The following is a 132,256-nucleotide window of genomic DNA, read 5'->3' on the forward strand; positions in this document are numbered from 1 at the left end:
AGTGAAACCTGTGCTCCAAGACCTAAAACTGGGTCATAACCCACTCCAGCCTCAGTTAGTTCTCAGAGACCCCAAACTGCCGTAGTTTCAATACCTGCTGGGTTTTCCCAGTCAAAGATAAGCCTTTGAAAAACAAGAGTGAGGTCCAAGGAACTTGATTCTTACTGAATGCCCAACATGGTTTTCTTGGCACACAACACGAGTTTGGGATATACGGCCTTTCCTATTAGAGGAATCGTGGGTGCCAATCCAGTCTCTCCTCTTCTCCCCTGGTCACCTGCCCCTCTCCTGCTAACGTCAAACTTTCCAAGGTCCCCCAGCACTCGTGGTCTAGGACAGAAATGTATTTATTAGGCCAAAATGAACAGAGTGTGCATGGATTAGAAAATGAGTCCTGTCTGTTCAACTAGGGTTGGGCAAGCTTGTTTTGCCTGATTTAGAGGCCATTCAAACATTGTGGGTTTGAACATTACTGCATTAGTATTTCACTTAGGAAAAACTGTGAAAAAAAAAAGAAACGTGAAGAGAAGGGGAAAAAATCCAGTGGAAACACAAATAGTGTATAACGTATATGGGGTCCCCACTTGTGCCAGCACAGATCTTCTAAGCCCTAATACATTGCACAGGCTTCCCGTCAGCTAGAAGTTCCTTTGGTGTACACACAAAAAAAAAAATCTGAATCACCATAAAGAGATGGAACAGGACAAAATAAATGGATACATGCCCAGTACAGCTGGTCCTAAACTCTGACCTGTCTCCATTTAGACTTTGAAATCAAAACTATATAGATCAAGAGAACTAATTTACAAAGTTCCAAGCCACTCAGACCACCTTGAGTGAATCACAACAGCCTTCTGCATCAACAGGACATGCTGCAAACTCCCCAGAGCTCCTGCAGTTGGTTCATTAGCCTTCTCCCTCCCTCAGCTGCACCTGGCTGCATGTAGGACTCCCAACAGCTCAGCTTTCTAGAGATAATTAGCAGTGGTCATTTTACATCCCTCTGGGGACAGGACCCCCTGATAGATGATGTTATATTAGGGCTCATCAACTAAAGAACAAGTCCTTCAGGTTCAAGAGCTAACCCTGAGAGGACAGCTGGTCTCTTCCCAAACTTCACCTCAACAGCAGCAGAGGGGAAAGGTGTGAGACATCCTTAGTACAGGGAGTAAAAGCAAGCAGAGGACAACGATGAAAGAAAAAATTGGGCACCAGGGAAGAAACTTAAGGTACTGAATGATCAAAGCAGCAAGGCTCTCTTTTCCAATCTGACCACTTTAAACCACCTCCTCTATCACCCATCCCCATTTCAAGAGAAAAAGCCCACAAGGAATCTAGTGGAAACCAAACTGAGAAGAGCCTACCTCCAGAGGCATTGTCTCCAAATCTTGAAGGTTAATTTAGGAGAAAACAGAGACAAGAAACAAGGAGGTGGGATGCTAGCAATGGACATTGCTTACCTGCATGCAAGCAAGATCCAACAGCGTAGAGCATGGCCTGACTGAGCAGTACTCCCAGCACCCTGCAGCCCTCATCCTGAGACCTGCCAGCCCAGAGAACTCACTCAGGTGATTAACTCCACCTAAAACACCATTCCTTCCTCCTCCCCTTTCTCCATCAAGCACTTTAAAGTCCCATACCTGTGTGGGTTCATCCTCTGCTCCCATTTACACCTGGGCTACACTCCTCCTCGCTAGCAGGTCATAAGGTGCACTAATGAGCAAAAGGTTGTGTTTGTGTCAAGAAACTACACATAAGGTACCACCATCATGTTGGGTTATCTTGTCACCCTGCCTCTGGGCCCCCTGTGCCCAGAGGATACTCTCAAGGCAAGCACAGTTGCACAGATGTCAACAGGACTGCCCCAGCCCTGCCCTTGCCTGCAGTGCAGAGGAAGATGCTGTGAGCCCTGTATGGCAATGACCCCACACAGGAGGAATCCCTTTTCTTCTCCCTAACATCTCTGACTTCCCCCCCACCTAATCTATATTTTTTTTCCGGCCCATGTATACTTTCCAGCTCGTTTCCTCCTGCGGTTCTCATTTCCCGCTCCTAGGAGGTGAGCTCATGCGTTTCTCAATTACCAGCCAAAGAAAGAGAGAGGGAGAGAGCAATCTTATGGAAACAGATGAAGTCACGCCTGTATAAGGCCACATTACAGCTTGTGCTCGCAGAGCCATGATGCAGACACTGCTGCCCCCCAACCCTGGCAGGGCAGCCCAGCTTCCCAGTCCACAGCAGTCCCTTTTGCCGAGGGAAGATGCTCCACCAACACGCAGGGAGCGCAGTGCATGTTTGTCTCACTGGCTTTTCCCCCTCATCCCCCCTGCAGCCCTGCTTTCGATCCTACCGCCCTTTTGTCCACCCCCAGCGATCCCCATGGATCTTTGACTCACTCACAGCATACCACTGAGTCAATAGCGAGCCCACAGACCATGTGCAAGGCTCCCAGCACTGCCTGCTCTGCCTACGGCTATGCGGACGCCGGAGAAGTTACACCAGGGAAATCTAAAGGCAATTAAAAGCATAATACAAGTGGTTGTTTAGAAAAGGTGGTGGAGAGGAGAGAATAAAATTAAAATAAATAAAGGAATGTTTTAATGAGTGCAGCAGTGAAAGCGGGATTAGAGGTGCCTGAATGGCATCTCTATATTTCCCGTATGGAAGGGAGGGCCGCCCAGCGCAACCAGAGCTGACAAAAAAAATTAGCTGGGCCTCAGGCTCAGAGAAACATTTGGCTAGAAAGGAAAGAAGGTAATTGCTGCAAATGTAGACTAATTCAGGAAGCAGCCAGCCCTACGCGGGGCCGGGTTTTATGCTGTTAGAGTGCTACGGACGCTTTGTGAGTGCTGGCTTGAACGGTGGAAAAAAGCACAGGGAAGTAGTAGGGAAAAAACAAACCAAAACAAGACAGAAAACAACAAATTTCTCCTTTCCACTGTTCACACGTGCTTAGTGTTTTTCTTCCCTTGTCTCTCGCTCTCCAAGGGCACTTAGGACCTGCTGGGGGTCCTACCCAGCCTTGCCTTCACCAGTCCATCTGATGGCCATGGAGAGAGCGACCTCAGTGGCTCCCAAAGCGGGGACCATGTCCCTCCCTTCCCCCTGCCCCAGGAGAGGAGCGGGCTGGAAGGTGAGGCGCAGGGCACGGAGGATGTGTTTACTCTCATAACACCCCTGTGAGGTGGGGAAGTCATAGCCTCATCTGACAGATGAGGAACAGAGGCAAATTGAGATTAAAGGATTAGCCCAAGGTCACACAGGAAAAGTTTGTAGCAGAAGTGGAAATTAAACCCAGGTCTCTCGGTCCAAAATCAGTGCCTTAAGCGCAAGACCAGACTTTCCTAGAGTTGGTCAACCTTTTATATTTGATAGTTTAATTTCAAACAGAAAAACAGTTTATTTTCTAAATACATATTTTCATAGAAAAGGGAGATGGAGGAGCTCATTTCCTGGAGGCAGGAGCTGCTTAAGATGTTATTTATTTCTGTTTAACTTAATTTCTTTTAGGCTTTAGCATTTCTGATGGTAAAAAAAATTGCTGCAGAAATTTCAAAGCACAGAAACACATTTCTTTTTGTTAATAATTCATCATGGGAAATATTTTCCACTTTTCAGCCAGTTCTGCCCTGCCTCTTTTTGCCTTACCAGGTTTTTAATACCTTTTTTTTTCATAGCCCCAGCTGGCTTAGGAAGCCTACATCTAAACAGAGGCCTTTGTTGGACAGCACTATGGTCACTGGAACCCTGTGGCTCAGAAAGGTATTTTACAAATGAATACAGGCAACAAGTCCATGCCTGGACATATGTAAGCTGCAGGACAAATCTTGAGTTAGACCCCAGCTGCTGCTGACTCTGCTCATCCAGTCCCTGCCCAGACCATGCCTCCCTCTGCTTCTGGCTCTGAAACTCCCTATTTTCTTCCTTTTTATTGTGCTGCCAAGCCCCGTCCTTCCAAAGCACATCTTCCTCTTGGCTCTGACAGCCCCTTGGCAGGGGAAGGCAGTCCCACACCTCCTCACACATGGGCCAGCTGAGGTCCATGGAGGAGCAACTACTTGTCCACAATCAACTAGGAGACCTTCAGCAGGGCCGGGGAAAGTAGATGGGTTTCATTAATACAGAGCCTCTCTCCATTTAGACATGAGAAATCCAGCCCTCTCAGAGGCCCCTAGGAATTTACCATCTCTGTCCAAAAGTGGAGGATTTTCACCCTGAGACACTAAACAGCAAGAAAGCTACATGAAGCAAACATGACCTGAGGCTGGCATATTTAAAGGTGACTTAAGGACCCAGACATTCAATTCCCATGAAAACAAATGAGAATCAGTTGGCAGAAAAGGGCTGTCTTATATTCATGCCAACCAAACGGTTAAAATTAGTTACAATTGGTAAAGCATTCTGAAGAAAATGTGGAACACTTATATAAAAGCTGAGTGTTGCTCAGAAACAAAGATCTCTTTTCCTGTAATTGTGTTTAATGATCTCTGAAGAACAAGCAGACAATCCACAAGGATGACTACCACCATCACATATGTTCCTGTGACAATGAGGGAATTAGGCTGAAACAAAGACTAATATGCTATCCTTACAAGGCAGTTTTCACTTCTAGTCTGGCTCCCTCTTTACTTAAATACTTATTTACACAAGCAGGCAAACTCTGTGCATCAATGATGAAGTATTCCACCAGCAGGAAAGAAAATGTATTATGACTGGTGTCAGTCCAGTCTGCCCTGAAGATATATAAACACTCACCTACCACACAAAAAGATTCCGGTCTCCTCTCTCACTCCCAGCTGGATTGTGTCTGGTCCACAGTATCCACCACTCTCCCCTGGGCTGGGGACGGCCAACCTAAGAGCAGAGCTTCAGCACCATTGTGAGGGCAGGTCCTGTATCATTTAACTGACCTTCATGCACAGAAAACTCAGCTTTGAGCTCCTTTTTGACTTCTTTCAGTCCCAAGGAAGGACTATTTGTCCCCTCTGGGACAAGCTCTTTGAGGCTGGCAGACTTCTGCAGCAGTCCAGAGCACCCTGCACTGCCAAATGAAGAGCTCACTCACAAATTTTGACTCACCTCTGTCAGTAGAGATAACAAAAGCAGCATAGACCAGTGTGTGCTATCCAAAAGATGTTCAAGACCACTTGGATATTTTTGCATCTGGGCTGTGACTGCATCCTCTTTTTTTTTTTTTCACTGCTTCCCCCCATTATCACCTTAGTTAACAGTGGGTAAGAAACTAAATTTACCTGTAAGTCCATGTGCTCACACACAGGTAGAACAAGGGCGGGGTTCTTCAGCAGCCCAGTTGATTTGTTGTGGTTTGTCCCGTATGGCCAATGTTTGTCAGCTTCCTGAGGATATGCCCACAGGGAAGAGGTGCAGAGAGGCCTGAACACACCCACAGTGCTGCCTGGAAGCTTTGGGTGCAACTGGTCCAGGCAGGTGCTAATGAGCTGGTCTTCATCCTATTTTACAGGTCAGCTCTGAATCCAGGACAGAAATACCCAGAGGAAAACTCCTCTAGACTGGAGCTAGCATTATACAGACAGAATGTGGTTTTCACTTCTTTGTCGCAAGTTCTGGGTAAGGTGAAACGAATTCCTGGAAACTGAAGGGTTTGGCCACTAGAGTTGTAGACTTGGAAAAATACTACTTCTGGCTATGATGATTTATTTATAGTTGCAATTAAAGACAAAAAGCCTCTTCAGAGAGGGAGGATGAAGTGGAAACAAGGCCAGGCCTAGAAACCTAAGACTACAGGGATTCCCAGAGCAAAATTAATCAGGGAACTTGTTTTCTATTTTTTTTTTTTCCTAAAGGGTTATCTCTTTATTTTGCTTATCTGGCCCTCAGCTTTGCAACAACCACATCTCTGGACCTTCCCCATGAGCTTTGGAAACAGGCCAAACACTAGAATTGAGCCTGGGGATGGGTCTCAAACTCCCAAGAAAGAATTGTAAGCCTTCAGCCACAAAGGGCATCCTACATCTTATCCCTGGGGCTGTTCTCTGCCCAGCTACAACAAAGGTAGTGACAGCTTTGGGATGTGGCAGTGGAGGCAAAGAAGAGAACCCAAAATCACCAGCTGCATGGAAGAGCAAGGAAGAAGGCAAGAAAGAGGCCAAAAGTTCTTATATCTACAAAAAGAAATGTGTGTGGTAGGATTTTCTTTGTGCTGGCCTTTGATTTACAGCCTGACAGGGTATATATTATTCCAGCTCTTAAAAGAGTGGGTGTGGTGCAAACCCCCAGACAACCTTTTGAGAAGGAGCTCTGTGGATGTCTCTTCATTCCTTTTAGATCCAGTTTTTGGCCCTTTTATTCATGCCCTGATGAATAAAAGATCTGGCTCCAGCCATCATGACTTGGATAACAAATGAGGTGGGGAACTGCTGATCAATTCAAACAAGCAAGACAAGTCAAAGGAGGTGCATCTTTGCTGTCCCAGTGCTCTCCCACTCCTGACCAGGGGCTTCAATCAAGACTTCCAGGCTAGACAGAACCTCTGATCACTGCAGCAATCAGAGAAGTGCCCAGGCAGACTGAAACTAGGGACAGTCTCTCACACAGAAAAGCCAGGGCTGCTTTGCTGTAAGAGACACTGAAGTCAGCTATGTCTGTTCACTCCCAAGTCTGGACTCTCAGGCCTCAACTTCCCTCTCCAGACTGGAGCAAGAGCCCTAGACAGCCTCCCATGCCATTACCATGTGTAAGCACCTCCAACTAAAAGGCTGCTACAGTTTTCCCTTCAGCCTGCATTGCCCCATTTACTTACTGCATTCCAGCCTGGAAGAAGAGGCTGCTACTCCCTGTTTACATACACTTTGCTCCAAGAGAGGTTTTTCAGTCTCTTGGAGCTGCCTGACATCCACACTGTGACAAGGAGCTGTACTGCACCCCCCTTCATGCAACTTTTCATGCAACTTTCCCCCACTCTGCATCCACTGAATAATGCATGGTCTACTAGCAGCAGTTATCTTTAGACAGGTACAAGAAGCACAGCTAAAACCCATGGCAGAGAGGTAGTACCTCTCCCTAAAGTGGGGAAGAAGCAAGAGTGGATGAACTTTAACTCACAGGATTTATAGGACCAGCTGAAACAATTAGCAATCACCTATTTGTCTCTTATCAAGGATGTCTGAGGTGCATGACAGAGAGAGCAAAGCAAACTTTATGCCTAAAATTAAAACTTGTGGATTGCAAAGGGAAGAGAAGTCAGGTTAGCTACAATTCCCAGGAGAAGAAGTCTGAAACATAAATAAATAATGAATAAATACCACAAAGTATTCATAAGGACAGAAGATAACAAAGCAAAGTCTTTGGCTAATATGGATTTAATCAGAACTAATTTGGATCCAGCTAAGCTAATTTCCCTCTATGACAGACCGCATGGATAGCAGAGAGGCCATTACATGTCTTGACTTATAAAGCTTCAGATGCATAACATCCTCCTGAGAGATGAAATAAATGGTCTCAAATAAACTTTCACAGAGCAGATGCAGAAGTGACTAGAAATATGATACTTGGATGCTAACTATGGATGGGTCACTGTCAAAATGGAGGGATTAACCCAGCAGATCTGTACTGTGTTTGTTGTGAGTCCAGATTTCTTCAAAGTTTTCTCTAACAACTTGAGCCATTAGATAGATTGCACGCTTGTAAAATACACAGCTGCTATGTAGCTGGGAAGAGCTGCCTGAAGACAGGCTTGAATTCTGATCTTGACAGTGGGGAAAATGTCTGAAAAATTTGGACCCCATTCAGTACAGATAAGGAGAGGGAAAACCTGTCCACAAATCCTCAGAAAATTATGGAGAGCTTTGAAATGGACTGCAAGCTCAATAGGGGTCAGCCATGTCTCATGACTATAGACAAAAGACAAATGTTGTCCTGGGTAGTACAAACAGCCTGACTCCAGCCTGTAAAACATGTGCCCTTCTGCTCTGGCCCACCTGGCAAGGCCCCAGCCAGAGTGTTCATCTAGTCTCAGGACAGTGAACTCCAAAAAGATGTACATTGACAGGAAATAATCTGGAGGAAAGTAACACAATCAAAGATTTAGGACAACCTCACCTGTGTGGAGAGCTTTGAACAAAGTGGGGCTGTCCATCACAAAAGAGAAACCCATAAAGAGATCATATACAACAAGAGTTTTCAGATTCCTGAAAGTCTCACCTGCCTTTCTAAGCCCAGGCACTGGACACCCTCCACTTCAGAAACACGGAGCAGGTAATCAATACAGACTTCAGGAAAATATGGCATGGGATGGAGGGTGGTCCAGTGAAGACCACAGTGTGAGCAAGAACTTTTGGCCCACAAAGAGCAGGAGCTACTGAATAGCCTTTGCCTCCAACAGCCCACCCAAAAGGCATCACAGTGGAAAGCAGTTTCTGCATCCTGCGAGAGCAGCTGGGCCAGAGTGCGTGTGAGACCTTGATTAAAAACAGGCTGCTGTTCACATTTCAGCTCTGCTTCTGGCGATCTGTGAGAACTTCCTCATTCCTAGAGGGTCTCCTCATCCCAGATGAGGGAGCTGGTGTCTGGGGAAGACCTTTAGTATTCATTACAAAAATGTTTCAACCCTCTTGTCAGTCTCTCCTCACTTCACCAAAGCATGCAGACAATCTTATTTTGCAGAAGCACCCACCAGCTCTCCCTTGACTGGCTCTGCTGCTCAAATGCCTGACTCACCCCTACTGCTGTCAATGGAAAATGCTTCCATCCATGTAAAGCACTCCATAGGTTTCAGTGGAACCTGTACAGGACCCCAAAGCAGTGGTACTGAAACGTGAGGAACCCACAACTTCCACAAGTGACTCATGAGACTGAAGAGGGGGAAACCCCTGAAATACAAGTGGAAGAGCATTACACTGGACCAGAATTACACAGAAGGCACAGCAAGAGCAAACCACAGAGCTCTGTAGGTTTGGGAGTGATGTCCCCTCCCCAGGCACACCAAAATGCTCTCCTGGGGAAAGGATGGAATGCCAGTCCCTGGTAGAGCTGCAGGTTCCCATCCCCAGTCACAGTGGGTGAAACATGCCATGCTCCCAGCTAGAGGGAGAGGAGCATCCCCAAACACCGAGGGAGGGGCATCTCCAGTGCCTAAAAAGCCTAGAGGAAGATCCAGACAACAAGAACAGCAAACACCAACCAAAGCTCTGTGGAATATGAAAGGAAGAAATAAGTAAAAGCAGATGGAGTTGTGCCACAGAGGGCTTTTCCCTTGCATCTCTGGCATTCCACAAACAGTCACCTCCCCTGCCCAGATGGTCTCTGTCCTCACTGAACTGGGCAACTCTGCCCTCAGCTCTGTCTGGCAGCCCTTGTCCATGGGGAATGCTAAACCTCAGAGTCCCAACACACACATTGCAGACAAATTTTTAAGCGCTTTCCTCACTCCAAAGCAAAGCCAACTGCACTGGAGTCCCAGCACAATGAAAGAATAATATAGGTACAAAGCTGAACAGGCCAAAAACCTTTGAAATTTCATGTGGTTTTTTATCCCCCTTCTTTTTCCAGGTAGGTTCAAACATGGTCACATGTATTATGATCTAACCATTAATTCAAATACCACTTAATGCAGAAGTTCACGTGGGTTCAGTTACATCAGGGCAAAGACTGATCCGAGCAGGGTCTGCAGGGTCCATTTGACCTGAACCACTTCCTGATTCATCCACAGAGTGTTACCCAGGGGTCTAACTGAGTTCTTTAATAATAACTTCCACTTAACAGATGAAAGTTTTCATATAGCTCAATTCTAACCAGTGCCTGGTCTGGACTGGAAAGGTCTCTGCATGCTGCATACCCTGCTGTAGATGTGTTTCTAGTATAAAGATGGCATCCTAAGCACACATAGACCACACTTGTACTCTCAGTGAAATACTGGTGTTACTGCATCATGAAAAGAAGTTATATTGCTTTAAAGGCAGCAGCACAGAGCAGTATAAATTTTTGCACAAACTCTCAGATCTTTCCCTGAAAGCAGGGGACAGCAATTATTCCTGAACCAAAACAACCATGCAACAGAGCAGTAAATTATTTTATTTGTTTTTTGGAAAATGTTGTGTGCAAGCCACGCCAATAAAAGTGATCCAGTATCCAAGGCATTTTTGCCACTTGTTAAAACTGCCGAATTGTCCTTCCAGCTAATTTACTAGCATAAAATCCATTACAATTTAATTGCTGCATAATTTGCAGAGATCTTACTGGGCCTGTTTCTTAGGTCTGCTCTGAAGAAAGAAACTAACCAAAGTGTCTGGGAAAGACCAACATGGCCTGCAGCCATCAGGGAAACACCTCACCAGCATGAGAAGTTTGGCTGTATCTTGTTGGCAGCTGATGGAAGTCCATGAAGAAGTAAGTGCCTTCATAAATGCAACTCCACACAAGTCATTGCCCAGTTGAAGGTGAGGAAACTGCTGTACATTGCAGAGCTGAGAGCCTTCTTCAAAGAACAGACACAAACCATTCCCAGGCTGAGCATTTTATATGCACACGCAGCATTGCGAAGGCCACTATTATAATTTGGTTTCAGTAAAAACAATGGCTTCTGAGGGATATAGATGTGGGCTCAACAAAAAACACTTAACACTCCCACTTGGCTATCAATCATTTTTAGTAGATTTTAGGGGACAGCAGCTATGACTTTTCTGATCATGAGTTAACACACCCCTTTTACCAAAAGATGACTAGACAAATGTCTGGCTAGAACCAATTGCTGTCATTCCACTGTCTTTGTTGCTGATACCCACTAACCATTAATACAGGACAATGTTTTTATACAGCTGCTCTCTATTTAAACAAAGTTTACAAAATGGGCATAGAGAGAAATTTCAGGTATGACTTATGGTTATCACAGGGGTGAAGGTAATTGATATTCCTGATGTTGCTTACTTCTATGCAGATGTGGAAGAGACGAGTCTGGGTGCATCAAGCCTAGCATATATATGTGCCTGGAAGACAAAGCCAAGAAATAAACAGCTCAGGAGAATCACCTACCATCTTCTGGCCAGCAGGGATTCACATGCTCAGCTCACAGGAGCAGCAATTCCTCACTGAGATGACTCCAGACAAGCTGGGACATCCATCTGGAGTGGCAGAGGCCTGTGTGAAGAGACCAGATTACTCTGAAGAGCAAGAAGAGCCACATCGACATGGCCCAGAGCCAAGCCCAGCCAGCCTCCTGAACCACTTGGCTCAGCTATGGTGTCACACTGACACAGCCACAGCCCTCCAAGGGCTGGAGCCACCCTGGCATCACATCACAGCAGGCAGGGGTGCTCAGAGGGATCACATCTAACAGACAAAGGCTGGGAAAGGGAACAGGGACTTGGAGTCACTTACCTGAGGTGACAGAGCTGGTCAGCCACTTGGACAGGTGCTGCACCCAGCCCCAGCCTGCTGTCCCCTTCCCACGCTGTCAGTGTGCCAGTGGAGAGTTCAAAGGACAGTTTCAGCTGCTCACACACATATGGTCACTGACACGTGGCTCAGGGGGAGGAAGATAATAACAGATCATCTGAGGATAACATACTGTATGTCAGATCATGCTGAAAGGGGCCCAAGCCAAGCAAGCTTTTTTCCCCCCTCTTCAATGGAATTTCCTCATGTATGCGTGTTTTATTCTGAAGATGACATTTGTTTGCCTAGAAGAGAAGATTATTCTGCAGACTATTTTTTTAAAGAAAAAAAAATTAAGAGTCTTCCAGGTCACTAGAAAAACTTACAAGGTTTTTTTTTTTTTTAAGGAGAGACCAAATGCAAGAAAGGCACACAGTAAGCATGAAGTGAAATAAGAGAAATAATGGGAATAAATTAATCCTTTAGGTTTGCAGATTAACCCTGCATTTTCTCAGCCATGCTTAATTCATGTACATCTTAATATCTTGGTCCCCTTCTGCATCTAAGTCCATTTGGCACTGCCAGGGAAGTTCCTTCCACATTTCCCCTGAAGAGAAAAACACGGGTGAGCAGTTTTCATGGGTTTTATATTTTCAGCCAAAAGCACACCTTCTACTCTTTCATCTCTATTCCCTGTCCCCATAGTCAAATCACAAACTCATCAGGGACAGGCATGTGCATGGGAAAAAAAAGGACATAAGAACAGTCTCCCCCACAGCACTTTACCAAGGTCATTCGGGCTGCATCTTCACTGTATCTCAGTCTGAAGAGTCCTACTCGATGTTTCAGTCCTTTTTCACTGCTAAAGGCTCTTCAGTAGACACATCTTCTGCAAACGGAAATTCACAGACAATATATTTACGGTTTTTATCAACCTTTCGCCCCTGAACTGTAGGCTTTTCAAACATAAGTCAACAACTGCTGCTCTAGTTCCTTTCCCTCACATCCTTCCAGTGCTCATGCTTGTCAACTATGTCTGAATCTTGTATAACTTTGCAATTAAGGACTATTTGTGGTCTCTGCAGATTCATCCCCTACACCCCAAAAAGTGATACACCTTAGTATCAGAGACCATTCCAAGTCACAATTGACTTCTTGAAATCGTCCAGTCCTACATCCTGTTTGAAGCAGGGCCAGCTGAGAAGAGTTTGTGCTAGACCTTGCCCATTCAGGTTCAGAATATCCCCAAGGATATCAATCCCACATTGTCTGTGGGCTCCTACTCTTGTGTTCCACAATCCTTGAAGTGGCAGGCAAGTTTTTCCAAATATCTAACAGAAATTGCTATTTTTGGAACTTGTATCTGCTGCCAACCATATCATTGTCCATCTCTGAATCAAACTCTGTGGTTTTCCAGGCTCCTTTTGGGTACTTCTGAGTATAATGCTCACACAGCAATTTCAGTCTCAGATTTGGACTTTGACAAGGAAATTAGAGCAGTTCTTTCCACAGAAGCAAAGGAAAGCTGAATGGTAGAAGGACAATGCAATCAAAGTCAGTGAAGTATCTGGGAGTCCTCCCATCACAGTCAATAAGCCTGGAGTTAAATCCAGGAGGTGGATAGATAGCACAGTGAGAGAAGGTTTGGAGATACATTTTCTTAATGGCTTAAGGCAAACTGGTTTTAAAATTTGTCCCTGCATGCACGGATTGCATATCAGATCCCTTTTTAATTCCTACTGCAAAAGCAAGAAATAAAAAAAAAATCTTACAAAATTCTCATTTGGTACTCAAAGAATGCTTGGCATAAGTTGGAGAGGATATGGTATAATTTTTCATGAGTAATGAATGTTTAAGTCATGCTTGAAGCACAAAATTCAATTCAACTTTAATTAGAGAGGCGTCACTAAAGCTCTTATTATGATTTTATAGGCCACAGAGGAGATCAGATCAAATTCTCGAGTTACACTGAACAGGGCAGGAAAGGCAGAGAAGAGATCACGTGCAGGACGACTCAGCTCATCCACTCTCTGCTATCTGTGTGTTACTATTAAAACCTACCTGATCCAGGGATGACTGGTTTTTAAGGATCCCTAGTACAGGCTGTAATGCTACTACACATTAGAGCCTCAAAAGTATTGTTCCCTGGCCTACACCATGCCATGGACTGAATTTTTGGGAGGAGCTGGGGCATATTGAGCAAACTCTGCTAGGCTATTAACCAAATATGATCAGATGCCTTTCCAGCTGCAGCAGCATCAGCTTTGCCATACTCTAAGGCTGTTGGTATGTGTCTCTTTTTTTTTTTCCTCCCTGTCCCCAAAATAAAAAGGACAGACCTGCAGAGCAAAACCCAAAACAATCGAGGTGGTCCTCCAATGCAGAGTCAGAACCCCAGAAAATGCTGTCAAGGGAAAGATACTGAAAATTTATCATAATTCACTATCTGGATTGTTTGCTGAGATTGGGAGATAATATTTCTGTTTAAAAATAAAGAGCTGGGACCACAGGGACACAGCTGCAGGTATGACATCTCTCGTGACCTCCAGAACTCAGGTGTTAGAGGGAGATATGGTTCCATAATTTTTTCTTTTCTTCTGCCACTTAAGGCAGTAATTAATCTGTTAATACTGGATGAAGACACACGATTTTATGGGAAACACAAATCAAGACACTATGGGTTTTAAAGGTAGACAGGATTTTTTTAATATTAAATAGTTTTAATTTTTTAATTTTGAAAATATTTGCAGCAAAATGGCCATGTAGCCACATCAAGTCCTGCAATAATTTTTGCTCACTTTTTTGCATGTGTTGCAAGAATACCAGGAGTATAGGAAGAAAAAAGAAAACAAAAGCAGAGAAATGTACAGTAAACCATAGAAAACAGCAGAAAAAGGATGGTACAGAAAATACACCAGGAGGAGTAACTGTGATCCAGACAGGCCAGATATGATAGGAAACCATCCATTGGACAGGTCCCATTAAAAACAGACAGGTTCATGTTGCACAAGCCTATTCTGCAATTCTTGAGAAGTCAAGCAACAAAGCGAGCTCTCCCCAGCTCCTGGGCTCCAACAACGTGTAATAGGACAGCTGAAACAAAACAAAGATTGAAGGAAGGGTAGACTGGAGAAAAAAAAAAAGAGAAAAACCACACACTCTTTGCTATTAGCGCCTTGCAAGACACTACATAAAGAGAGGGAATTGTCCACAGGTAAAATCAGGGAATCACAAATTAAAGTCCTTCCCTTCATGATAAGGGCAGACTCCTAGGAGCAGCAGCAGTACCACAGCCATGGAGTCTAGAGAGCAAAGTGTGGGAGGAAATACAAATAACTTATTTTGCATATAGGTCACACCTGCACGCTTATGTCCACTGTAATTACTTTGAAGAAGCCATATACAAGGAGAAGACACTGAAGAGCATTACCATACCAGGAAGGATGTTTCCTTTCAGTCATTCCTCTTTCTCATCACATGCCTTTGCAGTCAGTGTTTGCTCAGTGGCACAATCCCTACCAAGCAAGGATTGACAGCAGTGTAGATCAGGAAGGTTATTCTCACAAAGATTTACCTTGGAAGAAGCTGGCCTTGGCAAAGGTTTACCTTGGAAGATGCTGGAGCTGCCTTGACCCATTCCACACACGTATGCGTGTTCAGCACTTTTCCTTGGCAAATGAAGATCTGCAAATTTTGCTATCAAAACACGTAATAAGGCACCAGAGATTATCAAGCACCAGAGGCAGAAGGATAAAACAGTGCTTTGATCCATCTCAGCCACCTAGATCCCACTGCAATTTACCACACTTCATGGTGTCTTCAAGGGTAACTTCATGGTGTTCCTTCCTTCTCCCATCCCACATCCCATTTTCCTCTTGGTTAAATGCTGTGCTCCTACATCCCCTCTCTGTTGCTTAGATGAGAACCAATTAACCAATTAACCCCACTGAAGCAATTAGGCACCTTTCTCACCTAATCCAGGAGAGCTCACTAGTAAAAGAGGACTACTGAAAACTTTGCAGACAGATATGTAAGAAAGATCAGTGTTTCTTACCCAATCTTTCTCCTGGGATCAGAGTACGGTTGTGAAATATATCAGAATTCTGTTTTCTTCTTTCCTTTCCTAAGTTTGTGTCTGAGGGCTTAATTTTTATTGGGATGGTGTTGCAAACAAGCCAGCCAGGGGCTTCAGAAAATGTCTCTATCCCTGATCCTTCACAAGAAAGTCGAAACATTCTTCAGATGGTCTTTGGAAATTATCTGAAGCAAAGGGGCTCTAACTCTGATGTGGACATGGTTAAAAGCTGCAAGAAGCTCCCTGGGCTGGAATGGCACCTACAGGCTTAACGTATTTACATTAATCAAGATTCAATCAAAGGCTTATTGGCACTCTCAGTCTGTGTGCCTGCATTACAAATAACAATACAGATTTCTGGGAAGGTTTAGTCAAGGCCTTAGCATAACTTGCAGCTACAGTACAAAAATACATAAACCATATAAGGTTACACAGTTCATTAAATGTTAGCAATATGCTTAAAACGAAAACTAAGGCATGTACTTTATATACAATTTTGATTGTCTATAATCCGTGTCAACACAGCTGTGCTACAGACCTCCTAAGTCACTGTTAGCAAGTCCATCTGCTTCACTGAACTGTGTCTAGTTTTCAAATAATGGCAATTTCTTTAACATTTTATGATTCCTGACTGTGAAAACTGCCTCTTGCGTGAGCCTGTGTCAAAATCTGACTAATGTTGCAAACTGTGTGGTGCAATGAGATTTTGTTGGCAATTGGAGAAACATAAAAATGTTAAGACACTTCACAAAAGTTTCACAAAGGAGTCACCGAATAAATCTTTTAATCTCAAGTAGCACGTACTTCATTACATCAGCATTTTTCAAGGAATGTTCCTATTGTCAATGAAAATTAGCTCCAAGAATCTGAAAGCAGGAGGACTTAACAAGGGAACCAGAATCCCAGAATTATGGCTTGTGTATCAAGCATTCTGTAAAAAAACAGACTTCTGAAAAGCTGGCTCTTCCGCTTTACGAACACAGGCCTTTACTACCCCAGTAAGACCAAAGCAGATAATCTTTACTGGAAGGTTTTGGATAGTTCTCAGTTAGAGAAATGTCATCATTCCCATCTGTTTTGCTGTGTACTATATCCACGGAAACTTCCCATCATTGGTGACAGGACTAGCTCTGGGACCTTAACTCCCAGGCTAGATTCCCTACACGTTCTGTAAGAGTGACTGAGTGTTTATAATGGTGCACAGATTTTCGTATTCTCCTCAACAGTAGTCACTATCCAAGTTAATGAGGAGATTTAACGATGCAAAAACTTTGAGGAGCTGGTGCTAAGTTGTTTCTGAGTAGAATGAACACAAATATCAGATGCCTAAATCCAAATAATTTTTCATAACTTAGTGACTGAAGAGCTATTTTCTTCCCTCCTCTGACTTCATTCAAGTACAGTCATTTGCCTTCAGAATGGTGTGGCAAGTCTAAAATAAAACCTGGTTTTCCCAAGGATAGAGAAAAGCTGTAACAGAACTCTGCGTAGAAGCGAGTTGTAACCTACCTTACAGAAAAGTCAGCATTTCCCCCTAACAACAAGGTCTTTAAATAATTCAGCCACACAAAACAAGAAGCCACATAGCTGCCATCTCTTGAAAGTACCCTTTATGTGGCAAACAAAACAACAAATCCAACCTATTTGCAGACTCAGCAATGGCTGTGGACGTTCGTTCTGCCTGAAGTACAGGCCCTAGTCAGTCCTTAGGCGTGCTCTTAGACAGTCTGTTGCACATTTACCTTGTGCCTTTTGGACTTCATCTGTTCCTTACAGGAAGCCTAGACATTTATACCCTCAGCAGACATCTCAAATAAAATGAATAATATCTGGCCAGCTCACTGCTGAAATGAGAGAACCAAGAGAAGTGATGTGAGTGAGTCAGCAGCTACAGCTATTGCTCATATTTGGATATTGAGTTTACACCTGAGCCCAAGGTAATGCACTCATGGAGGGAGGTCTGTCTGTCTCTCTGTGCCATGTGCATGGTGGGCTGATCATTACTAAAAAGGCCTTTTTCCTCACCAGGGACTGACTTGCAGGGTGACAAAAGTTCCTTGGTGTGAAGGCCAAGACAATGCTGCAAGAGCTTCACAGCTTGGCAGGAGGCACCATCAAGCACAGAGCAGCTCTGGGGGAGACGGTGTTTCAGTCACCCCTCCACTCTCTCCCCATCTGCTTCCTCCCCATTGCTCAAGAGAAAGGCTCCATTGCTTCATCCTTTCATGCAAAACAACTCCCCCCACCTGACCCTTTACTTTTCTCCTTGGGAAAAGAGTGGCAGAGCGGAGGCTGTCTTCTCTCATGCACCCATCTGACTCACAGCCAGGAGACATCGTATCCTTCCAGCTGTGCTATGACCAGCCCTGTGCTCAGAGCAGGACAGCAGAGGTAGCTGCTGTCCAGCTGGCACAGCTGTCAGACGTGCCAACACAGCCCTTTACTACATCTGCTTCGTTGCACCCTCATTTCTTCCCTGAGTGCACACAAAGACAAGCTAGACCATTAAAAAGAGATCGTTCAGGGAATAAATTACTTAAATGTCCACCTCTCTTGTGCTCCTCTACTTTCTCCACCCTTCTCCCATGGGAATAAATCTATCTATAACTTCCCTTACCCTGACAATTTGGACACTCAAGGCAAACATCTCCCGGGAGATCCCAGCATGTCTGGGTGCTTGGAAAACATCAAGCACCCAACTTTGTCACAAACCATAAAACCACCTCACCAAAAGGCTCTTGCAGTTCTCAGAAAGGGAACGTACTTGGAGTAACTGGAAAGACTTTGACCTGGATGCAATGGCCCAGTGGTACTGCTCAGGCTGGGATCAGAGAGAGGCAGAGGCAGCACTCCAAGAGGACAGTGCTGTGAGCCAAGATACACACTGAGACTTGGGACCTGTTTTAATTATTGTTTCATTTCTTTCACTGCTCAGGAACATGTAACAAGCTGAAATGTGCGTTGTGCCTGTAAACATTTACTTTCTTTTGGTCTTGTGCAATGCTGTGTCTCATTCTCTTGGATGGTGCCTGGAATGCAGGAATAGCCATAACAGATCAGCTGAATGACTGTCAACTCAACCATCCATCTCCGACAGTGACCAGCACAAGCTGCTTTGAAGGAAGTTGCTAGAAACCCCACATCAGGCAGCTGTGGATTAAGTTGCCTCCAAGGGAAGTTTCTCCTTTCTGCCATGCAATTTGTGTTTGACTCATGCTCTAAAAAAATCAGGGAAGTCTGCCTGCCCATCCAATAACTTTTTTTTTTCCCCATACCAATTCATGCACTGGGGGTGCTGTGCATGGTGCTCCTGCCAGCTCCTGTTGGTGGAGCACGACACAGGGCTGTGCAGGTTGATCACATCCTGTAGAACCACGGTCACACACGTGGGGCTGCAGTTGCTGTAAGCCTGATGGCTCCCAGACCCAGAGGTGTGAGTCAGTGCCGGCACACTCTCTGCAGATGCACTCTGGCCCTTTGTACTCACAGCGTGGGAGCACGAGGCGTTTGGGGATCCTGCCCCTCTTGCTTGCAGGAACAGTTGTTTTTGAACGGCACAAGAGAAGGGGCATGCACGCCATCAACTGCTTGTGATCCTCCCCAGGCCTTTGGCAGAGAAATTATCCTGCAATTTGGCAGAGCTCACCAGATGCACAAGAGGCCAGCTGCGGCTACAGCAAAGAGTGGGCCAGTCCGGGAGCACCAGCCTCCCCCAGCCCTCCGGCTGCAGGGCTGTCTGCCTCACACTGAAAAGAACCTTTGCCCCTTCTTCTGGGTCCGAAGGAGCATCTGCAGGACTGAAACCAATCAAAGCCAGCTGTGAAAAATGAAGGGGAGAAGGCAGGGAAACACTGATTATTATGACTAGGAAAAATGCTATTAAAAAAAATAAAGAAAAGGGAAAAACTGATCCCATATGGGAGGCAAATGAAATACAAATTCAAAACAGGCCATTACACAGTGTTACACAGTGTCTCTCATAAAGCTGCCACACTGGGGGCTGCGTTCACGTGTGGAGATGCAGTGCCCCTGGGACCTCTGGAGACACCCCTCCACTCTGCAGCAGGATTAGTGGTACCTTGGAGCACCCTGGGCTGAGACTGGCACAGGACTATTGATTAGGCAGCCCCTGCAGACTGAGCAAGGAGTTATTCAACTCCCCTGCAGACACACATAGAGTAACCTCAGGTCTGATCATTGCACCAAGCCTTTTCTGCCTCAGCCTCATATTCCAGGCAATTTTGCTGCTGATTCCTTGCTCCTTTTGAGATGAGTTCTTCCCCTCCTCCACTCTCACAGGGTCAACCACATGGCTGCCCTTTTGTCACTCCTCTTCTCATTCCACACCTTTTCCTTCTTCAGCAGATCATCTCCATCACCCACCCCATCTGCCCACCCAACACGTGCCCTTCAAGCTGTCTCTGAGCTACAGTCAGGCTCCTGAAGCTGGGCTCTCAAGGGCAAAACGTCTTCACCAACAAGGAGGCTTTTGGGGTGCAGTCCAAGCTCAATCCCCTTTTACACTCCCAGGAGGGAGGGAAATGCCCACCCTGTACCAGCCACACTGTGAGGCTCATTCAAAATGTTACTGGACCAAAGGGGCCAAGAGCCAGCTCTCTTTATATTCTCAGGTGTTTCTTCCACTGCTCTTGATGCACAAGGAGATTCAGCACAATGGGGGCTCATTTCTTTTGGTAGTGCTGACAATCAACCATATTCAATCAATCATTCAACCATGGAAGGAAAACTGGAGGACTGCAACATGACTTCCCATGTCTGTGGGCTGTGCTCCTCAAAGATAACAGACTCTCCAGATCTTGAGGGACAGATGGTTAAAGGGTGCATTGCTTAGTCTGCCCTGTGATTCTGCTCCTGTGATTCTGTCAAAGATACAAAATATTTGGTACTTACTTCTTTTTCTTTTTTTTCAAGAGGCCCCTGCTCATAAGTGAGTCTCAGTGTCTATTTAAAAGACAAAGTAATTTCTTGCATACTGTAATGGAGAGAAAACACAAAAAATGTGAACTTCAGAGTTCAAACCACAGAAAGAGAAATTAATCCCTTTAAGAAAATTCATAGGAAACCCTCCCATTATAAGTCAGTCTCACATTTTTGGAGTTCAGCTCACATGGAGTAAAATCCCCATGTCTGCTAATATGACAATAGGATGGACTTCAGCTATTCAGAGCTCTACAGACCTCCCCCAGCCTGGGCTTCTTTGCCCACCCTGTGCCAGGGCCTGGGCAGCATGGACCTCCTTTTTGAGAGCTATCTCTCTAGTGTCTGGATCTTGGGGAGAAGCAGGAAGAGAGGGGGCCCTGAAGGCACTCTGTTTCTCAGTACTAGAGTGATCCACAACATACCCAGGGCCACAGCCAAATGCATTAGACCACAGCATTCCCAGATCCTACTCAAGAGTCTTCATCATTCCTCTTCTGAAGCCAAGAAAAACAGCAAGCAGAAAACAAATAACAGCGGGCAAGCAGGAGTATTTGTCCCTTACTACAATGGCCTTAAGCAATCAGAGAGGTAGGGCTGATGAACCTTTAATTACTTGTGCAATAATGACCTCTGTTTCCAGCATTCCTTGGCAGGCAGGAAGTGGCTGGAGCAGTCAGGGACCTGTTATGCTCTCTTCTCCACAGGCTTGAAATTGATATGAAGGCCTCTCACCCAGCTGGTCAAAAGTTTCAAGATATGCTCCACACAGAGGTTGTTTATAGCTATTAAAAGCAGTGAAAAGAAAATACAATAAAAACAAAACAGCTTTTTTACTGAGAAGTTAATGCTGAACAGCACAGCCCTACAGCTAAGGTGTTCAACTTTTTCCAGATAGCTAAAAGAGTGACTTTTAAAAAAAGCAAGTTATGAAACCAGCTTTCGACCTCAGTACATCAATATTTTGTGTAGTGTGTCATACTCCACCAAAGAAGGAAAGGAGGGGCCCTTTTCACTAAGGTCACCTAGATCTTAGCCAGAAAGACAAGAGGGGTCCAGAGGAGAGTGATCACCACTAGATAATTTCTATGACACAAAATGAAGGCAGAAACATGTTATGGAATTGACCCAAGCTCAGCTGAACCCAGTTTGGGAGTTCACTCTCCCATTCCCAGGCCACAGAAACAAGTTTCTTTTGGGGGCAGGGGGAAATCACGACGTTCACAACTGGCAGCTGAAGAATGCAGAAGGGTGCTCTACCTCCCCACAGGGCCTACCACATAACTGGATGTACTGTAGCTGAGACAGCTGCCAAGCCTGATGTCTTTCCCAAGCTCCATCTCGGCTGGGATTCTGCAACACAACAGAGGCTGATCCAAAGGTCAGGAAAAGAAACCCTGCAAGAGGCAGCTCACAGACTATTTCACTTCCGAAATAAGTAAGTCTCTTCCTATCCCCATCTCCATCTGCTGGAGTCAGCTTGTGCCTTGACGCACGTGGCACCGACAACTTCCCAAAACTCTTGTTCTTTTAATATTACCATTAGCTCTCTGATATCTTGGTTATCCACAGAAACAGTCAGTGTGTCTGCATCCAGCAAAGTTCTTGGCCCTGATGTTTTGTGGCAAAGAATTGCACAACACTAATCTAACCCACTGTTGAGTGAAAACATTTTATGTCAGTTTCTATCTTGTCTTCTTTTTTGTTTCTGACAGTCCCCATTCCCATATATCATAAAGGGACTTCTGCATAGTCCATCTATAATTATAATTTCTTCTCATTTCTCCCTCTTCTAGAATTTGTATTTTACAGGCTTTTCAATGTCTTTCTACATTGGGGGGTCTTTCTGCAATCACAGCTGGCTCCTTCACTCCCCCTCCTCTTAGAGACAAAGTGGCCAAAACAACATGGTGTGTCCCAGTATTTAAGGTTATGTTTGCAACAGCTAAAGATGTCCTGGAATTGCTGAGCAGCTTTGCCATCAATTAAAACAGGGAACATGGAGATAAAAGGAGTCAACTCCTGTTGATTGAAACCTCTGCTCTGGGACACATTAGGGAAAATAGAACTGACTTGGGTCAGAAAACAGCTGCTCTGAACACAAGACTGAGGCTATAGGCAGACCCGTCAGCTCCTGTCCTCTTTCACCAGTCAAAAAGAATAAGAAAAATTCCAAATGGCAGAACACCACTTGGCTCTAAAGCCTGCTCCAGTGGAATTATCCATTGTTTTCATTAGCCATTCCCTTGCCCTGCCTCACACTGCAGAACTCTGCTGGCCACAAGCCACTGCTCTCAGTGCCCAGAACCTAGAAGAACGTACATGCAAAAAATATGGGATGTGCCCATCTGTTAATCTAAAGGCATTCACCCTGCTTGTGCAGCTTCCTTAGTTTCTTTTCTAGTGGATTCAGCACTTTAAGATATGAAGAAGATCCAGCCAGACAAAGCAGCTTCATCCACTGAGATTTTAGCAAGCAAAAGCCACACAGATCTTCACTTTCCCTCCTCTGCTGGATCTCCAGTCAGGTCACAATCACTATTAAGCCCATCTGGAGAAACTGAAGCATTCAGAAGTTCACTGAGTCATCAAAAGCAACAAAGAGCAGCAGCAGCAGCAGGCTGCCACACAGCTCTGGAAAAGTCCCCTTCAAAACACTAAATCCCTGGAATGAAGGGTTGCCTTGCTTCATCCATGACATTATTTTAATGGCACGTTCACGAATTCATCCCAAACTTCATTCAGAAGAGTCAACAGGGAGGTGCTGGGAGAGAGGAGCATCATCTGCAGTTTGAAAGCAACCTACCAGAACAGATCCTATGGGCAGAGTGGGAGCACCACAGCGTTTGAGCAACTCAGAGATTCAACATCAAGTCTTAGGGCATCTTAGGCATCCTCACACTGACCCTGTAGAGATTTGCCTGATCAGCCCTTAACAACAGGACCCATCTTTGAAGTCCGGGGCCCAGCTACATCTGCACAAGCAGTAGCAGCATCAGGCCCAACATACATTGGGCAAAGAAGCAAAAGAAACAGCCCACCTCTGTTTCAAAAGGCTTGAAAGTTCCTGCCCTTCTCTTCTTCTAGCCCCTTCCATAAAAACTTTGCATGCAGAGCAGTGTCTCTTGGGTCCCTCATTCTCTTGAGCAAAGTAAACAGACCTCCAGTGCAGTGACAAATGAACAACAAACAGAGGGAGAAGAAGAAAAAAAAATCTTGCTGCCAACTCGAAGATTTTTTTCTTGGCATGTTTAATTAAAAATAAATAAATAAAATGTGCAAGCTATGCCCCAAGGGTGACCCTGCACAAAGCATTCTGGCAGCTCCAATGTCTGCCATTTCCCTCTCACATCACCACAGACACCCCATCTCTTCCTGTGCTCTTACCCTGATGCACACGCACACATACAGAGCCCTGAGAATCCTGGCACCCGACGGCTTTTTCTTTTTCAAGCATGCTAAAACAAACTCAGCTCCTAAATCCCTTTTAGAATTTGGGCTTGTGTGGAAATGTGTTTGCCTCCATCCTATGTTTATTTTCTTTTGTTTTCAGGTTTGTTAGCCCAAGGGCAAATGTTGTTCCTAGCACCAGTTTTGGGGTTGGGTTTTGTTTTGTTGTTGATTTTGGTTGGTTTTTTTGGTTTTTTTTTGGGGGGTGGGGGTTGGTGGGTTGTTTGTTTTTTTTGGTATTTATCTTTCAATCAAGTGTTCCTCCTTGCAAGGATAAACAGGATGTTTAGAGACTCTGGGTATGACGACCAGTCTTTGACAGCTGTTGTGAGACACTGCACACTGGGTTTACCATGTGTGCAAGCACTGGCACAGCTCAATCTGCAGCAGGCTCTTTTCATGACCTAAGAAACCTTCAACAGCTCTGTGTTTTCAGTGTAAGCTCACGAGAAATGCACCACACAGACATGATCCAGAACAACTCCCTGGCTTCTCCCTCCATTTAGGAGGATAACACCTGCCCACATCACAGCCATTCCCTTTCTAGGCTGCTCATTTCACTTTTTTAGCTACACCAAACTATGCTCTGCCTCTGAGAAATTTTTCTTTTCCAGGTGCATACAGACAGGCAAGAGTCAAAATACTTCTAAATCACAAATCAACACAGGGAGTTTCCCAAGCCTTTTTTTTTGGAATGGAAGTTTTCCAAGCCTTGAATCACTGACATTGGTCTGACTCCTAAAACAAGAACTGGAAAATGAAACACAGAGAGCACTAAGGGCCAGACCCCAAGCAAGACCTACCTGTCTAAAACACTGTGTGTGACTTCTCCAACATCCCAGTCACCACAGAAGAAAATGCACTGCCTAATTCTCCACAGCACAAATTCTCCAAAATCTTAATCACTTTTTATTTGCAGCGTTTTCTAATAGCGGAAGGCAGGAAAGGTCAAGAGACTGATAATTAGTCCTGTTTTGTAATTAAAAACAGTGAGTTTTGGACCAGGCTCTAATTACTATGTTCTCAAGCCACAGAATAAGTGACTGTGATATATTTCCCAAATTCTGAAAGCTGGGTGTGTCTGCAACAGCAGCACACACTTTGATAAGCCATACTATACACAAAGAGCTAAATGCTGTCTAAACAATCATAAATCACTTCAGAAGAAATGGCTCAACCACTATGTCATCTTATCTAGTCTAAAACCTTTTGCATTTAAAGAAAATAATATTTACAGAAATTACTTCCCTTCTCTACAAACACATGATTCCTGAGCAGCAACACTCAGTTTTCCCTATTACCACCACTCTGCGTAATTCACAGGACAAATGACAACATGTTGGTGACTTTCATGCTGTTTGGGCCCAGCTTATTCAAGGAAAATTACTTGGTCCTGCAATGCTGGTCAAGTTCAAACTTTGAAATCTATGCCAGGTAACATTCAACCACAAGCTTCTGGCCTATGCACAGAAAGTACAGCATGAAATTTTATGGTGTGTGTCATTCAGAAGGTCAAAAGGGATTATCACAATATTCCTTTTAAGCTGTGGTACCTATGAGCCTTGGCATATAAGCCACCCTGGAAAGCCATTCTCAGACAACTGCTTTAAATTGCACTCTGAGCAGTCCTTGAACTCTATTTCAGCAGAAAGCGGCATTGTCAAGATAATGGTTTTACAAGCTTTCAGTCCTCGCAGGAAAAATAGTCTTTGCTTCGTGTCCCCTGCCCTGCTGCACACACTGAGCAGATGTCCTCTCTCCAGCCCTCACCACTCTCTGCAAACCATCCACAAACACAACGGAGCTGAAGAAGCAATAAAGCAATAGCCTGTCCTACAGCCTGAAAATTCAAATAAGTAAAAAAGTTCTCCTGAAATAAAAACCTCAGCTTTGATGTCATTGGGATAACCTGGAAGGAGCAAGAATTCCCCAGCCATGAAGGTATTTTCCACAACAAATCCACCTTGGATAAAGTAAGCCAAATTTTCCTACTGCTTCATTCACTCAGCACTGCTAATGGCAATGGGTCAAGAGTAGATCAAATCATTGAATACATTTTTTTGTCACCCAATGCATAATTTGGGGGTCCCAGTTGGGCTCCCAACTAATTTGGGAGCTGGGTGATGCATTGACATGCCTGAGGGATGGGATGCCATTCAGAGGGATCTGGACAAGATCAGGAAGTGGGAATCTTGTGAGATTCAGCAAGGCCAGGTGCAAGGTCCTGCTCCTGAATTGGGGCATGAAGAGATTAGAGGGATGGAACACCTCTCCCGTGAGGAAAGGCTGAGCGAGTTGGGGTTGTTCAGCCTGGAGTGGACTCTGTGGAGACCTCACTGCAGTCATTCAGTACTGAAAGGAGGCCCATAAGAAAGAGGGGGATAGATTATTTAGCAAGGTCTGTTGCAATAGGACCAGGGACAATGGTTTGAAACTAAAAGAGGGTCAGTGCAGATTAGATATAAGGAAGAAGATTTTCACCATGTGGATGGTGTAACACTGGAACAGGTTTCCCAGAGGAAAACCTGTGGTGGATGCCCCATTCCTAGAAACATTCAAGGACATGTTGGACTGCACTCTGAGGAACCTGATCTAGTTGAAGACATCCCTGCTCATTGCAAGACTGATGGACTAGATGGTTTTTAAAGGTCCCTTCCGATCCAAACCATTCTATGATTCTATAGTCTGGGTAACACAGAACATAAAGCTGCCACAGCTTTCTGTCTAACCACTTACAGCTGTGCTGAACCTTTTGCCGTCACATATCAAGGCTCAGGTGATAACAAATGGTTACAAGACTCAGTAACTTTGTTATCTGCAGGCACCAGTCCCTAGTGCCTACCAGAGCACCACCTACAACACAAAACTAATTTCTAAGGCGTAATGTTAAGGGAGTCACTTAGATTGTACTGTCTCTGCAATTTGTTTCAGAAAAACCAGAAGCAATTGCATGCTCCCTCCGAAGTGTCCTGGTACTGCTGGGATAGCTGGATGGTATTGCTGGGGTAGCACCCACTCAGCATAGCCAAATGCCTTTCTCCACCAGACCAGCCAGCACAGCCAACTGCACATCCACCAGCTGTTCCAGCACTTTACTCTCTCTGGGGGGTTGCACACGTTCAGAGAGGAAAGAAACTGTGCTCAGCATCTCCCTTGCACGTCAGAGAAAGCAGCAGCTGCAGAGTTGTGCACGCCAAGGGCAGGACCTGGCTTCTCCTGCACCACAGTGAACATCAGTCTCTTCAACCAAGTCATTATTCTGGCCCTCAGAGAAGTTGTTCATGTGTATATGCACATCCTTGGCCCACAGGTATGGCCACTGACATAGCCAAGGGCAGCTCAACACCTCTGACAGCAGGGCTAGATGCAACTTCAGGAGCTGATGACCCTTTACATCACCCAAAACAAACACCAGGATGTGCTGGAAAGAGCACAACACATTGAACAAAACTCAGAAAAAACTCTGAGACCCTGTCCTAGTTTCAGCACTGGTTTGCTGCACTTCTCTCTGGTACACCTGATACAATCTGTGCCTTTGTATTAAAGCATCCTCTCTGTTATCTTTTAGCCCACCTGTACAGCTTGGGGGATGGGATTTGTGAAGCACTGAAGCACCAGATCATATTTACCACTACCACTTCCTCAGAAGCACTGCTCAACAAGAGACTGGGAAAGACTCAAGATCTTTTTAATCCCACTTCCATAGCAATTGGGAGCATTAAAGCAAAATAATGTTGCCTCTTTTCTTTTTTTTTAATCTTACCTTAATTTCACAGGAATACTGTTTTAGAGGTAGCTGGTAACATTGAGGAATGAGTCCCTGCCCAGTAACAGCGGCTTGGAACTCGGTGATCTTTTAGGTCCTTTCCAACTCAAATCCTTCTATAGGATTACATGATTGCTCTCTTACACAGCTTGAGTATCTGCCAGGCTTTGGTTACAGCAACTTCACACAGATATGGGTGTATTTACATCTCTTCCCATTTGTGCTACTCTAAACAGAAACCTGCCTTGAACATGAGCTAGAAATTAATTGCCCATAGAGAAATCACAGAGTAGCAAAGCATGGTAGACCTGCACAGGGGCTTTTGAAACTCCCAGAGGCTAGAGCACATTTGGGACTGCAAATAAATTTCACTCCTCTTGGGTCCTCAACACCAGTATAGAAGCTGGCAACTCCCAACACCTCCTGACCATTAATAGGGAAGGCAGAGGATGATTAAATCTATCTTTGGTGTTACACCTAATGCAGCCTCGTTTATCCAGAACTAATATACCTGACTGTTTGCTTGCTCAAAGCTGACCAACCACTTAGGAAGATGTATGGCAGCAGTAGATAAGCCCTTTCTATCTTCACCATGGTGAAAAAGATCAAGTTACTCACATTGGAAATAACCACAAAGGACAGCAAAGAACAAATAGCAAATTCCATAATATTATATTGAAGGAACATAGCCCAGGTTGCAATGTAGGTCATCTCCATACTGATCTGTGAGTTTGAGAAACAGCTCCTTTAAAAAATGTATTAAACAAAGGAGGGGGGAGGAGGAGGCTGTATACAGCAGAGACCTTTGCACACACACAAATTATGTCACCCTACTTTAAATCTGCAGGCCAGCTCCTGATTTAACCTGGAGTTTCACATGTCACTACAAAACTCTGGAAATGTTGCCTTTGCAGATATGCCAAACACACGAACTGTTGTCAGTGAAGGAAGTATTTTTCCATATCTGCTATTGTAACTCTGCTGGCAGGCTGGGAGTAGCAAATCCTCCCTTATCTCCCTCCTCTCTGAGAGCATCTCTCTGTTTAAGTACCAGCTAACTTAGATCATACATTATCCCCCTTGGAAAGTGGACAAAGAGGGGGCTGTAAGCAGCAAACCACAGAAGGAGGTGGACTGTCATGCACAAGGAAAGTAGCAGGGATAAAGAGGTGACTAATGAACAGAAGGGGGTGCATAAAATCCTACTTGGATTGACTCCCTGGAGAACAGCTGTTTCCTTGTAAACATCTTGCTAGCTGTCCAAACAAGTTCAGACACAGAACAATAAAGGAGAGCACCCGGGTAGAAGCGCTGAAGGCATGGGCTCACTCACTAGCCTGCCAATTGCTCCAAGTGGCAGAATTCAAAAGCCAGGGGAACATAAGCTATACATTTAACCCTGCACGTGCTGTGTTGCAGCAAACAACCTGCAGAGACACCCTTCTCCATCTGTGAATTCCTTCCTAGCCCTCCTTTTCCCCCCACTATTTCTGACACAACAGCAGAGCACTTTACTTGACAAAGAGGAAATATCCTCATCAGAGCAAGGAAAAACAGCCACAGAGTCAAGAAATGAAAACACTGAACGTGGCAGCCCAGAAGGCTGAGAAAAGTTCTACCACTATGCTGGCATCAGTAACTTGGAAGCAGAGGGAGTTACACCAGAGAAAGTAAAAAGAGTCTTTTTATTAGTCCTCAGCACAACACAGGCTACACTGGCAGAAGCATTTCTATGCCAACACAACTGTGTCCACACAGGACACTTGCCAGTACTGCAAGGTAGCTGTGGAGTGGGGAAAGAAACCAGCACAACTATGCCAGTAAACATTCCTAAGGCAGGCTGCTCAGAGAGGACAGCTACCTGCACTGCACAACAGCAAGCAGAGATGTGCACATCACAATCCTGTCCTATAAACCCTGTCCCCAAAATGCCACACAAGTGTTACAAGAGTACATTAAGATCACATGCATGTCTCTAGGACAGGAGGGATCACTGCAAGGAAGGCAATAAGATAGTAGGACACAGTAAGTGACAATAAGGGAACCGTACATCCTGAGCCTATAGTCCAGTTTTCTACATTTCTATGTCCACTTCTGACTAACCTATCTTGACTTTTAGACATTCTAGTCAATACAAACTGAGTGTATCCTAGGAAATCAAATACCCTATTTCTACTCAAAACAACCTACAGCAGCACTAAAAAGGTAAGCACAATGACACTCTCATAGTCAGAAATGACAACAAGGAATTCCACATTCTAGAAGTAGTCCACAAGTTCACACAAAAGACCTGGTGCAGTCAGATTTATTTTACCTTTTTATTTCTTCAGGGGCATTTTGTTGTAATCATGTACAAACAGCCAGAAAAAAAGACATGCTAGCAAGGGCTGCTCAAGAATAAACATTCAGTCATTACAAGAAGAGAAGAGAAGAGTGCAAGTTGTGCTAATCAAAATCCCTCTGAGCCTAAAGGAAGGCAGCTGGCTTGTTACATCAAAGTCCAAACCAATCAGGGACTCCACCTCGTCTGGGATCACCCTCCTCCTTCTGCTTCTCTTTCTCCATATATTTATCCCTGAAGTCATCGAAAGAGCGAGTTTCTGCGTCTTGTTCTTTCTCTGGAAATAGGTTGGGAAACTGAAAGGTTTGTCCTTGGCCCTAAAGAGAAAACAAATGGTCAGACAGAGAGACATTCCAGCCTTTCTGCAGTACCTATGATCTTAGGGTGAAACACCACCCGGAATTTTCAGCTAGTGCAGAATTGTACCTTGTGACCTCCCAAAATCTCTTTCCACCCACGTCCCCAAGATACATGTATGTCCCTTCTCCTCAAAAGCTAACTTTCAGCCTCTCCTCCTGTGTGCTACTTAAGATACTGACATCTTGGGTTTTTTTAACAGATGAATGATCAGGAGATGGACATCTCTTCAAAGACTTTGAATCAACTCAGAGATGTTGTGTGAGTTATACAGTAAAAGCAAGATTAGCAAAATAAGTGATTTTGTTAAAGTGCCACCACCAGGGAAATACACAGTGGAGCAGGCATTCATTATGTTAACACTCAGGATATGAGTAGTGGTTGTAGTTGTTTAGATCTCAGCTAAGGATAAGAGAGAGCAGTCCTAGCAGCTGTTATTGGAGGGTGTAATGTGGGAATACAGAATAACAGATATCAGAGGTCTCTTATCAACAGACATAAAGACTATGGTGTAAAACAATTACAGTGGGAACAATCTGTCTAATATATCACTAATGAGATTAAAGTGATTACATCTGCATCAGTCATTCTGCCTAACAGACAAGTCATTTTAGTGAAACATCATCATCAGTTCTATGTCTCCCACTTGGAAAATAAACATTTGCTTGGTCTCTGGTTTTTATCTAACAGCAGGAAACCATTTTTCTGTGGAAATGTACTATCCCATTAACATTACCTACTTATTTTTTGTGGCGTTTGTTCTAAGCACAACTTCATTAAACTCAACAATATCAGCCCTTCCATTCTGTATGGGACTTTGCATAATAAAACTTGTAACTGGCTGCCCATAACCCTAAAATTACTCTCCAAAACATTTACAAACATTACAATACATTAACTTCTTTGGCAACATTCTGCATACAGAAATCTCAAGAAAAGCATTTAACTTTTAACTGCTTCAGATGAAAACAGGTGGGTTTGACTTTTTCTCAGATCAGCCAGTCTTTAAGTTTATGCAGTAAATACATCCAAACAAGAGGCTCTGTTATGAAATGGTTCCATAAAGGACATGAAAGGAGCATTCCCCAGCATACCTGCTCTTCATTCTGGGATCAGAAATATGACAAAAATAAATCCAACAGAACCATCACCATGTCCCTGACCCAGTTGAATGTCTGCTATGTTTTATTTAATCATATACACTCGACCTGGCAAAGAACAGGTGTGAAAAAATCTAAACCTCTTATGCTTTGGAGAGAAAAAAGCATGTGTTATCCCAGATGAGATTATCCAGACTGGAATCTACAAAATACCAACTCTGTATTTGCAATGCTCCGGTTGTTTTTGTAGTGCATACTTCTTGGGGGTTTCCTAAGAGCCTGACCATACTACAAAAACAACAAGGGAGCTGCTGTGTACATTGCTTTTTCCTTGATTTTAGCCTGGATAAGCTCAACTGGAACATATCAAGGTTTTCCTTTCCATTGGTGTACACGCCGGGGTTTCAGTTCTTTTGTACCTTTAAATTACAAACAGGTATCCTCATAATAGCTGTCCTTTGACAGCTAAAGCACAGTCCCATTTCATGGCACAGAAACTGGCCTTACCAGGGTCCTTGAGCAAGCCCAAAGCTGCAGCCTACTGAACCTCTTCCTGTAGTAGGATCAGCAACAAGCACCCTTGAGGCCAAGCACTGCCCAGGATTTTAGCACACTGAAGCATTTGGAAAGGAATTTGCTAATATTACAAAAAAATGCTGTGTTTTAACTGTGCTGTGGGCAGGTCACTCAGCCCTGCAGGACCTACAGAACAGACAGAGCCCATACTAAAGACCTGTCTGCCCTGGAGAGGAAGCCATTTTAGTTAAACAAGTCAGAAAACAACTCAGGCTAACATGGTAGGCACACCACCTCCACTGAAAATCTGAGAACTATTTATATTGGTAACAGTGTAGTAAGGGACTGTTCTTGTTATGCAGTTCTTTCCTTCTGGTATGCTTCCAGGACCAATGCATTTCCCTTATTGGAGAATGAAGGAAAGCGGTCCCTAAAGCATACTAACAACATCCACGGTAATTCACTAAGCATTGCAAAACTGTTATTATTTTAAAAAGAGGAAAGAAAACAAGATACACACAGAGGCTGTAGCAAAACCAGGAAAAAAAAAGATACACACAGAGGCTGTAGCAAAACCAGACAAACCTTTAAGCTGTTTATCAAAGTGCTCACAGTTCCCATTTCAAGGCTGGTGGAAGTCAAATATTGAGCTGAAAATGTCAATCTGTATCTGGAGTCTTTTAATAAATCAAAATCAGCACAGACTAGTTGGCTCTTTCCAGCTCTTGTTTTGTGAAGAAATTCTGATTTTGGCTGGCAGCCAAACACGATTTGAAACAGCCAAGGCATTACACCCTGAGAACTGAAGGTTGATAAATCTTAAGAAACAATACTCTGCAGTAATACTGCACTGTAAGGCTCTGGAGTGATGAAAGCTGTATGAAAAATAGCTGTTGTGCATGCTCAGTAGCTAGTTTTCAGAAGAAGCCTGTATCTTGGGTATTTCAAAATTTCAAAAATACCAAAAGGCATCAACTTACATAAAGGATTGTGAGTCTGTCCAGGCATATTTACACTCAATGCATCTTCCACGTAATGCCAGAGGCTATTGAGGTTCAAGCTCATATGCCACCTCCTTAAAAAAAAGCCTACCAAAGGGACAGAGGGATTGTCACTCCTTTACACTGTGCTGCTTTTCCTTAAACTTCTTCTTTGCAAAAGCTTTTCCTTCTATACAGCAGCCATCTGACAACCATATGATAAATGCATCCTCAATGAAATCCTCGCTGGAATAAAGCAAGCAATTGTTACCAAGTTCATCAGGGTTTATCTGGTTTACAAATTGCTGGAACACGAAGTGCTGGCATTTCCAACCAGAAAGGAAGATTCTGCCTTACTTGAAAATTTTGCATTTGTCCATAGTTTTACCTTTGGCAAGCAATTTATCCCTTTAATTGCTGAATTACTGAAATTATCATAAGCTGAAGTAACCTTTAAAAAGGCTAGAACTTGCTTCTGCTTTAGAACTTCTGCCAGCATAATTACCTTAGCTAGAAGCACAGAGAAAAGGGGAGAAGATAACACCACCTTTCTACTCAACACAGCTGTGCTAAAAGAAAATCCTGTGAAAAAGACATACACTGGAAAAAAAGTAATTTTGCTAGGATAATTCAGCCTGTAATGGAACTGAGTGGTGCACTGACAGCAAAAGATCTTTTTCACCAATGGGAAGTGATCCCCTGATACTCTGGAATTTGTCAGGGTAAGCTCTACCACCATGTGTTCACCTCACTCTCAAGTGAAGCCTTACAATACTATTTAAAAAAGGAACAAAAAGCCCCAAACAAAGCAAGTCAGAGCTGGCACTGAACACCTAAAAAAGTAAAGGCAACATGATGATCTTATACATTGTTGTTCTCCGTTTGGGGTCTTCCCAGAGACCTTCCTTTTTCCTACAAATCTGAGGTTATGCACATGTGAGATGTGTGGTCTCACAAGTGAGAGTGTTCAGATAACAGAAATGGGACCCATTAAACTGCTACTCCTCTAATCCTCAATTCAGCATTACCCAAAAGTAAAAGTGAATTATATACAAGGCCTTATGAGGATTCATTTGTTAAATGCTAGTAACATCCTTCACAATAAAAACTTACCTAAGTATCAAACATGTATTTTCCCTTTAGATTTCAAGCCTTTGTCCTAAGAAAGGGTGAAAACACACCTTGTTCTTGGAGTCTGTCTAAGGAATTATCACAGGAGTGGTACAGATTGCCTCAATTCATTTTAATGAGAGGTTAAGTGACCATAATTGAGCCTATGAAGTCAAGTGCTGGCCTTTCCACTGCTGAGCCTCACGTCAGAAAACTGCTGGAAGGATTACCCAGCACAAATTCACTTATACTTTTCTGACCTTTGAGTCCTCTGAAAAGTTTAGAAATGGAAGATCAGCACAGATATTACTGTGCAGCAATGATGCAGCAAACACTGATCATGTAAACAACTGTGAGATCTTCTGGTTATTTGGATAATTGAAGCACTTACTACTGCCCTTCAGAATTAACAGAAAAGTGATGTTTATTGTATCATTAACTACAAAAATGTTGGACTCCCAAAAGCACGGGATGCAGTCCAGCAGTAGCAGCAAATGCAGTTAAGTTTAATAATCCAGGGCATTTGAACAATTCTCCTACTACTGCAGTGGTAACATCTGATGCTAAAACGTATGGCAAAACAGCACAGAAAGCAACTTCCAAAATCCACTCAGGAACAACACTGCATATGGATCATCCAAGTTTCCTCTGAATTCAAAAGAAAACTGCTGTCACATCTGATGTGCAAATAGGCTAACTACTATGAGTGTACAGGATACTCTAAACGGGGGTTGAGGAGAAAGTATTTGCAAAAACGTTCCCACCGGTGCCATCATTCAAGCAGCTAAATAGGTGTTAGTCCTAACGCTGACAAGGTCAGACTCCTTTTTACAGCCATCTCCACTCCATTTCTCCAAACAGGTTTAATTAAAAATAGGTCTGGATTCCAGAGGCTTGTCTACAGTTGTGCTCCCACGGGTACTAACACCTGTTAAGCTAAACCAGTGAGAACACTGAAGGAGGAGAAGGAGGGGATGTTGTTGTTTTTTTTTTAATTTCCCTGACGTTAAGGCAACTGCAAAGTTTCCCACTGGCTTTCTTTTCTTCTTTTTTTTTCATTATAATAATTATAGCTGTATTGGAGTAAGGAGAAAAGCTGCTGTATTACACATATTTTATCTAGTTTGCAAAGATATAAAACTTGGCTTTAATTTAAAGAATAGAACAGTGTAGAAAAGTAGCATTTGATACACAGGGCCATAACTCTCTAACTTAAACCTTTCTCACCACATTCCAAAAGGGGAAAAAAGGCAAGCAGGCTCTGGAATGGCAAGATATTGTTGATCCACGGCCTTCTATGATTTGAGGTATTTTTTTAGTGTGAAAATATTATGCTTGGACAGATCACTTATTTGTCCAGTTACCGCCTGAGAATAAAGTAAACAGCTTTGAATCTCCAAGAAATAGTATTTGGAAAAGAAAGGACAACAATGCTTACATGTGGAACAGCTGGGGCACTAGTCTGACACCTAAGGGCATGTTGACTATGACTCCATACACCTTCCACCTTTGAGACACTTGCAGTAAGTCAAAGGACATGTGTGTTGCACTGGGACACATAAGGTGATGGTTTATGAAGCAGAGAAACATAACTGCTCATGAGAATGAACTCAATTTCATTCAGGTAAACTGCACCACAGCTGCAAAGTCACACTGGAAAGAGCAATACTTCCACCTAGTGGGCAACAGAAAGATCAACCCAAGAGCTTTCAAAAACACATTCATATCTTTCCAGTCATAAGCAGTTTTAAATTGAAACTGGATTAATGAGAGAAAACACAGCTGGTAAAAATGGTGGGAAAGCCCAGCTACTCTGACTCATGGCAGATGCAAACTAATTCTCATGAAAATAAGGATTTTACAGTGGTTACCAAAGACTTTCCTAAATTAGGCAGATAGTAACAATGGACTGCATGGGGCCTGTAATGGCCTGATCACACCATGAATGAGAACGAAGGCAAACCCTTTAGATTCAGAAATGACACTGGGTTTCTGGCTTCACCCACTGTTTCAAGCTGGTGTGAACACAGAGCTGGGAGCTCATTGTCTGAGACATCAGAGCTAGTGATGAAAAGCAACAAACAAAAGTAAAAAGAGAAAGGGGGAGGAATAAAGAAACCTAAATGTTAATGGAATTAACAGACCACAACAACAATAAGAAATAAAAGAGATGAAAGAGACCAGGAATGAGGTGAGGGAAAAACACAGACATCAAGCTTCACAGGCAAGAGTTTAGTGAACGGTCAGGATTCCCTCCCTTAACATAAAAAAACACCACCAAATAATGTCCCCTGACCCTGTTTATGGAAGAGATGGAAAACATGGCATTCCTTAAGAATTTATTATGGTAACTACCGTGTAAGGCAATAAGGGACCTTGCTGTCCCATGTACTATGAGACCTCAGCCAGAGTACAACAGGGCTCTGTGCACTGCCCAGAAGACAAAATGGGAGGCTGGAGAACAACCAAACTACTCCTGTGCACCTGCCTCCAATACCAAGCTAGTTTAGGTAAATCTCCACACCTGGCCTGACCAACCTTTAAGGTTATGGCAACTATTCTAGGTTGAAAGGCTGAATGTGAAATAAATGCACAAAGGCACTGCCTTAAACCTCTTAGTCCAACAGAGCAGCAGCATTCTGCTTCCCACTCCTTACCCCTGAGTATCTATGGGTTGCACACTACCTCCTTCTCACCTCAGCAGACACAGGACACAAGACTGCATTACAGTGAAACAGAATTTGAACTACAGTTCACTAGAGACCCATGTTTGCCTCAGTCTTGGGAAACAAGATTCTAAAAGCAAGGAAGTCACTAGCAGGAGGCTGTGGCAATGCAAAGTGCCTGCAACTACCTACCAAAAGGAGCAACACTCAGAGAAAGCAACTTGTGAGATACAACATCATCAATTCAAGAATTCACCTCCTAATCATGCAGTCCTGCTCTCCAGCAAACAAAAACCTAGCACAGACAATCCAGGAGGGAGAATCTGCTCACCAAAGCAAACTAGTCCTTGAAAAAAGGAATGTGTGTTTTAGCCGCAGTGATGTAAAATCCTCAGAGATGAGGTTGCCTTTAACTTCAGCAGGGTAAATCAAAGTAACTCCTCATCTAAATGTAACTGTTACTTTTTAGTAACATTGCACTTTACGCTATTCTCTTAAATTAGGAAAGGGCTGTCTAGAAGAACATCCATCGTCACTTTTCTTTCTACTCTCCTTCCCAGAAGGGGCTTAGAAAAAAACTTCTAAGCATATTTGAACTTTGAAATATTAAAAATCAGATTTCCCATTGTTTGCGCCTCTTGAGTTTGACCCCAAGTCCATATGAAATCTTAGCCAGTCTTTAGGGTCACAGAGTGCTCCTCCAATACTGAATCCTTGTCCCAGGACAGAGTTAACAGTGACGTTATGTTGCCAACTGCAATTTTGAGCTTATGGTTTTACAACCATAAATACCATCCCTTTAATGTCATTTTGGTGTGTGAAGGGGTTTTCTGTCACTGGTTGCACCACTTTTTTGCATAAAGACAGGTAAGCCTGACAGAAGTTTAAACTATAAATTGGTCCTGTTATGAAAGAAATTTACAAGAACATGAAGCTCCTTTTCCACTGGGCAACCAATGTATGTTTCAGAGTCCGGTTCAGCCACAAAGCAAGCTTGTTTAGACATGACTAAAGGCTCTCCAAGGAATAAGCCTTAGTCTTCTCTGAAATTCAAAGACCTTTAATAAGAAGTTCCCTACCCTCACAATATATTCTTTCACTTACTGGACATTTCAGCAATCAACCACACAAGTTGTGAACCTTCCAGTACACAGAGTACAGGGTCAGCATGAAACTCTCTGGCAAAGCAGAACCCTATGACATCAGTCCACAACCTACAGACAGACCTCAAACCAACACGGGACTTATTTTGTTTGAATTTGATCTTTAGAGCAAGTAATTTAAATCTCTTTACATTCTGGAATGTGTTAAAAGAAACTTTCACTGTTAGAGGATTGGCAGAAATATTCAGCCAACCAGGACAAGTCACTGGCCATTACTTTCAGCTGGCTGGTTAACAGTGCCCACCTCTTTCCTCACAAGTGTCCATGTTAACTCAACTCACCAGCTGTACATAGGCGACCTTGTAATCCGGCTTCTTCACTCTCTGATTCCTGTGATTCCTCTTGTTGTTTGCACCTGCAGGAATGAAGAGAATCCCACCTTTTACTTCCCAGGACTTCTGAACTCTCCAAAGCGAGGCCAAGCTGAAGGAGGGACTTATTGTCAAGAGGAATACTCTTCCTTCACTACCAGCACAGTACCACAATTATTAAAGGGTACTGGAAGTGGTGGACACTGCTCTCCTCATTTACAGGCAGGGAAACAAGGCATCACCAGCCTGCTGCCACTGTGCCTTCACACACAAAGTCTGCAAAGAAGCAAGGAGAAAAGCCTCGCAAGTAGGGGCCAGGGGTGATAAACTGCTCTTCCAACATCCACAGCTTCAGGAAGACAAGGAGAAAATTACCACTAAGTAGCCTTAGACTTGACAATTTTTGTATTCAGCTAATGAGCTGGATCTATTGTTTATACTCCAGGATATTACATTCCACATCCAAACAAACTAAAGCACCTCAACCTCCTCCAACCATGCTGGTCACAACTGAAGTGGGAAGTACAACTCACCCCTTCATGTTAGGTAGACATTAAAACTCTCAGATTATTAGGAGTTCTAACCCTCTTTAATCTCTGACCATATACCATCACCTAAAATTAGCAGAGGGGGACAAAATTATTATAAGGACATGCATGACTATATTTCAGTGCTGTTTGGAAACTACATGTGTTTGGTATTTATGATTTAATTTATATCTGGTTTTCACACAAGCATATTACAGATGATACATCCAGGGTTTTTCCTCCTTTGTAAGTTAAAAGAGTTTTACAACCTTATTTTGAAGCTTTTTCTTTTATCCTCCATTTTTCACTACTACAGGTCTTTTTTCCTATTCCTTTTAAAATCATCCTTTATCTTACCATCATAAACAGACAATTCCTTTCATAGAGCCACTACATGAAAAATGAAAAACCCAGCCATCAAAGATGTCCTAACCAACAACTCACTCTCCACCCAATAGTTACACTGCCTGGTAATCAAAAATGTAAATTAACAGGAAAAAAGAAAGAAAAATATTTTTGACTGCATCCAAACTGCAGTCAGAGAAGCTCTGGGGAAGGAAGCATTCATATCTAAAGGTGACATTACCTAAATTTATCTTATTTCAGTTAGAAATGAGTCCCTCTGCCTCCAAGTCAGAACTCAGCATGGGTTAAACCAGGAATGGTTTTTATTTTTCTCTTGGGTTGTTTTTTTTTGTTGATTTTTTGGTGGACATTTGGGTGGTTTGTTGTTGGTGTTGCTGTTTCTACATGTTGGACAGGAGAGAAATACCACAAGTGGCAACATTCCAGTCTGTAGAACTTTGGTAACAACAGGTGATAAAAACCTTTAAGTTTGTCAAGATGTTCTTCTGACATTATCTACTGGTTCAACAGAGCATTTTTCTTTGCTCTACAAACTTTGCCTTTTGTTAGACCATAGCACCTCCTGTGTGTGCATGCAAGCTAATCTCAGCTCATTTTGTAAATGAAGGCTACAGATGAATTGAAGTTTAATTACTACTTGCATTAAAACACATGAAGCAGTTCCTTATGAAGGGAGACACCCACTGGTCTTCAAGGAGAAACAGTAGTAACTACAAAAGCACAAGCTACATAACTGTCAGGATGATCAGCCTTTTTAAAGTCAGATTTTTCTTTTAGAGTGAAACTTACATCATCATTTAATCACAGCATTCAAATATGAAGTGATGCATGTTTATTTGAAGGGATGAATAAACACGTATGCTACAAGACATCACCAGCTAAGCACCTGGAATCACTGCAACCAAAGTCTGCTGAAATCTAACAGATCTTTTGAAAGGTGAAAGTCTGCTCTGGCTGCACAGGGATGCTGTATTCATCCCTCTGCATGACTCAACTGCACTTACCATACTGTATCCTGGTCCTCACAGCAGCTACTGGCACATTGTATATTCTTTCAAGGTAATTCCTGATATCCAATTTTGTCATTCTAGGCAATGAAAAAACATTTTGGGGAAAGAAAGAAAAAAAAGTGTAAATATTGAAACAAAATAAACTAGAGACTAGTTGATACTGCGGAATAAATATGTCTTCTTGCTTTAACCAAGACAGATTTACGACATGAAAGTGTAAACTCAACCTAGACCACACACTGCTACAGCGATTTATGATCCATAAACTGTAACAACTGTCAAATATTTATCCTCCAAATATTTTAGCCTCAACATTCAAACTGCCAGGTATATTCTGTGTTCAGCAGGCTTGCTCACTGCTCAACCTGAGACACTTTTCTTTATTCTGAGTAGGAGCTGCTGATCTTACCAGAACCTGCCACAGTCTTATGGGCTCTAATGTGTATCAGCAAACTGGTCAGGCTGAAAGAGTCCTGACAAATAACTGGCTACCACCTTGCTTACTCTGGATCAAATTCGAAGCACATCCTTCTTCCCAAGCCCATCCCTGGGAAGGCTGAGCCTCACGAACACTGGGCGAGAGGAGGCACGCAAAGCTCCCCATTAAATCAGTGCCCTCGCTGCCCTCTGCAGGGTCTGCCTGCTGCAGGAGCCCCTTCCTTCCCTGCCGCGGCACTCGGCCCCCCAGCGCCCAGCCCTCAGGCCGCTGCCGTGCCCGCACTCACTCCATGGAGACGCGGAACTGCACGGTGTCCTCAGGCTGGGGCACGCCGGGCCGCACCGCCACCATGAAGAAGTTAGGACGGAAGATCCGCAGCTGCGGGCCGCCCCTCTGGAATAGCGGGTACCTGCGGAAACACGCCGCCGCTCACTGACCGGCCGGCCCCCCACCCCGCTGCCCCGAATGAGCGCCACCGCGCCCCGTCCCGCCCCACCGCCGCCCGTCCCGTCCCGCTCCGCTCGGCTCACACAGCCCTCCTGGCGCCCGCCGCCATGGCCGAGCCCCGCGCAAGCAGCGGCGCCAGAGCGGCTCCGGCGGGGCAGCAGCGCCCCCTGGTGGCGCGGAGGAGCGCGGCAGGGCCGCAGCCGGGAGCGGGTCGCGGGGCCCTGTGGAGGGGCCGGTGCCCAGCTCGGCCCTGCGCAGCCCGGCACTGCCCAGCCCGGCCGATGAGGAAGGGTCTGAGGCATCTCTTTTAAGAAGGGAGACTGCGGGAGCTGGGGCTGTTTAGTCTGGAGAAGAGAGGACTCGGAAGGGATCTCGTTATCGCGTACAAATATCTCAAAGGCGGATGCCTGGAGCACGGTGCCAGATTTTTCAGCGCTCCCCAGCGACAGCACAAGGAGCAATGGCCGTAAACTGAAACATAAGTGCCACCTCAACACGAGGAAGAACATCTTCACACTGAGAATGGCAGAGCCCTGGAACAGGCTGGCCAGGGGAGAATGTAGGATCTCACTGCCTGGAGATACTGAAGCCCACCTGGACACATTCCTGTGCCACCTGCTCTGGGTGACACTGCCTTAGCAGCGGGGTTAGACTGAACAAGCTCCAGAGGTCCCTTCCAGCCCCAACAATTCTGTGATTACATTAAAATCTTGTCTCTCTGGGACACTGCAGTGCTGCCTGCCTTTGCTGGGCTCCTGTCCTGGCTCTCCTCCTGTCCTCCACGCTTGTGAGACTCCAGCACAACACACACAGGCCTGCTGGGTCAGGTCCAGGGGAGGCCACAGGGATGCTGGAAGGGCTGGGACACCTCTCTTGTGAGGACAGGCAGAGAGCTGTGGTTGTGCAGCCAGGAAAGGGGAAGGCTGCATGGAAAGCTGATTGTGACCTTTCAGTATGTAAGGGGATTTTATAAGAAAGACAGACTTTTTACCAAGTTATCCCATGACAGGACAAGGGCAACTGTTTTAAACTGAGAGAGGGCAGGTTTAGATTAGATGTTGGGATGAAATTCTTTACCAGGAAGGTGGTGAGGCACTGGAACAGGTTGCCCAGAGAAGCTGTGAATGCTCCATCCCTGGTACTGTTCAAGTCCAGGTTGGATGGGGTTAAGAGGAACCTGGTCTAATGAGAGGTGTTCCTACCCATGGCAAGGGAGTTGGAACTATATGATCTTTCCTAAACCACTCGTGAGTCCATGACACCTCAGCTCATGCCAACAGAATGCCAGAGTGGGCACACAGCCACCAGAAACAGAAATTTGGAAACATGGGAGAGATTCTGATGGGCTTCCCTTCACCAGGGCAGCTCAAGGGTTGGCAAAGACAAGAGGCCCTACATCTTGCACCTCAAATTTAGTAACAGCCACTTGTGTTTTGACATCTACATGGAATTAACCAAGTAATTCACACTTCAGTATTGGACTTTAATATTGTATGCAGGCTAACAGCCTCAATAAATATTTTAATGTAATATTTGAATGAATCATTCTCTATTGCACTTGTTATTGCATTTAATAAAAGCTATGTGCTAAAAGCTACCACTTCTGCATATTTGTTCCTTTATTCCCTATTCTTTGATTCACTTCATCACTCAAACTTTGAAGTCAATTTCAACTACATTTGGCAGCCAGATTATTAGCTCCCTGAGAACAGTCAGCTCTTGGTACCTGCCTGTACAATGGCTTAAAACAGGCCCCCAATCCTGAGTCTTTGCTGATGACACTGAGCCTATTCCCTCTTGCAGAGACAGATCAAATGATACTAAGTAAGGGTATGGACCAACTCCCAAATCCTTGGAAAATGGGAAGATGTTAAATAAAATACAAAACACCATTCCAGAGGTCTGTTATTGGAGTAGGTACTGGTTGTGCTTTATTTACAAAATCCAGAGATTTGTACATAGCAATCTACAGGACAGCATAGGGCTGGTATCAGGAGGATAAGGGACATGCTCAGCAGGAATTGAAGATGCCAGCAAGGAGTCATCCCAGTTCCACAGGGAACCTGCTTCCCCCTTGCCTGAGGAAGCCACCAGACCCCTCCAGGAAGAAAAGCAGCAGCAATAACCAATCCAGGCTGATGTGATTTTTGTTATTATCATTAAGGCATGAGAACACAAGTATTCAGTGAAGGAGGAAAGAGGAGACCAGCAGGGGTTCAGCACACCATTAAAGGCCATCCTGCCTGGTTCTTTACTTCCAGCGCCCACCAACCTTGCCCTTGGCTCCTGCCTTCTTGCTGCTACAATGCAAAAGGAAAGAAAAACATGTCAGCATGATGGAAGCAGTGGGACTCTGTGGCCACTCTGCATTTCTGACTCTTAGGTTAGGTTTCATCTGCTTTCACTTCTCACATGCTGGGCACACCTGCCATTGACCACATCCTGAGAAAAATATTGTTGATATTGTGGAAAAATATTCCTCCTGGGGCTCTTAGTGTGAAAGGTAGGATGTGCATGTCTGAAAGAGATGGACCCTTCCAGACTCCTGGATTGTCAGGGTAGAAATCTAGGTGGTCTCCCAACTAAGCGACAGGTCTATGCAGTCACAGACTCGATATTTTCTGAATATTTTCTGAATACAAATCTGCTATGCTCTGGATTTTAGGATTCAAATCTCTATCTAGAGAAATTTGCTCAGTATGAAAGAGTTCTGAGGGAATTCCCCAGATGATCCATTCAGTAGTGGAGGCAAAAACTGAACACTAATTTAAATACAACTAAGAAGTGCTTTGCTCTAGCAAAGTCAGTGGCTATTTATATTGTGAGAGACAGAGCCTCCAAAACAATCCAAACAACTTTTTAGGCCTGCTGTCATATCAGTACCCCTGTCTTGTTCATGGTGTGTGGGAGCAGTCCAGCTACATCCCCACTCAAAGCACCTGAGGCAAACTCTCCCCAAGGGTTCTTGCACACAGAAGGGCAATCCTACATGCAAGCCACTTACCTTCTGCCTGAGAAGGCTGAACTCAGAATGGGGCTAGGCAGGAAGTTAGTGGAGTTAGATTCTGCACTAGTTCCCATGAGCAGCACCTTGGTTTGTGGGGCTCAGCACACCCCCAAACCCTTCCAGCTCACACACACAAGGATGAGGCTGTTTCTTGAACCAAAGCACATGCAGAGCGTGGGGCTGGGGACCAAGCACAAGGTGGTGGGGCCTTTCTTCAGAACCACTGGTTCCTCCAGGGAGAAGAAAAACATGGGGACATCACGCCTGGGGAGATTTTTGTTGTGCTGCCCCATGGATTGGTTCAAGAGCACCAGCCATATTTACAGAAGGATGTAGTACAGTGACAGAGACACACACAGAGTGGATACTTTACCTTTGACCAAGATAGGCTTGGTATATTTGAAAAAATTGATGGTTTACATAAAAGAGAGTATGCACTTTCTGCTTATCTTAAATTAAGCTTCATGTCCCTTTTGCCAGCCTTTCTGAAGGTTCAAAACCCAGTGTAGGAACTTCATAGCTCCTCAAACAAAGACAGAGTCCTTTAATGTCCACAAGCACCTGTGATGTTTGATGTTACACCTAACCTTTAGAGTGTGCTTAAGGAGATTTAATAAAGTCTGAAGCAAGAGATTCATTTGATCCTTGCATAACACAATGGCAGGTACTGCTTTGGAATGATAGTGTCTAGTGTGGATAGAAATTAAAGCACACAGAAATCTCATTAGCTCTGAGCATCCCAGTGCAACCTTTTCAGATGATGTCCTCGGAGAGTACCATGTCTTTTGAGGGAACAAGCAGGCAGTGGCCAGTTGTGGGTGGTGTGATAGCACCCCACAAGAGCAGGAACGCCCAGACAAACCCTGGCATCCTTCTGCAGCTGCACATTCTGCTGAGGTTTATCAGCCTACAGCTCTGTACAGAAAATACCACAGGAAGGTCAAGCCTTATGTTTGGCATTACAACCAAACCCACAGTGTTAACATTCATTTGATAAGCCAGGGTATCTTGGGGAAGTGGGAAGGCAGTAACTGGTCACTCCTGTCATCCAAAGATATCACCAAAGATCACTGCTTCATTCCTGGTATGACTTTAGTAAAAATATACAGATGCACAGAGAAGAGCAAACCCACCACTGGAGAGCTCTCCTCCCTTTCTGCTCTGCAGTTACGTCTCTGTGAGTGTTAGTTTTCTGCGTGTTCTAACCCTCAAGCTGTGTCTGCCCCTGGTATCTCATAAATCCATTAAAAATGCCTAGAATAAAGATATTAGACTCAAACAAGTAATGAAATAGTCTTGTGGTGAAGGAAAGTGGGAGAGAGGAGATGAGTGAAAGAACTCACAACAGTAATCCCATCACGTTAGTCTTGTTACACACCATGCTTCGTAATCTTAGCAACCACTTGTTTATCCTTCATAAACTAGGGTTGTATTCCCTCAAGTATTCAAAGCACCTCAGTCAGGTGTTTGAAAAATCCAGCAATAAGCAGAGGAAATTTTTGAAGGTATGGTGTGAAGAAACATGATTTGTTCTTGTTAGGTGTTACATTCACTTCAGTTGCCCCTTCATTTTCTTAATGTGAGGCAGGATGGGAGTGGCCCTTCCATCTCTAGCCCCATTTCATTGGAACAAGAAAATGTCAGTGTTGAGGCTGAAGTGACACATTTGAACACTGAGAAGATATCCCCAGCCAGGAGCTAGGAAGGGGATATAAATACTTACTGCTTCTGGGCCTGATCGATCCGGTTTCTGAGGGTGACAATCTGCAAACAACATACATGACCAGGGTTTTTAGAGACAAAGAAACCTTGTTCCCTCAAGGAGAGGAGCATTTTACCTGCTGAAGTGCTCCAAACAGGTGCCTGTAGGAGGAATTAATACTTCCTTGGAAATAAAAGCTCACCCATGGTTGAAGGACAGAAATGTTACTTCTTGGCAATAAATCTGCAAACCACCTTCACATGTCAAGGGACAGAAGAGCTAGAATTTTATAACCCTTACTAGAAGTGTTTCTACATATTAAAATTAATCTCCTATGAACTCACATATCAAACTGCAGGCAGGTGAACTGGAATGAATGTCACCTTGGCCAACTGGAAAGCTCTCAGATGGCGCCATCACCTTCATGTTTCAATGTCACCTTCTCACTCTTCCCTTAGTCCTATACATCAAGTGTTTGTGTAAACCCAAAGATCTTGAGTGGTCTTTGCATGGGGACATCAGGAATGGAAGATGGGTGTCACATTCTGCTGGAATACTTTTGCTGGCTGGCAGAGCAGGAGGTGAGGAGCTTGCAGCACTCACTACTTTCCCAGCCACTCATTTAATAAGAGAAGATGTCCTGATGCATAGGAGAGGAAACACCTACCTTACACGGGATAAACATGTTATAGCCTGACTTAGTAACTCAGTTTGGTCTGTAGGCCTGGACTCATTACTGAAATCCTGGGACTCATGTCCCAGGAAAAGCCTACAAAACACTAAGATGTGATAGATAATTTTGCCCCTTCGTCTTCTCATTTGTAACTCAACTGTAAGTCAGTGTTCAACTCAGTTTTCCTGGGCTGAAGAAATGCTCTTGCCATAAGGTATGCCTTGCTTTTGGTACAATTCAGAATTCTGCACCGGCTCTGCCAGTCCAAGAATTGATGACCCAAATTTTGAATATTTAAAGTCACACTTGACATTCCCAGCGTGCAAAAAAAAAGAAAAACAAAAGTCATACATTCCGGTTGTCCCAAGAACTGGTATTCCTGGCTCGCATCTTTCCATGGCAAACAGAAAAAACATAAGAGACTGAAATATTACCGGGAACAGGACAACACAAGCAAGGAAAGATCAACAGATCACTTGCTTTTGTACTTACTTGTGGAAGTTTTAGTATTTGTCACAGCAGTTTAAATTGCTATTTTCCAACCAAGTGTCTGCCCCAAGTGTTGAGGAGAACCAGTTGTCTTCAGTTTGACCCAAGCACTTAATACTTACCTTCAGTCATAACCTTATGATCATGACTATGACACTCACTCTCCAATGAAGCACCAAAGAGCAACAGACACTAGAGCTAAAGAATGGCTCTACTTCTCTGTGTCTCACTTCCTTCCTTTTTCTCTCCCTTGCATCCTTGCTTGTGTCTCCTTCATTCTCTTTCCTATTTTCACTTACCTTTCTCCTCATTTTTTTCCTGTTATCCTCCCTTTATTCTTCCACGTCTAGCTGGGCATTTTCCTTCTGCTTTGCTCATTCTTTGTACTTTGTCTCCTTGCTTTTCATCAGCAGGCACCCACCTCTTTGTTTATGCAGAGGTCTCATTACCATAGCATGTACCCCTCTCCTGGCACTGCCTAATTTCCTGTTTTTCCACACCCCTTTGGCTAGTTGTCATTAAGCTAGCCCTCTGTTGTGTTCTGGATCTAGATAACCATGTGCCACAAGGTGGAGAAGCTTTCCAAACCCCATAGAATTCTCTATACTCTGTAGTCCAAGCTATTACATGTGTATCCCTGTTTCTGCTTGTACCCTAGATGCATCACGGTGATACTCCCATGCATGCAATACCTGGTTTTGGATAGGGAATTATTTTAAGGTGCTCTCAGTAGAGTGCATGCTCAGTTCTTTAACAAATCCCTGTTGGACTCTTGACTCTTTTCCTAAATTACCACTTTACATCTTTTCAAAGAATGGAAAGGGAGAGAAAAAGGAAGTGAATGGAGAGACACAAGACCCAATTTTCTCTTTTCTCTCTGCACTTGGAGCCAAGTGCCAGCTCCCGTCTGGCGCCTGGCTCTGACCATGCGGCAGGCTCATGCATTTGGTAGCCTTTGCTGCTGCTGTGACACAGGCAAGTTCATTGTACTTACAACTTGGAAAGCTCCTGCAGCCTGCAACGCATTGTTAAAATCTAAGAGAGATTGAGATAGTTACATTGGTGTTGCTCACTGCCTGTCAGCATGTGTCTGTGTGATTGGGAGTTAAAAGGAGAGCGAGACAGAGAGAGATCCAGTAGGATTTCTCAGCCACTGAAACCTAATGCGGGTGAGTGCCACCCTATCCAGTGACCATGTGAAGGAAACATGTCGATTTTCTGTTACCATATGACACTTCAGTCAGATGCTTCTGTCTGGAGACAGTTTTCAGTGACTCCAGAGAGCTCAGGCCACAGGTAATCTGTCTGGGTTGGAATAAAACTTACAACGTTCAAGTTTGAAACCAAAGATGGATCTAAAAATATTACTTTGCAATGGAGGTGTGTGAGCTGAGAGTTACTGAATTTTCAGGCCACAGTTACCTATAGATAAACAAGAATGAACAATATTTCAGGAGAGGGAAGGGTGTCTATTTTCCATTGGGATTGCCTTGGGGCACTGAAAACCTTAGAAGTGATCTATTCAATTTTAGCCTGAAATGTGAAATCCCGTTCAAGTATGTATGTTAGTGGAATGTAGTTCCAAGCATTTTGCTGCATAAATATTGCAAAGGGTCATTGGAGACCCAAATGATATCAAAACATGACTTTTGCCAGATGAATCAGAGAGATTTTTACATTTTGGACCCAGTGCCATTAGCAAAATAGCCTCTCAACTCACCTCATATTTTTTCCTCTTGATCTGCTCTGTAAAGTCATACTTTTCAGTCTCCAGCTGATATAGCCAGTCCCACAGCTCCTTAGCTTTGTCCCTGTGTGTTTATGGGGGAAGACCGAAGAAACACATGACATCAGATATGTTCCATTGTTTTCACATCATTAATAATGAATTTTATTTAATGCCATTCACACATCTTCCTGCAAACCCTCTCTGTTCTCTTAAAGTTACTCATTTTCAAGGTCACATTTTTCTCACCTTCAAATCTTTTAGACTTGCAGTCTTGTATGCGTCACACATTAACATAATTCCTCTAATTTTCCTCCTAACTCTTAATGAAAGATAAGACTGCAGTGGAATCAGACAAGAAGGAAGGAGGACTCTGAAGGTCACCCAGATAAGCAGAGCAGTTGCCACTGTGCAATCTCATCTGTGTCAGGGCTGAGGTGAGCTACCTTCATCTTTCAATCATGTGCAGTCCAGACTATCATCTGATGACTGCTCTGCACCAGAGCACTTAGCTTCCAAACCTCCAGCCTTCATGGAGATCCTGTTCATACCTTAGCAGCATCAACTCACCCCTGGGAATGCTACAGATACCAGTCTGTAGGCTTGTTCAGCTAATCCCAGAGCTAGTCCTATAAGCAACTAATCCTAATTAGCAGGAGAGGCTAACAGAGCTAGAGGGCTACCAAACCATTTCAACACTTCCCTACATTCCCATTTCTCCTCTATTCTCCAGGTTAAGCAAGGGCACAACTTAAGTGTGTCCCGTGATGCATTTCAAGGAAGGCCCCTTCCTCTACGTCATTGTATCACCAGAGAAGACTTCAGGACAGTAAAACCAAATATCAATATCATTCCATAAATTAAGATAAACATGTTACCTCAGCTTGTCTTCATTAAGGTGGTCAATGTTCAGGGGCTTGCGCCTCTCAGCCAGGACTTTCTTCTTCGTCTCTCTAGCTGTTTGCTTCTTCCCTCTCTTCTGGTCAGCCTATTTTCAGAACATCAATTAATGTCAGGATTCAGAAATTAAGCCTGAATGAAACAATTTCAACATTGGGCCATTTTCTCAACATCTAATGAAGACTATTCCCAGTCAACTTAATCGTTTAATGTTTTCATATTTCTTTCATCAATCCATGATTTTTACCTTAGCCAGATAGCTGCTGTATGTTGCACCCATGGAGGACAGAGCCTTCTTCTTCTTCAGGTCATCCTCAGCTTTTCTCTTGGCATCTTCCTCCTCTCTGCGTGCCTTTTCCTCCTGTGGAGTGCAACACACAAAACAAGTTAATCCAGGGCAGACTCCCAGCTTCCCCAGCAGCCAGTGTCAGTGCAGGGAATGGGATCAGAGGAATACATTGATGAGAATTAGCAACTCCTGTTTTCTGCCCTTGCTTTAGAGAGTGGTAATTTCACCTCTGGACTAAGACAGGCAGAACCTGTAGTTTTTTATCTCTGGGGATCTCCCCACTTGGATGCAGGGACAAGGAGAGGGAAGCAGGGACACTTACCGCAAGCCTTGCCTGACGCTCCTTCTCCTTCTCAGCCCGGATTCTCTGCTGCTCTGCTCTCTCAGCTCTGCGCTTCTCCTGCAGGGAGCAGTGGCAGAGGCAGTGCGTCACCACCTTGGCTTTACCCCACTGCTGCACCCCACTACCAAGAGCTTTGCTTCATTGAGTGTGAGCCACCTTCTCTCTTTCTAGAGCATGCAGAAGGGTCTCTAGTACAATTCTCAGATATAAAACAAGGGGCTAAGAGAGGGGACAGATGGGGGGAGAAGACATTTGATGATGACTTGAGCAGTCACTCTACATGACAGCGCAGCTTTCTGTCAAAGCAGTTTCAGCTTCTCATCTACAGATGATCTCTCAATCTAGTACAGGGAAATGCAGTACAAGGACTCACAATTCTCTCCTTGAGGGCAACCAGCTCTTCCTCTTCCTTTCTTCTGGCTTCAAAGTGGCTGTCAATCAAGGCTTGCAGTTCAATCAGGTCTTTGTTCTGCCTTTTCTTTTGGATGTCCTAAAAAGGCAGGAAAACTCATTAAGTCCATATTGCTCTAGTGTTATGTCCTGGACATTCCCAGCACCCTGCAATATACAGAGAAACAAGAGTAAAAATTGTCTGTAGATTTCCATGGAAATCTATGGATTAACTTAAATGCCTCTAGGTGCAATCAGGCACTCATTCATGCAACAGTCAGGAGCCCAGAAGTGTAAAGAATCCAAACCTCCCATTTCCCTCCACCATATTTTATCCTTGGCTTTGCTTACACACCTATCTTTGAACATACTCAGCTGCCTCCTCTTGACTTTGTAATACAAATCTTACCTAGAAAATATTCCTGCATTTTGGGCAAAGCAAATATTTCTCTGGAGGTTTTTGATACCAGAATTTCTTCATTTTTCTAGCAACTTTCTAGGAAAGTGTTTGGATCTCTACTTATTATTGTAATTTTATCTAGTGTTTCTCAGCAACAGATGAGGGCCTGCAACTTTCAAGCCATTTGCAACAGTGGGACGGAGGATCTGAGAACCCTAAAACACTTACTTTCTCCTCCTTATAATGACTTCAAAGATGCAAGGAGATAACAACAAAAATATACGTAAGACTTTAGCTTAGTCACATTATTGGTGAATGCATTCAGACAATTTCAGGGAGCAGAGAGTAGCCTTTTGCTGAAATCAAATTGCAAATCAACCATACTTTTGTCTTTGCCTTTACCCTCAGTAATATCCAGTACAGGAGTTATGTGGGTTTACACTCCTGTCTATTACCAGGTACAAAGAACAAACACAGCCACTCTCAGGAATACTTACATCAAAATCTACTTTCTCACCCTCTGGTATTTTAGGAGCAGTTAGTCTGCAGAGAGTCAAAAACAAAACAAAAAGATAAGAAAAATAAAGGATTTTCATCTTAAAGGATATGCAGCTTTTTAAATAGCCTCTCCTGCCCTGCCCTCAGGAACCACACTGACAAGGAGGAATGTTGGTGGAGATAGGGAGGGGTGAAAGAGTACATCAGTGGAAAACTACTCCAGAAAAGTCCTAAGGACCACTGTCCTTCCTGGAAGGTCATACAGAGCAGGGAGTTATCCCTGAAGCCTCTCTTTATTCCCAAAGCCTGTGGTCATTCTGTACCCCATGGGAAGATGTTTGTCTGTGAGTCTGCCTGTGCAGGGCTGTATACTCCATCCTGGGCAGCTGGCAAAGTGGGAAAGGAAGCTGCTGGGGCCCAGAGCCAGAAGGTCCATAGGAAACCTTAGTAAAGCTCAACTCAGCCCAGCCCAACATTTGCCACCCTTCCCATTGTCAGAGATCCTGGATGAAGCGTGCAGTTTCCCAGCCATGGCCTCTCATGGAGGATTTACTGTAGAGTTGCCTGTATTTTGGGGTATTGTGAGCCCTCTGCATCTCAGGCAGTCCATGAATTCTCTGACTCTACCAGGAACAGGTCATAAGGCCCAGGCCAGTAACTGCTGCTAAGGCATTCTCTGAAGGAAGCAGACATCCTGGAAAGGCATGCAGGAACAAACAGATGGATGTTCTGTGAGGCAGAGTTGGATAAAGGCTTCTGGTGGCCATTTGCCTAATAGAGAATCTAAGGGCTTCTGCTAAATCAGGAAAATTATCCCAGGGTTTCAAAACCATACTTACTTTATTCTGGGCTTCTCCTCTGTATTTGGAAGGATGTAGCAAAACAGGACGGGAAAAAGAGGAAGAAAGTTAAAACAACAGAGATCATGCCAGCTGCTAAAGTAAAAGGAGGGAAGGGAAATTTAATCTTAGGGGAAACATACAGAGAAACTGGTTAAATCTCAAGCACTTCCAAAACAAATACACACACTCACACACCCCTTTTGCTAGGAGTGAATCTGTTTTTACCCTTGAAACAGAATTTGGCAGAAAAGAATCAAGAGACTGTATAAAAGTCCCAAACGTAGCATCTGGAAAGCAGTGGTTTTATGTATATGCAAAATTATTTTTCTCAAACATCCTGACCAAAGCTCTAAGGAGGCCAGCTGGGCTGGAGGGTAGAAGAAAATGATGCCTTTTTCAATCAGCATTTTTTTTTGTTAAAGTTACTCAAATTCACAATATCATATCTCAGTGATAACAAGGCTTCACTGGTTTTGTTAAAATGCCTCACACGGAGGCCAGGAAGGGAAAACCTTTATGACACACATTTACTCCAGGTTCATTGGCTTCCAAGACATCTTAGGGCACATGTCCCTGAGACACCTCAGTGCCAAGGAGAAGGTGCTAATTCTTCTGCACTGTGTGGTGCTCCTCAAACCCAGCTTGGAAAGGCCATCCTCTCTTAGCAAGCATCCTCTCCTGCTGAGGTACATGCAAAATTCCCATGGGCATTAATGGGAAAGATCTCTCCATCTCCAGGAGAGGCATAATGCCCTGACAGGCAGGCCAAACCATCACAGAGACTGCCAGCCTGGCCCTCTGGCAGTGAGAATTGTTGCCTTGCAACAAGTGACCTTTCCCTGGCTCTCAGACATGTGCTGGTCTTATGAGTTAATCCCTTAACATTTGTGCTTGTGGTCAACTCCCCTCCCAGCTATTCTTTTTAAACTTCAGTTGTTAACTCCAGCACAATGCCAGCAAGTTCAGTGCTGTTACTCTCACAAACAGAAATAAATTAAACCTATGTGTTTATTCTGGCCCATTCTCTCAGAGAGACCCAGGTTGACTTTCATAACCACACACTACATTTGAACTTTCAGGGATGCTGATGGATTCTGTGGTACAAGACTCTCCCTGTGTTGGCTCAGTGGGAGGAACTGAGGTAAAAAAGCACACAGCCTACTGAATCTGGTAAAAAAATAAATTGTAAAGTAAAAGTAAGAATAACCACTTCAGTAGCAGGTGCATGAACCCTGTTATCGATATCATAATTCAGAAAGATATTACATTTTCTAAATGCTTATTTTTACCCAGCAGTTTGGGGACTGATGGTAGAAATTTGGAATAGCAAATAGAAAAAAAAATAGGAAAAAGAAAATGAAATATTTGAGGGGAAAATAGCAAAAAACTTACACTGCAAAAAATTTATTGAGGCAATCAGATCTAAGGGTGTTGGATAACAAAAAATTGAGAGAGTTGTTGGAAATGGGTTATTGAGATAATCAAGAAAAAAGATGTGAGAGATGTGTAAAAGAAATCAGAAACCAACATTTCCTTTTTTGCACTCTTTCCCATAAAAATTTCATTAATGCCATTTTAGGGGGTAGACTTTTCTCATTTACTGCAAGAACACTGCCTGCCAAAACATATTTCATTTGAGGCCTCCAGATGCCAGAACAATGCTAAGAAAATAAACAGCATGTAATTACAAATGTGCTTTAGACTGCTTCACTATAAAGGAAGTCCCAAATCACTCCTGAAGAAAAGTACCATTAGCCAACAGCGTGCTTGTATATTCCTCCACTTATTTTTTTAATTTGTTTTGCTTTTCAAATAGCCAGTGAGCTTTTTAACATGTTAGCTAAATTGCCTTTTACCTGGAGAGAGGAAATGTAATTATAATTAACCAGTCTATCGGGTATGTTATTTACACAGGATTGCCTTCCTTCATGACATACCCAGATAATTTTCATAGACATTCCTGTTTGGCTTAAAGCTGCCAGTTAGTAACACTTCAAAGGGGGAAGAGTAGACAGGAAATAACTGGTTTTGTTTGTTGATCTTGGTTGCCAGGATCGACACCTGTTTGTCAAAAACTGTGTCAATTTGGTTTCAGCTCCCACCAAATCAGCACTCCAACAAACAATTGTAAAAATGAAAAAATAAGGTTAGTTCTTGAAATAAGAAATTGTAGTTAGAATTCTTAAAGGTACCTCCAGAAAACCAGAAAAAGGGGTATTTTATTAAAAATTAAACAGTAAAAAAATCTATCCTCTACAATGCATGGCCCAGCCTTTGTCCATACTGTATGAACCAAAAGCAGTCCAGGGATGGCATTTATTTTGAAATGCCCCTTTTCTTTCAAGACACTGAGTCAAGGAACTGGGCCAAAATTTTTTGACAAGCAGGAATTGTCATAGCAAATTCCTGTTCCTGTGGTGGATTTTGACTGACATTCTGGTCATTCTGACTGTGAGCCATGGGGCTGAGACAAAATCCCCACGTAGAACCCTGCCAAAAGAAGGCAAGAGACACTGCAAATCCAAGTTCACTGCCCTGGTGATTAGAGCCTTTGAGTTTCTGGTTTCCAAAAGGCTTTGTGCAGGGAGAGGATGCACCCCCAAAATAGCACCACCCTGCTTGCTCCTGCCCAGTCTTTAGATATTCACACAGTTCTCTCCTTCTCTGGGAATCCATCTGAACTGCCTTTATTTCGCTCAGAAATCCCTAAACACCCTCCCTTAATCCCCCTTGTCAGAAGCAACATATCTAACTCACACTGTGTCCTCGGGAAAAAAAGGAAATCAATATGCCATTAAAAATAAAAGAAAAGAATGAGAAAAAGAAAGAGAGAGGCTCAGGAAGGTCCTCAGGGTACTTCCCTAAATTAAAAAAGAAGCCTGAAAAGTGAGCAAGAAAATTAAAACAAAAGAACAACCACAACAAAAAAAAAATCTACAAAAGCAAAATCAAACAAAACAAGAAAACACAGAAAATGCTGGGTGGTTTCAAGTGACCTTGGGCTTTGTATTTTGAAGCAGCTGCCTGGGTGTTCTAGAGGCTGGGGCAGTCAGGAAGAACCCCGTTACTTCAACAGCCTCTAAAACTCCATGAGAACTTTCTATATGCTTAAACTGGCCAGGAAGAGGCTAAGTTATCTTCTACAAGAGCAACACTGACCCTGCACATATTTAGGTTTGGTCCTTTCACATGAGTCTTGTCCCTACCTGTGTGCTCCAGCACCCAAGCATTACAACCAGGCTATATTTAGCTCCCCCATCTGAATAGATGTTTAATGTTTAGCACAATTGTAAGTGCATGGCTTGAGCAGAAGTTTACATTTCTGTAGATTCAGGCCTGGAGCCCATGACTACCTAAGGCTGCGTGAGGGATGCATGTCTGTGCAGGGCTCAGCTTCATTTTCAAATATGTCACTATGATTTAAGAGATTCTTTCCTGATTTTTTGGAGATAGAGACATTTTGCTGATAAAAGCTAGGACGCAACAGATTCTGGCTAAAAGACAAGTCCAGAGCAAGCTTCTGGAGCTTGATTTTCACCATCTACTATCCTAATAAGGATGTAGAGGCTTCTCAACACACTAATGACTCCCCAAGGGTGATTGGATATGCACAGTGAGCGATTCTTTGCAGCAGAGATGTTTTGGCCCAGTTCCTGAATTTAAAATAAAGTGAGGAACAAAAACAGACACATAAAAGAGAGTGAGATGTTAGAAATATGACTTTGTTGTCCTAAGACAACACTGAGCTACCATCATTGCATTCGCCTTCTTCATTGGCTGTAGGTTGGAGGGCAAAAGAAAAAGAGAAGAAGCACAGCAGTCAATTCACAACCAGCACTGTTCTAAGAGCACTGTCCCCATTCCCTCCCTGTTATCCTGGGAACCTTGGACTCTCTGGAGACAGAGAAAAAAAGGAAAAACACCTTTTTTGGTGATTTGACTTGGCTAATCCTTTCTCCATGTTCATTGAAATCCATCTAGAGAGAACATTTCCTTCCCATACCCTCTTTTCTCTTGAACAATGTCAGTGTTTTTGACACTGTTTCCCCAGCACTGAAAGAGAAAAAGGATGAGAGTCTGTAGGCACAACACATACCTTCCTCATGAGCTTCCTCTGCTGTTGTTGTGGTGCAAGCAGTGATGGAAAGACAGGAAATAGAAAAAAGAAAACAGAACAGTTATTTAAAGCTCTTAGATTCCTGAAAAAGAGAGCAGGGGAAAAAATAAAGGAATTAGTGAGCTAAACCAGGCAGAAAACTGAAGAGAATGTCAGGACTTGAAAATGCTGTAATGTTAAAGCAGCAGTAAGCATGGAGGTTAAAGGAGGAGACAGCTGCAAATGATAATTGTGGTTAATGTTTGTTTCTCTTGTTTTCTTCTCTTCTACCAGCCCAGGACTCCTGTCCTCTCCCTCTCTCACACACATACACACTTTGGTGTTGCACCTAGGTGGAGTAAACCAGAAGTCGTGTCACATACCTGGCTCATGAACTTCAGGTGTGAAGTGTCATGGAACAAGTTGCAATAGACAACAAGAGAATGAGAACAAGAAACCTGTTATTTCACACACCAAAAGAGCTTCTAAGCCAACAGGGAGAAGGGGCAGAGAGGAGAAGGGGAGCCAAGAATGAAGTTAAGAAGTAAACAGGTAAAATATTTACATTTGAAATAACACATAAAAAGAAGTCACAGAATAGGAAAGGTAAAAGAGGCAGATTTATGATAATAGTGCAGTGCTTAAAAAACACTTATCATCATATGGCATAAAGTACAACCTGACAGCACAGTGTACCGAGGTTTACCTTGATTGGAAATATGCACATGAACATAGCCAGCACTTTCAAAGCACTATTGGACCCATCCTTTACTACAGCAGGATTTCAACCATTTGAAATAAACGCAGTGTGGTTCAGAAACCTGCTGTAACTCATCATCAACGTTCAGCTAACTTCCAAAGAAGCTCAGTTCCCTTCTAGATCTATGGCTCAGGCCATTTTCTTCCTTGAAGACAACATTGATGTCTATATAAATGTACTGCTGCTCTTCAAATCCATTTGCAATATAAAATTACAAATGGATTACTTCATAGGAAGAAAATGTTCATTAGAAGTCTGTGCAGGTCTACGCGTCATTCTTCTGGGTTTTGGCAAAGCAGGAATAGATCAGCAATGTGAATTTGCAGAGCAGGTTTTGCTTTTCAGCCACACACACAACCCCCACCAAATATTTTGCAAAACAGGCATTAAAAAATCACAAACTCTCAGTGTTTATATTCCCAATGTACAGTCAATGGGTCAAATTCTGCCCTGAGATTTTAAATAAAAATTTCTTCCTCTATAGGAAGAAATATTCATTCTCATATCACAAGGCAGAATTTAATGCATTCCACAAGGAGGCTTTTTGCTGAGCTACCCTGTCACAATAGCATATGTGTGTTCCCCCAGTTTCTAGTGAAATTTTTATGCAATGAGTAAGTTTCCTCCTCCTTACTGCTGATTACACTTTACTGAGAAAAAATATTAAACTAAAATAGAGCTACCCCAAAGGCATGCAAGTTATAATCCATCCTTAACTGATCAGTTGTTATCCCCTGTCACCTTGTATTCAGTTCTCACACACACCATCCCAGCAGACAGACACCAGGGAGTTTAGAAGTTAAATCACATACCTGGAGGGGGGGCTTCATTTAGTAGGATGTGTCAGGGGAAAAACACAGGAAAGGAAGATAAAATAATTAGAAATAAGTTATGCAGGAAGGGACCACCTCAAACTTTGGTAAGACTGGGTTGGAGAAGTATAATTTGCAGACCAAGTTATAGGGATAGACTGTTAATAAGAGTGGAAAAGTAGTGTAATTACAGTGGGGTATGAAGTAGATAGGAAGGAGATGCCATAGAAATAAAAGATAAAGGGAATTTGAATGTTGATGATTTGTGACAATTGAAACCATGCGAATTTATAAACCATGGGCAAGTGTAGTAACACTGGTGATCCTTAAATTTGAAAGAAAACATACCCAAGAAGAGAGATTTACAAGCATTTAGTGTTACCTAGGTTTCAGCTGCCTTTTTAGCTATCAGAGCTGGCATGAGGATGTGAGAATTACTGAAGGAGATTCTGCTTTGGATGTGTCCCTATGCCTGCATCTGAAGCTCCACCATCTAAGAATCTCTGCTAGCAGATTCCAGGCTTAGCTCTGCAGAACTGGCAATGTTTGTGTCTGCACAGAGCTTGTCTTTGCTGCAAAGGACTAGAACTGCTGGAGTTTGTGTGCCAGAATCCTGCTGCAATCCACTCTCTGCAAGTGTAAGCAGCTTGGGTTTCTGCAGCTCAGGTACCCCCATAGCTCAGGGGCTATGGGGTAATCACAGCCCTGAAAGTTTTTCAGGGACACTAAAAAAGCTTGTTCTAATCTTCTTAGATGGTGATCCTTCAATATACAAACAATATTTATACTTTCCTATAGGGAAAATAAGTTTTAGAGAATTTCAAGAATGGATTGATTCTTCATGATTCTGGTATTCTTCAACACCTTCAAATTCCTATGTACAGAAATGCTTCAGATTAATACATAGGAATTTAGATGTCACAAACATGAGCTTGGTTAGGTGGAAGGATTCAAGAAGGAAAAATGAAAGAATTAGAGCAAGAATTCCACAACAGCAACAACCGTGACTTGTGCAGGCCAAAGCTGTGACATAGAAGATGTGGTAGGCAAAGACAGCATTAATAACAGAGAAACTAATAATCATGCAGTTACATGAAAAGCTGGGACAGTCTCCTTCTGGCATAAAAGTTTTTTGTTAAGCTTGTTATATTTACATTGTCTTTTGGTTTTATTGTGCTTTATGTTACAGATGGAAAAGAAAGCATAGGAAGGCTGTAGTTATGGCTTTATTTTTTATCATATTATGTTAATATCTTGTGTTTTGCACAAATTTCAAGCTCACACACATCTGTCAATGCTGGAGAACCAGCTCTCAAGTAGTGAGTAGCAGTTCAATAAATGTGGAAGAGAGGTACAGAGGCAGGCAGAGCAGCTCTGATGGAAACAATGACCTTTAGCTCGTGCAAATCACAGTCAGAAAAACCTTAGGTGCAGATTAAGATACAAAAATGAATATGATTAAAAAGAGAAGAGGAAGATGTGAAACAAGAAGCTATGAGAACAGGAGAGACATGAGAAGCAGTGAAGAGATGAATGTTGAAGTATTAAGTCATGTAAAAATCAATCAGCTTTCACCTCACTCCAGCCTTGACAAAAGCACCAATCTGCTCTGAACTTAGAGGCTGGTCTCCCTCTGTGGACAGCAGAGGGAAATAGCTGGGCTGGGAGGCTGCTGAGATGTGACTACTTTAATAAAACTACTCCAAATGGCACAGAATAATTTCCACAGACAGTTTAGAGGACACTGCAAGTTCGGTTTCTGTTTTCCCAGGTAATGACCATTATAACATTCCCATACGCACTGTGAGGATGCTCCGGGTCCAGTAAGCGCCTGTTATTACAGCTCACACATTGAGATGTTTGTCTACAAAAAATGTTACTACATTTTTCATGCAGCAGTTAGCTTTATCCTCATTATTATGCATCACAGAGTGATGAAGAAATTATGACTGGTCAAAGGTGTGAGGAAGCTGCAAGTTACATTTTATCGTTAATATTTGATTTTTATGTTTACTTCCACCTTTGAATTCCTGAGTATAATACTAGAGTTACTGTTAAAATTTTCCAACATGAATCAGAGTTCAAATTAAATTTCAATATTTCAGAACACACATAGCTGAGATTTTAGTTTAAAAAAAAATAGAAACATTTCACAGCCATAAAGGCTGCAGAGATATTAACATCTCTGGAACAAAACTTTTCCACTTTTTGCCTTGTGGCAACTTCTTATTCCAGATTTGTTCTTGCATTACACTATATATACCCCACATTATCCATAAAGGCAATACTTCAGAAGCATCTAAAATAGAATTTTCATTTCAAAATTTGGAAATCTTCCATAAAGGAGAGAGGGGGAAAAAAGTTGGAACAAAATGTTTTAACTAAATAAAACCCATAATTTTCAAAAGCTGTCAACAAAATGTTCCTCCTTTTCTTTTTTTTTTGTGTTGTTTAAAAAGTCTCCATTTTGTCCCAATTCATCACATGACCCAGTTGTGAAACTGCCAAGTGGAATTGAATTTCTAGCACACAATAACCCTTCAGATTGACGCAGAGGAATTCAGAAGTCACATACCTGGTTCATGGACTTCTTTAAAAGGGAAGTAGCAGGGAAGGAGATGCAAAGAAAGATGAGAGAATTAGAGCAAGAAACAGTGGATAATTAAAAACCCTTACACTTTCCTTTGCCAAGGTGGTGGAGGCAGGGTTAAAGGGATAAAAACCATTAATAAGATTAAGTGAGAAATAGAGGGCACATGTGAATGTCAATTAGAATTGTGGAGAGGAAGGGTTGTTTGAATACAAAAATGCAGATGCCTAACATATATATTCATAATGTTATAAATCAAATGCCACTGTAGCCTTTGGCTGACAAAAACATGACTTGCATTTAAATTAAGTCCATTACCCATAAGTTTGAATGTGCAAAAAGGATATAGGCAACCTGCTCTTATTCATGTGCATAGAAATCCCAGCCACTGTGGAAATCAATGGGCTCTGAGGAGCTGGCATTGATTTTCTTGGTGCCCAGGATTTCACCACTGGTGCACAGGGCTGCACACCAGTGTGGGAGGGTGAGTACGAGCACATTACTGCTCTCCAACCTGCAGGATGAAACATCCCATGGAAGCCTGGCTGGGCAAGCAGAGAGGGGCAGGCAGAAGGGCAATTGAAAGGTAAATGGGTTTGGGCTGCCAGGCTGATGCTTTAAGAAGCATGACCTTCTATTTTGCCAGTCACAGAGATTGTCTTACCAGATCTGGACCTTAATTCCGGTTACAAAATCAAGTAAAAATACAAGCCTGCCACCCCTGTTTTTGCATAATGCACATTAACCCAGAAACACCCCAATAGTTCTGGAAAAAGCACACACTACATCTTTTCTCAAATATGCTCCAACCAAAATGATGCCACTTAGGCCAATCTTTACCCTAATAGTAAAATCTAGGTATGACACCGTGTCACTCGTTTAAATGTTCATGACTTTGGGTGCAAGTGTCCCCACATCTCCAAACTGCTGCAAAAGGGAGCTCTGTCTCTGTGCAGTGGCAGGGGAACTGGGCAAGAGGTGCTGAGGGACACAGTATTGCCTCAGGACACAGCTGCCCCTCCTCTAACCCTGGGGCATGGCACAGAGGAAATGGTTTGGGGAGCACTATCCCTGTACCAACTGGTGTCCTTTTGAGTAGCCTGGCTAGAGACATCAGGTGCTGGGGAGCACATGAGCAGTGCCCAGCCTGTGCCTCAGGCATTGTTTTCAAACAGCAGTTAGTACTTATTACTCATCACACCGTGTATCCTATGAGAGCAAAGCAACCGTGCAGAGGATATTTTTTGCATTGGCTCATCTTCAACCACCTCCAGAATTCCTGCACGAGTTACTGCTCCAGACAGAAACAGAGAAATTCACAAGTCATGGCACATAAATTCCTCATGAGCTTTAGCATGTGGGAAGTCACAGAGCAAAATGCAAAGGAGATGAGAGTGTTAGGAGCATCAGAACAACTTTTCACTTGGGCAAAATGGAGGAGGAGGGAAAGACTAAGAATATATTGCAAGGAAATAAAATGAGTATGGATACTAAAAGCAGTACTGGAAGTGAGGGTGCAAATGGTCTGAGATATCAAAAACATAAAGCTGATTTAAGCAGCCATATCAGATTACATTTGTCTTATACAACCATTTCTGCAGTCCTGCCCAAAGCCAGGAGCAGCACGCTGTTTCATAACCCTGATGCTTGCCCAAGTGGATTTACATCCCGAGGCCAGCAGGTTTTGGGTAGCTGCAAGTACTGCCATGAAACAGTGGCCTAGAAACTCCATTATATGAACAAGAATACCATCTTTAATCATTTGCAAAGCTAAAGCATCAAATTTATCACCATTTGATTTATACCGCAGAGTTTAAGCTGAAAAAAAGATGTATGGAAAGGCTATTGTAAGAATATCAGCCAATCGTGAGCATTTGTGCATACAGTCTGCAGGCCAGATCCACCCCAAATGGTACAAATAAGCCTGCCAAGGAGACCCAACCAATCTCAGAGTCAAGACTTTTCAACATTCATCCTTTTAAGAGGTTTACATTTCCCAGCACTTTTTAAGCTTTTATTTCATGCGACGGTTACCACGTACATGGACAGCACATTCAATGTCAAGACAACACAACATGACAACAGACAGTACAAAAAACAAAATGGTGGCAAGTTTTATCTATATTAATATGCCTATTTGTAACTCCTGTTTCCTTTTGCCATCTTATGGTTTGCTGGCTAAGCCAAAGCTTACTCTTAAAGGCAAGAATTCAGGAGTCATGTCACATACCTTCCTCCTGAGCTTCTTTAGGTGTGAACAGCCACGGAACAGGATGCAAAGGAACATTGGGAGAAATACATTATTACATGAGCTGAAATAGGCTGAAAACCTTTCATAGGCTAAAAATTCTGCTCAGGGGGAAAAGTTTTATCCCAGTAAAGAACGTGCTATGGCCAGGAGGGGAAAGGAATTTGACGCACCTGCAGCTGGGAGACAACTTCCCTTCATGTGAAGGGAAGAAGCAAAAATGTATCAGACAGGGAAAATCTCACAGTAAGCTCATGCTGGAATTTCTCTCTGGTTCCAGTTTTAGAGGACAGCTCCTGCCCTTGCCCAGATGGGCTTTATGGTGAGCCTTGCACAGGGCAGGGGTGGCAGAGAAGCCGGGTTAGCACTGAGCCAACTCTGCCGGACCTTACACTGAGATTATTCCTGTGTGTTCCAGTGGCAGAGCCCATCACAGAGGGCATGTGGAAAGCAAAGACAGCAGAGGCAAAAAGGCAAAGTAACTGGTACTGCTCCTCTTGCACCACCCTTGAGGCCCCACCACCAAGGAGACAGCAGGGAGCAGTTTGGAAGGTGATGGCACGTACCTGCTGGAGGAGCTTCATCAGGTGGGATGTGGCAGGAAGCAAAAGCAATGAGATGGAAAACGAGAACAGTTAGACTAAAGAGTGTGTGAATGCAACAGAGGGTTAAAAAAAAAAAAAAAAGCACATTATGTATGAAATAAGGAAACAGAGGAGGAGATGAAATGGAGACAGGTGACCAGAGCACACACAGATACAAGAAATGTAAAACCATCTGGACCTGGATGCTGTAAAAACTCTGCAAACTGCTCAGGGTGGGTCTATCGTGGCGCTACAGACAGGTTTACCCCTGTTTAAATATACCCATAGCACAAAGCTTTGCAAATATGGAACCAACACACCCTTTGGCTCCTTGCACCTGGAGCACCACATCCCAAACCTCTTGAGTGCAAAGGGTGAGTTTCTGTTCCAGCCCCTCTTCCACCCTGTCTGTTCCAACTTGCCAATTTGGGGAGCCAGCTGGGGTTATTTACCAGCACCTACATGGTTATAATTCTTTATGTATGTTATGTACATTATATATCATATGATATATTATAGCTTATAAAATTATAATATATATGATATATTTTATATATAATATGACATTATAGCATATGTACTATGTAACATAAGGCTAAGCACATATTTTACCACAGATGGATTTTGACTTCAAAATCCATCTGATCATGATCTGCCAAGCTACATAGGAGAAACCAGTTGACATCTGATAGAAACCTTTCTAGCCAGACCCCAGATATTCCATGGCACACAAATACCCAGGGCTGAAAATCAGCCTCAGAGCATGTTGTGTCTTGGATAAAGGGATGGTGTCCATTTTTTCTGTGCTGCTTTCTCCCCAGAACTGGAGCAGCGGTTCTGCACAGATACTCAGGGATGTAGGGGACACTCAATGAAATTTGTGCAAGGGACAAGAAAGTCCCTCAGCCTTCAGATAGTTTGTCCCAGTGTCTTTCTCTTGTCTCTTGCTTTCTTCTATCACCTTGCAAAATCGAGGTGCACATCATCCTGCTGGTGCAGGAACCAGCAGGGCTGAGATGCTGCTTCACCTACCTTCTTCCTGGGCCTCTTCTGTGCATGGGAAACATCACACAGCAAAAGAAATGGGAGGAGAAAAAATTAAAACAGGAAATATGTTATTGGAACATTCCTGAGGTTTGCCAAGCTCCCAGGCCGTTATGGGTAAGAGTACACAAAGATGGAATTACAGGGTGAGAGAGAATTAAAAATAACATTTTTATGGGCACATTATGGAGTTATAAATGTTACTGGAATATGGGAATATGACCACAAGTGAAAACCACATAAAAAGGCACCCAATATGTTATTCTTTATTAGAGCTGGCTAAAATACCCTAAATCAAACTTCTGGTGAATTTTTAACCAAAAATAAAACTGTTGCATTTCTTTTGCTTTACTTGTTTTTTTTTTCCTCATATGGTTAAAATTTTTCACCAACATTTATCAATTTTTTTAAATTTCAAACAAATTAATGCCTGAATTGTACCAGATGAGTATAAACTTTGCAGGGTGTCTCCCTCCCTTTAAAATACTCATTTTGACACCATTGTGCCAAAAATAAGCCAAACAATTCAATATAAAAAGTGTAATAAAACAAATATATATATGCTTGTTTTCATACACATATATGCATATACACACACATATATTTATATTTATGTGTGTATATTATATATATTTTATATGTTTATATCAATGCATTTTATTTCTTTCATATATATAAATGCTTTGGTTTGGTTTTTTAAAATAAATAAAAATAATTTTTTTAATAAAACAGGCCAAATTTCCTACCAGCTCAATAAGCAACATCAATGTCCACTATTGCATTGATGTCTGTGGCTCAAGACAGAGTCCTGACACTGGGTGTGAAATATTTGATCTGGATTTCTTCACACACGTTCCCCCTCCACAGTGAGAGAGAGAGAAAGCAGAAGCCATGTCACATACCTTCTTCCTGAGCTTCAGGTGGCAAGTGTCATGGAACAAGAAGCAACAGCAAGCAGGAAAATGAAAACAGAAAACTGTTAGAAACTGGTGCTGGGGTGAGCTAAGGCCTGGAGAAAAAAAGGTGGTTAGAAAGTGATGGAGGAAAGTTATATGGAAAATAAGTGGATGACATCAGAAAGAGACACAAAGGTTACGCAAAAGTATGGAGCGAAGAGAAGATACACCTCAGAGGAGCGAGTCATGCAGATTAAAAAGAAATTCACCTGCCTATTAATGTCATATCAGTCATTAAATTCTTTAAAACAAAAAGTAGACGGTTAGGGAAGAAAGGAGAAAGGAAAAAAATGCTTTTCCTTTAAGGAAGGCTTGTCTGTAGGAGCAACACCCTTTGCTTGCTCTTTTGACATTTGACAAGATGTAAAAGATGGAGCATGAAAAATGCCTTCAACCTTCCTGGCTCTGCCACTCCATGCAGGACCCACAGAGACAGATAGTGACTGAAGGCAGATCTACAACCTATTTAGGGCCTCTATTTTCTTTTTCGTGACTGAAGGCAGATCTACAACCTATTTAGGGCCTCTATTTTCTTTTTCTTGAGCCCTTGGTCCCTTCAGAAGCAATGCCGGGAAAATAGTTACTTAAGGCTAATGTACCTTATAGCAGTAGCAGAAACTAGTCTCACCATGGCCACAGCTGCACCTCCACCTCTGTTCCCACCACCATTGATGGGAATTTGCCTGTTGCAGCAACTTGGAGGAATCCATGAAAAAAAGAAAAAAAAAAAGAAAGAAAAGAAAAAGCTCTGCTGTGTGTAAATCCCCAAAATGGACATTTCTACACAGGGACAACACTCTGAGCTGGTCTCATACTCTCCATGTGCAAATATTCCACCTCCAGTAAAGGGTTTTCCTTTTGATCCCTTAGAAGACGCCTAGGCACTAAGGGCAGATCCTGGGAGAGATTCCAAGAGTTTGGCCCTTAGCTCTGTTCCAGACACCTTGGGAAAATGAAGGATGACAACTGGCATCTACACTTGCCTGAACTGAAGCCAGTGTGTCAAAAGTGCCCAGCAAAGACAGTGATACATCTCCAAATTATCTTCTCCCTGCTGCCTACAAAAGGTGAAACAACTTGGGAGAGAAGGGTTTTTCATGCTCCATCTTTCCAGATCAGCGCTCTGTCTCTCACAGCTTGTCAAATCACATTTTGCCAGCTAAAGGCATGGTAACAAACTTCATCTTTGCCAGTTGGTTCTCTGCCTTGCCTTTTCCATCCTCAGCAGTGCCCTGTCGGCTGCTCCTCAGGAGCTGGACAACCTGCTCTTCTTTTCAATTTCAAAATTTAAATGCAATCTGTGGACACTGCCAAAATGAGAATGGCAGGATTTCACCAACGATATGTTATGGGAGCTCTGCACCAGTCCCTGCTCCAGAAAGCTCCAGGTTTATGGACAGATGAGCCCCCAGTTTGTTCACCATCCCCACATGCAAATACTCCGTTTCACTGTAACATGAAGGCTCTGCTCATGGCAGCCCCAAAAATCTTGATTGTTTTTTTGTTTTCCAACTGGTTTACTGATCGAGTGTTTCAGATTGCCTTTAGCAGCAAGCACCAAAGAGACGGGTGAAATGTAGACAAGAGAAAAGCAGGACCAAGAACCAAAGAAAGATAAATTACGTTCCGCTTTTTTTGTTACCTTCTTCTTCGTACTCCTCTGCATTGAAATGGGAGAGGGGGGAAAAAAGCAGACAAGTCAACCATCAGCCTTGACACATCAGTAGGACATTACCCATGGCAGAGCCCTCTGTGCTCACAGGGATGCCGGGCAAGATGGTTTCTGAGAGGCCACTTGCAAACCAGCAAGTCAAATAACAGATTAAATGACTTTGAAAATAAAAAAGAGTAGTTATAAAAAGGGGAAGAAGATAATAAAGTATTGGATTTTTCCTTGGGCAATGGAAACTCAAGGTTACACGTGCATTAGAAGGGAAAAGGTAGCAGAGAGGGCCTCAATATAAGAAAAGTGTCTATGTATATTGCTTATAAACATTGTAGGGATTTACGTTCTAAAAACAGAATATATTACACATACAGAAGCTTCAAAAAAAATTGCCAGCAGATGGCAGTGCCCTTACAAAAAACTAGCAGCATCCCCTCCCACCAGGGCATCAGTTTGGGGCTGAAACGCCATGGGCTGCCCGCAGCACGGACACATCCAGGGTGCTGCAGGTATTGTAAAAACCCCAGAAGCTGGTGGCAGGCAGACAGACAGGAGCACAAAAAAGAAACTTCAGGTTTGTCTAACCATACCAGCTGACACAGCCAGCAAATGTTGCAGGCTTGCACAGAAGCAATTACAGAGAGATTTAAGACTTACCCTCTCCTTGTTCCCTGTGAGAGAGGAAAAAAGGACATTGAAGCAAGGTAAGTATTTCTCCCACCTGTACTGATGTCAAGCTTTAAACCTGATACACTGAAGCAACCCAATGCAATGTTGCTTAAATTCTTTTGTCTGTAGGTCTATCCATGATTCCTCTGATCCCACGATGCAAAAATGTCAAATGATCCCATTGGGTTGGGTCATTCTACTCTGGATTTGTTAAACCAAGGCAGAAACCACTGCAGTGTGGGTTTTACTCCCCCTCCTCCAGGTGCAGTGCCACAAAGGGCAGGCTGAGCAGGGTGGAGGTGTTTGGGGGATGTCCTGTGTTGGACAGGGAGGGGTCTGTGACACTTTAAGTCAAGATGTTCCTTTCCCACTGCCTCAGGGGGCTTCAGGCTGAGCACAGAGCAGCACCCTGCAGGGATGCCCTGGCTCTGCTGTGTGGGGCCAAGCTGAGCAGATAAACACACAGACAGCTTTCTCTCTACTTACACTTCCTCGGTGTCAGACATGTTGGCAATTAGTTTCTAGACAAAAGAGAAGAAAAGGAAAACAAACAAGAAAAAGAAGAAAAATGTTGTTATTAGTGAGTGCACCTCATAAAAAATACTGAGGCAGAAGCAGATGGATTGACATTTGAGGACAAAAAGAGCCAAGCACCTGCTTTCCCACACACCAACCAGCTCCCCACCAACACTGACATTTTGGGAGAAGCACAAACCTTTGCCACCCATGTCAGAGGACAAAGGGAGGGGGAGAGAAAAAGATCATCTGGAAAGATATATCCCATCAATTCAGCTGCTTCCCACAGGCAGACCAGGGGCTGCCTAGTCCCAGCTTTGAATTACAAAATCCCCAGAGCTCAGGGAGACAGGCAAGGCCAGGGTGTCCTCCTGCACCCATCGGACTTTCCATCACTCCAGCAAGATCAGAGGAATTTTTCCTTCTTTTGTGCTACCACAGGTGGGAAGGTGCCAGCTCCAAAGCCTCGGTCAGTTACAAAAATAACTGAAACTACCAATAAACCTAGAGATAAGTACTTATTTGTCAGCACCCAAAAGTGTGTCTGGTTTATACAACTGATGAGTGAGTGAACAATAATTTGATGATTAGTTTAAGATGAAAACCAGCCACATGCCTAGTTAAGCAGTTCACATTGATATAACCATTTCTATGTAATGCAACACTGGCTTTCCTAACAGCATGAGCTGCCCTGAGGCCAGGGGAGAAGATGAGGGAAGACCCCCAAAACTTTCTCCAAATCCACAGCAGATCTTAAATTAGAAAGCCAGGCTTCTCCTTGCTGGCCCAAACCCCAACTTTCATGACTTCATTATTCAGCTGATATATGAGAGATGTCTTGAAGGAGCAGGTGGGATGACTTAGGTTCAAAAGGAACAACTGCAGCTCAGCAGCTTTCTATTTCAGAGGAAGGCAGTAATCCCACAGGCTCCAGGCTCTCTGCCCTATAAGGGATTCTCTCCATTCCCCAGCAATGACCTTGGGCACCATACATTAACATCAACAGGATTTAAAACCCCCATGTTGCAAGGAGAGATAAACAGCCGAGATTTTTTTCTTCTGGTTCCTAATTTATTCTCTTTCAGAAATTCAGCATTGCCCTGGAAGTAGTGCTAGCAGGGTCTGTGTTTTGACCTGACCTGAGGTGCCGGATGGGAGGGGTAATCTACTGGCAGGTCACATGAGATTTGGGGTCAGTGGTCTCTTGGTCCCAGGCTGCTTTTTACGTCATTGTTGCCCACTCCTTGGTTGCAACAGCCACCCCAAGGATGACTCTGGGGACTCTAGTTCTACCAGGCAGAGGGAACAGGGGGAATTTTGTGTTTGGGAGGAATTTCAGCTTTTAGAAGTCTTTTCTGCTCAATTTACACTGCTGTTAATTACTTGAATGCTACAACACTGCTGGTCTCTCTCCCCTGGTCTTTTCAGCCTAGATTTCGTAAAATCTTCAGGATGAAGACTTGCACTTGCTATCTCCTCAGTGGCAAGCATGTTAGCAGTCTCATTTCAGCCTTCAAAAATTATTAAACCTATTAGTAATAATGCTTGACAGCATGTTGGTTTAAGCAATAGGACAGGAGAGCTTCTCCAGGCAAAAGCCTGCAGAGGGAACCTGCCTAATGCCCAGTTGTTGGCTTCTTCCAAAAGACATGTTCTGTAAAGACTCAGGGCAATGGCCAATCCTCCCATGGATTAAGCCTTTATAAATGCAGCTTTCCTTCTTCCCAAGGTGCAGGATTAAAAAAAATACAAGAGAACTTTTAAAAGGCTGTGGGCTGAAGTCCTCTCTCATTCTAGTAAGAAGAGTAATACCACTAAATGGTGAAGGAATCAGCTGGAGAACCCTCTGCGTGCAGACAGAGAGTGTCTGCTCAGTGCAGGGCAGGCACGTAGCGCAGTGCACACTGTTTTTTCCAAGGCAATTGAAGTCAATGGGAGCCTTTGCAATCAGGCTTTCCATTAGCAGTTATTGGAATGAGCTCATCTCGTCTCCAATTTAGCTCTAAGGACATCTTGCTGAGAGTTGTCACACTGGTTGTTCCCCTGCCCCCTTCCATATTTGTTAATCCAAGCGCTGCAAATGCGAATGGGATTTTGCATGGCATCTGTCCGTGTGCTATAAAAGCAGAGTGAGAATGCCAGCATCCCTAACACCATAAGACCCCAGCCCTGAGGGGATTTCTTGGCCCCAGATAAAATGAGTTAATAACAAGTGCATTGGCAGACTCAAAGATGAGCCAGATACAGGAACCCCATAGGCGAGGCCAGGGGGACAAAAAATCCAGGGGAAGATCACTGATTTCAGCCTTGCAAGGTCCAAACATTCAACCAGGTTTGGTCCCTCTGTTAGTAGAAGCTGGCATTTAAGGCAGTACCTGACTGCCACTACCCTGGCTGGAAAAATAAAAAGATTTAGCTTCAAGAAGAGCAAGGTGTCTGTCCACTTCATGGCATTCAAAAGCCATCTGGTCTCTTAAAGCCAGGGGCAAAATGCAGACTGGCACCAAAGCCACCAAAGACTAGAAAGGCTCTTTGATGCCCAGCACTATCCACATAGTCATCAAAGCAGCCAGGAAAATTGGACTATATTTACATCCAAAAGGCAATAAAGAAAGCAATCTGTTAAGAGCGGCAGTTTTTGCAGTTAGGATTAAGTTTGCCCGAAGGCAATGGAAAGTCTCCAGCTGGCTCGGGATTAGCCTTTGGTGGAAATTACTTTACACACAGCAAATGCAGCTCAGGATTAAGGCTGTTAGCACCTTCAGGCAATAATTGGGCTTTGTTTGTATAGTGGCAGAAAAATGGATTCTGGTCTTGACTGAGGTTTAAGGTTGTAATAAAATCAATTAGTTAATGCTGCCCACCCTTTGGAAGGAAATCAAAACACATGGGAAAGTTTCACCAGACAGAAAACTTCCTGCCTGTCTCACCCCTTAAAGGTGAAAGCAAGGGTTATTCTGCATTTTGCTGAAGCCAAGCAGGTCACTGGAAGGACAAATACACCAATCCTTAGCCCCAGGTGGGCAGGAATACCATGTCCCTTTTGGCCCCAAATGCTCCTGGCCTCAGCTGAAAGAGCAGAGCCAGCACATCCCAAGAAGCCTCTTAGCAGCTGAGAATGCACCCGGGAGGGGGAATGAGCTGCCTTGCACCTCCAGGCCATCCCTGGAAATAACCCACCCATCAATCATCCCCTCCCAAGCCAGGCCATACAAGGTAGGCAAGGTAGCAGGAGCCACAGGGAAAGGGGGCAGCACAGAAGTGGCCATGCATGGGCAATGGGACCTGGCAGGGACAGCTCTGGGGCAAGGACTGGGCTATGATCCACCAAGCACCACACAGCCACTCTTCGCAGCAGGAGCCGCTGCAAACCCACTGCAGGGACTTTTTAATATACATACATATCATATTAAAAGAGATGGTTATTATCTATAATATATCTAGTAAATATATAAATATATGCATATACTTCTCTCTAATGCTGAAACTGAGTAGCAGGACTCCAGCACTGCTGCAGGGTCATAGCAAAATCCCAATTCCCTGTCCCAAAATGTGCCCTTTATCCATGTCTGCAGGGTAGTATGAGCTATCTGATCCCTACAAGGGGTTTTCTAGGGATAACAAAGCCAAGACAGAGAACAAAAAGCCAATGACTGTGCTCAGCTCATATCCCTTGCCTTTCCTTGGTCTTGCAATCACCAAGGTAGGAACAGACCAACAAGATCATCGAGTCCAACCATCCACCAGGCAGTCCCACTGTAACCCCTAAAGCACTCAGCCAGGTGCCTCTTGAACATCTCTTGGGGACCCCACCACCTCCCTGGGTCTTGTCCCCCTGAGGGGTGGCTGCCTGCCCTGGCAGTCAGCTACAGCCCCACTGGAGCTCCCCCCCATCAGTGGCACAGCTCCCACCCAAATTGCTGGCCCCAGAGTCACCTGTGCTGGTGTCCCTCCTGCCCCCATAGGATACCCACCACCTGCCACAAAAAGCTGATCCAAGAAATTAAAATATGGTCATGGAAAACTTTTCACTCTCACAGAAAATGAGAAAATTGCAAGAGAAATTCCTTGTGTGTGCAGAGGGGCAGGAGAGGGGGGTTAAATTCAGAGCGTGATGGGATACTCTCCATGTTCATGACTTCAAACTCTTCCACTTTGCTAGCCTGACCATGCAAAACTCACAATTTTCTCAATTCCTGTGGGAGGGGACAGTTTTCCATGGCCACACTTTTTTCCCCCAGATCTCCCTCTAGACATACAGCCCTCTTCATCCACCAGAAGCTCCCTGATGGTCTGCCCCTCATACCTCCTGCCTCAGCCATCCATTTCTCTGGGTGACAGGGCAGGGAAGGTCAGCACTTTCTTCCTGCTGCTTGAGGGAACATTCCCTGAGTTCTCCAACAGATAACAATTCCCAGTCCCAAATCTTGGTTTGGATGGATCTATTCTCCCCCTACTAATCCTTGATAGTTGAAAGCACTCAAACCTCTGTGGGTGACATGAGACTTGTGAGATGCCCAACTAAAGCTGCAAGTGCCTTTTCCTTAGGGTCCTGTGTCAGATCCCAGATCCTGTGGACCCCAACCCTCCCCTGGTGCTTCTCCATTCAAACCAAGGCTCATCCCTTCTGCGGTGTTGCCCCCCTTGCCAGGGACCCCCTTACCTGGGAGGAGTGGAGAGAAGCACCAAGCTCCTGTCGGAGGGGACGGGCAGGCTGGGATCTGCGAGCGTCCCAAGGTGATGCAGCTCTCAACTTATAGTGACATTTGATCGTCTGGAAGAGCTGATTGGCCCCAGGCCCCCTGTGCTGGGCAGGGAAGGGAGCAGGGATGGGCGGGGAAGGGGTGAGATGGAGGGGGAAGCAAGGGAAGGGGGGGAAAAAAGGTCATACCATGTATAGGAGCAGCTGGAGGAATTGCACAGATGATGCTAAGATGGGAGGGACATGTTTGGAGAAAAAAACCTCCAGGGCTTATGTTTCTATATTTACAGCCAGGCAGGCAGGGCTCAAAGAGGGGTATCTGAGGCAAAGGCACCTCAGAAACAAACTGGGGGGCTCCCATTGCTCCGTGGCACATGATCACTGCTAAAAACCTGGCTGTGGCAGCCTGGATCTCACAGCCTCAATACACAGCAGCAACCTCCACTCTCCCCTCTGAGCAGGGACTCTCCCCAGCTGCCCCTCCACATGCAAAGGGGTTTGGCTGTGCTGCAGAGTGAGAGTTTTGGGAAGGCCTGTGGATCTTCCCTACCCAAGGCTCTTGGAAACCAGCAGTCACAGGCACACAAGAAGGCAGAGGCACTTGGCACACGTGGTGCCTTAAGTGCATCTGTGTGTGAGTGCTGTGTGGCTCACACCCACCTCTCACTGAGGCTCTGGGGCTCTGCCACACACCAGGGCTGGAGGGGACCTGGAACAAAAAGCAAGAGGGCAGAAATGCAGCAAAAGAGCACGTAAGCCTTTCTTAGCATGGCATGAAAGCACTATTTAAGTAAGGACTTGGGGAGGGGAACCCCAGGTGTCTGGAGCTGGGGTGCCTGGAGTGGTTTTGCTGCCAGAGCACTCTGCACAGTTGCCTGACTATTCCAGCAGAGGATTGCAGTGCCTCACACAACGCTCTGGTTCAAGGTTTCCATTTCACTAAATATCCCAGGCTTCAGCTTCCCATCCCCTCCCTCCTGCCCCTGTCCCTTGGCAGGGCTCCCCAGCAACAGAGCGCGTGCCCTCCTGTGTGCCTGGCAGCTCCAGCACCCCCTTCCTCCCGCCTGTAGGAGCAGAGAAGAGCTTCAGGAGCTGTGGGGCAGGCGATATTTTTGGCTCAGGTCACAGACTGATTCCTGCCCACTCTTTCCCTGCTGCTTGCAAGAAAGGGTCCCCATCTGAGGATGTAGAGACAAGCTTTCAAAGCCGTGGAGTGGGAGCACAGTGCTGCAGCTTCCCAGTCACCAGGTAACATGCATGAGCTGAAATCTGCTGCCCAGCTTGCCTTTTCCAGCTGTCCTGCAGCTTATCCCCTTGCCTCCCTCCTGCAACCCACCTCCAGCCAATGCTTTTGTTATTTGTCAGGTGGGAGGGGGACAGTGCATCCATCCTCAGTGCCCCGGCTCCATGTGGGAGTTTGCTGGGTGGGGTGGGGAGATGGGTGGGCACCCTGTGCTGCTGAGGAGAGCAGCAGCTGCATGGGAACACATGGCCAGACCTGGTATCATCACCTCCACACCCCCTGCAGCTCTGCCCAAAGCACTAACACAGCAAAGCGGATTTCACACTGTGCGTTCGGAACCACCGAGCAGTTTTGCTGTCTTCCACTGGCTCCTTTCCCCCAAGCTCTCCACCAGCTGGGCATGCCTCCAAGAAATACCATATTTGCCCAGACTAGCATCAGAGTGGGGATGCATGGGAGGAGAGGCTCCCAGCTGTTTCTGTTTTCATGCCTGTGGTGGGCCCAGTTTGGCAATGGCCTTCACCAGCCCCCTGTACCCACCTGTTATCTATAGACTGTCCCTGCTGCCAATGGGGGCTGCAGCTCAGGCCTGCCACACCAAGGACTGGGACAATCAGCTCAAAAGAAAGCGTGCACGTGTGTGTGTGTGCCCAAGTGCATGCAGAGGCTGGGCTGACAGCAGGGTGCTTCCCAGCAGATGTGCACTGAGCGCTCCCCTGGGCCCGTGTGCTGCCAGCCATTTGGCAGGAGCAGTGTGAGCATCCTGCAGGGCTGCACAGCCTGCACCAGAGCACTGCTGCTGAGGGCAGGGGAGTGCTCACATCACCCAGGTTTCACTCTAAGCATCCTGACAAATCTGCAGCTGGTACAAGCAATGGGAAGGGCAGGTAATCAGACCTCTCTGCTGCAGTTGCATTTACAAATGGATTAGAAGCAAACATTGCTGCCTGCAGGATCCACTCAGTTCCTGCACTCAGCTCAGTTCCTGTCAAGCAACAGCTCCAGACAACATCCATCTTTAGATCACGTGTCATGTCTGTGCTCTGTCCTCCCCATCACCATACCCTGGGAGCATGGTCCTTCTGCTCAGGACCGTCCCAAAGGACAGCTGTGCATCCCATGGGCTGCCCCTGTCAGAACCATGTCCATGTCATGCATCTCATTTCCAGTCCCAGCATGATCTGGATCCCTCCTCCCATGGGACACAGGGTACTTTCTCCATCCCTTGGTAAAGAGGGCTTGTCTGATGCACACCTCTTACATCTGCTCTGCTGGCACCTGGTTCACAACCAACGCTCATTCCCCACAGCCCAGTTTGTGTTTGTCCTTTCTTCCCTTTGTGGGTCTCTCTATCCAGTTTAGCATGTAACTACAGGCCTCTCCAACATTTGTTTCATAGCTTAGCCACATACCCTGCTTTTCACACATTCTCTGTCACGTCCTAATCTCCCCCCTTGATTCCATCACACAGCAGTTTTGTTCACAACCTGCCACATTTTCCTCCTCAGCTTTGTCTCTAGTTACTTTAGATGCTCCCGCTCTAGGATATATAATTTTTGCTGTCTTGACATCATCTGCTCTCCCTGCACAGCAGAAAGGTGTCTGGGGCTCTCCTCTGAGCTCCACAGCACAGCCTAGAGAGTGAGCAAGCACCACCAAGTACCTTGCACTCCCTGCTGATCACAGAGACCAGATGAGGGGGAGATGATCCCAGCTGTGCCTGCCCAGCTGCCAAAAGCTACCCAATTTCATTAGGTGAGGGTGCAGCAAGCACCTGTCATGGGAGAAGCCCCTCTCTCCCACCAGCACCAAGTCTAAAGAGCACACATGAGGTCACAGTCATGAACCAGGGTCTCAAACCACAAAAAGTCCTTCGGGCAGGTGACCTCAAGCCAGAGCCTGGCATGCTTTTACTGTGACAGCATACAGCAAACCAGTGTCCCTCTTTGAACAGGAACTGGAGGCTGGGGCAGAGAGCTAGACAAGTTTCCCTAGGTAGCCTGGCCCAATGTCACATTTTTTCTTGGTAAGTAGGAATACCCAGAATGGCTACTTGAGATGGGCCACAGGAATTTATTGTGTTGCTGGGCCACTTGCAGGGAAGCTGTAATCAACTCTTCTCATCTTTTTCTGGCTTTTGGTTGACCTATTGCAGCAGCCAGTGCACTCAGGGGAGATGATTTTACACATAATATGCAAACACATTATCCCAGATAATTTTATAAACTGCATAAAGATGCAGTTATAAAGTTGCAGGCCAAAAAACTTAATGTTACAACATACTTTATAAGCTTCTTGACCAATCACACAAAGCAAAAGCATATTGACAGTAGTTGTGTCTAATCACCATAAACACACATACCTTTAGTTAAAACAATGCTTACTTATTTCAAATACAATACCTGTTTGTAAGAGACAATGCACAGAGCTCCATTATTAAGATTTAACCTTCCTAGTATCTTGCTAGAAAAACTTTCTGCAACTTAAAGAGCTATTCGTACAAGCATTTAATATATAAGCTTATTGTTCTATTTGCCCTTGCCTTTTCTACAGTTTAAATAATTCTTCTGCTGACCTATCTCATGACTGTTGCTTTTAGCTCTACTGACAATTCTGCTGTATCTGAAGCCTGCCTTTTGCAGCTTTCCTAAAACCCTCTAATTTTATTCCCACAGTGCACCTTGGTCAAAGGCTGGTGTGTGTGTTCTGTTTAGGTTTTGTTTTAAATATCCTTTCCCTGTGCTCACTGCACACCAGTCAGCAGGCAGCATTTTCATGGATCATTGCCTCCATGGCTGGCTAATACTCAGCCAGCGAGCTGAAATAGCACTAGAAAAATTCATCTGAAAACCTCTACAGCCCTACAAGTCTGAAATCCTACATGTTCATTAAAGACTACAGAGTTTGTAAATAAAATCAGCTACATCCTTCCCATAAAAGCGCCCAGGAAAGATCCAATTTCTGAGATAAAGCAATGCCTATCCCTATTACTCTCCAACACTGAACAAACAGATCTACTTCCAAAGCAGACTTTGCTTTGGCCCTGCAGTTGGGCAAGAGGAGCTCCTGAGGGCCTTCCTCACCCAGACTTGCCCATGACTGCACTTACACCTTCATGGCAGAGCTACAGAGGAACTTTCACTGACACCTTCTGTCATTCTAAAATGGTTAAGTTCTCCAAAGTGAATTTAGTGATGAGGAAAAGGTGTTTTACTTGAGTTCTCAGTCTGAATGATTCTTTATACTCTCTTCTCTCCAAAGTCATGTTTGAATGCTTTCAAAACAATATCTTTTACTCTTTTGCGTAATATAGATATTTTGGGTTCAGCATATTTGTCTGCTTCTACAAATAACAGCCTTGAAATAATTGAAGGTATCCAGAAAAATGTATTAAGCTGACTAGGAAAGTGTAGGAATGTGTTTTTCTGCTCTGTGACATTTAGTTATAAACCTTTTACCATGATTCAGGGCAGAGGGGCAATGGGAATCACAAAAGCCATTTAAGAAGGCAAAGTAAATTTTATACAGTTCCCCTATGCCCTTTCTTCTCTTCATTCTACCCCAGAGAAAGGGATTCTGCAGGGGGGTTTATTCAGCAGTTCAAGGTTAGAGTAGATGCCCTAAGTTCATTGAACACTCTTTCCAAGTTAATTGAAGTAGCTGTCAATAAAAAGGCAGATCAGATAGTGGCTAAGTAAGTGCATTCAGAGAAAGGACAGAATATAAATACGTATCTATATAATTATTTTCTGTTCCTGGGCAAAATCCAATGACCTGTTTTATGCAGCCAGTCAAGAAGAGATCAGAATAGCCTTAAACTTTATAACCAGCTCTTCTGAGTTATCAGCTGACCACTATCATTTTACTGGTGACAATGGGATCCTGGGGAATATGAAACAGCCCAAAGGGGCTGAGCAAAGACCATCTTTTCTCCCTGGTTCCTCTAATACCATCCTGTTGGCACTTGGGCTCAGGATCTCTGTCCTTGGGTGCCTCTCCTTTCCCCCAAAATGCCCTGATACAGGGTTTGCCATGCATAGGGATGCACCTCTTGCAGCAGTCATCAGATAAAGAGAGCAAACAGTTGCCAAGCTGAGGGTTCACCTGCCTCAGTCTTGGAGGGTGGCTGGGGAACATCAACGTGCCAACACTTCCTCCTGGTTGTGGCTTCATGGAATCACAGAAGTTCAGAGGCATAAAAAGGAGAATAAAAGGCAACAAACTAGAATTCTCTTATTGATGCCCACATTACCTACATACTCCTCCATTTAGCTTTCTGGCACCGCTGTTCTCCTCCTTCCATCTGGTGGGAGGGAGTCAACCAGCATTTCCATGGAGGTCTCTAGTGTGTCATCCCTTCTGTGAAACTTGGTTGGTAGAAATATCTGCCTGTTTTATCCCTTCTAGCCTGTAAGAACAGAAACTCTACATCTTTGTTAAGAAATAGGAAGGGATCTGAACACTCCCTACCTCAGCATGGGCAAACACAAGCCAGCCCTTTGCATCATTCATACAGTGTGTGCTGCAAATACATGCATTAGGCTGGTGTGGCTTCAGTGGTGACTGTGGCAGAGCAGGGTACAACGTGTCCTTGGGCATTTCTGAAGTCTGCTAAAATATTCTTATTCAGAATACGGGGTTTCTTACATTTCCAGTTGGGTTGTTATGGCCTGGGGCTTTGTTCTTTTTCCCCAGCAACATCTTCAGTGTTAGGGACACACAAAGCCACTAGCACCCCTAAAAGAAAAGGGCATTTTTGAGACATTGAAGTTGTCAGTCAAAGAGAGATTAATTGCATTAGCTGTTTGTATGAAGGACCAAGCACCTACCCCACATCCTCCCAGAGGTCTGGACTGCAATAAGGAGCAGTGTGTCCTGCAGAGCCAGGCAGGACCAGGGAGGCAGAGGGGAAGAAGGCAAATGAGAGTTTACCTCTGACACCCACTGCAAAGCACCAGTACATGCCCTCCTTCCCACAAGAACCACCCTCATCAGATGGGCTAGACCTCTGATGGATGAAGGAAGAGCTTTGCTGCCTTGATCCATGATGGAGTAGCTCAGATTAGAGAGGAGTCAGTGGACAACGAGGCTTAGCAGGGAGAAGCAGGAGGAATTTTCCTTCAGAGCTTGCTTTGTGGTGTAGCTCACCACCATCTCAAATGCCATATGAAACAGCCCAAGCTTAACCTGGGCATAAAGCTGCTTTGTAGACCTGCAGGAAACTGCTCTCACATGCCCCCATCTTCCTGGGAACATGTTTAACCCCCCAGCTGCCATGGCATTCACACTTAAATGCTCCTGAAAGGTTGGGAAAAAGCAGAACCTGAGAAGTCAGCTGGAAAACGGGATGAAATGCCTCAAGGCCAAGAGGCAGTAAGCACCTGCATGGTGTCTGGGCAGCTCACAGGCTGCCCAGGACAAAGGCAGGCACTGATGCCATCCTCTCCAGCTCACTTCAGTAGTCTTAGCCGAGTTCTTGGAGTCAAACCACACATAAAGTCCTAAACCAAAATTCACCAAAATAATCAACTCCAAACCCTCTCTGCTCCCAGTGCCGCATTTTCTACACTTGCATCCTCTGCACATAGCATGTCCCTCACTAAGAACAAGTAAAGACAGAGCCAGAGTTTGCTCTCTTCCTCTCTTGGGAAGGTAACAATCAAAGCACAGCTCTAAATTTGCATTTTGCAACCCTGACTTTTGCAAAACAGTAAATCTTACCAGCCAACTTGAAATGCCTCCAACTGGTTTCATCGCCTGGAGCTACTCTGCTAGAATAGCTGTCCTGGCAACATCACCATCCTCTGCCCTTCACCTCTCCAGTTCTTCAGATGCTGAACTTTGCAGAGCCAAAGTTGGGAGCACGCAACGGTGTCACTCGATAGCCCCTCTTCACGCTAATTTTAGGTGGTGGAACTTTTCATGCTTTAAAAAGTCCCTTTATTTTTGAGAAACCTCTTATTAGTGGCTACCATAAACACTGTTCTATCTGATGTTTTGAACTTACCTACAGGGCTCTAGAAGTCACAAACAACCAGCACCTGGCATGATCTCAAAGGAACCTGTTAATTTTGTAAACTGGACTGAGTAGCATGATGCTCCCAACATGCAAATGATTGCAGATGGAAACAAATTACACATCAGTAAGTAATGCATTTCTTTTTGGTTTTGGTGTTTTGTTTTCATTATTATTGATTTCTGATTTTTGTGGTAGACTGTTCCTCCATCGCTCATTTGTTTGCCCAGGGACATGTCCTTGCTGCATCTGCTTTAGACAACTAAGGCACAATCCCTGTAGGATTCAGGAGATCTTGCTTGGACACCCTAGATCTAGGCTAAGCATCTCTCCAAAGACAACAAATCAAGTTTGGCCATTCAAGATGGGGGCTGGGTCCTGTCCTCATACTGCTTACACCTAAATGGATGAGACAGGCTGATAGTGAGGATGGTGGCTGAGCATCAGGATGGGAGTCAGGCCAATGCCTGGAGCTACTGTTTCGTGTCCCCAGAGGAGGTGAGCAAGGCAGGAGACCAGTCAAGGAGCTCACAGCTGCTCCACAATCTTGGGGAAGACCCACCTACCCAACCAAGCATCTCATTGGATAACTACAAGTTACACATGCAATTTGCTGCTTTCATGCCTTAAAGGGCTCACTTGTATAAATCCCAATGGGATCTCCCCCTCACTTTTACTCAACCTTTCCCCATTCTTCCCATCATCCTCACAAGTCTCAAGTCCATGACACTTTTCTATTTGTTTAATGCCTGTCTTTAGCATTGCTAAGCCACTATTTCTGAGAGTTATCAGGAAGAGATGAAGCACCTTTCTGAAAATTTGTGATCTAAATCAAATCACTCCACTGCAACCAATGCAAAATCCCAGGGAAATCACTTGTCTCAAGGATCCTTGGAATGGTTCCATTTCTAAAGTAAATCCTAGCTCCAATTGCACTTTTGTCAATGTGAAATACATTTTTTTCCTCTTAACCTGCTTATATACATATATATATATTTATGTAATGCAGCATCAGGGAAAGTGTCTTGAGCTGGCAGGGAGTTACCAACAGACCAACCTCAGAGCCTTGTTCAGCAGCATATCAGCTGCCACCTCAGTATTTATAGCCACCCTGCTCTTTGAGCTTGTTTATTTTCCTTCCCAAAGGTGGTGGTGGCAGGAGGCAAAGCTCTGATATTCAGGCTCAGGTGTCCCCAGGGCTGACCTTTCCTTCAAAGAGCAGAAGCTGCAGACACATTTCAAGGAACAAAGTCATTTGGAAACTCTAGAGTCTTGTGTCCATTACCACCCAGTGCAGAGCTGCAAACAAGGGCTGAGCAGAGATCTGTTAATTAGCATGCACACATACACATTAGGATGGCTGCAAAAATGAGCCTGTAATTATTTTATACCTGGAATCAGATGAAGTCCAGCCACCAGTCTTGAGGCAGAACAAGTACCACATAAAGACATGACACTCAAACAGACTTGAGTTTTCCATTATTTAAGTTTCCCCAAAGTTTAAATAATGCTGGTTTATATCATTAGAGTAGTCATGGACCATGTTTTTCAATCCCATCTTGCATACATTCACGTAGAATTCATGGGGAAAATGAATTCTACATTTGTTGGGGGAAAAAAGCAGCCCTGAAGCCTGCCACAGAAAGACAAGCAGCACATTTCAGCATCACTGGAGTCTGCACAGATTTATTTCAGAGCCAATGCTGCGAAAACGATGTTCCCCTTCTGCGTAATCTAGACAAGATGGGTAAAGAAGAAATTGTAGTGAAGCAACACCTTGAGGTATGCCACCAGTTCAGAGCACTGAGAGCCCACACAGGGGTTCCCAGTCCCTCTTTTTGGGCACTGCCAACCTGCCAAGGGGATGGCAATTTGGGGAAGCAGGGCAGCACAGGGGATGCAGGCAGCCAGCAGATACAGGGACCAGGAAAGCATCACTCTTCTCCACCAGGCTTTGAGGGTAAGACTAATCCTGCAAGACTCACTCAGTGTGACAGTTTGTCCTTGTTATGCTCAAAATGCAGCAGTCTCAGGAGAAGACAGAGCTAAGGTCTCACAGTAAAAGTTTCTGAGATGCCAGCGCTGCAGAAACCACAATGCTGTGAAAAATGAACAGAGGAAAGATAGGGAGCAGTCAGCTACTGACTAACCCCAGAGCAGTGACTGCTGCAGAGTGGCACCAGCCTGCTCTCCTTCACTCACCAAGTCAGCCACAGCTCCCTACAGGTTCCTGCTGGGGGAACAGATGAGCCTCCATGCCCTCATCCCCTCTTAGCATTGCCCAAAATGCACATCCAGTATATCTGGGCTGCAGCATCCCTTTTCTTCATTTTGGGGAGGTAGGGGAAAGTTTCACCATTCTGGTAACCCCACTGCCAGTCCCACCACCCGTGCACACCATGTTCCTTTGGGAGGAGAAACAGCACATCATCAAGTTAATTTAGCAGTGGAAACATTCCCCTGGCAGATTTAAGTACCTCATAAAGAGCAGCACATATTTACTCTGAGCCAGTTCCCTCCCTGGTTCCTGACCACCACTAGAGAGCTCTGGTCTCCCATAACCCGCTCACTTCTCGGCTGTCACCACAACCTGAATTACAGCAGTTGTTTATTGAAACCACATCTAGGTCCCTGTGGGCTTTAAGTGGAGAAAATATACTCTGCACATTAACCCTCCTTAGAGAAGGAATCTCACACAAACAGCATTTGGGGCCTGCTCTGCCCTCTCCAAACTGGCAGGGCACGGGAATAGTAACTGGGGAAGTTTTCACCCATCATTTCTGCCAGCCAGCTACAGAACTGTGTTGAAAACTCAGTGCAACCAGTTTGCACACATGCAAAGTTGTGTTATTTTCACCTCTAACCAGAACATACCTCTATGCACCACACACTGCTACTGCTCCAGCCACACTTGAACATCCCAGCACAGCATAGGAAGGGCTGAAGGGAGGAAAATGGGGCCATGCTGCTCAGTGCTTTGAGGACTCCTTGAATTCCTACCCAGAACTGAAGCAGAAGACAGAGAGAACAAGGGTACCAATCAGCAGAAAGATAAGAGCAAGAAGTTATATTTGGAATGATCTCCTTCCTCACCTGCACTTTCCTAAAGTGTTAGGATAGCAGAAACTCTTCATTGTCTCTACACCATAAAAGTGTTATTACTTGGAAGGTCACCCCCATAAAAAGGTTTTTCCATAAAAAGGTAGATGGTTCCAGATAGAGCCATCAGCTCATTAGTGTGCTGGGTTCCAGTACAGACAGCTATACTGACCTTATCAAAGCTGGATGAGCAGGATACAGAGGAATTTCTTTCATTTTTTTTATAGCTGATATCACCAGTGATTTTGGTTGAAGCCTGTGATGTAGCTCAGGTCTGTTACCTGGGGAGTTCAGCTCGGTGCTTCTCCTGCTGCTCACACTCCCCAGGAAGTCTCTGCAGGCTGCTCCTTTGCTCAGCCAAGCATTACTCCTTTCCCTTTTAGAGGGGAATTACAATTACTCCAAAGGAAAAGTACAGCAAAATAACATGGATGTAAGTGGGACAGGCACACAGAAAACCCCTTTCCTGCCTGTGCCAAGCTCCCTTTCTTCTTATCACTCAGATTGATGCTTCTTTTCCTCCACCTCACATTCAAGCAGTTTCAAGGAAAACAGCTTTGCTGCAGACTCCTACATGAACAAAATTCTCAGAGCTGCCATCATTACAACATCTTCTTCAAATTTTATTAAATGCTTACAAAAAACAAAAAGAAAATCCAGGAGGCAAAAAGTTTTAAGCAGAAAGCACAATGATGCAGGAAGAAAAACAAAGGTGCCCTCCCTCCTTCAGGAGGATGGAAACAAGTTGCAAAATTATGTTGACATGGGAAGAAGGTAGGAGTGAGACTAAAGAGGGGATGGGGGACATGTTAACACCATGAAGTATGAAGACATAGGAGAGTTCAGAAACAACCCTAGAAGCTGATTTGCAGACCTCAGGCCCAAGGCCAGAAATGCCACTCTTGAGGGACTCTTGAGCCTTGGTCTCCCCAAACAATTCACTAGGATGCCACTTCACCAAGACAGCTTCCAGCAGCAGCCATTTCCCAGATATCTTGCTCTGCTTCAGGAACACAGCTCACAAGATATCAAGGTGCCACCACATTTACTTTTAGAAGTGTTTCAGTCACTGGCACTGCAGCCCACAGGTCAGAGAAGAAGCAAATCTGTGTCCCAGAGAAGGGAGATAACACCAGGGCCAGTGCTTCTCACCTGGGAAAGGAGATCTCCAATCCACCTTAGACAGGAGAGGAAGGCAGCAGCTATTTGAAACAAAGCTGCCATTGCCCTGCTGAGACACAAAAGTGGCAGGAACATTTTGGCATGGGTACATAACTGTGATTAAAGAATGATCTGGGAACTAAAGAAGACCAGGTCTAAGTTGAATTCAATTTGATGTACACAGACCAGTGATGGAAGTCCCTCAAAGCAGATGACATAGAGGGACAAAGGCTGCATCATAAACAAGGCAAGACTTTACCCACAGCTGGCACCAACAGAGTGACAAGTGGTCCTTGCACTCTCATGACACTCTCCTTGCAGTCTTTTTACACTCAGGACCTGCCCACTGCCCTCATTTCAAACACCAATTCTTCACCAGATTTCTGTTGAGTTCCTTCTCTGCCACCACCCACCCACCAAGGGCCACAAAAAGAGAAATTCCTAATCACATAACAAAAGCCTTGCCTGCTCAGCAGGGCAGCAGATCCCTCTCTTCTAACACTTCAGGTGAGGGAACAGAGTCTCTCATCTCCATAGCAGAGACAGATTTTAAAAAAAAAAAAAAGAAAAAAGAGTCACATAGAAAGTTAAAACAGGGATGAGTTTTGTCAGCTGATCTAGTTCCTTTCATCCATCTGGAAGCAGTGTGGGGTACTGCTCAAACCCTAAGAGGAGTCAGGCTGTACCCAAAGCAGGCTGACAGCAGTCAGGAGAAGAGAAACATCCTTCAATTATCTTCTGTGGAGCAGAGGAAATAGTGGCACGGAGGGTTGCATTGAGTCAGGATCAAGCTCAGCTGCAAGACAAGAAAACACAATGTTATGGATAGCATTTGGCCTCCCATGAGCAACACCCTGGGCTATACAGAAACTGTATCTTCCCTAGCGATTCCAGGTGGGTTTCTCCCACCCATTTTCACAAAGCCCTGTGAACCAGCCCACCCATAAGGCTTTGGCAGAAGTGAACCGTGCTGGGAATGGCCATGCCCGCTGCAGAGGACATGCTGAGGGCTGCACACCCCACAGAGGCCATGGCTGCACTCCTGCCACGCTGCCTCCCACCCCAAAAAGGAGATTTGCAGGCTTCCTCCCAAGGCCAAGCAAGCCCCTAAAGCAGAGAGTGTTCCCACAGCCCCGAGAGCTGCAGCTCTGCCTGGGACCATCTGCAGCAGTGCTGGGTTCCTGCAGCTCTCCATCTGCTCCACGCACGACAGCTGGTGCAGCCAAGGGGCTCCAGCACACAAATGACTTTTCCATCACTTGATAAATGACTCCTGCATGCTGACACTCTCCCCACTATTCCTGATTTGGGGCTGACTGCAAATGGAGCCAAGTCAGGAGAACAGTTGGGGCCCAAGAGTGGATGAGTGTCCATCCACCCATGGGAGCTCAACCAGCAGCAGAGAAACTTAACCCTTTGAAAGCCTCTTGACTTCTAGATTCACTTCCTTCTAGCTTATCACAAACCCACACAAGTTTCTCAGGCAGTGCTTCTCCCATTGTCCCCAGGCTTTCAGCTCCAGCCTTCCCACTGGCAATAAAGCAAGTTTGTCTGCCCCTTTATTTTTGCTTCATTTGGTGGCAAGGGGGAAGACAAATCTTCCTTGTTGAGAATTTCTCCTGAGCACACAAAGCTCTGAAGGAGATTCAAAACAAAGCCAGGCATGACAGGGAAGACAAATAAATTAACAGCTGATTTCCTTTTGCTGTCTCTCAGCATCTCACTGCTCCATTAGTCAAGCACACAGATTCCAGTACAGTCACATGCCATGGAAGTCACCACCCATAAGGACTCCAAGACCCACAGCACAGCAGGTTTCGAGCCAGATAGGATGCTGAGATAGCAGCAAGAGTGATTTTAAAAGCACAGATTATTTGTAAGAGACAACAAATCTTGATGTTATACAGCATGAAGCAGCCTCTGACTTTGGGAGCAGAGGGATTTTCCTGGTGTGTGCACACTAAACTCTGAGAGCCCCATGCCCTCCTCAAGTAGCATCTGGCAGCTTGCAGCAAATCCCAGGCAAGATCCTTCTCTGACTCATGGGGAGCTGCATTTTCCTGGAGTGCAGCAGTCCATAGGACAAGGAAAACACTCAGAGAGCTGATCAGTAGCTGGGAAGTTCACTGCCCTGCCTCTTTAGTATTCCCCACACAAGCCTGAACCAGGTCAACCTTGTAAATCTGGTTTACCAGTGCTGCTGGACCATAGCTCATCTTGTAGTACAGGCTGTCCATGGGACCACATTAAGCAGGAGCAGATGAAGTCATTCCACAATAAATCCTACCATGAAGTGCAGGTATTGCTCACCCTTCAGCAGATTTTAAAAAAGGCACAAAAAACCCCACAAGCAATTATCAATTCCTACACAAACAGAGCCAAAGCAGGTACAAAAGTACCTACATATCCCTCCAACTGAGACATTTTGGCTTTCTGAACCAGAAGAACCTAAAATACCCATGAAGCTGGGGAGAAAAGCAGGTATAAGACAAAGGAATGGGCTCTCAGCTTTTTTTGGAACAGTGCAGACTTGCCTCTAAGAGTAGCTCCTGGAACAAAGCAAATCCTAATGGCAGCCTTGTGCCTAAGGAATGAAGCTGATAAGACACTGGGAATGTCCAACAGTTGTCACCCCCAGCTGACACAAATCCCCTCCAAGCCCCCTCACAGAAAACAGCAGGTCTCTCATGCCTACAGCTAAAGTAAAACATGGAATGATAGAATAGCTTGAATGGGACCTTTAGTTGAAAGGGACCTTTAAAGGTCATCTAATCCAACACCCATGCAATAAACAGGGACATCTGCAACTAAATCAGGCTGCCCAGACCTCCATCCAGCCTGACCTGGAATGTTTCCAGGGATAGGGCAGGCACCACCTCTCGGAGAAACCTGTTCCAGTGTTTCACCACCCTCATCATAAAAAAAAAAACCAACAAACCACACAAAGTTCTTCCTTATATCTAGCATGAGTCTACCCTCTTAGTTTAAAAGCTTTACCCTTTGCCCTATTGCAACATGCCCTACTAAAGTGCCTGTGCCCCATCTCTCTTATGAGCCACCTTTATATTTAAAGGCTACAATAAAGCCTCCCCAGAGCCTTCTCTTCTCCAGGATGAACAACCTAACTCTCTCAAGCCTGTCCTCATAGGAGTGTTCCATCCCTCTGATCATTTCTGTGGTCCTCCTGAGGACTTGCTCCAACAGATCCATGTCTCTCTGGTACTGAATGCACAGGCTAGACACTGCCTGCACCCTGCTATCTGCTCTGCAGGGCAGCTCATCCACCACACTGAGGGCTTGACCTTGAAGCTTTTGAGCTCAACATGCCACTTCTTCAGTGCTTTTACTTGCTGCTGCCTTAAAAAAAAAAAAAAAAAAAAAAATCATTCTCCTTCTCCCCCCCAATGCCCAACCAGTTTTGGTTTTGGCAGACACACCACCTGCTTCCTGGGTATGGATCACCTTCCCAGCCCAGTGCTGACAGCAGCACTGCAAGCCCCAAGCCAGCACTGGGCACTCAAGCACAAATAGCTGCTCTGCACTTCCCAGAGTTCTATTCAGGATAGTTTTCCTGTACAGTAGGCATCACATTACACACCACACTAACCAGAGCAGGCTGGGAGCCACCAGGAGCAGAACACTGCACACAAAATAAACAGCCCTCCGGGCAAGCCTGACATCACCCTGACCTCCTCTTCCTTGTTTCAGGATGCTCAGTTACATCCAGCACCAGGGATTAAGGGGCTCAGTGATTTATGCCTCATTTTATAGCAAAACTCAGCAACTCTGTGCTGAGCAAGAGCCAGGATAGAGTCAGATTTCCTTCCTGGGGCTGCCAAAGAGTCATTGCAGGTCAGAGGCTGTTTGGTGATCCCCAGCTTGCTCAGGAAGAGAAGGGAGAGAACCAAGATGAGTTTTACCTTTGTATCCCCAACACAAACCCTTAGCTCCACTGTGCTCACCTGACCAGTGGTCACTGAGCTCCACTGACCAGCACTCCCCAAAAAGGAGGCAGTGATGAGTTAGCAATAAAGAGCAGGAAAAGCAGCGATGCATCCCTGCAGGAGCAGCCCAGCATTGGCCAAAGGGCTGCAATTGCCATTGGGGATCAGACCTGACACAGAGCATAAGCCATTTCTGCTTCATTCAAGAATGAGTGATAAGGGCAAGACAGGGGCAAAGCCTCCCAAGGGAAAGAGAAAACTTGGTTTTATCTCAGAGGAAAATGTTTCCCTGTGCTTCATGCAGCAAGAGAAGACCAGCCAGAGTCAGTGGTGTGACAAAGCACTTCCTCACTGATAAACAGAAGAGCTTCTGAGAAGCCCTGTATTTCACAGGAGTGTCTTCATGCCAGCTGAAATGAATCAAGGCCAAATGACACATGTAGTTTATGGCTGTTCTGTTGTATGTAACATTGTATCAGAGTATTAATAACCAAAATTTGGAAAGCCATGAAACATTCCTGCTTTTTGCCTCTGGACATGTTTCAAAGCTTCAAAATTTCAAACCCACTTTGTTTCCCTTGACATTTCCTTCCAAATCCCATTAGGACTTGCCAAGACACGAACATCTGGGGGCCCCAGGAGCTCTCACTGTGCTAATGCCAGAAGCAGAAGGGCTCTAGGTTTGGCAATACAGCTTCCCCCAGGACATCTCTTGCCCTGCCACACCCACCCTCAGGAGTGGCTGAGGTTACCTCAGGAGAGCAACAAAATGAACACTGATGCTCTTCTCCCACAATACAGACTCCATATTCATAGCTTTTAGAGAGAGGAAGAGGAGGACTCACATATAAATATTTCAGAATCCAGCCCAGGGCTAAGCCCACACCAACTCTAAACTTGGTCTTTTTTTGCAGGAAATGACAATGCTGATAACAGTATCATCCTCCATCCAGCCTGTTTCCAATCACCACCCCCTTTCCCCCTCCCACCCTACCCAAGCCTGGGAAGGACAACCTGCGGCTGCAGCGGCTGCTGAAGAAGGCAGCCAGGAAGAACGCCATCCTCACCTCGGAGCAGGGCAAGTCCTTCCGCTCCAGCCTGTCGCCCGTGAACGAAGCCAGCCCTGACCAGGAGTGTGCAGAGAGCGCTGCCCCAGCAGCAGAGACCCCTGAGGCCCCAGCAGCCCCCTCTGCCCCCCTGCCCACCCAGCTCTCCATCAGGCCCATGGGCCACCGCGCCCCCTCCCCGTTCCGAAAGGGGAAGCCCTTCACACTGAAGGTCACCGAGCAGCGGCGCATCGCTGAGCACGTCAAGCTCACAGCATCCTCAGCCATGCCCCTGCTACAGAGGCCAGAAGCCCCTGAGACTCACCAGCAGCCTGAAGGCATGGGCGGCCACCTTCCCTCCCCATCTGACCCTTCAGTATCTGTTTTCCCCAAGCCTCCTCCCAGTACAGCCAGCAAAGAAAGGGTACCAGAGGTTACCTATGTCACCAAGGTGAACACTTATTTCCACAGTGTCAAGCCACCCACGGCTAAGACTCCCACACCAAACCCGAGCCAAGGAACTGTCAGCCATGAAGACAAAAGGCCTACTTCCCCAGCACCTCAAACAAGCAGCTCTGAACCACTTCCAGAGCAGACACCCACCTCACTTAAGGACAACAAGGCAGCTCCCCCTTTGCCAAAACCTCCCCTCATTCCTGCTGCAGAGACAGAGCCTCCTGATCAGGATTCCAAGCCTGTTCCTACTGAGAAGCCCAGCACCTCTGATGCCCTCACCAATAAGCCTACAATGCATGGAAGTGACACTGAGTGCAAGGCAGCCCCTGAACTACCAGAGCAAGACAAAGACATCCCAGAACCATCAACATCCAGTGCTCCTTGGAGGCAAGCACACCCAGCAACAGCAACTCCAGCACAAGCTGATGGTACCAGGTCCACCCCCACAGACACCAAGGCAGAACACATCACTGAAGCCCAGATGACTCCCAGCTTACCCAATACCAGCTGTCCCCCCAGGGCTGAGCCAGGACCATCATCAGGAGAAGTACCAAGAGCTCCTGGAACCAGTGCCAGTGGCTGGCATCGCCTCAAGAAGCACTTGATGGTGCAGCCAGAAGCAACCAGCTTCCCAGAGTCCAAGCCAGAAAAGCTGGGACAGGAGGAAGGGAATAAAGCAGACACTGCTCAAGCAGTCATCAAGCAAGACTGCACGCTGGTTAAATCAAAAGCCATGAGAATGTGGGACGCCATTTTATACCAGGTGGCACTCGGCAAGGAGAAGAAGCAGCAAGCAGAAGAGAAGAAGCCGCAGAAGGAAGAAAGCGTCTTTCTTCCCCGCCGCCTGCCCATCCTCCTGCACAAGCCGCGTTTTGACGCGCGGAAGCTGAAGGAGCTGGCAGCCAAGCCCATGACAAAGATCAGCACCGTGTTTGAGGTGAGCCGCTTCCGGCCCAAAGGGGCTGAGGAGCACACCAAGAGCTTCAACAGAACAGCATCAGGATGGTCTGTGCACTGACACCAGGCTGCTCCACACCTCTGGAGGTGCAACAACCTCTGACCAAGCCCAGTGGAGCCAAGTGTAAGGAAAAAAGCAAATTAAATAAAATCCCTCCAAGCCAGCAGCACCATGCTGCAGGTCTAAGGGTTACTCTCAAAAGCTCAAATGCACAACTACCACATCCACAGATGACAGGAAAACAAACATGTTTGTTTTAAGAAGAGTCAACAACAATCACTGGAGGCAGTAACAGAGTGAAGGCACACAGTGAAGAGGACAAGCTGCCTATAGAAAAAGACCAGTTTAGAGTAGGATAATGGAATCTGAGTTTTTTGTTGCATTTATCTAAGAGATTGATCCTAGGAACAACAGCAGTTGCATCTGAAATGAAGGAATCTGGGTCGCTCCATGTCTCTAGGGAGTGTCTTAGACACCAAACTCAAAGAAGATACATATAGCCTCTAACTCCGCCACTGAAAGCGTACCCCATGCCCATTTGCTGAGAGCAAAATGGAAACTCATCCTTTCACCCAAGGCACGGACGACAGCCTCCTAGGCCAGTCTACTAAATAACAATGCACAGAAGAATAATTCTGTTTCAATAATCAAGTTCTGTTATGTATTTTACCATGTTTTCTCCACAACAGCTGATGGGTGATGTTTCCACTATAACCAAAAAGACCCTGCTTTACATGTGGGTATCCAACTCTGTATTTAACAAGGTGCTGGCTTCTGAGGGGCTCTGCTAACCACATGTAGTCTCATTTTCACAGTGAACATCATGACAGTTGCACATCTGCGTGTCCCTGATGTCCTGAAAAAAGGGCATTTAAAGGAAAATCCCCAACTCTGCCCACCCACAGAGACAACTGGGCCTTCCAGTATTGCCCTTTGCAACTCCACTGCCAGCAGGCTTGCGAGCATGAAAGCTGGGAGATTGGTTATTTCTGTTTCACAAGGGACTTGGCCACATGCTGGGGTGTTCCTACACAGCTAATATAGGATTGCTATGTTTAGCCCAAATAGAATATAAAGAGCTGTGTACAGAGTTTCCTTTTACATGCGCAGAGGGTATGGAACTGACCAACAGTTGCTCAGGCCAAACTGCAAGCAGACAGAAACAAATAGTCCCTTTTGCCTTTTTTGAAGTCTTCCTATTTTGCAGTGATCCTATAAGAGCAGTTCACTTAGTAAACCTTCTCTTCAGTTTACACTTTACCGTCTTATCTCTATTCTGTAACCCATTCCCTACTCAAAGGGCAAAAAGCAAGTAGGAAGAATAACCCAGTTATCTAAGGTGGGGATTTCTTCAGACCTCCAGTTTTCAAAGAAAAAGGTAACAAGAGGTTGGAAATGTGCAATAATCACAATTGATTCCTAGGAAAGCCTCTGCAGGATAATTTAACATTGCTGCAAGAGAAGGCCACAGAGAAGAAAGCTACAGAAAACATCCATGCAGCAGCACAGCCATAAAAATTTAAAGAGTGCAGCATAAAACACATAAAGCAGATAAAGGCAGCCTTACCAGAGAGTGATAAATGGCACCTTACTGCAGCACAGCCAGATGGATGCCTCTGCACAAAGGTCTGGATGCACAAGAGCCACAGTGCTGGCATGAAGCAGAGCAGCCAACATCAATTACATTTGGGAGACTAAGTGAAGGTGGTTTAAGAAGCACATGTGCTTTAAAACAGCTTTTGTCCTGCACCAAGGACAACCACCCAGAGCAAACCAACACCTCTCACCTGAGGCTTAGGTTTTGCATCTGCTGGGCCTCCAGTCAGGCTGCATTCACACCCCAGCCCCACTGCACATGGATGAAGGATGGGGAAATGCCACTGGGGAGAGCAACTCCCACAAGCAGAAGGAAGGAGACAGAGGAAGGCAGCTCTGGGTGCATGGTTTAGCCCTTTTACCCCATAAAGGGCAGAGGCACACAGCAAGCATGGCAAGCCCTGCAGAGAGACAGACCCTGACACAAGGGTTCCACAGATGGGAGAACAAATCCCTGTAGGCAACGGATTTCTACCAACGGCTGCTCACTGGAAGTGAGTGGTGTGTTCCAGCCTGAGCTGCTGTGCTGAGGAAGAGGAATGCTACTGGGCACAGAATTTGCCTATTTCTCAATGCCAAATGGCATCAGGCAGTTGCTAAATGCCCAAACTGACACCTACAGAAAAACTCCTGTTCCATAGCCTGCAGTGAGGTCCTGCAGCCCAGGAAGAGAGGGAAGGAGAAAGCTGCTAAGGTCGTGTAAAGCAAGTGACGGGGGAGCCAGAAGGGTTTGGGAGCAAAAAGGTCATGACTGTGATAGGGAAAAAGGATGAACATAGTTCAAGGGGGTGCAGAGGAGCTGGGGAGCAGCTCCCCAGGGAGCTCAGAGCATACAAAACAGACAGCTAAGAACAGAAACAAGCCAAGCTCCTTCAGCTATCACAGCCATTTGGCTATTCACAGTAGGAAAAATCCCAATACTTCCACATGAACAAACCTAGAGAGCAAGAGTGTTGTGCCATGGGTGTTTGGAGCACTGGGTGGGTCCTAGGGGACATCCTGTGACAGTGCCTTGCCTTTCAAGAAAGGCTGCTGGACAAAGACCAGAGCCAAGGGCACTTTCATTTGAGCTGCTCAGAGAAACCCAGGTGGGGCAAACAAAACCTGCTGACAACCCAGCAAAACCTGTTTGCTGCAGAGAACTGAAGCTCAGTAGGTTCCACCTGCTGCACTGAAACAGACATCAGGAGAAAGAGGAGACTGATCAAAGGGGAGACCTTATAATAGGATTCTCAAAGTCACCAGCAAAGAAGGAATTTGAGGACGGAAGTTCTGTGGACTAAAAACAGAGCTTCAGGCAGTCTTGGGCTTGTACTGCTGCCCATCTCAAAGCAGCATTCAAAAGGCCATCTCCTCTAAATGGGCACTACAAAAGGAAAAAAACAAGCCTAAAAAACAAAATGCAACACTCAGAAGCCAGCTCCTTAAGGGTGGGAGGGAGGGGAAAGAAGGAACACAAGCCCCGGAAGAATTCAGAAACAAAAGGTGTTTTGTAGCAGGCAGAGCTATTTTAACCTTGGCAATGAAATAAAGCTTCTTTTTTATAGTAGAGAAAAAAAAAAGAGAGAATGAGCTTGTTTTCACCCTCAACTTCCTCTCCACTCATTGTGCCAGATGCTGCCCAGTTGGATCCAACCAGTTATCACCTCCCTCTACACCATTCCTCCTTATTGCCACAGCCCTCTACTATCATCCACTCAAGATAACACCAGGATATCTATGAGCCTGAACACAATAAGAACATGAGAGCCAAAGGCCATTTCAAGAGAGCACAGAGACAGCAACCCAGCTCTGCCTTGCCCTTGCTGCACACCAGAGAACAGTCCTTTCTGCTCTGTTGGTCTACCCAGCACAGCAGATGTTCACATCCTTCCTGCTACAGCCTTATTATAGACTGGTTCCAAGAGGTTACTTAAGTCATTAAAAGTTTTCTCCCTGATTAATTCAGTAAATCTGAGAATTAAACCCCAGAAACACTTGAATTTCAGAAGTGCACCAGCCCCCATATGCTCAGCCAGAATGATCTCCATCTCTACTCCTTGCAACTTCAGAGAGCATAAGGAAAGAGAGCAGATAGAGACCATTCCTTTGAACTAGCAAAGGCAAACACATCTTCACCCACACAGCAGTAGCTAGGGGACTTGCCCTGCAGATTAAACTAACAGAGGTATGCAGCAGCATCAGAAAGGCAGAGACCAAAACAAATCCCTGCTGTGTACCCACTCTGTTCCAGCCCAGACAGTCAGGCCCAGAAGCCAGGCTCCAGCTGCTCCCATAGAGCACCTTCCAACTCACCCCACGTGCTGCTGGCAGAAACAACCCCAGCATGCTGCCAGAGCAGCCCAGGAGGTTGTTACACAGAGCAGAGCCATATCCCACCTACCTGGTTAATGAGTTCTCCAGACATGCTATTGCTCTGCAGCATCGTCTATCAACACCTTCTTGTACTGGCCATGGCCTGTTGCAACAAATTTGTACTTCTTGCCAGAAGGAGTGGACTGAACAGGAGAGAAAGGAAGAGCCAAAGTCAGCATTTTTCTCTGCTAAATAGGCAGTCAAAAATCAAGTAATTAAAGCCAGAGGAGCACATGATACAGGTGCCTTTAATCCCAGAGGGCTCAGACAGCCCATTCTGTACTGCCTTCCTGCCCCCTTCACACAAACTCTGCACAGATCCATCACCACCTTCTGTAAGCATGAGGCAACATAACAAGAACAGGATATGCAATAGGAAAGTAAATGCAACGCAGGCATTGTGAGGGAGGGCTCATCTAAGAGCCCAGACCCCCAAGACAGGGTTGTTTTATCCATGATAAGAGACTGGGGTATTTACCAGGTACTGGCAATTTCAGCACAGGAACTGACAAGATACTTTGATCTTCCTCTCCCAGCCTAGACAGTCTGAGCAGTAGCTGCTTGCTGCATTTTAGAAGACATTTCCACAAACATTCCCACAAAAACCCAGATCCATCTGCAAGTGATACTGTCTTAGGTTCAGGTTCACTTAGTTTTGCACGTTTTGTTTACTCTCAGCACCAAAAAGCATAACAAGAGCAAAACTGCTCAAATTTGCAGCTCCATTTGAACCTAGAAGGCTGTGACTCCCAGCTCATGGGCTGAGAACAACATGCTATTCAAGAGACCTTTCAGAATTACTGGATATAAAAGAATTTTTGCCCCCATTTTCACTAGAGCTGAACCAACAGCAATTCACTGCTAGGAAGAGCTCTTAAGCATGCAATGGCATTGACAGATACAGGTAGCCCTTGTCCCTACAGAACATCATCTTCTCAATACTGCCAGCCCAGCCACCAGCTCTGTTCTTCTTCAGCAGAGCAAGCGCTGTCACACTCACAGACACCAACTCACCTTGACACTGCTCTCAGGTTTGGGATTCCCCTTCTGTTCCCAAAGGCTTCTTTTACTCACGATGTCTCCAGCCACAATATCCTGAGAAAATGATGCTTTCATTACCCTTCACTGCTAATGCTGTGAACGTGTCTTTGTTCACATCCATTTCCAACCCACACATCTGACCTCCTTTTTTTATTTATAATATCACATCTGACCTAAAACAGCTGCTGCTAAAACCCATGACTGTGAAAATGTCTTCCTGTTCCCAGTGTACCCTATGTTTTCCTACCACTCTTCCACAAGAGTCTGAATTAGCTCCAAGATGTTTATTTTCTTAAGTTTGTTAACTATTTAGGACATGTAAACATCAAGGCTTCTCTACCAAAAGGAATTCTGCTCCCATAAACAGACTTGCAACCAACATATTACAGAACCAGCCTCACCCACAACAGCCAGAAAGTGAAATCACTGAGAGCACTACGTAATGCTCTCTGCATTTTCCAAGTTTACAAGATTTATCACCTTGGTACTACATGCAAGGTCATGCTTGACAATTGGAGCTCAGCCCCAGCCCCTGTAGGAGACACGTGCATTCTCCCCAGCAGCTGATTTTATTCCCATTTCAAATCAGAGCTTCAACCAGCAGCACAGAGATTTTCCTGCAGGTACCACCAAGGAACAGTTGGGGACCCTGTCAGAAAAATTGAATCTCCAAGGTGCAAAGCCTTACAACATGATGGAAGGCCTCTAATATCGATGTGTTTAGAGTCTGGAAGCCCCACAAACAAGATGCACCAAGAGGATAAACAAGGACAATGCACACTGTGCCCAGGGACCAGTCCCTGCCCCTGGCACAAGCAAGGCAAGTCCCCCAAGGGCTGTACCTTACAGGCTGAGGGCTTCACAGCAGATTGGGCTGTGACCTCCCCAGTCTCCCAGAGGCTTTTTGTGCTGGCTACCATCATGCTGGTGGTGGGAAGGTCAAGAGAGGGCTGCCGGACAGGTTTCGGAGCCTTTGTGGAGGTCTGGAAAATCAATGGAGACAGTTTGCCATCAGAGTGCGCCTCTTGATTATTTTTATCCTTGGAGATAAGGGGGTGTAAAAGGAGACTTGTAGAGTCCTACTAGTTCCTGTCAGATACTCCCACTCTTTAAGCAGAGAGCACAAAAAAACAAGTACAGGACAGCTTGCCACAGAAACCTACTTTATGCTGTGGAGGGACACACAGACAGGAGCAAGGAGTGCTCCCACCCAAAGGAACTCCCACAATTCAGTTGTCATCTCACAGATGGTAAGGCTGAGAGGCGTGGTGGGGGAGCAGCGCCAGCAAAGAGGGCTCCTGGGAGGGTGGGGGCAGAGACAACACAGCAACCCACCTCAATAGCCTGTGTGTACTGCTCCAGCCTGTCATCAATCTTGGACACCGGGAGAGGAGGCTGACTCTTCTTTATGCTGTTGCTGCAGAACAGAGAGGAGGATTAAGGTGTTCCCCCAGTGCCTCAGGCAGAAGGGAGGACTTTGTGAGGCACAGGCAGCCTGTGGCTCCTGCCCTTCCCCACAGCAGGACCTGCTGACCATCTCCCTTTGCAGCAAGGGACCTGCCTTGCCCTGAGGCCAGCCCAGAATTACCTTTTCTGTATGGAGCGGTTCAGCGACTCAGTTCTGTCCGTGAGCTGAAGGGGACAAAGAAGACAAAGATATGACTTTTGTCCAGGGACCTCAGACGGATGCAGGTCACTTTAGCTGACCATTTCTTGGCCCTCATCTCTCACCCATATTTTGGTTAGAAATGATGCACTCAGCCCCCATGTTCCCCTACAAATCAGAGACACTGAGCATTCCCTTCCTTCCCTCTTTCCAAGCAGGGGAAGAAAATCCCAACCAATTTCAGGGGCAAGCCAACCATGTGTAAAATGAATGACAGCTGGAACACCAACCAAGACCATTTATTCTACTCCCTCTGGTGAAGGAGAAGGTCTCTCAGAGATCTTTGGTTTCCTAGCCAGACACAAAAAGGGAAATGGCAAGTACAGAAAGACAAGGGGAAAAACTAGAGACCACATCTGCAGAAGAGAAGCCAAGCATGGGAGCAGGCATGGGTTAGGTCAACTTGTCCACACAAGAGAAGCACACAGACAGGGCAGATCAGCACAGGGAGCCACCTGTGAGGCAGCTCTTCATGTCAAGCCATCAGGAAAAAGAGTTTTGCACCAGAGGCTCCTGTGCAATAACTCTTTGGCCAAGACAGGAAGGCAAGCAAACACTTCACAACCACTGAAGGAAAGGAAAGCTGAAATGTTGCTAAACCTTGTGACTCTTTCATGCCCCAGAAACAAGCATACAAAGAGAAAAATCACCTTGAAGCCAAAGGGGGGGCTTTCTTAACACCAGCTCCCACAGAGTCAAGGAGCAGCAACCAAGTAAAAAGGAGCCTTCTCCCCCTGTAAACTGCTGCCTGTGGCACAGGAAACATCACCTACCAAGTTAGCAGATAAAAAACAACACTAAATGATCCTTTAAGATGCTTTCAGGATGCATCTTAAGGTGCTAAATTTCAGCTAAACAGAAGACAAGACAGTGTCACACAGAGGACACATTTACCAGCTGTGCCCAGGAGCACAAGGCCATTAGAGAACAACCAAACAGTGCAGGCCTGGCTAATAGAGATGACCTGGGGAGAGCCACTCTGCAGGGTCCCCCACAGCAGCACAACAGAAGGCAGCTCTGTCTGCAGGGCAGGCTGTCTGTCTGTCTGCCTGCTGCCAGCTCACTCCTTTGCTCGCTGCTGCAGGAGCTGCTGCTTGCCTCTGAGCCATTGCTGAGCCTCTTCACCTTGCTCACTGATGGGCAGGCTGGCACCTGACAGGGCACAGCACCAACCTGGAAGGGGAATCTGGTAGATCTTGGCCTCAGCTTCCCAAACACAAGTACATGTCAATGGGAAAAAGCCTTGCCCACCCTGCCAGGGAGATGGGGTGCAGGTGCAAACCATACAGAGGCACTTCTGAAAGGTTATGAACAAGCACCAGGTTAAACACAGAGGGGCCCAGAAAAAGCTCTAAGTGGCAATGTATCTCAGTATGACAGTCAAGGGAGGAACAAACTTTCACTGTGCTATTTGGAGACCATCTCCCCCACCCCTGGCAGCTCCTTGCAGTGACAATTGTGCATTTCCCTGGTCCCAAGCACTTTCTGAAGGCCAGAAGAAACTACAGCTGCTCATTCAGCCAGCCTCAAAGCTCAGGGCTTACAAGCAGGCTGTGACAAAACAGGACTGGTACAAGACTTCCCCCTTGCCTCCATTCCCCCTATTTCAGCCCTTAGGGCCTCTGAACCCCAAACACCCCACCATCCCACACCCCCCCACCAGCCTGCCCCAGGTGTGCCCCAGCAGCCACATCTGGCAGGGGCACACAGCACTGACTGCAGGTGCTTTTGCCTTTCTGCTACAAGCAGGGCTTCTGCTGAACTTCCTGTGCCAAAACACCTTCTTGGTGGCCAGTGTGCTTAGTACTCAGTGTTCACAGAGCCCTGCTAGCTGGGGTGTAAAGATTAGCCTTCCTTTGGAAAGATTCCAAGCACAGATTTTTCCTCAGCAGTTTTACATCCAGCTTAGTGTGCGGGTGAGCTCTGACATCACCATTACAAAACAGAGACTGCATTTCTAAACCTTTCCCTGGGCTAATCCTAGCAGCAGCAGCTAAACTGAGGTTGAGAAGCTATGTGTGTTTTGGGGCTGTAAAGTCAGAAGGTTCAGCACATAAAAGTTGCCAAAAGCATTTTCCACATTTTCCCATCAGGCCCACTTCAGGAATATGCTTTGGCTACCCCCACCACTTTTCAAACCTAGCATTAGCAGCCAGCCTGCATCCACACCTACTCTGTCTCCCCTCTTTTGACTATAAAATGGATTCTCCACTAACAGCAAGAATCTGATGGCTGTAGACGATGAAACCTTCCTCTTTCCATCTATTTACTGATGCAAAAGAAAGTACTCATACAATCATTCCCACTCAGGAAATATTAAGTCACAAATAGCACAAAACTAAATTTAAAAAAACCCAAGGATAGTTCCAATAGCAGATTAACAGGCTGCACACCATCTCCCTCACTGCTACAATCAAAAAGGTTGGGGCTTACAAAGGCAGAAAAAACCATTCAGTACAGAAACACTTATCTGTATCCATTGTATTCAAAAGCACACACACAGAACTGATGATTTGTAGTAAATGCAACACAAGTCATAAGATGCAATTCAGGTGGTGTTAATAATGGGAGTTTCACAAGAGCACCAACGCAAACAGATATGATTGGGAAGGACACAATGCTCCAGAGATCAGAAATCCCCATTTGTTTAAACAACTTAAGTCATACATTTTGTTCTAATTAAGAGAGAAATGCCACTGTTTCAGTTATTGGGGCTTTTTCCCTTTGGAAGGGAAATTTCATTAAGTTCTCGTGAATTTTGTTAAAGACTACACAAGTTGAAAGCGCAGCTATCTGAGTATCACAATATTCCCTGGAGCCCTCAATGAGCTTTACACTTTCAGAGTGACTGCTACAGCCTCCAACCACTCAAGCAGGCAAAGCAGGAGGAGAGGAGGCTGACAGCCATGAAAGATGAGGCAAGTTGCTCAGGTGGTTTGTCTCAGCTGGTAGCAGGAAGGGTAATGGGATTCACACCCCACATTGCTGTAAACCCTGGATAATCCTTCCTCATCATTGGTTGGATCCTTGTTGTGACAGCTGTCACGCATCCAGAGGGGCCCCAGGAACACAAACCTTTGTGGAGCACACTACAGTGTGGTCAGAGCACAGCTCCTCCTCCTCCAGGCTGGCAAGGCTTGGGGCCTTCTGGCGTTTCTCTGGTGTTTCTTCTTTCTCTCCATCATTTCGCCTTCTCTTCTTTTCCTGAGCGCAGAAAAAGAACAAGCCAGGAAGTGAGTTGGTCAAACTGCTTATTATGCAACAACAGTGATTTTTCCCATCTCCCAGGCTTCCTGCTCTACACTAAATAAACACAAAAGCACAGAAACTTTAAGTTAACATTATCTAATTTGGAAACATTCAGGAAGAAGCTCATATGTCATTTGGAAGGGAGGGCAGAAATCAGGAATTTTGCAGGTTCAAGATTCCCAAATGGTATGAAAAGGGGTCCTTGCATCAGTTATAAAGATCTCTTACCACAACTGCGATAGGAAAACATTAATTCCTCATTTAGAGGCCAAAAGGAGAGAGAGAAGCTGCCTTTAGAATACAGGGTTGGAAAGGGTAACACACAGCTCAAATGCAAACATCTTACTAACGCCAGAACATCAAAATCCATTTACGACAAATGATATTCAAAGCTCAGCCCCCTGACTTGCACACCACTTGAATTCCAGCTTTGTCCCTCTCTCCCCCTCTCCTTAACCAGGAATTATCAGAACAAAAACACCTCAGCTGGGAGCAATGCAAGGCTAAGAGATCTATCAAGACAAAGTACTCCAATTGTGTGATAAAGGCTGAGGAGAGAAAAACAAGCAGTATAATTTAGATTTGAGCTCTCCTGTAAAGCTACTCACTGCCACAGGAGAAATAACACTTTCCTTCTCAGCATGACAGGGACATGGCAAAGCCACCACAAACTCAGAGTAAGCACACCCCCCTCACAAAAGGGCAGAGGCTGCCTGCAGTGACCACAAGAAGGCACAGCACACAGGCAAAAGTGGCACCAGCCCCAGATTATGCCATGAAAACACATCTAATGCCTGCATGGGCTGAGCTTCCAGCAGCAATGGTGAGCCAGGACATGGGAGAGCAGCCCCCAGCATCAGCTCTCCCATCAGCCCTCTAAAAAGAAGTTCAGCTCCTCCTGATCCCACCTCTTGCTCAACTTGTTCCTCTTCCTCCTGCTCTTGAACCTCTTCTTCCTCCTGGCACAGCCTCTCTTCCTCTCTGATAACCATATTCTCCTCTGGGCTTTCCTGATCCAGCTGGATCTGCTCCAGTTTGACTTCAGCTTCTCTCACACCACTCTCCTCTTCTTGGTAGGACTGCCTTGGAGACCTACAGATGGGGAGAGATCAAAGAATAAAAGCACAGTTATGAGCCTACAGACACCATGAGGTACCTCACACCTCAGGAAATCCAATTTTATCACTTCCCCAAATCTACAGCATGCTGGGGATTCCACACCAGGGCTCACAGCCAGTTCCAGGCACCCAGATGCAACAGCAGTCACATCTCACTCCCCCCACTTTAAGTGTCCAAGACTCAGCTCAACTAAGAGCTGTGGCAGAGCTGAAGGGATCTGCACATTACCAGCATCATGATGGGCAAAACCCATAGGAAAGCAGAGAAGAGCCCTCTGCTCAAACCACTGGCAGAGAGGACACTGCTACCATGATGTGGTGCTGGCCTAATTCCCTGCTTGGCTACAGCTAAAATTCCAGGTGCACCAGCACACCCTGCAGCCAAACACAAATCTGATGCTGCCCCCATGGTTCCCAGCACTAATTCCAAGCGGGGCACAGTCACCATCATATTTTCTGGAAAAATCCCCTTGCCCAGGATTTCTCTCCCAGGAAGATGAGAAGCCTCAGAGAAAAAGAAAACAACAATTATCTGACTTGCTTCTCCCGTGTTTTGCTGCTTTGGAATGTGTTTGGACATTGTTTACCAACAGGTGGTTGTTTCGTTGTTTTCATGTGAATTGTTTTGACTTAATGGCCAATCACTGCCAAGCTGTGTCAGGGCTCTGGAAAGAGTCACAAGTTTTCATTATTATCTTTTTAGCTTTCTGTAAGCATCCTTTCTCTATTCTTTATATTAAAGAGTGCTATGCTAAATTATACTAATGTAGTATCATATAATAATAAATTAGCCTTCTGAGAACATGGAGTCAGATGCATCATTCCTTTCTTTGTCTAGGGAACCCCACAAATACAAGAGGGCACCAAACACAGCCCTTCTCTGCCTAAACTCATCTTCCACATTAACAGAGTCTCTTCCTGCAGGAGAGCCCAACCAACAACACAAGAGCATGCTTCTCAAGCTGAACTCCAGAGCCACTCCCCTGGAATCATTCCATGGGCAAGGCACAGCGCTTCACCAGCAATGCTGTGCTGACACTTGGACCCAAGCCTCATTTTTGCCCACTGGAAAAAATGACACCCCTACTCACATCACTCATCTCACATCCCAGCAAAACAAAGGAGTTCCAAAGCAGATGGGGTCACCCCCGGCTTAGGGGCTTAAAAGCCACAATAGGTTTGGGTTCTCTTGGAACAAGAGAATTGCTACAGGTCTCCAAGGCCGCAAGTGAGACCTAGGAGCATGTTTATGCAATCAGCTTTGCAAGAGCAGAGCAGCCCATGCCTTTGGGCACAGGGACACTGGAGTACAGAGCCCCAGAACTCTCACTGGCTCACAGCCACACACCAAGCTGTTATTGCCATCTTACTTTCCCCAGCCAAAAGAGCTTTCTCCTCCCACCCAGTTCTTAGAAAATCGCCTGGCTTGAGAGAGCAGGGCTAGAGAGCTGGCTAGCAGGCAGCTGCCAAAGGGCAAGGCTGACTCACTGCCCCTCCCTCAGCAGGCAGCACCAAAACACAAAAACAAGTTCCAACAAGACCTTTCCACCCAGCTCTCTGCTGCTGGGAAGGCAGCTCACAGGTCAGCAACCATCCAGCCCTCCACACTGACTACATGGGGAAAAAAGACAATGCATATGCTGGCTCACTTGACTTGTTTCTCATCATCCTCTCACCAAGAGCAAACAGTCTCTGAAGGCCCAGGAAGCTTGCAGCTCTCCACCAGGATGGCAGCAATGTGTCCAGCTCAAGTGCAAGCTCATGTTAAAAATTAAGGCCAGCAAACACAGCACAGCCTATAGGATGCCTTTCACACCACAGCAATGCTGTACAGGAGGCAGCTAGGCTGGCACAGCTTCACCTCCTTGCACACAGCTGACAGCACAGATCTCCTACCTCAAAGAGGAAAGCCAGGACCAAAAAGAAAACATGCCTTAGCACCAAGGCCCTCAGGGGAAGCAGGACCTGGTTTAGTGCCATCCAACAGAGAGCAGCTGTCTCCATCCACTCTTTCACAGCCACCACTTAAAACCCAGGATTTGCCTCATCTCCAGTTAAACAGGAGAGAAGGGAGTTGGGAAAGCCTGAGCACAGCACTGCTTGTCCCAGCACCACAGGCAGACACACAACCTACCTGTGCTCCCACCACACTCCAGGCTGTGCCCCTACCTGTGCTCCCACCACACTCCAGGCTGTCCCTTGGATGAAGCAGGATGAAGGAGAAAGCTGCTGCAAGAACCTTACAGGGCACAGCCCCTGCTGTGAGGACAAGCCCAGCCTTTGCAAAAAGCCCACAGAGCCTGAGCTCCTCCAGCTGCCTCTCCCAACCAGCCTTCACCTACAGCTCCTGCTTTTAAAGTACCACCACTCACTGATGGGCTTCACCTGCCATGAACACCACCTCCCCTGCTCAGCTACAGGACAAACACATAAAACCACAACAAGAAACCCCTGGGGAGGATAATGTTAATTCCAACTAATTCACTTTTGAAGGCCAAGGAGGGAAAAGCAGTAGCCTTTCTTTCCAGAAAAGCTCTTTGCAAGGCGGGTTGGAAAAGGAGGCAGCAAACCAAAAAGCAGAAGATTTCTAATTGCTCCCACAGATGTTATAATTACGTTGTGCTGGGCCTTGGAGGTGCTTGAGAAGTGCTTGTGGGGTCAGGGCTGCAAAGGTACAGCTTGCAACGTGGTTTAGCCACAACGTTTGGAGAAAAGTAACAAAACTCTGAGCTCGTTTTTATTTATTCAGCAGTAAATATTAATCTTAAGCATTTTTTCAGTCACAGAATAGTTTGGTTTGGAAAGGACCTTTAAAGGTCATCTAGTCCAATCCCTCTGAAATAAGCAGGAACCTTTTCAATCAGATCAGGTTCCTCAGAGCCCAATCCAACCTGACTTGAATGTTTCCAGGGAAGGGGCGGGCATCCACCACCTCTCTGTGCAAAGAATTCTTCAGGGCATAGAAGAGGCTATGTCAAAAATTCCCTACAGAATCAAGCTGCCAAGAGAGCTGAGTCACAGAGTTCATGTGCAGGTGGGCAGTATCCAAGGGAAGTGGTTAAGGCAGGAGTTTGGTCTAGTTCTGTAAAGGAGGAGTGATGGGAGGGCTCCCAGGGCTCTTTGCTGCCTGTTTTTCCCTGCTCAAAGAGGAGTCAGGCACAAGGTGGGCTGGGGCCATAACACCCACTATGCTGACATGAGCCAGGAAGCAGCAATAACTTAGAACAGCTTTTTAGGCTGGCCTGGATTATGTTAGAGACCATTTCAGCCCCTGCAGCAGCTCAGGTGGCTTAAATCTGCTGTTGTCACTCCTCCAAACCCAGGAGTCCTGGCAGGATGCCACTGCTTGGAGCACAAAGCTCAATCCAAACATCCCCAAAGCCTGGGGCCGTCCCTGGGCCATTCCCCCCTGCCAGCCCAAAGGGCAGGCAGAGAGCATCTGCCCCAGTGCTGTGGGGCCTGCTCTGTCCTGCTGATGCTCCACACGCTGGCCTCATTCTTACACATGCTGGACCTGACCTGGGGTTGGTCACCCCTCCTCAGGGACAGTCTTTTAGCTGGGGACAGGGATAGCCCTCCCCTTGGTGCATCTGTGTCCTACCCACCTCTGCTTGCGCTGCTCCAGCTTCTGGGACCAGTCACTGAACCCCTCATCTTCCTCCAGCTCCGAAGTCCCAGATGGCTTAAAGTCATAGCTGAAACACAGCAAGAAGGAAAATTAGCATGAGAGGCATGCAAAAAGGCCTAAACCTGGCCTGGAAGAGCCACAGCCTGACACAGTCCTTCTCCTCTCAGTTATTCCATTCATTCTTCTCTGGGTGAGCTGTACTGTTGAAGACAGCCATGGCAAAATCATCCCAGCATCTGTGGCCCTGGCCCCAGTTGTGTGCTCAGGCTAACACAAAACCTCCCAGGGAGCAAGGGAGACTGGCTGAATGCTGTCAGAAACTGGCTGCTTCCCTGTGTCCCTCTGCAAACCCAGCCCCAGGAGAAGCACAAAGCCAGCACAGCCCCATCATCACCACTTCAGCTGATGTCCATCCCTCTGGCTCCCAAAAACACTCCTGTCTTTCCTGCAAACCCTCTGTCCTCCTGACTGTTCCTGGCTTTCTTTAGTGGGGGTAAGGGAGAGCAGGATGTTCACTCTGTCCCTTTGGAGCAAGGAAATGCAAGAGTGGGTTTGAACTAAGGGGAGTGACATGGATAGGAGTCCCAGCGTGGGAAGAGCCACAGGAAGGAGGGGGCAGGATTTACACAAGAGAGAATGAAGCTTTTCAGAAGATTAATAGCCAGGGCTGACCCTGGCTGCATGAGCAAGCCCAGGTGGCTGTCAGCAGCTGTAAACAAAACCAGGGAATGGCCAGAGAAGAAGAAACATCCTTGTGGTTAAGCCTGGCCCAGCAAGCTTTGGCGTCATGGAGCAGGGAGCAAAACCTTTCATTTTAGGAGCTGTTCTTGTCATTGTCCTCTTAAGCACTCAATTGAATTTGGGCAATGGCAGTGGTGCTGTGCCCATGCCAAGAGGACTGGAGCCTGCAGGCTGGGTTACTGCACACTGCTCTGGGCCTGAGGCTGCTCACAGCACCAACCAGCAAACAGAGACCAGAGATCTCATCTGCTATCTTAAAGACCTTTTCAAATTATTTCCTAGCCCCCACGTGAAGGGGGGGGTTGGAAAAGCTAATGACTATTATTACTTTTCAGACCTTCTGTTTGCTTTTAGAGCAGACTGCAGCAGCTTTGTCTGCAGAATATCACCGTGTGTATTTCCACAAAGGATTGTGAAGGTGTCTTGCAATGCTTTTATATTATTTAAAAAAAAAGTCCTGAATAATTTTGGAAGTATCTTGGGAAGAAAAAGATCTTTTAATGGAAAAAAATAGGTTTTCATAAATAACTTTTGCTTTTTTCCCAGTGAAATGAAGATGTTGCTTCTCTGTGACTATAACTCAAAATCCTGCCACCACTTTTCCATTGTGTTCAATAGGTTTAGAAATAAGTTGAACACATAAATAGTGGTAAGACTGAGGACCTGAGACAAGAATTTGGCAATTCAGAGTGCAGACTAGTTTTTGTGCTAGCCCCAGTGCTGCATAGCACCTGGACTGCTGAACCATGGACATGGGGAGGCTGCAGTAGGATGTGCTGTGGGATGCTGGGGATGTCATCCTATCCCTTCTCCAGGTGTTTCCTCTTTGACAGCAGAGAGCTCAGCATCTCCATAAATGCCTCCTGAGCTATTTCCATCTAGGACTTGCCCCATTAAAGCACAAACTTAATTTTAATCCTTGGAGCTGTGAACTGCACCAGCTCAGGTGCTGCTTCATGCTTCCCAGTGCCAGGGCAGCATCCTCTGAGGGAGGAATGGGAAGCTTAGCCAGGATAGGTGATTGCTTGCACTGTGATCTGCCTGGGATTGTGCATCACCTCCTCAGGCACATCTGTCTTTGCACATATCAGGAAACTCCATTACTTTTGGTGTAGGATGGCTCCCAAGTTGAAATTTAACCAAGCACTGAAATCACTGGCAATGGGGACTCCCTACCAGAGCCTAGCTTGCCCCAAGCTATCTCAGTGTAAATTCCCAGGGCCTCAGCCAAGGAAACAATCAAAGCAGGACTTGTGGGGTTTTCTGCCCTAAGAAGAAAGCGCACTATTTGCTTTCCAGCCCAAACCTGCTAGAACACTTCCCCATCTTCCCCAAACACCAGGGACACACACTTGGTGCTGCAGGAGGGGTTTGCTGGAGGGAAAAGGTGTGTTGCTGAGGGATTTATCCAGGGGTATTTCTTACTGGTTTTGCTGTGCCGGAGCAGCACTCTCCGAGCAGGGGCCGGTGCCGTTCAGGCCCTCCTCTGCCTGGGACCGCAGCTGCTTCTCCCGCTCCCGCCGCCGCCGCTCTCTCGCCGCCTCCTCCTCATCTTCCACGCTCCACTGTGCTGTCAGCCTGCCAAGCCAGAGGGAAAACCCATCGTTAATGCCATCAGGCAGTCCTGTGAAACCTGGTAACAATCCTCTGAGGTGCCTGGGGTCCCCCCAGCAAGCAGGAGCCTTCTGCAGAGGAGCGCTCCCACCACGAGCCGTGATCCTCCAAGTGGCATCCTCACCTCCACCAGCACAGCTCTGCAGTGGGACTGACTGATGGGCAAGGACAAGGTGGGACACAGGCACTGGGAGAGACACGGGAGAGCCTGCAAGTCTCTAGGAGGAAGATGTGGTACATATCCTCTTCCCACTTGCCTGTGGGCTGAAGCCCACTGGAAAGCACCATTCCTTGCAAAAACAGCTTTGCACCTCCCCTTTGGAAGGGTTTGTAAGTGGTCCTGCAATGCTGCAAGGTGTCTGAAGGGTTTGTAAAGGGTCTTGCAGTGCTGCAAGATATCCAACACCTTCATCTCAAGCTTTGGCCCACAGAAGACAAGATCTGTACCCTGGGGATGAGTTTCCTTAGGCAGTTGAGCTGCTCCTGCCTGACCAGGAGCCACGGAAACAGCGGCGGATGGCAGCACCTATGTCCTGCCCTGCTCTGCCCTGCCTGGCTTCCTGCCAGCCCTGTGGAGAAGAAAAACCTGCCCTGGCTTCTCCCAGACATCTCAACTGCTGCACAATAATGCCTCTGTCAACAGAGCAGCCTCCTGCATCCCCAAGGAAGTGATAAGGCGGATGCCACATTCCTTCTCTGGTGATAACGCCAGTCCAGGCGCTCCCCACGTGGGATCAGCTCCTGCTCCACTGGCAGCACCAGCTGAGATTCAGGCAGAAAGGGACAGGCCATGGGGTGGCCACCACTCACCCAAAGGGCCTGTGATGGCACCTGGAGCTGGGCAGGTCTGATTGTGGTACACAGGGCTGATGCTGGGGCAGATGCCTCCTCACCCCACTCACGCCTGGCTCAGCCAGGTCCAAAGCAGACCCAAAGCTGTTTCCCCTGGCATTTTCAAGCTTGTTTACAGAAATGTCTTTGAGGAAGGCACACACATGGGAGCTGGGAAGTCGATCTCCCACCAGCAGCAGGACCCAGACCAACCTGCACTTGCCCACCTCAGGAATATCCCAAGGACCACAGTCCTCTGAGGATGAACCTGCTCAATGGGAGATACAGTGCAACATTATTCAGACTGGAACAAAGAGCCTGTGGAAGGGAAAATGAGGAAAAAATCCAAACAGAAATACCTTAGTGAAGACATGTTTAAGCCCAGTTTGAGTGAATGAGGGACAGGTTTCAGCTGGCCCCAGGAGTGCCACTCTGCAGCCTGACCAGCTTTGCCCTCAGTCTGGACTATGAAGCACGCGAGAGGGACTCACTTCACCGTGGGTTTCACCAAAAAGCTGTTTTCTTTTGAAGTTCAGGGCAGATACCTCCCTATCCCAGCAATGGAGGAGGTGGGAAAAGCCCATTGGGATTAATTGATGAAAAATGTAGCCTTTTTAATTCCACTGTGAACCTTGTTATCCTTTCCAGGGAAGACTCACTCAGAGCCTATTTTACTCTGCAGTATGAGCAGGACTGTTGAGCTTAGCCCCAGTAGCATCCCTTTGCACAGTGGTCCCACCACCACCCTGTCAGAAAGCTGGGGATGACTCCAAACCCCTGCCCTCCCAAAATCCCACCTGCCCAAGGCAGCAAAGCCAGGCTGTGAGCCCAGTGAAGAAAGGTTGCCCATGCCTGCTGTGCCCACAGAGGAGCAGGGAACAAAGCAGACCCCAGGACTAGCCCAAGAGAATGCTCCACAGCAGTGTAGTTACTGCCTGCCTTATTTTGGGTGGGGTCTTTCCGCAAGCATCAAATTCAGCTCTTTCCCTTTTTACCCCATCATCGCCCCTTGCCACCTTGGTCTCCATGAGGAACAAAGCAGACCCAGACCCGAGCCTGAGCTCCCCTCCTCCCTTCCCTACTCATCCCACACTCCTATTTATTATTTTTCCTCAGGTTCCCATAGAAACCCTTGTCTGTGGACCTGGCAGGAAGCCACCATGTTGTTGTTGGTTTTTTTTAATATATAAATGAAGTCATTCATTAAACTCTGCCATGATCTCCCTCCCTTGTGCTCCAGATAGTCTCCAATTTGGAAAGGTTCTTAACCCCCTCTCGCCCATATCGCCCCAATTACGAGAAGCAAAGTCCACGTTCATGCCAGAAAAAGTTAGATTTTTATTAAAATCTTTCACTCCTTCCTCCAGTTCCTTGGGAAGCTGCTTCAGAGGAGGTGCTCCACCAACACCCCCAGCTTGGCCAGGGTGCTCTGGAGGGGGGGATCCCTTCTGAACCACATGAGCTTTCCACAGTGTGAGAGCAACACTGGTTGGCAGCCCTCTCCCTCTCCCAGTTGGATGTGACTAACTCTCTCCCCATGACCTCACCGGCTCGCTATTCTGTCCCTGCATCCTTTCCTCCGAGCAGGCTGAGGACAGAGCCGGGGGCGACCGTTCTGGGGAGCAGGATTTTTCTGCAAAAGCAGAGAAATAACTTTCCCAGCTCCCCTTGCCACAGAGCAATCCAGCTTTGTCACAGAGCAACCCCAGCTTCCAGGCTGCCTGCTGCTGTGCTGGGATGTGCCTCAGACACTCTGAGCATCCTGGGGGGGCTGCGATGCTGGGAACACCATGCTTCTGCTCAGCAAAAAGAGCTGCAGATAAAGCCCCCACAGATTCAAAGACACCAGCACACTTCAGCAAACACCTAAACTGAATTTATTTTCAGATTCTGAGCTCTCTGTCATGCTCAAATAGGCTGGTAGGGGGGGGAGGTTTAATAAGTGATGCATTGGGGTTCAGTAATCATACTGACAAGCAGAGGAAAAAGGATGATTACTTTTGGACTGACTGAGCAGCACAAATATTTGTCTTTAGTGAAAAATAAACAAAACAAAATCAAGCAAAAAAAACACAAGCAAATGAGAAACTAAGCCTTGCCAAAGTCCTTGTGTTTGGGTCAGCTACAGGGGTTTGTTGGACCCCAGACAAAATGTGCCATTTCAATTTGGACAAGCACAAGTGTGAGCAGGGGGTCAGCTGTTAAATTGCCTTTCGAAGCAAAAAGGTGGAAAGATTTAATTTCCAAATGGTTCCATTTACTAAAACGGGGCCATGGTCTCCCGTTTGCTCTAATTGTTCACAACCACATTCAGGAACTCAGCGTGCTCAGCCCACAGTGGTATTTCACAACTGTCTTTCCCAATCCTAGAAATAATTACCCAGTGCTTCAGGATCATGCTGATCCCGCGGATCTTCACCTCCAGCCAGCACTGCCCCAGGTTGGTCCCAGGCTGGAGAGGTTTGGGGAAGAAGCAGGCTCATAGCTGCCAGTGGGACCAACTTCATTTCACCCATCACAGGATGGGGAAATGGAAAGCAAGACTTGAAGCTTGAGGAGCTGCAAGATGAGCTACAGCATGCTACACTCCTGCATCCAGCCACCTGCCTTTATCAAATCCCTCCATAGAGGGATTTTCATGCAGTGTGAAAGGAAATTCACTCCCTTAAACAGACTTTAGTGCGACTGGAGAAGGGAGGAGAAAAGGTAGAGAGACCTCAGTGGCCCCAGCAGCCCAGAGCTGGGGCAGGATTTGCTCCAGCAAGAGCTCATCACAGGGCTGGGTCATTTCTCTTACACGGCCCCTACATCTCTGCCAACAGCTTTTGGATGTCTTGGTTGAGCCAAACACGCTTTGTGGAATGGGCTCCTCTCTTCCTGAGGACATCCTGCAGGTGTGAGGATGAGCTGAAAGCACCTTGGTTCAGCTGTGCCCACAGAGCCCCTGCCCTCCAAGCATTTGGGATGCTTAGATTTCTGCTCTGACCGGGGCCAGCTGCCTGGTTCAGATCCAGCTCCTGACCTCACCTCCCTCCGGACCCCCAGCCACGGGAGGGGCTTTATTTCTGTGTGCACCACAGAACATCTCTTCTGCAGCACAGCAGCACAGGCACCCACACTCTGGCTGCCCTGCTCCACATGGCCACAAACACCCGCTCCAGACAAGCCAGCATGGCTGGGAAGGTCACGTTTCCTTTGGGCAATTCCTCGCCAGCACTTGAGGAGATTTTAATATTCAGGCAAGGGAAATTTCTGGCAGCAGATGAGCTGTGTTTAAGGGAAACTCTGCAGACTCGAGGAGTCTTTTGCATGGTTGACGGCTCAAAGGAAGCTTAGCTGGCCCAAACCCAACCTTCAGCACTAAAGCTAATTCCAGAAAGGAAAATCAAATGCCTCCCAGAGGCTTTGGGCTTTGCAGAGCTGCGCCAGAAAAACTCAGGAACCCTCTACCAACACACTGGACATTCCTGTCTCCTGAGCTCACCAGGGTACTAGGCCAGGAGTATGTTGGCTTTGGTTGCCATCTCTGTTGGGTAGGTTGCCCCTACAAAGCCAGGGCACAAGAGGGAAGAGGTTTTGGGAACAGGATTTAGGAGGAGCCAGGTGCAACACCAGAAGATGCATTACCCCATCATTTGTGAAAAACCCAGCGTCCACTGCAGCTGGAAATATCCCCTGGGAGCCATGGGGCTGCATGAATTACAGAAAAACTGGGAAGGGCAGCCATCCCATCTCCTCTCTGTTGAGCTTTGGGGAAAGGGAGATACCAGAAACCAATGCAAGGGACCTTCCCCTCCCATGCAATCCACTGCAGCCTGCATTGCCCTGTCACAGTGCCAGATAACACATCAGTGCAGAATATGGCCTAGGACCATCAACAAGTTCATCTGCTGCCGAGCAGGGCTGCCAGGCTTTATTTCATATTGCATTTATCACACATTTATAAAGGGTCCTGACTGCTGGCAGGAGATGTGCAGCTCACCCTGTCACACGAAAGGGAAGAGGACACCCTCCAAAGGCTACAACTCCCTCACCCACTTGACCTTCCGCCAACAAATTAATCACTTATTAGTGGCACATAATGGCTCTGTGTGACTGAGTCAAGTATGCTGAAATACACAGATAAAGCCTCCACTCATGTCATTCAGGACCACTTGTGTCAGGCCACCATAGAAGTCATGGGTTTCCATGCCTTAGGAGTAACGTGGCTGGACAGCAAAGATTACAGCTGGGTCATCATCCCACTGAATAATGAACGGGGTGAGGACAGCAGTACAATACCGGGAGACTGAGAAAAGAAATAAAATCAAGGATTATTATGTCACATCCTGAAGTTTATTTCAGCCTTGCCTCGGGAGAGTTATTTTAGCTCCGAAACAGCAGCGTGTCAGTCAAAGGCAGCCAGAGATACTCCACAAGCCTCTCCCTCCCATACATTCATGTAATTCCTCAGCTGCATTGCTCCGTTCAGAGCCCAGGCTACAGAGTTTGAACAAGAAGGGGGGCAGGGGGAGAGGAAAAAATGCATCTATGTGCTTCACCCTCAGCCTTGTTCTCATACCAAGCTTCCCCACCCCACACGTAGCTGTGCAGTCTTGGCCATGTCTCCCCACTTCTCCTATAAATCACAGGTCACGTCCAGGATGTGAACAGCAAGACAGAGCTGCTTCACACCCAGGAGTGGCCACAGAGCCCATCTCCACCTCCTGCTAGAACTCTGGGGCTGTGGAGAGGCAGCACGTATGGGGTGATAAGGACACACCAAGGCATCTGAACAGAACATGATACATCCCAAACTTTCATCAAGCAGAAATAGAAGGAAAACCACATTTAGAATCACAGAGACCTATCTCCCTTTTAAAAATAAAAGCAACTCTTCTTTTTTTAAACAGATCTTGGATTTCCTCTGCACAAGCATATCCCCTTTTCACCCTGAGAAGGATGTGCAGATGTACAGCCACACATGCATGTGCCACACATAAAACTCTGCCTAGTTTAGCCTTCATTAAATCCCCTGCAAAGATTGACCTGTCACTGTGGCATGACAGGCAGGGAAAGCCCCAGGATGCTCATTTATTGCTTCCACAAGCAAAACAAGACACACTTGAGAAAGCTGGTGGCAAATGGCAGGAGCAGACCCTGGAGGAGGGACGAAAGCAGGGCTGGTCCTTCGTCATGAGCTTCCTCTGTCCCCTCCTGCCACAGTCCTCACAAGACTGCGGCTCCAACAAGGCGCATGGAATGCTCCATGCTCCCAGACGCCAAAGGTGATGCACAACCCCTCACAGAGGCACCAGGCAACCAGGGGGAACAACTGTTTCTTTTTATTATTATTGATTTTAATCACAGCAGACAGAACCCAAACGAATCTCCTCCAAGATGATGAATTGCACCCTCAGGACCGTGGGTCCTTAGCACACAGATAGGCTGGTGCAATCCTGTATCAGCATCACCGGCCAGGAATTTGGCACGGGGAGGAAAAGGCCGGAACCCAAGCCCTCCCAGCGCTCCACTGCATTCAGTAGGTGTGAGAAATCAGTGCTGGGTATGACCCCAAACCACGGCCCTTTCTCACGGTCTCTCCATCTCAGCCCAAAGGTTCAAGGAATTTGAGGATTTTTTCTACAGGGCAGGAAGTCTGGCCTCTGTTTTTGCAAGGGAGAAGCATGGCAGAGGAGAAAATAGACTTGCCAAAGAGATGCAGACTGCCTTACCCAGCTTTTGTATTTAATTTTTCTCCTCCTTAAGAGGCAAGCAAGACTCCACAGCCTCCCTGCCCTGGCTACAGTCAGCCAGCATCCTTCTTGACACACTCCTGCTGGAGAACGAGTCTGAGCCTAGAAAGGTGAGCAATTGCCTTATCCCTGCTGCTTCAAGCCGGGATTAAGAGCAGGATTTGTATCAGCGTGGTGCTTTCATAGCACAGCTGGCTCGGCCCTCCCTTGGCGAGGCAGTGTCTGTCCCAGCAGCAGGAGGGAGTTTGCTGTCTGAGCAGGGACAGGAGGCCGTGAGAACGCTGCTGATGCTCCATCCCTGGGACAGCTGAGATCTCCTCCTCCGTGGCCATCACTGAGGAGCTATGCTGCAGCAGGAACCAGATCAGCAGCAAGCCCTCACTCCCTGCTGCGCTAGGGCAGCATCTTCATGAGGAAAAAGAGTCTTTGCCCCAACATACTGATCCCAAAATCCTGTGTTTGAGAGCATGGCACCCCAGGTTCCTGCTGTGGGACAGAGGCACTTGGCAACCCCAATTGCCCTTTGCCCACCACAGTGCTGAGGGATGGTGCTGATGCTATTTGATGCTCTATCAAAAAAGAGTTAGAAATGGAAAGAGAAGAAGAAATCAAAAAAATCTGGAAGCTGAAAATTGGTTTTTAGACACCATCCCAGCTGGGGTCTCAGGCCTCAGATTCTTCAACCAGTCCCCTTTCTAGCTGAACTCAGATACACTCAGATACACGTGGTGGTCCTTCTCCACACCATCAGAGGATGCCAATGACCTGTGGTTGCAGCCCTGATGGGTTCAAAGGTTCACTACAGCTTCCCAAAATTTCCATGGGCTCAAAGTTCAGGCCCTGAACATCCAATTGCTTGAGAGCAGGTAAAAATCTGGGTCAGGCCAGGCTAAAGGCAAACAAAACCCATGCACTGGTTTCTGGGAAAGGTCAGTGGTAGGTGGAGTTCTGACAAAACGAACCCCAGGGCTGGAAAAAAATCTGGGAATGGATCCACAGAGTACTCAGAGGGGACAGATGAGCTGCTTCAACTGGAGAGAAAGGATGAGCTGTTATCCTTGGGGTGAAAGCTGGGGGTGGGCACCCCACAAGGCACCCAGGGAGGGACCTTCCCACCATGCACTGGCTTAGCCCTTACCCTCACCCTGCCCCACAGCTCAGCTGGGCTGCAAATCCCCAGGCTCCTCCTGGGCTGCAGAATATGGTGGCATCACCCTGCAAGCAGCTGGCACCACAGAAGGCACCCTGGGATGGTGGAAATCCCCCAGGCATGCCATCAATCCGGCCCAAAGGGCTCCCCTGGATGCTCCTCCCTGCCAGCAGCCTCTGCTCATGTGTCCCTTTCCATCTGCCCTCCATTTGTGGGGTCCACAAAAGTGCCCATCTGTTCTGCCCTGGCCATGCCAATGGGGCACAGAGGGATAAAAAAATGAATGTCACTAATAATAACATCAAAATAAGGAAGATTCAAGAAGGGAAGCACCACAGGCTCCTCACGACACATTGAGGCAGCATGGCAAAGCATGAACCACACTGATGAAGGCCCTGTGTCCCCTGGTGTCCCCATGCAGGTATCCCTCCCTCCTCTTCCCACACAACTGCTCTGCTACTGGCTCGTTCCTACACCTTTCAGTTTCCCCATCTTCCCCTAAAGAGCTGCCCCACTTCTCCACAGCAAGAATTCCTTTCTCCCTACACCTACCTGGGAGCCAGGGAGTTGAAGCAAAGTGGTGCTGCAGTAGCCCCTGGAGGCAGTAGCTATCTCCCAGGCAACAAACTGTGCCCAGACCATGCCCTGGCATCAACCACACACTCCCCCACCCCACAAAAAATGTTCTTCCCCTTCAAAGAGCCATCCAGCCCTCCCAAGTGCTTCCAGCTCCTTGTTCCCAGCTCAGCACTCAGGAGGTCAAGACAAAAATAGTGGAGTAGCATCTTCCCTGCTGAGACACATCCTGGCAAGCTTCGGGAAATATCGAATGCAGGCAGAAAGGAAAGCGTCCTGCAGAGCTGGGCAGAGCCCCCATATCCTGATCAAACCAAATATTACACTCATGACATGCAACAAAATTCAAGTTCAGGGAATTTTAAAGCTACCTCTAGTGCTGAGGAACTCTGAGAATCACCAAGAGTATTGCTTGGAAATGCAGTAATGTGTTGTAAGGAGAAAGAAGGGGCCCTGCAGCACCTCATGGGTGCCAGGACAAGTGCTGGAGGTGGCACTCATCTCATCACATACAGCAGGCCAAAACACAGCACTGTGCAAGATTCATTTCAGATCTCACATTCTGGCTTCCCATGTTAATGACTCCACAGAAGATAACAAAGCAAAAATCCCATCCTACAGAGTAAATAATTAGCTCTATCCCACGATCAAATTTTCAGACTTGTTTTCTTCCCCTGAGCTTTTTCATCTTCAAGATTCAGCCCCCCTTTTCCCACAGGATTATTTGTACTTCAAGCTCCATGGCATTGCAAAGACATACAATTAGAGACACTGCTTTATTTGTTGCTCTGGAGCAGCCATGCTCTGGAGCTCCTGTTCTGGACCAGGTCCGTGTTATGCTGGGAAGCAAAGGGGTGTTGTAGCATGTAAGAACACTGTCCTTTCTCCCCAAGAACAAATCACAACTTGCTTCCTAATGGCATCCCAGATTCAGCCACATGCCAGATTAAAGAGACAAGAGCAGCAGTGCTCCCAGCTCACAACCATATGCCCACACACTCCACCCCAGGGCAGCACATGCCAGGCAGGCACCCAGAGCCCAGCCATGGGGACACCACTGCAGCAAGCCACCACTGCACCCAGTGGGAGCAGTGTCAACCACGAGGCCCAGTAATACAGTTCCAAGGAGCAGCACAGCTGCTTCACAGAGAGGCTGATTTGTAGGTTAATTAAACAGCCTTATTCTTTTGTGAAACACTTCAGGCTCGATAAAGAGAGGGAGAGTAAAATTCCAGCAGGAGCAGATAATGAACTGAATGAATCGACATGACAGGTGCTGGATCCCTATCTTATTTATAGGAATTCATTAGAAGGATAAGGAGAAAGAGATCGTGATAACAAGATAAAGTGGCTCATGTTTGGAGAGGGCTTTAAAAAAATACAAAGTCTTGTGGGCGTGTGAGGGATCATCGCTGTAAGTGTGCTACAAAGGGAGAAATATTTCCCCAGTGATATCCTGATAGAGAAACTATGCTGGACAAGGGGAGTGCCTGGGCACACGGGCCAAAGCAGGGAAGGCAGATAGCCCTGCAATTGCCCATTCTTCTCATACCTTTCCCAGGTAATTACTCAGCCACTCGTGCTCTGCAGTTGCAAGGCCTCACCCTGGGCTCTTTTCAGCCTCCAGCTTTTCAGATGTCAATGGAACGTCCCTGCCTGCACCTTCTGCAAAGCCACTGAGGAAGAAGGAGGGCTAATTTTTCCAGCCCACCTCCTGGCTGAGCAGAGGTGAAAGATGTTTCCTTGAGTACTGGCTCTGTGCTTCAGCCTCCAGATGTCTCCAATGTGTCCTAGTGATCCCAAGCACACCAAACCACGCCAGAGCACCACGTGCACTAAGCCTGTCAACAGTCAGTGGAAAAGCCACTTATTGCAAATCTGACTCCTGGGACTGATATCTGGGTGATGCTTCAGCCACGAGCCCCTTTGTCTGAAAGGCTAGGGTTTTGTATCAAGCACAAGGCAGGATGCTTAAAGCATTGGGGCTCAGCTCTTCAACCCCAAATCCACAAGACTTACACTGGTTTCAGCTCAGGAGCCCTTACCCCAGCTCTTGGGCAGCTGGCTAGCAGCTGGCTAGCTGAGCGATGCTCAGAGAAGGCAACTCCCTGGTTATCCCTGCTGTTACCCTGCAGCAGGAGCAGCCAGGTAAATCCTGACACCACAGTGATCTCCTCAGGGCTCGTGGTTATGGCTCTGAGCAGCTGTTTTCACTGTGTGCTCCAGCTCTCCAAAGCACTCGGACACGCTGGAGGAGCCCAGGACCTACACAGTGTAACCACTCTGCTGCAGTCACCTTGGGACAGAAAAAAGCAGAGCACAGCAATCTTGACAGCAACATATCTTCAGGGCAGGAGCCTCGAGCCATTCACTAAAGGAGCTCCTTCCTTCCTGCAGCCAAGCTGGCAGGACTTGCAGAGCCAGCCCCACAGCTGATCTCAGGAACTCCAGGAGAAACTGCTCCAGGAGAAAAATACAGCTGCAAAATTGGCTATGGTGTGTTATGGAGGAGACCCTGCCTGTTCCACTGTTGAATCCTGTGAGCATAAGTGAGGTTTTTTGTGTGCAAACCATGGAAATCCCTCACACCCCGCTACACTCCTCATCTGTAAGCAGGACTGGAAAACACAGCCACAAAGCTAAACCTCAATCAATTATGTGTAATAACGCTACTCAGGAAACATGTCACCTTGTAAAAAAGTCCCTGTAAGTCTCTGGGACACCAAAAGTCCCTTATCCAAAGCAGGAGGAACTTGGAAATGTCACTCAGGACAGGAAAACACCCCTGGTTTAGGCTGTGCTGAGGACAGTCCTTTGGACACCCCTTTTCTCTGCAAGAAGCACATGTGCTCCCCCTTGCTCCCCCCCCCATCTGTCACCCTGCAAAATAAATTGCTACCCAGCTGTAAGCAGGCGATTCCCACCCCAGTTCATTTCCCTGGCCCTCCTCAGTACCAGCTGGCCCCGAATCTGAGCTCATCCCTGCCTTCTGCACACCCCAGGGGTTTCCCTACCCCTCGCAAGCTGCTGACAAAGCCCTGCTCTGAAACAGGGACGTGTAACTCAGATCCCATCCCCACGGGCTGAGACCAGGGAATGGGTCCAACAGGCCAAACAAAAGATGAACCGAGAGGAGTCAGCTTCTCCTGCCCATATTCCACCCCAGGGGCCTGTGCAACCAGTGGGAGCTTTCCTGCCAACTTCCCTGGGTCCAGAAGGGCAGGAAGTGGCGAGGACTGGATGGGCTGTAGTGCCCATTTACCTTCCCAGGCAAGAAACTTACTGAGAGATGAGGTTTAGAGGCTGCATTACCAATCAAGGAGACCCCAAACAGACTGGAAAATGCCAGGTGAAATAAATCCCACCGTGAGATCCTCCACCTCCCAGCTGGAGACCAGCACTCACAGTGAGCACAAGGGAGCCAAGAGGCACCCAAGATGCAGAATGTGAGTCCAGCACTGCCTGATCCCACCTCTCACCCATCCATCTGCTCAACTAAATATGAAAAGGTGGGAAGTGCCTCTCTTCAGCCCAGCCAGGGCCATCAGCGTGGCACACCACCATCATCCAGAGATGGATCCCAGAGACCCATGGAGGGAAGCAGCGCTTCCAGCCCCCGGGGAAGAGCACAGTGACCGCATGGCAGGGAATCTCAAAGCCAGCAGACAATGTAGCCGTCCTCCCGGGCTCAGCGCCGGCTGACAAACGGGAAAAGCCCAACTGAGCCATCCACCTCCCTGCCCTGGCAATTATACTCTGAGAGAAAGGTTCAAAGCACTATTGTGATCAATTAAATCGAAAGAAGAGCGCTGTCAGCTCGCAGCCCTGGGAGGATCCAGCCCCGTACTGATCTCTGAATTAAAAACGCGCATCACAGCGTGCACAGCGTACAGTTCCTGCAGGCAAAAAAGAAAAACCCTTTTTCTAGGCAGAAGCATTCAGCACTCGGGAGACACAAAAAGCCACGTACTGAGACATCCCTCGCAGGGAGAGGGGAAGCCAGCGGCTCAGGTGAGTGTCACAGTACAGTTGTGCTCAGTTATTTCAGTTGGGAGCGCCTGGAAAAGCCATCAGTAAGTTCAAATCTGCTTTTCTCATACAGCTTTAGGGGAGGAGAGGGAGGGTTATCTATTATCCTTCCTTCCAATGCATGGGATCTGCTGGAAAACCAGGGTAAGGAGGAAATCCCGCCGATTTAAAGGGACCCGAAGATGGTCGGTCTGGAAGACGCTCCCCTTTCCCCGCGGCATCCCCCACCGCGCCCCTGGGCTCGGGCACATCCCGCCGGAGCCGGAGCCGGAGCCGGAGCGGGTCCCCGGGCAGGTGGGCGCTCACCTGATGAGGTTCTGCAGGCCCTGCTTGCTGGAGTTGCGCCTGAGGATCGCGCTGGTCATGGTGGCGGCGGCGCGGCGGGCAGGGTCCCGCTGCCGCCCCCTCCCCAGCGCAGCGCCGCAGGAGCCGCCCGGCACTGCGCGCTCCGCGGCCCCCTCGCCGCCTTCAGGAAGTTCTGCAGCTGGTTTCCTTTTGTTTCTGCTCGCCCCCCCTGCTCCACACCCCCGGCTTGTCTCCTCCACCTCTCTACCTCCTCCTCCCCCTCCGCCTCGTGGAAGTGTCACGGGAGAATGTCTGGGGGCGCAGCACAAAGCCCGGCGCTCCCCGCTGCCCTGCCAGGGGGATTCTCTCCTGCCTTTAACTCTGCTCTCCCTCCTTCATCTTCTCCAGCCCCCTCCTCTCCCCCGCCCTTTTTTCTTTCTCTTTTTTTTTCCCCTTCTGTTTTTTCGCACCTTTACCACTGTTTTTCTGATTACACAAAGCACCTAGGGAGCAGACAGCCAGGTTGGCAACTTGCACTCGACGGGCTGTAAATCACTCCTGCTCCATTCACAGCAGAAGTCTTGCTTGAAGGTCTCGCCTCCAAACAGTCCCTGCACGTCCGAAGGTGAGCCAAGAGTCACATTAACGCGAAAGGGGCTTAGCATTGGGAAATGCCACATCTGAGGAAAATGTTCTGGGATGGAGATGGCAGCAAGATTTTGGGGGAAGCCACAGAGCTGCAGCCTCAGGTAGGCAAGCAGCCTACACCCTGCTTCTGCTCTCAAGCATTGCCCCTCACTGAGTCAACAAGTTGCCCCTGCCTCAGTTTTCCCAGCCATCAAATCGGGAAAGAGGCAAAAAATTCGGCTAAATCTGGCTTGCCTCCATGAAACACTGATATTTCAGGAGATAAAAGACATGCAAGAGCGTTTGATGAAGGACTAAGATTGTCACCTGCTAAAACAAAATGCCCATCTGCCACACATTCAGATGGTTGTTCTTCCTGCTGCCTCCTCATGGGAGTAGTCTTGGGAGGAAAAAAACAGAAAAACAGAAGAGTCTTTCTCCCTAAACTGCATCTCCTGGTCCACGTGTGCTTTTTGGGTGAAAAGAGAACCTCTACTATGCCAAACCAACAGATGCCTGGACTTGTCCCTGGCAAGTTCCAGCCCTGCCTTATACTTGCACATTATGGTGCTCATGGCATGGCCTGCCCATGTTCCCCAAGGTAAGTGGGAATATTCCTCTGGCTGTCTGCAAAATGGGAGCAGTGATGATGGAACCACTCTGCTGAGACCCTCACCTGCCTTCTGCTTTCAGTGCCTCTCATCTCATTTACACGTTTCCTTTCGATCTCTCCTGCAGAAATGTTTTTTGACTCCTGGTAAGCTGAAATGGGAAAGTTGCCCATGAAATACACCAAGAAATCTCAATTAAAAAAAGGAAGTACCTGCCTTCCCTTCCACTGTCTCTTCATTTCAAAACAGCTTGGTTTTTTTTCCCCCTGCAGGTATTTAGTAAGCATCACCCAAGTGATTATGAACAACAAAATCCACAAAGCACAGACATTGATGCTGGCCTCACTCTGTGGGCTGCTCAGATGATATCACACTGCATATTTTTCTTTCTAAATTCAGTGAGAAGATGCAAGAGATCCACCCAAAAAGTTTTCTTGCTAAAAAAAAGCTTGTCCCAGCCCTGCAAGTGCTTGCAGGAGTAATTAGGTTTGAGCATGTGAGCATTGACTTCACCACAGTTGGCCAGAGTTGAAATGAAGTGTGCACCTACAGGGTTTTCATTTTGGAGGGAATCAGCCCAAACCTGCCACTGACTCCCATGGTCCGAGCCAGGCAAGGAGGACTTGAAGGAGCCCTGGCAGGCAGAGATGTAGCTCAGCAGCCATGGGCCAGCAGCAACTGGGGCTTGAATGAAACCACTGCAAGCATTCTTCATTCAGAATGAAGGCAGAGATGCCAGACAATCCTCAGGGAGCCGAGGAGGGGCAAGGAGGAATGCAGCCACTGTCACCAGGAGAAGGCAGGAGCCTCCTGGAGGTAACAGCACACTGCTACTACCTATGGGAGGTGAAAGTCTCTGTGTAAATGGGCAGAGGAAAAGCTGCTAATTCCCCCAGCAAGAGAGCCTTGGCTCCACACTGGGTTTGACTCCCAGAGGATGCCAGCATGAGCTCCTTGAAAGCATTTGGCAGACTTCCACCCCAGTTCCAGGACTGGCTGCCTCTCAGAGATGGGGCTTTCAATGAACAGGGCTGACAGAAACCATGCTTGGATGATGAAATGCAGGACTGGGGAGAGGTCATGACATTAGCTCTTACTGGTCTAAGGTGCTAAGATAATTTGGAAACACCAGAAGTGAGGCAGTGAGTAAGGGGGTCCTTAACTGCAACAGGCAGCAGGCTGAGCTCTGTGTTGCTCCCAGGGAGAGAAATTCCTGGTACTGAACTCTGCCTGGAAAAATATTTCAAGGTGGCTGGGCCACTCGACCTCTGGAGAAGGCTTCCTGCCCTTCTCCTGGCTTTCATCTTTGAGAAAGATATTAAATATGACAAGAAAACGTTATCCTTCCTCCAGCATCAGCGGGGTCCTGCAGGACCACAGGGGGAAGAGAGCAGGGCAGGACCACAGCTTGCAAGAAGGGGAAGGGACAGAGTCACTATCCCCATATCTCTGTGGGGCAGGGAGCATCTAAACCCACTACTGAAAAGCACAAAGGACATGCCCACCGAGAAAGAGCAGTGCAGGAGAGATCCCACACCACTGCCTTGGAGTGCAGAGGCACCTTGGGCCCCCTCTCCTCTCCTGCCCCTCACTGCCACGTGCATCAGTGTGAGTCACACCGTGTGTCCAGCAGCAGTAAGGTCAGCATCAGTCCCACAGCTGCTTGGATCCTTTCACAGAAAGAAACCCCCTGCTCCCACCAGGAAGTGGGTAGGAGTACAGTGGACACAGGAAGAAAAAAACAATTAATTCATCTGTTATTTTTTGGCACAGTTTAAGCTAGGAGAACCACCATAAATCTCTGCAGCCAAACACCAGCCCAGTAGAGGAACTGGGGCAGCCAGGAGCACATTGTGTGGCACGGGAGTTCCCCAAAGCTCTTCCCAGCAGCAGGGAAGGCAGAGAAGGTGAAATGCTGTGAGAGAGAGTGGGTCTGCTTCCATCCCTGTGGGAAGGAGGGCTGGAGTCCCAGAGAGATAGGGCTGCACCAGTTCCCGTTAATTACACAATCCTTCTGCTATGTAGCACTGGTTGCAAAATCAGTTGAAGGCTCACACATGGTCAAGGGAAAGAAAAAAAAAGAAACAAAAATACCCTAGTCCTGCTAAATACAGCTCAAGCATTTCTCTCCAATACTGCTGGGATGTCAGCCCCTGTCAGCACCAAAGCACAGTCACTGCAAGGGCCAGTCCTTTACAAGTGCCACCATCTGCCAGCATGGGTCCCAGAGGTCCATGCCTGCATGGCAGTGGTGGGATCCCACCCGAGAAGATGTTCTCACAGGGACAGCCTCACATCTTCAGCAAGGACTAAGAGCCCTATCTCAGACCCTCTGCCTCCACCAGCAGCCCCTAGGACAATGGAATAGATGGGGGATGGTCTCTGGGTTTCCTTTTAAATGATGCATCTTTCCCTCTGCCACTATCCCACACCTCTCCCCCTACCCTGACATCCCAGCAGCCTCTCGTCACCAGGCACATGCATCCACCACTTGGAAACCAGCCTGGCAGGCATCAGCCTTTGCCCAGCTCCCCCACAGGAGCCCCAGTTCAGGGGAAAGGGCACCCCACTGGAACATCAGCTGCACAGATGGCGTGGTTTACATGTTGGCCTGCAGGGCAGGGCTTGCCCACCTCTCCTTCACCCTGAACTCCCACTTGACTCAGTCCACCTTACACTACCAGCACTCACTGTCAGGCAGCCAAATACAGAGACCAAGACAGGCAAACAAGAGATAATCCTGAGGAGACAGCAGGACCAGCAGCCAAAAGCAGCACATTGTCTCCTTGCCCCCAGAGCAGCTCTTTACAAGCACCACAGTGTGCTGCCAGAAGGGCAGGGCGCCCCACCTCTGCAATTAGCTCAGGGTGCAGGGCAAGGAGTCCAGTCCCCAGCAAGCCTTCTTCTACCCTAGAGTGAGTCAGGAGAGGATATTCCCAAGGCCATGCACGACCCCATGGGTTCAGGGAGGGGGTGCTGTAGGCGGGAGCCAACTCTTTTGGCTCAGAGTTGTTGCCAGGCCAATGTGCTCAGAGGAGCACCATGAAAAACATGTATAATTGTGGGTCTAAACAGCCAACAAACACTGTCATAATAAGTGAAATATTTGGCATGGGATCAGTGATGACTCTCTTCCTCTGATATCCAACAAGGCAGAAATGAGAGGGAATCAGAAGCTGGATTCAGAAGGACCATTCTTCTTCCTCTACCCCACTGCCACCTCTGACCCTCACACAGAATGGAAAATGGGCACTCCCTGGGGAACCTAAGGGGTGCATCCATAGACCTAAAATCACTCCATCACATCCATCATGGAGTTTGCTTCATTTATCAGTGAGAGGGGAAGCTGCAAGTTCACATGCCTTGTAAGAGAAGATGCTTTTGCTCCAGGGATGACACACACAAGGACAAAGGGTGGATTTTTGGATCAAAAAGCAGAGAAAGGAGAGAAGCATTACCAGGGCAGCCCAGCACAGTTATAGGAGATCTAGCCTCCTGTTGCACCAAGGGCTGGGCAAACAGCAAGAGACCACCTGAGCCACTGCAGTGAGCCACCATCGAGGTTTCCCAGACCAGGGCCAAGGCCAAGAGACTGAGCCAAGCCCTGGAGGAGTGCAGCTGGTCCAGCATGTCGAGCCATTACTGAAACTGTGCACTGCTATCTATATAATATGTTAAATCAACTAATCAATTAAAGCTGTTGGGAAAGAGACAGGAAGACAAAACAATGGCTGCAGATAAGACACTCCCATCCCACACAGGAGGGTCATTACAGGACAAGAGGAGAACTACTGGCCCCGAGGAGGCAGGCTCCGTCTCTTAGGGATGCTTGTCTACCGCAAGGCCAAGAAGCAGGACAAAGGACTCCAGCCAGGATGGATAAGATACAGACAGCTGCTGCCAAGAGGTTGTCTTCCCCCAGCAGACACTGTAGGAAAAATCTTAAAAAGGCATTTTTATAGCATCACATTGCTTCGTCACGAGTCTCTGCTCACCAAGGTTTGGAAAGCTGCTGAATGAATTTGAATTTTGAATGTCTATTTAAAATAAATGGAGTGGTCTTTGCTTTGGTTGGTGGATTAGATGGCAGTGGGCAGCTGAAGACACCTTCAGACACCTCCCAGGCTGGGTACAAGAGGTGCACTAGCAGTAACAGAGGCACCACCTTCCTTCAGCAGGTGGCACCTGTGTGACACATTTAAGAAGTGCCCAAAGCCGTGCAGCAGGATTTGTGGATGGGCCTGTAGGTGAGTTCCACTGCACCACTGCAGCTGTGTCCAGCCATGCTGCTCAGCTGACCACACAGCTTTCAAGAAGTAAAATACAGCTTCTGCCCAATATAAACTTATTAGCTCATCTGCAGCGGCCTCCAGGCTCTGATGCAGCACCGTGTTGTGCAACACAAGCAGTTCTAGCAACCATTAATCTCCACTTTACACCACCAGGCTGTCACTCCAGCTGGGGTCAGGGGACACTAAATGGGTAAGAAGGAATTCCCAAGCACCATCAGACAGTTCCTGCATCCCTCACTTCAAGTTGCTCCTTGTCCCAGGGAAAGGCATCTAATATCAGCTTGCCCATCCATCCATGCTTCCCTTGCTAAGCTGGGCAAAAGACAGGAGCTGTTTGGACAGGGCTCCCGAAAGCATCATCATGTATTCAGAGAGCTTGAGGACACATGGCTCCATCAAGGGGGAATAGTCATTAATGCTCCAAAGGGAGGCCCAAAAAAAGGCTAAGAGGAGCCTTTCTGCACAAAGGGCAGCTAATGCTGTATGCAGGAAGGTGGCAATTGGAATGCAGAAGCCGCAGAGGAGACAAATGCCACCCCCAGGAATAGGTGCCACCAGGGCAGGGGTGCACAGCCTGTGTATCACAGTAGTCTGCCCTTCAAGACAGCTCAGCTTGGGCACAATGCTGCCAGCTCCTGGTATGGGAAGCTGTGTGACAACTGCAAGGAGGCACTTATTTCAAAAGGAAATTATTATTGTCATCAATTTTATTGGGAGAGAACTCTGCCCCTCCTAAATAGCTGGCAGCCGTGATTGTTTGGGGTCTGTCAATAATTCAGAGTTTGTCGATGCTAATGGCTCCAAAGCAAGCTTGCCCTGGAAAGGAAACTGCTTCTGCAGCAGAAAAGCACAAGCAGGCACAAGCACAGAAGAAGAGATCATATTTTCCAAGCTATCTGGCAAGGACTAGATAAAAGGCACTGCACAAACTGTCTAGTCAGCTGCAGCAAGCAACAGATACCTAGAGCTGGGAGAGAGGCTTCCTTGGTAATGCAGAATGAATCCCTAACAAAAAAAAAAAATCTGGTTTCAAAATGAGCACATAAGCAAAAGAACCAAAGAGCTCCAGCTGATGCAAACTGGCAGAGCTTTCTCCATGGCAGGCACAGGGATGGTGCTGACATACACTGGCAAAAGCATTTGGGCCTACATGTCTGCTCAATAGCAAGAGAAATCCAAATTAACTGAGCTCCAGCTGAGTCTTGCACTTCTCAGATCAATTGCTTGCAGATTGCCCCAAGTTTTCAGACCACAGGATGGAAGTCACCCATTAAGCCAATAGAAGCCCACTGACTGTCATTCCCATTCATTAATAAATCCAGCTGCCTTTGCTCGTGCATCTTCCTCTTCATCCATGTATTTCTTGGACAGTTACCAGATGCACCAGGCTGCTGGGCACCACCACTGCTCATGTGAGACAGGCTGAACCCAAGTAGCTCCTGGGTTTGACACTCCCGCGTGTGACTGCACATGGAGCCCTGCTGCCAGCCCCAGCAGCCCATCCCAGGAGGGACCTGCTTAAAGTAGCACATAACAGAAGATATTTTGTCCTGCCTTGCTGCCAGTTCTCCTGCAGGGGATGGGGGCTGCAGGAGTGGAGCCCCCAGAAAGGCATCAGAGACCTGCCCGTAAGAAAGACAACTCTGAGTGCCAAATCCTGGGATTAAGACACTTCAAAGGCTGCCTCACACATCTGGTGTGTGTTAGGATGGATGCACTGGCAAGGAAAACATCCATGGGCTCCAAGTGGGGCTGGTTAACCCACTCGTGACTGAGCCTCTGTGGAACATGGGGACAGGCTGAGGACTGCGAGCCACCTGGGCCAGCCTCAGGAGAGCTGGGCTCAAGTCTCACTAGTGGCCGGTGCTCCCTGGCTGATTCTGGGAAATCAGGGAGTGATTCAGGTGCCTGAACACAGCTGTCAAGTGTGGGATACCTTGGGTTACCTAAGACAGACAAGGCCTGGCAGATGTCACACAGGTGCAGTAGGAAATCACCTCTTCTGGGTACCAAACCCACAGTGGGCAAGTTCTACAGCCAGGGCATCCCTTCCCCTTCCTGAACATCTCAGCCTCAGCTGTCTGGCCTTGCAGTAGAGATGACCTGTCCTCTATCCCTGAGCCACAGAACACCCACCATGGTGACACCCTGACCTTGGCTGGGCTCCGTGGGTGCTCCTCTAGCACTGATCATACCAAATTCGTGTCATGCAGGATAGCTGCTTTCCCAGAGTGTGCAGCACCTCCTAGGGCATGTTTTTTGACCCATACCAGATGGCCATGATCTAGAACACGACCTGGCTAAAGAGGCCTGAGCCCTTACCACACACCCCTGTGTCTTCCTTTGATTGAGGTACATCCCCAAGGCTTCTCCTCATGAAAGGCTTTAGAACAGAACCACACCATGAAGATCCATTCCCCATGCATTTGGCCTCAAAAGATGCCAAAGCACCTCCTCGTCATCCCAAAGACAGCCTGATCAGGAGTTTATTGGACTCCTAAAGAGAAAAAGAACTGCAGCTACAGGAGGTCCAGGCTGCTGTGCAGGCTGGGGGAGCAGAGCCCTCCCTTAGCTGTTCCAGGTGAGCAGGCACTGTCCCTCCTAGGCAGGTGTGCAAAGCTGGACTGTGCCAGGAGGGCAGCGGGGCGGGGGGGCAGCAGTGAGAGCCCCAAATCCTTGTGAGGTTCCCTCTGAGCCCCTGAGCACCACTGCAGGTTTGCAGTCACTCACAGCCAGATTACACTCTCAGGAGCCTGGTGGTCATACCAATGCCTCCTGGAGCCTGAGCAACAACTTTGTTTGGGTCGGATTCCCACCCCCCTCAAAGAAAAAGCTGTTCCCAACAAAAACATGACACTGAGGAGGTCTTGGAGCACCTCCTGGCCAGGTGGTGTGTCCAGATGTGAGTCAGTGTCCTGACAGAGGCAGCAGCCAGGCTGGATGAGTGCCTAGCTGGGAGCAAGCCCAGCTCTGAAGAGAGCACCAGGGCAGCAAGGAGTCAGCTCAGCCCCCAGGCAGACCCCACAATTGGGCACGTGGGTCACAGGGTGACAGATGCAAAGGGGGATGCAGGCAGAGCATCAGTCAGGGCTGGATTAGCAAGGTCAGTGAAGGTCAGAGCAGAGGGGCCCAGGATCCCCAGGGCATACCAAGGTTAAGCACTTCCCTGCTGCACAGCCAGCCCTTCCAGTTATCACAGGGTTTTCAGATTTGGGGGAAAGCCCTAAACCCTCTGAAGTAAGTTCACCTTACAAAATCCAGGGGCAAGGGATTCCCACAAGTTTCAGAGCCAGACTTCACACCAAGAGCTTTTAAAAAGCCAGCCTTTCAGCCAGCAGAGAGTGTTCTGTGTTTTAAAAAGAAAAGTGCAATTCAGATGAAGGCTGCTGGGCAATCCCCTTTAACACACACTCCTCCAAACCCATAGCTTTACATAGCAAAATAAGCCTGGAGGCAAGGCAAGGCAAGCCAGGCTTAATTTTTTTTTTTTTCCTCAAGGAGAAAAGGACAGTGAAGGCACCTGATACCTCCTATAATTAGAGACAGTTCTTTATCCCTAATGCCACTTCCAGACCACCTATATCCAATTTGGAAACCAGAAGTATAACCCAGCTTCATTAAATAATCCATCTGGTCCTCCCCTGTTAATTTCCCTGCTATTTTTCCACTTTAATGAGCCCAGCTGGGTCAAACTGTGACCAGTTACTCCTGAGCAGGGATCAGCCATCCCTCCATTCTACCCCCAAGGAATCTGGCGCACTGAGGGGTCCAAAAACTCTCCAAGTATCAGTTTTCCCAAACAACCTCCTTCCAACCATGGGTATACTTAGCAACAGCAGTCATTTCAGCAAAGACCCTTGAGACTCCTCCAAGGATCTGGAGAATTCAAGACAGCTGGGGATGGTTGTGGCAAGGAAAAGCCTGGGGCTTGCTGGCACAGCAGAACCTCTCCCCAGGCAGTGACCATACATGGGCTGCCTGCCCTGCAGCTCATGGGGAAGGAAGCCTCAGGAGGACAGAGACAGGGGAATTTGGGAAAATCCAAATCCAATCTGCCTCCTAGGTGCAGATATCCTGCAGAGCACAGCCCAGGGGACGTGCCCGGCCATGGGCATAGGAACTGACGGCAGGAGTTACCTAAAACCTCCGGAGCTCTACAGAGAGCTCTGAGTAACAGACCCTGTGCATACGCCCCATCAAGGCAGGACAACCCAAGCAGTCACCTCTCCAGAGCTCCCCCCAGCTTCTCACTTGTTTGGGAAGGCTCACACCACAGCAGCTTCCCATACAGCAATTCCAGTTCATGGAAGAGAGCATAACAACGGTCTGGTTTAAGCAGAGTTACACCGGCAGGACTTTGCCAGTATGTCCCAATTTGTATGAGAAAACAGAGTAGGCTGTGTTCAAATTAATATTTCTAGGACATTTTCTAATGCAGGCTCCTATATACACTGAGCACAGTTAAATAGACAATGAACATTGTCTATAGAAACACAGCACCAATATTTTTCTCCTGACATCTCCCACTGTGCATTACACTCAGGAGCCTTGGGATTTACTTTCCTGGCAGCTCCATCACAAGATTGGTTGCTCTGACATCCATCATGCTTTAGGCTGTCCTTAGAGCCTTGTCCTGCCTGAGCCTTGTCCTGCCTCCATCCATCCATGGGGCAGCCTGAAAAGAGCTTTTTCATCAAGGAGAGGAGATCAGGGAGATAAGCTAGCCACAGGGTGAGAAAAGGTAGACCCAAACAGCAAATAAACACTTCCTTCCTCCATTTTGGGAGTGGAAATAACTAGAGCCTAGCAAGCGTTTAAACAGTACAAGGAAAAGCAAGAGAAGTTTAGAGGTGCACATGAAACTATTATACAAATTATAAGGGAAAGTAATTCTTCATATTTTCGAAACAAAGAGGAACTCATTTCTGCTCACTATTTTTGCCCTCAGTTTTCATAATTCATTAAGATTCTAAAACACAGCTAGAGAGGAAAGGATGTGCCACCCTGCTGTCAGCGTTCACACTCTTTTTAAACAAGGCTGTAAGGGTCTGCGTGCCGCAGAACAGACTCCTCCAAACAGCCTTTTATTCAGCTGAAACTCCAACAGGAAACAGAAAAGGGAACAAGCTGACCCAGCCCCACCAGCAGACCCCTGTGGTGGCCCTGCATGCACCGAAGTACCTGCGCTCACTGCAGCAAGAGGGGAGCAGGAAGGTTTGCTTGCCTTGGGCCACACACAGCACCTGCTCCTCGCTGCTGCAAGGTGAGCTGAGCCTGCAGCACAGGCACAGCCAGGCAGGAACAGTGCTGGGAATCACATCGATCCCGGTGCTGAGGAAACCCCTGTGCTCCCCCAGCAGCCAAGGCTTCCCCTTTGTTTCAGCAGCAAGTCATGTACAGAGCCTTCCAGCACCTTTTGAAGCTTCCAGTCAAATCTTCAGCCCAGGCTAATTGCTGTCAGGTGTCAGCCGAAGCACGCACTGCAGCCACTGATGACAGGAGATGACACACCTTTCTCCTCTCATTGTCACTTTTTTTCCCATCAATATTAGCTGTGCCAGCTCTCAGAAGCCTTGGGGAGAAACGCTAATGGGAGCTTTGAAGCTGGAGGTGAAAAATCAGGCAACCTCCTAAGCTCTCTGGATGCTCAGCCTGAATCCAGTCCAAATCTGAGCACTTCTGGGGGATGCACTTTGGCCAAGCTTATCTATCTGCAGATGCAGTCTTCTTTTAGCCCTCATGGAAAGGTGTCTGTATTCAAGTGAAGAGACCCCAAATTTTACAGTCTCTGCTGATAAAGCAATAAAGCAGAGCAGAGGCACAGGGAGATATATAATTTTACAGCAGCCAGCCTGAAACATTGCCAGGTTAATTCGGCTGGAGACATAGGGGATGCAGCAAGAAATCAGATGTGCCCAGCAAGGAGAGAAGGTAGCTGATCACATTAGAGAGGTCTTAGAGATGGGGCTGATTTCAGCTGCAGAGCAGCTCCAGGTCATCAGACTCTCACTTGAGCTTTCCTGCTTCTGAAGCTGGGGGTCCCACTCGATCAACCCCTTCCCAAGGGCTTTGAAGTTCAAAGGGGATGAGACCTTTAGGAAATCTAAGTCTCATCCTAGCTGGAGAAGCTTGTCAAAAGCCTGATGGAATAACTGACCTATTCCAGCCTCATGGGTCATCATGCACATCCTCCTTCCCCTCCATGCCCCCCCAGCTTCCCAGCTTCCCAGCATCCTGGGACTGGAAGGCAGCTGTGGTGTCCCCAGGCCTCACCTCTCGTTCTCCTCAGGGGATTCATCTCCCACTTGGGTCACTCCTTCTGCACCCTCCTGGCACCCCTCCGAGTCTGACATCTTCTCCCCTGGTTGGCACAGCC

The 132,256-nt window shown here is 46.4% G+C and overlaps 3 protein-coding genes across 11 annotated transcripts; all 3 read right to left on the reverse strand.

The window, feature by feature from the left end:
* Nucleotides 1-29,877: 29,877 nt before the first annotated feature.
* On the reverse strand, nucleotides 29,878-41,066 carry MRPL23 (mitochondrial ribosomal protein L23). Its single transcript, XM_030950362.1, has 5 exons — nucleotides 40,995-41,066; nucleotides 40,751-40,873; nucleotides 40,020-40,102; nucleotides 38,093-38,166; nucleotides 29,878-30,236 (listed from the first exon to the last, which is right to left on the reverse strand). Exons 1-5 carry the CDS (start codon nucleotides 41,018-41,020, stop codon nucleotides 30,072-30,074), a joined length of 471 nt encoding a protein of 156 aa, XP_030806222.1. The 5' UTR covers nucleotides 41,021-41,066; the 3' UTR covers nucleotides 29,878-30,071.
* Nucleotides 41,067-42,814: 1,748 nt separating this feature from the next.
* On the reverse strand, nucleotides 42,815-72,875 carry TNNT3 (troponin T3, fast skeletal type). 9 transcript variants are annotated; one of them, XM_030949542.1, is made up of 18 exons: nucleotides 72,775-72,875; nucleotides 68,082-68,116; nucleotides 67,584-67,597; nucleotides 66,903-66,920; nucleotides 65,207-65,218; nucleotides 64,293-64,310; nucleotides 60,414-60,428; nucleotides 57,839-57,850; nucleotides 56,267-56,287; nucleotides 52,168-52,186; nucleotides 51,328-51,373; nucleotides 50,414-50,530; nucleotides 50,020-50,097; nucleotides 49,656-49,769; nucleotides 49,387-49,496; nucleotides 48,503-48,593; nucleotides 45,642-45,682; nucleotides 42,815-43,211 (listed from the first exon to the last, which is right to left on the reverse strand). In XM_030949542.1, the coding sequence occupies exons 2-18, from the start codon at nucleotides 68,099-68,101 to the stop codon at nucleotides 43,163-43,165; spliced, it is 795 nt and encodes a 264-aa protein (XP_030805402.1). In that variant the 5' UTR covers nucleotides 68,102-68,116; nucleotides 72,775-72,875; the 3' UTR covers nucleotides 42,815-43,162. The 9 variants fall into 9 exon arrangements, with proteins under 9 accessions (XP_030805402.1, XP_030805403.1, XP_030805406.1 ...); XM_030949543.1 differs by lacking the exon at nucleotides 56,267-56,287 and adding an exon at nucleotides 56,650-56,661; XM_030949546.1 differs by lacking the exon at nucleotides 65,207-65,218.
* Nucleotides 72,876-83,800: 10,925 nt separating this feature from the next.
* Nucleotides 83,801-120,548, reverse strand: LSP1 (lymphocyte specific protein 1). Its single transcript, XM_030950413.1, has 11 exons — nucleotides 120,372-120,548; nucleotides 107,556-107,708; nucleotides 105,367-105,456; nucleotides 101,552-101,735; nucleotides 100,470-100,598; nucleotides 97,317-97,360; nucleotides 97,064-97,145; nucleotides 96,571-96,711; nucleotides 95,702-95,782; nucleotides 94,716-94,830; nucleotides 83,801-85,128 (listed from the first exon to the last, which is right to left on the reverse strand). Exons 1-10 carry the CDS (start codon nucleotides 120,428-120,430, stop codon nucleotides 94,741-94,743), a joined length of 1,053 nt encoding a protein of 350 aa, XP_030806273.1. The 5' UTR covers nucleotides 120,431-120,548; the 3' UTR covers nucleotides 83,801-85,128; nucleotides 94,716-94,740.
* Between the last annotated feature and the right edge of the window lie 11,708 nt (nucleotides 120,549-132,256).

Source organism: Camarhynchus parvulus, chromosome 5, assembly GCF_901933205.1.
Source record: "Camarhynchus parvulus chromosome 5, STF_HiC, whole genome shotgun sequence".
NCBI lineage: Eukaryota > Metazoa > Chordata > Aves > Passeriformes > Thraupidae > Camarhynchus > Camarhynchus parvulus.

Excerpts from the sequence above, each read along its gene's own strand:
- MRPL23 (XM_030950362.1), bottom strand. The coding sequence starts at position 41,020 with ATGGCGGCGGGCGCCAGGAGGGCTGT. Across the intron at positions 40,103-40,750 it reads CAGTTCCGCGTCTCCATGGA|AATGACAAAATTGGATATCA; the intron begins GTGAGTGCGGGC and ends TTCATTGCCTAG. Across the intron at positions 38,167-40,019 it reads GAGGACCAGGATACAGTATG|GTGCAAACAACAAGAGGAAT; the intron begins GTAAGTGCAGTT and ends TCATTCCTGCAG.
- LSP1 (XM_030950413.1), bottom strand. The coding sequence starts at position 120,430 with ATGACCAGCGCGATCCTCAGGCGCAACTCCAGCAAGCAGGGCCTGCAG. Across the intron at positions 97,361-100,469 it reads CTGTAGTGTGCTCCACAAAG|CTCACGGACAGAACTGAGTC; the intron begins GTTTGTGTTCCT and ends TGTCCCCTTCAG. Across the intron at positions 95,783-96,570 it reads TGAAGCCCTCAGCCTGTAAG|GATATTGTGGCTGGAGACAT; the intron begins GTACAGCCCTTG and ends TCATTTTCTCAG.
- TNNT3 (XM_030949542.1), bottom strand. The coding sequence starts at position 68,101 with ATGTCTGACACCGAGGAAGT. Across the intron at positions 50,531-51,327 it reads GTGAGAAAGTAGATTTTGAT|GACATCCAAAAGAAAAGGCA; the intron begins GTAAGTATTCCT and ends CTGCCTTTTTAG. Across the intron at positions 49,770-50,019 it reads AGCGTCAGGCAAGGCTTGCG|GAGGAAAAGGCACGCAGAGA; the intron begins GTAAGTGTCCCT and ends TGCACTCCACAG.